The 144,179-nt window shown below is 41.4% G+C and overlaps 4 protein-coding genes across 4 annotated transcripts in view; 2 read left to right on the forward strand and 2 right to left on the reverse strand.

Annotated features, from left to right (window-relative positions):
• Positions 1-21,757: 21,757 nt before the first annotated feature.
• LOC120051562 (cell wall integrity and stress response component 2-like) lies at positions 21,758-23,739 on the reverse strand. The gene is made up of 3 exons (XM_038998503.1): positions 23,620-23,739; positions 22,241-22,958; positions 21,758-21,854 (listed from the first exon to the last, which is right to left on the reverse strand). The coding sequence occupies exons 1-3, from the start codon at positions 23,620-23,622 to the stop codon at positions 21,838-21,840; spliced, it is 738 nt and encodes a 245-aa protein (XP_038854431.1). The 5' UTR covers positions 23,623-23,739; the 3' UTR covers positions 21,758-21,837.
• Positions 23,740-33,296: 9,557 nt separating this feature from the next.
• LOC120050891 (zinc finger protein 501-like) lies at positions 33,297-37,432 on the forward strand (the record flags this gene model as incomplete). Its single annotated transcript, XM_038997412.1, has 2 exons — positions 33,297-33,333; positions 35,919-37,432. Coding segments are annotated over 2 exons (1,137 nt in total), but the record flags the coding sequence as incomplete, so codon positions are not given.
• A 3,869-nt stretch (positions 37,433-41,301) lies between these two features.
• LOC120051552 (zinc finger protein 271-like) lies at positions 41,302-111,425 on the reverse strand. Its single transcript, XM_038998492.1, has 9 exons — positions 110,941-111,425; positions 109,951-110,199; positions 103,094-103,327; positions 100,478-100,726; positions 81,933-82,142; positions 78,334-78,582; positions 76,902-77,750; positions 66,459-66,476; positions 41,302-43,771 (listed from the first exon to the last, which is right to left on the reverse strand). Exons 2-9 carry the CDS (start codon positions 110,051-110,053, stop codon positions 42,783-42,785), a joined length of 2,901 nt encoding a protein of 966 aa, XP_038854420.1. The 5' UTR covers positions 110,054-110,199; positions 110,941-111,425; the 3' UTR covers positions 41,302-42,782.
• A 24,878-nt stretch (positions 111,426-136,303) lies between these two features.
• Positions 136,304-144,179, forward strand: part of LOC120051556 (gastrula zinc finger protein XlCGF17.1-like) — an 8,762-nt gene continuing 886 nt past the window's right edge. Inside the window, exons 1-3 of the mRNA XM_038998496.1 lie at positions 136,304-136,340; positions 143,223-143,465; positions 143,743-144,179. The exon at positions 143,743-144,179 is cut by the window's right edge and continues 886 nt beyond it. Of these exons, the coding sequence (XP_038854424.1) occupies positions 143,369-143,465; positions 143,743-144,179 (534 nt within the window). The 5' untranslated portion in view covers positions 136,304-136,340; positions 143,223-143,368. The remainder of the gene's footprint in view (positions 136,341-143,222; positions 143,466-143,742) is intronic.

Genomic DNA, 144,179 nt, shown 5'->3' on the forward strand with positions numbered 1-144,179 from the left:
TGAGGGGGGGACGATTTAATCTATTTCATAATAAGGCTGTAACATAACAAAATGTGGACAAATTCAAGGGGTCTGAATACTTTCCGAAGGCACTATATATCAAGTAATTTGTCACCTAGTACAGCCAGAAGAGGAGCGGCCACTGCTCATAGCCTCGTTCCCCTCTACGGTTTTCCTAGGTTCCTTCTAAGGAGTTTTTACTAGCCACTCTGCTTCTGTATTGCTTGCCCTTTGGGGTTTAAGTCTCGGTACCTGCACCCTCAGCGGAGTTGACAAACACCGGGAGCATCCATTTTTCAGGAAGAAGGCAGAGAGGAAGCCAAAGCCTGTAAACCGGAAGCTTCTGGTTTCTGTCAACCTCATTTAGGTGTTTCTTTTACACCTTATACGTTAGGTTAGGGTATCTGTAAAGCATTTTGTGACAACTGCAGAGGTAAAATGGGCTTTATAAAATAAATTTGATTGAAATGTATATCACAAAAACTGACTGGTTCTTCTGATGTTCACACAGGAGACCATGTTGAGACATTCTCTACATCCAGAGAGCAACAGCAGGAAAATCACAGAGCTAAGAGGTCTCACCACTGCCCACGTTGTGAGGAGATTTTACCAATTCTATCAAGCTAAAAATACACCTAAAAATACAGACAATAGAGAATCTGTATCCCTGGTCTGACTGTGGGAAGAGCTGCGAAATATCAAGGGATCTGACAGTTCATAATTCAACACTGGAGAGAAGCCCTCCTCCTGTTCTGACTGTGTGAATATTTTCTCCCAGCAGAGCAACTTAAAAACACTCCAACATATACACACAGGAGAGAAGCCTTACTCCTGCTCTGACTGTTGGAAGAGTTTCTCTCAACATGGCCACTTAAAAAGACACCAACATATACATAAATGTGAGAATCCTCATCAGTTCTCTGACTAGCTAAGATTAAAATCATTCCATCACTTAATTATCAAAAAATTCTAACACACTCTTGTAATCCTATTGTTTCTCACTGTGAGAAAACTGTGCAGAGGAAAGGGAGCATCATAGAATGTTAGCCTCTCTTTACTTTACTGATCACCTATTCACCTGGTCAGTTTTGGTGTGTTTTGTTATCTTCTACTTTAAAGATATTGAGATTACCTTGGATTTGTCTCTAGGACGAATATCCTCTATGAGGCTGGTTGACTGGGTGGTACTGCTTCCCTCTGCAGTTTTCTGTGGGAATGAGTTAGTAGATACAACATGTATCAGATAGAGATGATGTGATGATCAGTTTTCACCATTCATTTGGGTGGATAGTCATTAATGATGAATATGTTTGGATAACTTACATGAATTTGTACTGGTCAAACTCTTCTTCCCTTTTGCACAATGAATTACCAAAAAACAATGTTTCAAGTGACATATTTGCTGTTTTTCTGAAGATGAACAAGACAGGAATTTGAAAAGAGCATCACAAATTTAAATCTGACCTATTCTCTAACATGTTTTGTCAGCATAAGCAGCTGTGAGACCTGCTAGAGTACTGGAACTTTATTGATCTACTGAATCATTGTAGTTATGGGGGTTAACTTTACAGTAAATATAATGCTTTTGTTTAATTCATGACATTCAAATACACATCTGTATTTATCTACTCAATACGTGTCATGACACCTCTACACATTGGGACAAGCCAATTTGCTAGTCACCAATCTTCTCTAAATCAAATCAGTGATGACTGTTCAACAGTCTAATGGCCTGGAGATAGAAGCAGTTTCATTCTCTTGGTACCAGCTTTGATGCACCTGTACCGTCTCCGCTTGCTAGATGGTAGCAGGGTGGATGAGGTTCTTCATCTTCCAAATAAAATGTTATTGATCACATACACATGGTTAAACAGATGTTATTCCGAGTGTAACGAAATGCTTGTGCTTCTAGTTCCGACTGTGCAGCAATATCTAGCAAGTAATATCTAACAATTCCACAACAAATACCTAATACACACAAATCTAAGTAACGGATGGAATAAGAATATACATATTAATATATGGATGAGCAATGTCAGAGCGGTGTAGACTAAGAGGCAATAGATGGTATGGGAATACCGTATATACATATGAGATGAGTAATGCAAGATATGTAAACATGATTAAACTGGCATTATCTCTGTGGCCTTCCACAGAGACCATCTACAATGCATATGGAATGTTTGAAAAACTTAGACATTAAAACAGACACCCTTTAGTTTTTTTAAACCAAGGTTTATTTGTCTTGCTAATCAAGTTCACTTTATATTTTACATGTTTCAGCAGTAGTTAGTCCATCAGTCCAATACATGTCGCTGTTGCACTACGGTAGTGGGAAACAGGAAGTTCCGGGTAGCCTGCCACCATTCTTCAGAATAAAGAAAACGACAGAACGGTGTTGTGCGTTTCGCTTTATTACTACAGGTATGTAATAGCACGTTTAAACTGTCTATTATCGAAAGAACGTCATAACGTATTAGATAACACATCCTTCAAGATATTATCACGTTTGGGAAAGGTTTTGTGTAATTTCTCGTGTCAAACCGAGTGAGTGAAGAACGTGATAAAAAATATTTTCCAAGCACACGGAGCGGGGTCCACCACACGTTCATTTGTGAGGCTTTCCAGGTTCATACATAACACAGTCGTGTTCGCCTGGGGATGTTCAGTACAAAAACGTTGTGGAAAGTTGCAGATAGAAATGCCCTGAATAGAACTGACATGATTCCTTAGAATCAGAGGCATGTTTGTTATACATAATACATTTCTATCTGAATGTGGCCAACATTGTGGCCAACGTCTCCGTCCCCCTCCTGGAAGCAGCCATGGTACCCGCTTGTCCCTAGCTACGTGAAGCTAGCCAGAATAACGATTAGCCACAATAGTGGAATTTGCGGTTTGCCCTCAACATAAAAGTCCCTCATTGAAAGTGATGCAAACTAATACAAATTAGTGGAATCATTTCAAATGTGGATTAGGCAACACTAAACATTGTTAAAATGTTGTTACTTATTTTAAAATTGAGAAGAATGGCGCCGGAGTAGATGGCTGCCGTTTTATGGTTTTCTAACCAATTGTGATATTGTGTTTTTCGGCATTATTTGTGCGTAATCTGCCTCTACCCTCAGTCCAATTAGCCAACGTACAATGATTGGATGACAAAATAGACGAGCTTCGATCACAAATAAACTGTAATGTCTTATGTTTCACCGAGTCGTGGCTGAACGATGACACGGATAGCATACAGCTGGCAGGGTTTGCGCTGCATCTGCAAGATAGAACAGCTGCCTTTTGTAAGACAAGGGGTGGCGTCTGTGTATATTTGTAAACAACAGCTGGTGCACGAAATCTAATATTAAGGAAGTTTCAAGGTTTTGCTCGCCTGAGGTAAAGTATCTCATGATAAGCTGTAGACCACACTATTTACCAAGAGAGTTTTTGTCTATATTTTTCGTTGCTTTCTATTTACCACCACAAATCAATGCTGGCAGTAAGGCTGCACTCAATGAGCTGTATAAGGCCATAAGCAAACAAGAAAATGCTCATCCAATGGCGGCACTCCTAGTGGCCGGAAACTTTAATGCAGGAAAGCTGAAATCTGTTTTTCCCCATTTCTACCAGCATGTCACGGATGCAAATAAAACTAATCTAGATCACCTTTACTCCACACACAGAGACGTGTACAAAGCTCTCCCTCGCCCTCTATTTGGCAAATCTGACCATAATTCTATCCTCATGATTCCTGCTTACAAGCATGTGTCAGGGCTCGCAAAATATTACAGACTACAAAAGAAAGCACAGCCGCGAGCTGCCCAGTGACACGAACCTACCAGACGAGCTAAATTACTTCTATGCTCACTTTGAGGCAAGCAACACCGAAGCATGCATGAGAGCATCAGCTGTTCCAGACGACTGTGATCACGCGCTCAGTAGCCAATGTAAGACCTTTTAACAGGTCAACATTCACAAGGCCACAGGGCCAGACAGATTACCAAGGACGTGTACTCCGAGCATGCACTGACCAACAGGAAAGGGTCTTCACTGACATTTTCAACCTGTCCCTGACTGAGTCTGTAATACCTACATTCAAGCAGACCACCATAGTCCCTGTGCCCAAGAACACTAAGATAACCTGCCTAAATGACTACCAACCTGTAGCACTCACGTCTGTAGCCATGAAAAAAGTCCGGTCATGGTTCACATCAACACCATTATCCCAGAAACCCTATTCCCACAACAATTTGCATACCGCCCCGACAGATCCACAGATGATGCAATCTCTTTTTAATTAATTTGTATTTATTTTATATATAGTTTAAAAAAATAATTTTACCCCCCTTTTTTCTCCCCAATTTTGTGGTATCCAATTGTTAGTAGTTACTATCTTGTCTCATCGCTACAACTCCCGTACGGGCTTGGGAGAGACGAAGGTCGAAAGCCATGCGTCCTCCGAAACCCAACCAAGCCGCACTGCCTCTTAACACAGCGCACATCCAACCCGGAAGCCAGCCGCACCAATGTGTCGGCGGAAACACCGTGCACCTGGCGACCTGGTTAGTGCGCACTGCCCGCCACAGGAGTAGCTAGTGCGCGATGAGACAAGGATACCCCTACCGGCCAAACCCTCCCTAACCCGGATGACACTAGGCCAATTGTGCGTCGCCCCACGGACCTCCCGGTCGCGGCCGGCTGCGACAGAGCCTGGTCGCGAACCCAGAGCGTCTGGTGGCACAGCTAGCACTGCGATGCAGTGCCCTAGACCCCTGCGCCACCCGGGAGGCCGATGATGCAATCTCTATTGCACTCCACACTGCCCTTTCCCATCTGGACAAAAGGACCACCTATGTGAGATTGCTATTCATTGACTACAGATCAGCGTTCAACACCATAGTGCCCTCAAAGCTCATCACTAAGCTAAGGACACTGGGACTAAACACCTCCCTCTGCAACTGTCCCCAGGTGGTAAGGGTAGGTAACAACACATCTGCCAAGCTGATCCTAAACACGGGGGCCCCTCAGGGGTGCGTGCTCAGTCCCCTCCTGTACTCCCCGTTCACTCATGACTGCATGGCCAGGCACGACTCCAACACAGTCATTAAGTTTGCCGAAGAGTGTGCAAAGCTGTCATCTAGGCAAATAGTGGCTACTTTGAAGAGTTTCAAATATAACATTTATTTTGATTTGTTTAACACTTTTTATTTTGGATACTACATGATTCCATGTGTTACTTCATAGTTTTGATGTCTTCACTATTATTCTACAATGTAGAAAATAGTAAAACCCTTGAATGAGTGGGTGTGCCCAAACGTTTGACTGGTACTGTGTATATTTACATTTTTTATGGGTTATTGGAAATGATGCAGACAATTACATTGATGGAAGCCACAATCTGTCTGCAATATTAAAGCTGATCTACCACCCCCCCCAAAAGTATAATGATAATCAACACAGACTAGAAAGCTAGTATAAAAGCCTATGGCTAAAATACTGCTAGCGGTACCAATGCCGTGCGAGACAAACTGAGCATTCATTTTCCAGAATTAATGTTCATTGATACTCTGGTTTTAGTAGTGTAGCTCTGCTTTCAATCTGAGTAGTTGAGACATAAAAAGGGTATTGATAGAAAAGGTAACTTCTCTATTACAGTAAAATAATGTCTCAATGTGTTTGTGTCCATATGAACCATTCTTTTGGACCAAACCACAAATATAAATAGCTAGTTGAAACCGCTTGCCAGAGAGGAAGATGTGATCTCGCAACTTTGTTGACGTGAAAGTCAGGGGGAGGGGCTTGGTGTGTGTAAGTATAAATATAAACAAGTAAAGTATAAATAAAGAAAGAGGCGAAGCAAGAGGTTTCACTCTCGCTAAATTCTGTCCAAAATAAGCCCAATGCATTTCTATGGGCTTGTTTTGGACCTAAGTTTGTTGCCTGCCTTCCGCCTTTGGGACAACGACTCCCATTGTTAGGGTGAAGACGTGCATCTTGTCATTATATTCAGATCTCTGGTGTAAATGGGAAGGTGCACACGGCACAGAGGAGTGAAGGAGACGAGACCAAAAATACAACATGACAACAAGCGGACATAAACACTCATAAAAATGAAAGTAAATACAGGCATTTGGAATTTAGCTCAAAAACATACATTTGAATTAATTATATATATTGCCCAGCCCTGAGTATAGTAGAGTATAATGTACTGTGTTGGACCCTACTTTACTCTAATGTTGTGTACTCAAGATGTCTTTTCAACTTTCAATTAACTGTTTTCAACGTCCAGAAAATACTTATTTTAAATGTGCAGTTATGACTTTTCAACTTTCATTCATAACCTAAAATGAATCTAACTTCAACGTTTGGAAAAATAAGTATTTTAGACGTTTTTTTGCTTACTGGGACTATTGTAGTTCATAGGAGGAGGGTGGTATTTCAGCCAGGACCGGCCTGTGTCTGCGTCAAGCATAGAAATGGATAGAAGACACAACCTCTATGTAACCCGTTTTACCATGCACATTGTCATTGAGGGTTTCCACCATTTTAAAGTAGTCAAATGGGTGGGGATTCTTATGGGTTAGGAGTAATCAGCCAATTATTAGTGCCCTGTCTTCTTCAAATTGTGTGCTATGGTTTGTAAATATTTAACACCGCCATCTATTGGCCAATAACTGAATTACACTAATTGGTTCAGGACTCCAGCACTGCAGGTGGCGCTAACTCTGTGGTGTCAACGTACTTCCATTCAGGCAGTGCAGGTGCATGAGAGAGAGACAATTTCAAGGTTGCATTACTGTTTTGAAGCAGAACGTAATGATTATCAGTTTTCTACATGTTTAATAATATTCAGACACATTCAGTTGTTTCCATCTTTATCTATAAATGTTTCAATGGTGTGAACGGGAAATACAATTGGAGTTAAATAATACAGTGAAGAAAAGGTTATTCAGGAAAATAGTACATAGTGCTGCCTAAAACATACTGCAACCTTGTGTTTTCAATGTTTAGCTACCTGATCTAATATACTTTTTAGAGAACAAAGAAAGTACCAGAACTGTCAAGACAATAACTTTTGGGGTCCATTTTCTCTTCATTACTACAGGCCAACTCCGATTATGTCTGAGGACGGTAACATCAAAAGTGAGGATAAACCCAATCTACAGTCACTGGGTCCTGATTGTGACAGTACAGCCCAGTTTACACTGCAGGATCCAGAGATGGCATCAGTGAAGCTGGAAGACTGCAGTCAAACACTGGAGCTGAATGTCAACATTAAAGATGAAGAAGAGGAGGAGAAGATTGGGACATCTGTTTATGATGGTAAGAGCAGGTTCTGTCTATAAGTTATCTTCATAAGTTAGACCTCCATAAGTTATTGACAGGTGTAATTCTGTAAATCTGACATCACACATCCTTGAACAAGTTCTATGAAATGAGCCTGTTTAGTTTCTAACCCTTGTGATAGTGAGTGGAGGATGATATGAATTGAGTCTGTGTAGTTACTAACCCTTGTGATAGTGAATGAAGGATGATATGAAATGAGTCTGTGTAGTTACTAACCCTTGTGATAGTGAGTGGAGGATTATATGACTCATAATATTCACCCCTTTTTGCCCTCAACTGTTGAACAGCTTTTAGGGCCAACCCCATTTAGTCGACTGGTCGATTGTTTGGTCGATAGATAGCCTATTGGTCTACTAAGCTTTTTTTAATCGAGCAGTGGCAAATATATAAATTGCTTATATACAGTACCAGTCAAAGTTTGGGCACACAAATCAAAATATATTTTAGATTTTATATTCTTCAATGTAGCCACCCGTTGCTTTGCACATTCATGGCATTCTCTCAACCAGCTTCACATGCTTTTTCAACTTTCTTGGAGTTCCCACATATGCTGAGCACTTCTTGGATGCTTTTCCTTCACTCTGCGGTCAAACTCATCCCAAACCATTGGGTTGGGTAAAAGTCGGGAGATTGTGGAGGTCAGGTCATCTGGTGCAGCACTCCATCACTCCATCACTCCTGGAAATGTGTTTTGGGTCATTTGCCTGTTGAAAAACAAATGATAATCCCACTTAGCGCAAACCAGATGGGATGGCGTATCGCTGTGGTAGCCATGCAGGTTAATTTTGACTTAAATTCGAAATAAATCAATGACAGTGTCACCAGCAAAGCACCATCACAGCTCCTCCTCCATGCTTCTCGGTGGGAACCACACATGTGGAGATCATCCGTTCACCTAGTCTGTGTCTCACAAAGACAGAGGTTAGAACCAAAAATCTCAAATTTGGACTCATCAGACCAAAGGACAGATTTCCACCGGTCTAATTTCCATTGCTCATGTTTCTTGGCCCAAGCAAGTCTCTTCTTCTTATTGGTGTCCTTTAGTAGTTGTTTCTTTGCAGCAATTCAACCATGAAGGCCTGATTAACGCAGTCTCCTCAGAAAAGTTGATGTTGAGATGTGATGTGTCTGTTGAACTCTGTGAAGCATTTATTTGGTCTGCCATCTGAGGTGAAGCTGGAAGATAGGTACACATGTTAAGTGAAATGCATTCCAGGTAACTTCCTCATGAAGCTGGTTGAGAGTATACCAAGACACTGCAAAGCTATCATCAAGGCAAAAGGTGGCTACTTTGAAGAATCTCAAATATAAAATATATTTTGATTTCACTTTATTTGGTTAATACATGATTCCATATGTGTTATTTCATACTTTTGATGTCTTCACTATTATTATACAATGTAGAAAATAGTAAAAATAAAGCAAACCCTTGAATGAGTAGGTGTGTCCAAACTTTTGATTGATACTATATATATAAAAAATAACATTTGTCTGATTCACGTCTGTCTGAGTGGACTAGTCCATTGCGGAGGGCTGAGTGGACTAGTCCATTGCGGAGGGCTGAGTGGACTAGTCCATTGCGGAGGGCTGAGTGGACTAGTCCATTGCGGAGGGCTGAGTGGACTAGTCCATTGCGGAGGGCTGAGTGGACTAGTCCATTGCGGAGGGCTGAGTGGACTAGTCCATTGCGGAGGGCATGGCTCACCAATAGTACATTATGCCTACCTTTTAATTGCCATCATTTCTAATCTACAATGTTTGTTTGGTTACGGTAAAGCATAAAATATATTATTACAGTCTTACCATTGTCATTGTAGGAGTGGGCACATTGTTTGCAGAGCCTACAACCTTGGCTATGCTTGTGAGAAAAAAGTTTTGGTTTATTTCCTTCCATTTACGAGTTTACAATTTATTATTTGTCTTTTGTTGAGAGTGCTCCTGTCAATGTTGAGTAAGGACACGCACCTGATTATGCATAGAAGTAGGCCTATAGGCTACGTGGCCTGATTACACATAGAAGTAGGCCTATAGGCTACCTGGCCCTGATTACACATAGAAGTAGGCCTATAGGCTACCTGGCCCTGATTACACATAGAAGTAGGCCTATAGGCTACCTGGCCTGATTACACATAGAAGTAGGCCTATAGGCTACCTGGCCCTGATTACACATAGAAGTAGGCCCATAGGCTACCTGGCCCTGATTACACATCCGCTATGGGTCCGCGGTCAAACGACCACCCCTCATCACTGTCAAACGCTCCGTAAAACACTATTGCGAGCAGGCCTTTCTAATCGACCTGGCCCGGGTATCCTGGAAGGATATTGACCTCATCCTGTGAGGATGCCTGGTCGTTCTTTAAAAGTTATTTACTCACCATCTTAAATAAGCATGCCCGTTTCAAAAAATGTAGAACTAAGAACAGATATAGCCCTTGGTTCACTCCAGACCTGACTGCCCTTGACCAGCACAAAAACATCCTGTGGTGGACTGCAATAGCATCGAAATAGTCCCCGTGATATACAACTGTTCAAGGAAGTCAGGAAGCAATACAGACAGTCAGTCAGGAAAGCAAAGGCTAGCTTTTTCAAACAGAAATTTGCATCCTGTAGCTCTAACTCCAAAAAGTTCTGGGACACTGTAAAGTCCATGGAGAACAAGAACACCACCTCCCAGCTGCCCACTGCACTGAGGCTAGATAACACGGTCACCACCGATAAATCCATGATAATCAAATATTTCAATAAGCATTTCTCTACGGCTGACCATGCTTTCCTCCTGGCTACCCCAACCCCGGCCAACAGGTCCGCACCCCCTGCAGCTACTTGCCCTAGCCTCCCCAGCTTCTCCTTCACCCAAATCCAGATAGCAGATGTTCTGAAAGAGCTGCAAAACCTGGACCCGTACAAATCAGCTGGGCTAGACAATCTGGACCCTCTCTTTCTAAAACTAGCCGCCGCCATTGTTGCGACCCCTATTACCAGTCTGTTCAACCTCTCGTATCGTCCGAGATCCCTAAAGATTGAAAAGCTGCCGCGGTCATCCCCCTCTTCAAAGGGGGTGACACTCTAGACCCAAACTGTTATAGACCTATATCCATCCTGCCCTGCCTTTCTAAAGTCTTTGAAAGCCAAGTTAATTAACAGATCACTGACCATTTCGAATCCCACCGTACCTTCTCCTCTGTGCAATCCGGTTTCCGAGCTGGTCATGGGTGCACCTCAGCCACGCTCAAGGTACTAAACGATATCATAACCGCCATCGATAAAAGACAGTACTGTGCAGCCGTCTTCATCGACCTGGCCAAGGCAGTCTCTATGGGGGTACCACAGTGTTCAATTCTCGGGCCGACTCTTTTCTCTGTATAAATCAACGATGTCGCTCTTGCTACGGGTGATTCCCGTCGTCACCTCTACGCAGACGACACCATTCTGTATACATCTGGCCCTTCTTTGGACACTGTGTTAACTAACCTCCAAACGAGCTTCAATGCCATACAACACTCCTTCCGTGGCCTCCAACTGCTCTTAAACGTTAGTAAAACCAAATGCATGTTTTTCAACCGTTCGCTGCCCGCACTCGCCCGCCTGACTAGCATCACTACTCTGGATGGTTCTGACCTAAAATATGTGGACAACTACAAATACCTAGGTGTCTGGCTAGACTGTACTCTCCTTCCAGACTCACATTAAACATCTCCAATCAAAAATCAAATCTAGAATCGGCTTTCAATTTCGCAACAAAGCCTCCTTCACTCACGCCGCCAAACTTACCCTAGTAAAACTGACTATCCTACCGATCCTCGACTTCGGCGATGTCATCTACAAAATAGCTTCCAATACTCTACTCAGCAAACTGGATGCAGTCTATCACAGTGCCATCCGCTTTGTTAACAAAGCCCCTTATACCACCCACCACTGCGACCTGTATGCTCTAGTCGGCTGGCGCTCGCTACATATTCGTCGCCAGACTCACTGGCTCCAGGTCATCTATAAGTCTATGCTAGGTAAAGCTCTGCCTTACCTCAGCTCACTGGTTTATAGAATATCTATTTTCATCCGGATATTTTCTACCTGCACGCTGCAATGTTTTTATTTGTTGCCTTTATGTAGGCTATTTTTACATATTGGCAATTGAAGTTACTTTTAAATTTGTATCATTTTGATAGAATTTTGATGAACCACATGACATTGATTTGAGATATGAAGACTTTATTATAAATTAAATGAAACTGTGCATATGAAAATCATAACTAGCACGCAGATCAGTAGAAATGGTACTATACATTGGCACTCAAAATGGAAAAAGGTTGCCGGCCGGCAACGTCAGGAGCATAACGGAAGGCCAGCAGCAGCGGGAGGAGGAGAGTCGGGAACAGATTTTTTAAAACTTCTGGTTAGGCTATATTGATCTCTGGCTGCCTCTTGAGTAATTTGTGTCTTCATTTTCAATCGCAGTGCTTAAAGCATCAGACAAGCTCAGTAGCCTCCATATAGTTGATTTTATTTCAACACATATGTATGGAAAAATACACGTTTTAAAATTAAAACATTTGGTCAAATGAAAACAAGACTCTCGGTCGACCAGGAATATTTGTTTTTGTCGGGACAGCCCTAATAGCTTTATTCCCTGTATTGTACAGCCTACTGATATGAAGTTATATGTATATCACCCCAACTGACTGGTTCTTCTGATGTTGTTCACACAGGAGACCATGTTGAGACATTCTCTATATCTGGAGAGCAACAGCAGGAAGATCACAGAGATAAGAGGTCTCACCACTGCCCACATTGTGAGGAGATTTTCCCAATTCTATCAAAACTAGAAATACACTTAAAAAATACACACAGGAGAGAATCTGTATTCCTGCACTGACTGTGGGAAGAGTTTCACAACATCACAGGCTCTGACAGTTCATCTGCGAGTCCACACTGGAGAAAAACCTTACTCCTGCTCTATCTGTAGGGAGAGTTTCTCTCAACAGAGCAGCTTAAAAACACACCAACGTGTACACACAGGAGAGAAGCCCTACTCGTGCTCTGACTGTGGGAAGAGTTTCTCCATATCAAGCAACTTAAAAACACACCTAAAAATACACGCCGGGGAGAAGCCTTACTTCTGCTCTGACTGTGGGGCGAGTTTCTCTCAACAGAGCCACTTACAAACCCACCAACATATACATACAGGAGAGAAGCATTACTTATGCTCTGACTGCGGAAAATGCTTCATAACATCAGCTGAGTTAAGAGTTCATCAGAGAACACACACAGGAGAGAAGCCTTACTGCTGCTCTGACTGTGGGAAGAGTTTCTCTCAACAGAGCAACTTAAAATGTCACCAGCGAATACACACAGGAGAGAAGCCTTACTCCTGCTCTGACTGTGGGAAGAGTTTCACCCATTTGGATATATTAAAATGTCACCAGCGAATACACACAGGAGAGAAGCCTTACTCCTGCTCTGTCTGTGGGAAGAGTTTCTCCCAACAGGGCAACTTCAAAACACACCAACGTATGCATAAAGGAGAGAAGCCCTACTCCTGTTCTGACTGTGGAAAATGCTTCACAACATCAAGTGAGTTAAAATCTCATCAGAGAACACACACAGGAGAGAAGCCTTACTACTGCTCTGACTGTGGGAAGAGTTTCTCCCGATTGGCTACCTTAAAAACACATCAATGTATACTTAAATGAGAAAAGTCTCATCACTTCTCTCAGACCAGCTAAGATTAAAGTCACTCCATCAATTAATCCTCATCTCATAAAATAAGTGGTAACAGTGAATTGGATCAAATGAAGAAAGCGTAGAACACTCTATTGTAATCCTATTGTTTCTCACTGTGAGAGAACTGTGCAGAGGAAAGGGAGCGTTATAGAATGATGACATTGGAAATCATCTTTTTCCATCTTTTTTTACTACAAAACATAGAAACGCACCATTTTCACGTGTTGATGTTGGGGTGGTGCTGGAGATGATGAATATGAAGTTGAAACATTTTAAAATGTCCTTTTAAGGTAAAAACAATAGGATGGTGGTTGGTCGGGTGGATGGATGGATGAGTCAGCATATAACATGAAAGTCTAGCAACCCAACGGTTGCGTGTTCAAATCTCATCACGGACAACTTTAGCATTTTAGCTAATAAGCAACTTTGCAACTACACTACATGACCAAAAGTACACTACCGTTCAAAAGTTTGGGGTCACTTAGAAATGTCCTTGTTTTTGAAAGAAAAGCAATTTTTTGGTCCGTTTTATATAACATCAAATTGATCAGAAATACAGTGTAGACATTGTTAATGTTGTAAATTACTATTGTAGCTTGAAACGGCAGATTTTTTAATGGATAATCTACATAGGCGTACAGAGGCCTATTATCAGCAACCATCACTCCTGTGTTCCAATGGCACGTTGTGTTAGCGAATTCAAGTTTATCATTTTAAAAGGCTAAATGATCAATAGAAAACCCTTTTGCAATTATGTTAGCACAGCTAAAAACGGTTGTTCTGATTAAAGAAGCAATAAAACTGGCCTTTTTTGGACTAGTTGAGTATCTGGAGCATCAGCATTTGTGGGTTTGATTACAGGCTCAAAATGGCCAGAAACAATAACTTTCTTTTGAAACTCGTCAGTCTATTCTTGTTCTGAGAAATTAAGGCTATTCCATGCAAGAAATTGCCAAGAAACGGAAAATCTCGTACAACGCTGTGTACTACTCCCTTCACAGAACAGCACAAACTGGACCTAACCGGAATAGAAAGGAGTGGGAGGCCCTGGTGCGCAACTGAGTAAGATGACAAGTACATTAGTGTCTAGTTTGAGAAACGGACGCCTCACAAGTTCTCAACTGGCAGCTTCATTAAATAGTACCCGCAAAACACCAGTCTCAACGTCAACAGTAAAGAGGCGACTCCGGGATCCTGGCCTTCTAGGCAGAGTTGCAAAGAAAAATACATCTCTCAGGCTGGCCAATAAAAATAAAAGATTAAGATGGGCAAAAGAACACAGACACTGGACAGAGGAACTCTGCCTAGATGGGCAGCATCCCGGAGTCACCTCTTCACTGAAATATATATATTTTTTTGTCTATTAAAATAACATAAAAAAAACATCAAACCCGTAAAACACCAGTCTCAACGTCAACAAAGACAAGGACATTTCTAAGTGACCCCAAACTTTTGAACAGTAGTGTATGTGGGTCCCCCTTTTGCTGCAATAACGGCCTCCACTCTTCTGGGAAGGCTTTCCACTAGATGTTGGAACATTGCTGTGGGGACTTTTTCCATTCAGCCACGAGCATTAGTGAGGTCGGGCACTGATGTTGGGCGATTAGGTCTGGCTCGCAGTCAACGTTTCAATTCATCCCAAAGGTGTTCGATGGGGTTAAGGTCAGGGCTCTGTGCAGGCCAATCAAGTTCTTCCACACTGATCTCGACAAACCAAAAAAAAGAAGAAAAAAAAAAACAGCCCCAGACCATTAGTCGTCCTCCACCAAACTTTACAGTTGGCACTATGCAGTGAGGCAGGTAGTGTTCTCCTGTCATCCACCAAACCCAGATTCGTCCGTCGGACTGCTATATGATGAAGCATGATTCATCACTCCAGAGAACATGTTTCCACTGCGTCAGTCCAATGGCAGTGAGCTTTACACCACTCCAGCCAACGCTTGGCATTGCACATGGTGATCTTAGGCATGTGTGCTGCTGCTCGGCCATGAAAAAACATTTTATGATGCTCCCAACGAACAGTTCTTGTGGACATTGCTTCCAGAAGCAGTTTGGAACTTGATAATGAGTGTTGCAACTGAGGACAGACAATTTTTACATGCTTCAGCACTCGGCAGTCCTCAAGCAGGGCAGACATTTGATGAACTGGCGGTGCCACATTGAAAGTCACTAAGCTCTTCAGTAAGGCCATTCTACTGTCAATGTTTGTCTATGGAGAATGCATGGCTGTGTGCTCGATTTTATACTCCTGTCAGCAAAGGGTATGGCTGAAATAGCCAAATCCACAATTTGAAGGGGTGTCCTCATACTTTTGTGTATATAGTGTGCTTAGCATGTTAATGTTAGCAACAACAAATTGGAATTCGTAAAATATCATACGTATAGCAGATTCGTAACATATTGTACGAAATGTAATTCGTAACATACTATACATCCTACAAATCGTATTACAGTTATAGGCCAATGTAATGTAACATAACATACTAAATTGTGTTTTTTTTATATACATATAGTACGTTTTGCTCTGACACCAAGTTGTCCCTCTGCAGTTCTCTGTGGGAATGAGTTAGTAGATACAGTTGAAGTTGGAAGTTTACATACACTCAGGTTGGAGTCATTAAAACTAATTTTTCAACCACTCCACAAATTTCTTGTTAACAAACTATAGTTTTGGCATGTCGGTTAGGACATCTACTTTGTGCATGCCACAAGTCATTTTTCCAACAATTGTTTACAGACAGATTATTTCACTTATAATTCACTGTATCACAATTCCAGTGGGTCAGAAGTTTACATACACTTAAGTTGACTGTGTCTTTAAACAGCTTGGAAAATTCAAAAAAATTATGTCATGGCTTTAGAAGCTTCTGATAGGCTAATTGACATAATTTGAGTCAATTGGAGTGCTACCTGTGGATGTATTTCAAGGTCTACCTTCAAACTCAGTGCCTCTTTGCTTGACATCATGGGAAAATCTAAAGATATCAGCCAAGACCTCAGAAAATAAATTGTAGACCTACACAAGTCTGGTTCATCCTTGGGAGCAATTTCCAAACGCCTGAAGGAACCACGTTCATCTCTACAAACAATAGTACGCAAGTACAAACACCATGGGACCACGCAGCCGTCATATCGCTCAGGAAGGAGACGCGTTCTGTCTCCTAGAGATAAACGTACTTTGGTGCGAAAAGTGCAAATCAATCCCAGAACAACAGAAAAGGACCTTGTGAAGATGCTGGAGGAAACAGGTACAAAAGTATCTATATCCACAGTAAAACAAGTCCTATATCGACATAACCTGAAAGGCCGCTCAGCAAGGAAGAAGACGCTGCTCCAAAACCGCCATAAAAAAACCAGACTATGGTTTGCAACTGCACTTGGGGACAAAGATCGTACTTTTTGGAGAAATGTCCACTGGTCTGATGAACTGTTTGGCCATAATGAGAATTGTTATGTTTGGAGGAAAAAGGGGGAGGCTTGCAAGCCAAGGAACACCATCCCAACCGTGAAGCACAGGGGTGGCAGCATCATGTTGTGGGGGTGCTTTGCTACAGGAGGGACTGGTGCACTTCACAAAATAGATGGCATCATGAGGCAGGAAAATTATGTGGATATATTGAAGCAACATCTCAAGACATCAGTCAGGAAGTTAAAGCGTGGTCGCAAATGGGTCTTCCAAATAGACAATGACCCCAAGCATACTTCCAAAGTTGTGGCAAAATGGCTTAAGGACAACAAAATCAAGGTATTGGAGTGGCCATCACAAAGCCCTGACCTCAATCCTATAGAAAATTTGTGGGCAGAACTGAAAAAGCGTGTGCTAGCAAGGAGGCCTACAAACCTGACTCAGTTACACCAGCTCTGTCAGGAGGAATGGGCCAAAATTCACCCAACTTATTGTGGGAAGCTTGCGGAAGGCTGCCCGAAACATTTGACCCAAGTTAAACAATTTAAAGGCAATGCTACCAAATACTAATTGAGTGCATGTAAACTTCTGACCCACTGGGAATGTGATGAACGAAATAAAAGCTGAAATAAATCATTCTCTCAACTATTATTCTGACATTTCACATTCTTAAAATAAAGTGGTGATCCTAACTGACCTAAAACAGGGAATTTTTACTGGGATTAAATGTCAGGAATTGTGAAAAACTGAGTTTAAATGTATTTGGCTAAGGCGTATGGAAACTTTCGACTTCAACTCTATCAGATAGAGATGATGTGATGATCAGTTTTCTGTGGGAATGAGTTAGTAGACACAACATGTATCAGTTTGTGATGATCAGTTTTCTGTGGGAATGAGTTAGTAGATACAACATGTATCAGATAGAGATGATGTGATGATCAGTTTTCACCATTACTTTGGGTGGATTCTTTTTTACTACATAATGACTTTTGTTTAATGATATGCAGGCTATGAAAGACTACATGTGTTTATTAAATTGTCTTTTAAAACTAGATTCATTATTTTAGTCATTGATTCATGTATTTGGATAACTGTAATGAACTTAATTGATCTGCTAATGAAAAATAAACATTGTACATGAATTTGTGCTGGTCAACCTTTGTTTTTTGGGTTATCTATACAGAAAGTACAATGTTTTTGTTTAATTCATGGAATTGTAAATCATTTACATGTCTATTATCTACTCAAAACATGTCACTACAGCTTTACACATCACCATGGGGACAAGCCAATTTCCTAGCCACCAGTAATTTCTACAATGCACACAAATAGATGTTTTGCAGTATAAAGGACTTACATAGGTTTCTTATTAAATAACAGTTAAATAAAATGGGGAAAAGTATTGTCATTTTTAAAGTGTTTTATATGGTACCAAAGTCCAGGGACAGCATTACCACCACAAATCAACAATGACCCACTTACTATTAGGGAATGGAACCAAAGAGGAAGATTGTGTTACCTTTCTCTTACTTATCGTAAGAGCAGGTGTGTTAACCCCGGAGTCCTGGCTAAGTTCTCATTCTGACCCTCATACCATCATGGCCATCTAATCATCCCCAGCTTCCAGGCTCATTCATCCCCCCCTCCTCTTCATGAGCATGTGTTCTGTCAACTTCCCTGGTAAATTAAAAAATGTAATTACTTAAACATTAATGTGCACTGTTCAAAATACATCTACAGTCAACGCTGTTGCTAGCACTAGCCCCCAAAATAAAGCGTCCGATCTGGGTTAACTTGGTTGAGTTTACGAAAACAAATATAATACAAGTCTCATCCCAGATGAGGAATAAGAAACGTTCAAAGCACATGTAATGTTTGGCTAAATACAATGTAATTTCTACTTCTTACACAGGATTTAGCCAGTTAAAGTGAAGTGTATCTTTAGGAGTAATTCATGTGTACCTATACACTACCCACCCTGACAACCTGGCCCTCAATTTACAGCTTGTGGAAGTGACATAACAAATACACTAGTACACCACAGAGTATATTTAATATCTGCACAAGTACAATGTAATTACTAGGTGTTACACAGGATTTGGCCAGTTATAATGAAGTCTATCTTGAGGGGTACTTACTTGTAATTACAGTGAACCAATAGCCAGTGAAGGAAAAAGTACCCAGTTGTCATACTTGAGTAAAAGTAAATATACCTTAATAGGAAGCCACCCAGTAAAATGCTCCTTGAGTAAAAGTCTAAACGTATTTGGTTTTAAATATACTTAAGTTGCAAAAGTCAATGCATTAATCATCTCAGATTCCTTTATATTAAGCAAACCAGACGGCACAATTAAAAAATATATTATGCATAGCCAATGGACACACTCCAACATTCAGACATAATTTACAAACAAAGCATTTATGTTTAGTAAGTCCACCAGGTCCGAGGAGGTAGGGATGACCCGGGTTGTTCTCTTGGTAACTGTGAATTGGACCATTTTCCTGTCCTGCTAAGCATTCGAACTGTAATGAGTACTTTTGGGTGTCAGGGAAAATGTATTAAGTAAGGTGTCAGGGAAAATGTATTGAGTAAAACGTACATGATTGTCTTTAGAACAGGGGTCGAGAAGGTCAGCGTACAAAATCTGGACATGATAGATTGCCGCGAAAGAAAAAAAGTGTTATAGACAAGATTAAAACGTCAAGACAGGAGAGAGAAAGGTGCGTTTTCCATGCAATTTGTTTCGTTTCCTTTTGGGAATACATGAATCCTGCTGGACGATTTAGCATAGGACGTTAGATAACTAGCTAGCTAGCATTTGGCAGCTACCTAGCAAATTGTTGGCTAGCTAGCTAACTGAAGAGCCATAATTGTAGCAAACGTAACTAACAAGGTAGCAAACGTTAGCTGGCGTAACGCTTCGAACACACCGACTGTGTTTTGCGTTTCGACACATTAGAAGTACATTCATTTCCAATGGAACGCTGCATTTGCCTTGCAGCGTTGCAGAGGCAGTTGCAGTGCGTTCTCAAATTGTATGCGTAGACTTGACAGAAAGTAGAAAAATATGAATGTAGATTTTTTACAAAAGTATTACAAAAGTGTATAAATAAGGCGTATTGAACACTTCTGTATAATCTCAATGAGGACATAGCAAGTTTTCATTAGTCATTGGGTACATCATATGAAAAACGTCAGAATAATCTACAAGAGACACATATTTCATGTTCCAATTCACAGCATAACATACATAGGCATTTCATCATTAAGTCCTTAATTGTTGAATGTTAGTTGTTGAATGTGCCTTTGGGATTTTGGCAGACCGATGGAGAATGTATCGGAGAGTGCTTGGTCTCAGCCCCTCAAATGTCGATGCCTGCGTGAAGGCCCCGTGTTCTCCACAACTACCTGCGGAGGTCATTCCAGGAGCCGCTCCGGATGGAGATGGGCACGCCAAATGGTCACCTTCCTGTTGTCACCAGGGCAGGTGCCAACAACGCCCCCAGACAGGCACTCCAGGTGAGGGAGAAGCTGACCACCTACTTCTCATCGCCAGCAGGTATATACTGCCGTGGAGTGAAACGTCTCTTTTAAGAGCCCCATAACACAAAGGTTATTTTAAGAACCATCCACCGTTGTCCATAAAATTGCATTTTTCCCCCAGATTACTTTATGTATCATTGTCTCTCTTCATTTGGAAGCTATATTTAAGTGAAATTTGGGAGTAAAGACCACACCTTAACCTTCCCTCTCCCATTAACGTCAGTATTATACACACCTGGCATGGTACATCAGGTGAGCGGGAGCACTAATTAAGGTTATACGACATACAGTTAGTATGATAACAAAGGGAAAGGGTAACCTAGGGTCCATACAAATAGTACAGTTTACCACCATGTTCACTGGCCTGACAAAATACAGGTGGAAAAAAAACTAATTAGGAAGAGAATGTGTTTTTACTTTCATCTTGTCTTAGATCAGCAAAGGTGTAGGGAAGAAATAAGCAGATGAAGTCTAAATGAGATATTAATAAACAACTGAAACAACTGACTATGAAAACATAATTTAATAAGTATTCAAGTACAGGAAAGAACATGACAGGTATGTGTGTTGTAAAAATAAAAATAAAACTATTGAAAGAGGTGTGTGCGTGTAAAAATAAAAATGTGTAGCGTGTAATCTGTAAGAACAGCAAGAGCATGTATTTTTGGCACAACTGCAGACCGATACAGGGACTACTCATAAAGCCTAGACGTAGTAGGGGAACTTCAGACATGGCCATAAAGAGAGAGAGGGCAGGGCACTGGAGATCTGAGGTATGAAGAGGTGTGTGTGTGTCTCTGTCTCTGAAAAAAAGGAAATAATATGTAGCCATAACACAGCTAAACAAACAAATGGCCCCTGGACGTCATGGACCAGTCGATGGAACATAACTTCACAAAAAGTTTCAACACTCTGGTTTTCAAGTGGTTTTAAATGAAATAAATATATTGACCTTTAGTCTCATAAGACACCAAGAGCATCTGTGAAAACTCCGTATGAGTTTCAATTCAGAAATCTATGTAACACTAATAATGAATGGTATCCTAAGACTTTATAAACAAATAACTTTATGAATTGACTGAATTTAAACAGAACTGACGTGTGTGAAAGGAAAGGTACAATGAGGGAGGCCAAAACAACACCCAGACAAGAAGGACTCCTGTCCTTCCTCTTCCTGTGCTTCCTCTCCTCTTCCTGTCTTTCCTGTCCTTCCTCTCCTCTTCCTGTCCTTCCTCTCCTCTTCCTGTCCTTCCTCTCCTCTTCCTGTCCTTCCTCTTCCTGTCCTTCCTCTCCTCTTCCTGTCTTTCCTGTCCTTCCTCTTCCTGTCCTTCCTCTCCTCTTCCTGTCCTTCCTCTCCTCTTCCTGTCCTTCCTCTCCTCTTCCTTCCTCTTCCTGTCCTTCCTCTCCTCTTCCTGTCCTTCCTCTCCTCTTCCTGTCCTCTTCCTGTCCTTCCTCTCCTCTTCCTGTCCTTCCGCTTCCTGTCCTTCCTCTCCTCTTCCTGTCCTTCCTCTCCTCTTCATGTCCTTCCTCTCCTCTTCCTGTCTTTCCTCTTCCTGTCCTTCCTCTCCTCTTCCTGTCCTTCCTCTTCCTGTCCTCTTCCTCTCCTCTTCCTGTCCTTCCTCTCCTCTTCATGTCCTTCCTCTCCTCTTCCTGTCTTTCCTGTCCTTCCTCTTCCTGTCCTTCCTCTCCTCTTCCTGTCCTTCCTCTTCCTGTCCTCTTCCTGTCCTTCCTCTCCTCTTCATGTCCTTCCTCTCCTCTTCCTGTCTTTCCTGTCCTTCCTCTTCCTGTCCTTCCTCTCCTCTTCCTGTCCTTCCTGTGAGCTGGTCGGCTAAATTGACTCCATTTCTGAAAGGGAAGAGAAAAACAACACATACAAGCTTAACATAATATGACACCATAAAAGGTGAGATTTATGTTAACTAAATACTGCTTGTATAGTGTAGTTAGTGGCATAAATATAGGAACAGTGTGGTAAAGTTGGTAATACTTGCTGTTTACTCATGGAATTTGTATTTCAGATCAAAAGATGAATATGACAGGCAGATATTTCGACAGCAAACTGTTTTAGGATATTTTCTAACCCAGAAACAACAGCTATACATTTGCCTCATATTAATCCTTTGATCTGAAATACCAATTAACCTACATGACTATACTGTAAAAACGACCTACTTTACTTCACTGTCGCACACTTATGACACTACCTGTGATGTGGAGAGAAAAAAACGTACCATTGAACTCGGCTTGGAAAAGCAGCTGATACATTTTAACCTTGACTGCTGCTTGTCTTTGCTGAGGCAGCCTCTTCAGGGTTGGCACCAGGCTCATGGCAAAGAGGGTCTCTTCATCCTCCTTCCTGTGAGCATCAGGTTGGGCTGCATCCCTCTCGACGGCTTGGAGGAGCCTCTGCTGAAATGAGTTGAGTGGATCTGGGGTCTGGTACCTCCGATGACGCCTGGTGTGACATTGTTCCTCTTCGTTTCTCTCTCTGTTTCTCTCCACGGCCACATCCTGTTCAACGAGGTCCTCAGTGGTCACTTCCGTGAGGTTCATAATAATCTCAGGTGGTCCTAGATCCAGAGGTGCTTCCTCCATTTCATCATCTTCCATGGCTGCACCGGTGGTGGTCATACTCGTGGATGATGTTGTAGAGGGTCTCACTGCACCGGTGGTGGTCATACTCGTGGATGATGTTGTAGAGGGTCTCACTCCACCGGTGGAGGTGATGGTCGCACTTGTAGGTGACGTTGAGGGTCTTGATGCACCGGTGGCGACAACAATTGTGGATGACGTAGTAGAGGGTGTGGCTGTAAAATTGCCACTCGTTGCCCTAGGCACAATACATGGATCCAGAAAAGAAAGAATGTGGCAGAAGCGCCAAGGCTGCTGGCCTGAAGATGCTGACCCAGACCTGTCCCTGAGTCCTCTCCACTTCCTCCTAGTCTTCTTCTATATAGACATGAACATGATAAGTCAAACCATTACCTAGCATAACTATAGTTATTAGATAGCTATCATGGACATGTCACCTACTGTACACATAGACACACACACACGGTTATCTGACCAAATTATCAGGGGTACAGTAGTATCTACCATTTCTATTACTATTTATCTAGCATACACACTCACACTCTTTCAAACATGATTATTTGGTAAAGTTATCAGGGGTAGTAACTAGCATAATTTATTTGACTATTTCTTTCACATACACACACACCTCATTAGCTAGGTTAGCTAGCTAGCTAACGCTAACTAGCCACATCTATCACAAGCTCACCACTAAACTGACCTGGCAATCCTACTATCGTGAACACTTGTCTCCAAGCAGCATTTTTGTGTTTATGTCCCTGTAGCTGTCAGCAGTTGTGTCAAAAAGACACGGTTTTGAGGATACTGCGAAAATGATTCTCTCCTCCATGTGTCCAACGGCATGCGACCATTTGCAAAAGGTACCTGCATCAGTATAGTTGCCTAGCTGCGCAAAATGTTATGCAGCAGTGATGCAAAGACACAGTCGGTGTGTTCGAAGCGTTAATGTTAGGCCTACCAACTAGGCTAGCTAGCTAGCTAACAGGTTACCATAGCACATTGTACAGAATATATTTACCATGTAGTATGTTGAGTTTTGTGTGGATTAGCTAGCACGCTAGATAGTTTTCTGACCTTGACTATCCACTGTAGCTAAATTACCTAAAATAAACTGGCAAATAGCTATGTTATGGTCGCTACTCGCTAGCTAGCTGGACTCACCTTTGTGTGAAGCTAGCCACATTAACGATGATCCACAATAGTATAATTTACGGTTTGCCTTCATAATAAAAGTCCCCCATCGGAAAAACAGGCTATGGTCTATCTTGTTTTAGTTATACAAATCTTTCGTGTTAGCATGCAATTTTATAGCTAGCTGGATAACACAATAACTAGTTAGCAAGGCCTAGCTAGCCATAGCTTAAACTATGGAAAGCATGATGATAACTACTATAGGATAACATAGTGTCCAAATTGTCATACATTCTTCTTCTCTACCACAGATTTCCACAAGGTCTCAGACTCCAGGATGGGAAATACTTACTAGAAAGAAACATACGACAACAGACAGAGTTGTTGATTTCCATTGTTATTTGTAATGTTTAAAAGGGGAGAAAAAGACAATCCCGTTTTTCTAAATTAGCTACAGTGCATTTGGAAAGTATTCAGACCCCTTGATTTTTCCCCACATTTTGTTATGTTACAGCGCTATTCTAAAATTGATTAAATAAAAGTTTTCCTTCTGCAATCTACACACAATACCCCATAATGCCAAAGCGACAACAGTTTTTGTTTAATTATTTAAAAGATTCAACATAAATAACTTATTTACATAAGTATTCAGACCCTTTTCTATGAGACTCGAAATTGAGCTCTGGTGCATACTGTTTCCATTGATCATCCTTGAGATGTTTCTACAACTTGATTGGAGTCCACCTGTGGTAAATTCAATTGATTGGACATGATTTGGAAAGGCACACACCTGTCTATATAAGGTCCCACAGTTGACAGTGCATGTCAGAGCAAAAACTAAGCCATGAGGTTGAAGGAAATAGCCGTAGGGATTGACAGGATTGTGTGGAGGCACAGATCTGGGGAAGGGTACCACATTTTTTTTGCAGCATTGAAGGTCTCCAAGAACACAGTGACCTCCATCATTCTTAAATGGAAGAAGTTTGGAACCACCAAAACGCTTGCTAGAGCTGGCCGATAATAGCTGTGCAGCAACACTCCCCTTTCAACCTGACAGAGCTTTAGAGGATCTGCAGAGAAGAATGGGGGGAAAACTCCCCAAATACATGTGTGCCAAGCTTGTAGTGTCATACCCAAGAGAACTCGATGCTGTAATCGCTGCCAAAAGTGCTTCAACAAAGTACTGAGTAAAGGGTAGGAAAATGTGATATTTCCGCTAAAAAATTTCTAAAACCCTGTTTTTGCTTTGTCATTGTGGGGTATTGTGTGTACAGTCGTGGCCAGAAGTTTTGAGAATTACACAAATATACATTTTCACCAAGTCTGCTCCCTCAGTTTGTATGATGACAATTTGCATATACTCCAGAATGTTATGAAGAGTGATCAGATGAATTGCAATTAATTGCAAAGTCCCTCTTTGCCATGCAAATTAACTGAATCCCCAAAAAACATTTCCACTGCATTTCAGCCCTGCCACAAACAGACAAGCTGACATCATGTCAGTGATTCTCTCGTTAACACAAGTGTGAGTGTTGACGAGGACAAGGCTGGAGAACACTCTGTCATGCTGATTGAGTTCGAATAACAGACTGGAAGCTTCAAAAGGAGGGTGGTGCTTGGAATCATTGTTCTTCCTTTGTCAACCATGGTTACCTGCAAGGAAACACGTGCCGTCATCATTGCTTTGCACAAAAAGGGCTTCACAGGCAAGGATATTGCTGCCAGTAAGTTTGCACCTAAATCAACCATTTATCGGATCATCAAGAACTTCAAGGAGAGCGGTTCAATTGTTGTGAAGAAGGTTTCAGAGCGCCCAAGAAAGTCCAGCAAGCGCCAGGACCGTCTCCTAAAGTTGATTCAGCTGCGGGATCGGGGCACCACCAGTACAGAGCTTGCTCAGGAACGGCATTAGGCAGGTGTGAGTGCATCTGCACACACAGTGAGGTGAAGACTTTTGGAGGATAGCCTGGTGGGCAGGAAGGGCAGCAAGGAAGCCACTTTTCTCCAGGAAAAACATCAGGGACAGACTGATATTCTGCAAAAGGTACAGGGATTGGACTGCTGAGGACTGGGATGAAGTCATTTTCTCTGATGAATCCCCTTTCCGATTGTTTGGGGCATCCGGAAAAAAGCTTGTCCGGAGAAGACAAGGTGAGCGCTACCATCAGTCCTGTGTCATGCCAACAGTAAAGCATCCTGAGACCATTCATGTGTGGGGTTGCTTCTCAGCCAAGGGATTGGGCTCACTCACAATTTTGCCTAAGAACACAGCCATGAATAAAGAATGGTACCAACACATCCTCCGAGAGCAACTTCTCCCAACCATCCAGGAACAGTTTGGTGATGAACAATGCCTTTTCCAGAATGATGGAGCACCTTGCCATAAGGCATAAGTGATAACTAAGTGGCTCGGAGAACAAAACATCGGTATTTTGGGTCCATGGCCAGGAAACTCCCCAGACCTTAATCCCATTGAGAACTTGTGGTCAATACTCAAGAGGAGGGTGGACAAACAAAACCCCACAAATTCTGACAAACTTCAAGCATTGATTATGCAATAATGGGCTGCCATCAGTCAGGATGTGGCCCAGAAGTTAATTGAGAGCATGCCAGGGCGGATTGCAGAGGTCTTGAAAAAGAAGGGTCAACACTGCAAATATTGACTCTTTGCATCAACTTCATGTAATTGTCAATAAAAGCCTTTGACACTTATGAAATGCTTGTAATTATACTTCAGTATTCCATAGTAACATCTGACAAAAATATCTAAAGACACTGAAGCTGCAAACTTTGTGGAAATTAATATTTGTGTCATTCTCAAAACTTTTGGCCATGACTGTAGATTGATGAGGGGGGGACGATTTAATCTATTTCATAATAAGGCTGTAACATAACAAAATGTGGACAAATTCAAGGGGTCTGAATACTTTCCGAAGGCACTATATATCAAGTAATTTGTCACCTAGTACAGCCAGAAGAGGAGCGGCCACTGCTCATAGCCTCGTTCCCCTCTACGGTTTTCCTAGGTTCCTTCTAAGGAGTTTTTACTAGCCACTCTGCTTCTGTATTGCTTGCCCTTTGGGGTTTAAGTCTCGGTACCTGCACCCTCAGCGGAGTTGACAAACACCGGGAGCATCCATTTTTCAGGAAGAAGGCAGAGAGGAAGCCAAAGCCTGTAAACCGGAAGCTTCTGGTTTCTGTCAACCTCATTTAGGTGTTTCTTTTACACCTTATACGTTAGGTTAGGGTATCTGTAAAGCATTTTGTGACAACTGCAGAGGTAAAATGGGCTTTATAAAATAAATTTGATTGAAATGTATATCACAAAAACTGACTGGTTCTTCTGATGTTCACACAGGAGACCATGTTGAGACATTCTCTACATCCAGAGAGCAACAGCAGGAAAATCACAGAGCTAAGAGGTCTCACCACTGCCCACGTTGTGAGGAGATTTTACCAATTCTATCAAGCTAAAAATACACCTAAAAATACAGACAATAGAGAATCTGTATCCCTGGTCTGACTGTGGGAAGAGCTGCGAAATATCAAGGGATCTGACAGTTCATAATTCAACACTGGAGAGAAGCCCTCCTCCTGTTCTGACTGTGTGAATATTTTCTCCCAGCAGAGCAACTTAAAAACACTCCAACATATACACACAGGAGAGAAGCCTTACTCCTGCTCTGACTGTTGGAAGAGTTTCTCTCAACATGGCCACTTAAAAAGACACCAACATATACATAAATGTGAGAATCCTCATCAGTTCTCTGACTAGCTAAGATTAAAATCATTCCATCACTTAATTATCAAAAAATTCTAACACACTCTTGTAATCCTATTGTTTCTCACTGTGAGAAAACTGTGCAGAGGAAAGGGAGCATCATAGAATGTTAGCCTCTCTTTACTTTACTGATCACCTATTCACCTGGTCAGTTTTGGTGTGTTTTGTTAGCTTCTACTTTAAAGATATTGAGATTACCTTGGATTTGTCTCTAGGACGAATATCCTCTATGAGGCTGGTTGACTGGGTGGTACTGCTTCCCTCTGCAGTTTTCTGTGGGAATGAGTTAGTAGATACAACATGTATCAGATAGAGATGATGTGATGATCAGTTTTCACCATTCATTTGGGTGGATAGTCATTAATGATGAATATGTTTGGATAACTTACATGAATTTGTACTGGTCAAACTCTTCTTCCCTTTTGCACAATGAATTACCAAAAAACAATGTTTCAAGTGACATATTTGCTGTTTTTCTGAAGATGAACAAGACAGGAATTTGAAAAGAGCATCACAAATTTAAATCTGACCTATTCTCTAACATGTTTTGTCAGCATAAGCAGCTGTGAGACCTGCTAGAGTACTGGAACTTTATTGATCTACTGAATCATTGTAGTTATGGGGGTTAACTTTACAGTAAATATAATGCTTTTGTTTAATTCATGACATTCAAATACACATCTGTATTTATCTACTCAATACGTGTCATGACACCTCTACACATTGGGACAAGCCAATTTGCTAGTCACCAATCTTCTCTAAATCAAATCAGTGATGACTGTTCAACAGTCTAATGGCCTGGAGATAGAAGCAGTTTCATTCTCTTGGTACCAGCTTTGATGCACCTGTACCGTCTCTGCTTGCTAGATGGTAGCAGGGTGGATGAGGTTCTTCATCTTCCAAATAAAATGTTATTGATCACATACACATGGTTAAACAGATGTTATTCCGAGTGTAACGAAATGCTTGTGCTTCTAGTTCCGACTGTGCAGCAATATCTAGCAAGTAATATCTAACAATTCCACAACAAATACCTAATACACACAAATCTAAGTAAAGGAAAGAATAAGAATATATATGAATATATGGATGAGCAATGTCAGAGCGGCATAGGCTAAGATGCAATAGATAGTATAGAATACAGTATATACATATGAGATGAGTAATGCAAGATATGTAAACATGATTAAACTGGCATTATCTCTGTGGCCTTCCACAGAGACCATCTACAATGCATATGGAATGTTTGAAAAACTTAGACATTAAAACAGACACCCTTTAGTTTTTTTAAACCAAGGTTTATTTGTCTAGCTAATCAAGTTCACTTTATATTTTACATGCTTCAGCAGTAGTTAGTCCATCAGTCCAATACATGTCGCTGTTGCACTACGGTAGTGGGAAACAGGAAGTTCCGGGTAGCCTGCCACCATTCTTCAGAATAAAGAAAACGACAGAACGGTGTTGTGCGTTTCGCTTTATTACTACAGGTATGTAATAGCACGTTTAAACTGTCTATTATCAAAAGAACGTCATAACGTATTAGATAACACATCCTTCAAGATATTATCACGTTTGGGAAAGGTTTTGTGTAATTTGTCGTGTCAAACCGAGTGAGTGAAGAACGTGATAAAAAATATTTTCCAAGCACACGGAGCGGGGTCCACCACACGTTCATTTGTGAGGCTTTCCAGGTTCATACATAACACAGTCGTGTTCGCCTGGGGATGTTCAGTACAAAAACGTTGTGGAAAGTTGCAGATAGAAATGCCCTGAATAGAACTGAAATGATTCCTTAGAATCAGAGGCATGTTTGTTATACATAATACATTTCTATCTGAATGTGGCCAACGTCTCCTTCCCCTTCCTGGAAGCAGCCATGGTACCCGCTTGTCCCTAGCTATGTGAAGTTAGCCAGAATAACGATTAACCACAATTTGGAATTTGTGGTTCTCAACATAAAAGTCCCTCATTGAAAGTGATGCAAACTGATACAAATAGTGGAATCATTTCAAATTTGGATTAGGCAACACTAAACATGGTTAGAATGTTGTTAATTTAAAATGGATTAGAATGGCGCCAGAGTAGATGGCTGCCGAGAGTAGATGGCTGCCGTTTTATGGTTTCCTAACCAATTGTGCTATTGTGTGTTTTTTGCCATTAATCGGTAATTTGGTAATCTGCTTCCACCCTCAGTCTTATTAGACAACGTACAATCATTGAATGACAAAATAGAGGAGCAACGATCACAAATAAACTGTAATGTCTTATGTTTCACCGAGTCGTGGCTGAACGATGACACGGATAGCATACAGCTGGCAGGGTTTGCGCTGCATCTGCAAGATGGAACAGCTGCCTTTTGTAAGACAATGGGTGGCGTCTGTGTATATTTGTAAACAACAGCTGGTGCACGAAATCTAATATTAAGGAAGTCTCAAGGTTTTGTTTACCTGAGGTAGAGTATCTCACGATAAGCTGTAGACCACACTATTTACCAAGAGAGTTTTCGTCTATATTTATCGTTGCTTTCTATTTACCACCACAAATCAATGCTGGCAGTAAGGCTGCACTCAATGAGCTGTATAAGGCCATAAGCAAACAAGAAAATGCTCATCCACTCCTAGTGGCCGGAAACTTTAATGCAGGAAAGCTGAAATCTGTTTTCCCCATTTCTACCAGCATGTCACGGATGCAAATAAAACTAATCTAGATCACCTTTACTCCACATTCAGAGACACGTACAAAGCTCTCCCTCGCCCTCTATTTGGCAAATCTGACCATAATTCTGTCCTCATGATTCCTGCTTACACGGATGTGGCAGGGCTCACAAACTATTACAGACAACAAAAGGAAGCACAGCAGCGAGCTGCCCAGTGAGCCTACCAGACGAGCTAAATTACTTCTATGCTCACTTCGAGGCAAGCAACAGCATCAGCCGTTCCAGACGACTGTGATCACGCTCTCCGTAGCCGATGTAAGACCTTTTAACAGGTCAACATTCACAAGGCCACAGGGCCAGACAGATTACCAAGGACGTGTGCTCCGAGCATGCACTGACCAACAGGAAAGTGTCTTCACTGACATTTTCAACCTGTCCCTGACTGAGACTGTAATGCCTACATGTTTCAAGCAGACCACCATAGTCCCTGTGCCCAAGAACACTAAGGCAACCTGCCTAAATCACTACCAGCCCGTAGCACTCACGTCTGTAGCCATGAAGTGCTTTGAAAGGCCGGTCATGGTTCACATCAACACCATTATCCCAGAAACCCTAGACACACAACAATTTGCATACCGCCCCAACAGATCCACAGATGATGCAATCTCTATTGCACTCCACACTGCCCTTTCCCACCTGGACAAAAGGACCACCTATGTGAGATTGCTATTCATTGACTACAGATCAGCGTTCAACACCATAGTGCCCTCAAAGCTCATCACTAAGCTAAGGACACTGGGACTAAACACCTCCCTCTGCAACTGTCCCCAGGTGGTAAGGGTAGGTAACAACACATCTGCCAAGCTGATCCTAAACACGGGGGCCCCTCAGGGGTGCGTGCTCAGTCCCCTCCTGTACTCCCCGTTCACTCATGACTGCATGGCCAGGCACGACTCCAACACAGTCATTAAGTTTGCCGAAGAGTGTGCAAAGCTGTCATCAAGGCAAATAGTGGCTACTTTGAAGAGTTTCAAATATAACATTTATTTTGATTTGTTTAACACTTTTTATTTTGGATACTACATGATTCCATGTGTTACTTCATAGTTTTGATGTCTTCACTATTATTCTACAATGTAGAAAATAGTAAAACCCTTGAATGAGTGGGTGTGCCCAAACGTTTGACTGGTACTGTGTATATTTACATTTTTTATGGGTTATTGGAAATGATGCAGACAATTACATTGATGGAAGCCACAATCTGTCTGCAATATTAAAGCTGATCTACCACCCCCCTAAAAAGTATAATAATAATCAACACAGACTAGAAAGCTAGTATAAAAGCCTATGGCTAAAATACTGCTAGCGGTACCAATGCCATGCGAGACAAACTGAGCATTCATTTTCCAGAATTAATGTTCATTGATACTCTGGTTTTAGTAGTGTAGCTCTGCTCTCAATCTGAGTAGTTGAGACATAAAAAGGGTATTGATAGAAAAGGTAACTTCTATATTACAGTAAAATAATGTCTCAATGTGTTTTGGTGGACACATGAACCATTCTTTTGGACCAAACCACAAATGTAAATAGCTAGTTGAAACCGCTTGCCAGAGAGGAAGATGTGATCTCGCAACTTTGTTGACGTGAAAGTCAGGGGGAGGGGCTTGGTGTGTGTAAGTCATAGAGAAAGAGGCAAAGCAAGAGGTTTCACTCTCGCTAAATTCTGTCTTAAATAAACCCAATGTGTTTCTATGGGCTTGTTTTGGACCTAAGTTTGTTGCCTGCCTTCCGCCTTTGGGACAACGACTCCCATTGTTAGGGTGAAGACGTGCATCTTGTCATTATATACAGATCTCTGGTGTAAATGGGAAGGTGCACACGGCACAGAGGAGCGAAGGAGACGAGACCAAAAATACAATTTGACAACAAGCGGACATAAACACTCATAAAAATGAAAGTAAATACAGGCATTTGGAGTTTAGCTCAAAAACATACATTTGAATTAATTATATATATTGCCCAGCCCTGAGTATAGTAGAGTATAATGTACTGTGTTGGACCCTACTTTACTCTAATGTTGTGTACTCAAGATGTCTTTTCAACTTTCAATTGACTGATTTCAACGTCCAGAAAATACTTATTTTAAATGTGCAGATATGACCTTTCAACTTTCATTCATAACCTAAAATGAATCTAACTTCAACGTTTGGAAAAATACGTATTTTAGACGTTTTTTTGCTTACTGGGACTATTGTAGTTCATAGGAGGAGGGGGGTATTTCAGCCAGGACCGGCCTGTGTCTGCGTCAAGCATAGAAATGGATAGACGACACAACCTCTATGTAACCCGTTTTACCATGCACATTGTCATTGAGGGTTTCCACCATTTTAAAGCAGTCAAATGGATGGGGATTCCTATGGGTTAGGACCAATCAGCCAATTATTAGTGCCTTATCTTCTTCAAATTGTGTGCTATGGTTTGTAAATATTTAACACCGCTATCTAGGGGCCAATAACTGAATGACACTAATTGGTTCAGGACTCCAGCACTGCAGGTGGCGCTAACTCTGTGGTGTCAACGTACTTCCATTCAGGCAGTGCAGGTGCATGAGAGAGAGACAATTTCAAGGTTGCATTACTGTTTTGAAGCAGAACGTAATGATTATCAGTTTTCTACATGTTTAATAATATTCAGACACATTCAGTTGTTTCCATCTTTATCTATAAATGTTTCAATGGTGTGAACGGGAAATACAATTGGAGTTAAATAATACAGTGAAGAAAAGGTTATTCAGGAAAATAGTACATAGTGCTGCCTAAAACATACTGCAACCTTGTGTTTTCAATGTTTAGCTACCTGATCTAATATACTTTTTAGAGAACAAAGAAAGTACCAGAACTGTCAAGACAATAACTTTTGGGGTCCATTTTCTCTTCATTACTACAGGCCAACTCCGATTATGTCTGAGGACGGTAACATCAAAAGTGAGGATAAACCCAATCTACAGTCACTGGGTCCTGATTGTGACAGTACAGCCCAGTTTACACTGCAGGATCCAGAGATGGCATCAGTGAAGCTGGAAGACTGCAGTCAAACACTGGAGCTGAATGTCAACATTAAAGATGAAGAAGAGGAGGAGAAGATTGGGACATCTGTTTATGATGGTAAGAGCAGGTTCTGTCTATAAGTTATCTTCATAAGTTAGACCTCCATAAGTTATTGACAGGTGTAATTCTGTAAATCTGACATCACACATCCTTGAACAAGTTCTATGAAATGAGCCTGTTTAGTTTCTAACCCTTGTGATAGTGAGTGGAGGATGATATGAATTGAGTCTGTGTAGTTACTAACCCTTGTGATAGTGAATGAAGGATGATATGAAATGAGTCTGTGTAGTTACTAACCCTTGTGATAGTGAGTGGAGGATTATATGACTCATAATATTCACCCCTTTTTGCCCTCAACTGTTGAACAGCTTTTAGGGCCAACCCCATTTAGTCGACTGGTCGATTGTTTGGTCGATAGATAGCCTATTGGTCTACTAAGCTTTTTTTAATCGAGCAGTGGCAAATATATAAATTGCTTATATACAGTACCAGTCAAAGTTTGGGCAAACAAATCAAAATATATTTTAGATTTTTCAAAGTAGCCACCCTTTGCCTTGATGATAGCTTTGCACACTCTTGGCAGTCTCTCTACCAGCTTCACCTGGAATGCGTTTCCAACAGTTTTGAAGGAGTTCCCACAAATGCTGAGCACTTCTTGGATGCTTTTCCTTCACTCTGCTCTCCAACTCATCCCTAACCATTGGGTTGGGTTGAAGTCGGGTGATTGTGGAGGTCAGGTCATCTGATGCAGCACTCCATCACTCCTGGAAATGTGTTTTGGGTCATTTGCCTGTTGAAAAACAAATGATAATCCCATTTAGCGCAATCCAGATGGGATGGCGTATCGCTGCAGAGTGCTGTGGTAGCCATGCGGGTTAATTGTGACTTGAATTCTAAATAAATCAATGACAGTGTCACCAGCAAAGCACCATCACAGCTCCTCCTCCATGCTTCTCGGTGGGAACCACACATGCAGAGATCATCCGTTCACCTAGTCTGTGTCTCACAAAGACAGAGGTTAGAACCAAAAATCTCAAATTTGGACTCATCAGACCAAAGGACAGATTTTCACCGGTCTAATTTCCATTGCTCGTGTTTCTTGGCCCAAGCAAGTCTCTTTTTCTTATTGGTGTCCTTTAGTAGTGGTTTCTTTGCAGCAATTCAACCATGAAGGCCTGATTCACGCAGTCTCATCAGAAAAGTTGATGTTGAGATGTGTCTGTTGAACTCTGTGAAGCATTTATTTGGTCTGCCATCTGAGGTGAAGCTGGAAGACAGGTATACCTGTTAATTGAAATGCATTCCAGGTGACTACCTCATGAAGCTGGTTGAGAGTATGCCAAGAGTGTGCAAAGCTGTCATCAAGGCAAAGGGTGGCTACTTTGAAGAATCTGAAATATAAAATATATTTTTATTTAACTTTTTTTGGTTACTACATGAATCCATATGTGTTATTTCATAGTTTTGATGTCTTATTATACAATATAAAAAATAGTAAAAATAAAGCAAAACCCTTGAATGAGTAGGTGTGTCCAAACTTTTGACTGGTACTGTGTATATAAAATATGTATGGCACACGAGACATTTGTCTGAGTGGATCTGATACTATTTCTGATTGTCTTAACTCACCGTCACTGTGGAGTTTCTCAAATAAAAAATGTTCAGCTCAAACAGCAAGTGAGCAAAGTCTGTTTCTACAAAAAAATCCAGTTCTCTACCTTTTAATAACCACTCTGCATGAAAGGGGGAAAAATGTCATGCTTTGACCCGGTGGAAACGTCTTACTTCTTATCCCTTGTGCAAATAGCCTACAGCTGTGTCTGTCTGTCTGGAGCTGCTGGCAACTCTAAGGGTCCAAAATATTTTATACAATGTTGCAAGTTTGCTAGCACAGGCCAGACCAAATGAATAGTTGATACAATGTTTCAAATTTCTTGCAGACAGGCCATGTGTAGCCAGTTTGATTGTTAGGATAACTATTTTCATCAGGATATTTTCAACCTGCAGGCTGCAATGTTTTTATTTGTTGGCTTTATGAAAGCTAGTTTTACATATTGGCAATAGAAGTTACTTTTAGATTTGTATCATTTTGATAGAATTTTGATTAACCACATGACATTGATTTGAGATATGAAGACTTTATTATGAATGAAATGAAACTGTTCCATGAAAATGTGCATATGAAAATCATAACTGGCACGCAGATCAGTAGAAATGGTACTATACATTGGCACTCAAAAAGGTTGCCGACCGGCAACGTCAGGAGCATAACGGAAGGCCAGCAGCAGCGGGAGGAGGAGAGTCGGGAACAGATTTTTTTAAACTTCTGGTTAGGCTATATTGATCTCTGGCTGCCTCTTGAGTAATTTGTGTCTTCATTTTCAATCGCAGTGCTTAAAGCATCAGACAAGCTCAGTAGCCTCCATATAGTTGATTTTATTTCAACACATATGTATGGAAAAATACACGTTTTAAAATTAAAACATTTGGTCAAATGAAAACAAGACTCTCGGTCGACCAGGAATATTTGTTTTTGTCGGGACAGCCCTAATAGCTTTATTCCCTGTATTGTACAGCCTACTGATATGAAGTTATATGTATATCACCCCAACTGACTGGTTCTTCTGATGTTGTTCACACAGGAGACCATGTTGAGACATTCTCTATATCCGGAGAGCAACAGCAGGAAAATCACAGAGCTAAGAGGTCTCACCCCTGCCCACATTGTGAGGAGATTTTCCCAATTCTATCAAAACTAGAAATGCACTTAAAAATACACACAGGAGAGAATCTGTATTCCTGCACTGACTGTGGGAAGAGTTTCACAACATCACAGGCTCTGACAGTTCATCTGCGAGTCCACACTGGAGAAAAACCTTACTCCTGCTCTATCTGTGGGGAGAGTTTCTCTCAACAGAGCAGCTTAAAAACACACCAACGTGTACACACAGGAGAGAAGCCTTACTTGTGCTCTGACTGTGGGAAGAGTTTCTCCACATCAAGCAGCTTAAAAACACACCAACGTATGCACACAGGAGAGAAGCCTTACTCCTGCTCTGACTGTGGGAAGAGCTTCACCTCATCAAGCAGCTTAAAACAACACCAACGTGTACACACAGGAGAGAAGCCTTACTCCTGCTCTGACTGTGGGTCGATTTTCTCTCAACACAGCACCTTAAAACAACACCAACGTGTACACACAGGAGAGAAGCATTACTTCTGCTCTGACTGTGGAAAATGTTTCACAAGATCAGTTGAGCTAAGAGTTCATTGGAGAACACACACAGGAGAGAAGCCTTACTGCTGCTCTGACTGTGGGAAGAGTTTCTCTCAACAGGGCCATTTAAAATGTCACCAGCGAATACACACAGGAGAGAAGCCTTACTACTGCTCTGACTGTGGGATGAATTTCTTTCAACAGAGCGGCTTAAAGTCACACCAACGTATACACACAGGAGAGAAGCCTTACGTGTGCTCTGACTGTGGGAAGAGTTTTTCAAATCAGAGCAACTTAAAAACACACCAACGTATACATAAAGGAGAGAAGCCTTACTCCTGCTCTGACTGTGGGAAGTGCTTCACAACATCAACTGAGATAAAAGTTCATCAAAGAAGACACACAGGAGAGAAGCCTTACTACTGCTCTGACTGTGGAAAGAGTTTCACCCGATTGGCTACCTTAAAAACACATCAATGTATACATAAAGGAGAGAATTCACATCACTTCTCTCAGACCAGCTAAGATTAAAGACACTCCATCAATTAATCCTCATCTCATAAAAGAAGTGGTAACAATGAATTTGATAACATTAAGAAAGAGCAACACTATTGTAATCATATTGTTTCTCACTGTGAGGGAACTGTGAAGAGGAAAGAGTGCGTTATAGAAAGATGTCATTGGAAATTCTATCCTTTTTTTAATGCGCCATGTGCACATGTGTTGATGTTGGGGTGGTGCTGGAGATGATGAATATGAAGTTGAAACATTTTAGAAATTTCCCATTAAGGCAAAAACAATAGGATGGTGGTTGGTCGGGTGGATGGATGGGTCAGCATATTTCATGAACGTCTAGCAACTCAAAGGTTTCATGTTTGAATCTCATCACGGACAAATTTAGCATTTTAGCTAATAAGCACCGTTTCAACTACACTACATGACCAAAAGTATGTGGGCACCTGCTCGTCGAACATCTCATTCCAAAATCATGGGCAATAATATGGACTAGGTCACCCTTTTGCTGCTATAACAGCCCCCACTCTTCTGGGAAGGCTTTCCACTAGATGTTGTAACATTGCTACGGGGACGTGCTTCCATTCAGCGACGAGCATTAGTGAGGTTGGGCACTGATGTTGAGCGATTAGGCCTGGCTCGCAGTCGATATTCCAATTCATCCCAAAGATGTTTGATGAGGTTGAGATCAGGGTTCTGTGCAGCCCAGTCAAGTTCTTTCAAACCGTTTTTGACAAACCATTTCTGTATGGATGTCTATTTGTGCTCAGGGGCATTGTCATACTGAAACAGGAAAGGGCCTTCCCCTTGGTGCCACAAAGTTGGCAGCACAGAATCATCTATAATGTCATTGCATGCTGTAGCGTTAAGATTTCCCTTCACTGGAACTATGGAGCCTAGCCCGAACCATGAAAAGCAGCCCCAAACCATGAAAAGCAGCCCCAGACCATTATTCCTCCTCCACCAAACTTTACAGTTGGCACTATGCATTGGGGCAGGCAGCGTTCGCCTGGCATTCACCAAACACAGATTTTTCCGTCAGACTGCCAGATGATGAAGCGTGATTCGTCACTCCAGAGAACACGTTTCCACTGCTTCAGAGTCCAATAGCGGCGAGCTTTACACCACTCCAGCCAATGCTTGGCATTGCGCATGGTGATCTTAGTCTTGTGTGCGGCTACTCGGCCATGGAAACCCATTTCATGAAAGTCCCGACGAACGGTTCTTCTGCTGCTGTTATTTCCAGAAGCATTTTGGAACTCGATAGGACAGGCAATTTTTACGTGCTACGCGCTTCAGCACTAGGCGGTCCCGTTCTTTGAGCTTGTGTAGCTTACCACTTCACGGCTGAGCCATTCTTGCTCCTAGACGTTTCCACTTCACAATAACAGAACTTACAGTTGACCAGGGCAGCTCTAGCAAGGAAGACATTTGACGAACTGACTTGTTGGAAAAGTGGCATCCTATGATGGTGCCACATCGAAAGTCACTGAGCTCTTCAGTAAGGCCATTCTACTTCCAATGTTTGTCTATGGAGATTGCATGGCCGTGTGCTCGATTTTAAACACCTGTCAGCAACGGGTGTGGCTGAAGTAGCCAAATCCACTATTTTGTGTGTGTATATATAGTGTACTTAGCATGTTAATTAATGTTTGCAACAACAAATTGGAATTTGTAAAATATCATATGTATCACAAATTCGTAACAGTGTACGAATTGTAATTCATACTATACATCTTAGAAATCGTATTACATTCATAGGCCAATGTAACATAACATACTGTGTCATACTAAATTGAGTGGTATGGTTTTGCTCTGACACCAAGTTCTCCCTCTGCAGTTCTCTGTGGGAATGAGCTAGTAGACACGTGTCAGATAGAGATGATGTGATGATCAGTGTTCTGTGGGAATGAGCTAGTAGATACAACATGTATCAGATAGAGATGATGTGATGATCAGTTCTCTGTGGGAATGAGTTAGTAGATACAACATGTATCAGATAGAGATGGTGTGATGATCAGTTTTCTGTGGGAATTAGTTAGTAGATACAACATGTATCAGATAGAGATGATCAGTTTTCTGTGGGAATGAGTTAGTAGATACAACATGTATCAGATAGAGATGATTTGATGATCAGTTTTCTGTGGGAATGAGTTAGTAGATACAACATGTATCAGATAGAGATGGTGTGATGATCAGTTTTCACCATTACTTTGGGTGGATTCTTTTTTACTACATAATGACTTTTGTTTAATGATACAGTCATTTAACATGACCTTGTGATAGCTATGAAACAGCTACCTGTTTATTCAATTGTCTTTTAAAACTAGATTAATTATTTTAGTCATTGATAATTAATGCATTTGGATAACTGTAATGAACTTCATTTATCTGCTAATGAAAAATAAACATTCTACATGAATTTGTGCTGGTCAACCTTTGTTTTGTGGGTTATCTATACAGAAAATACAATGTTTTTGTTTAATTCACGGCATTCAAAATAATTTACATGTCTATCTACTCAAAACATGTCACTACACCTTTACACATCACCATGGGGACAAACCAATTTGCTAGCCACCAGTAATTGCTACAATGCACACAAATAGATGTTTTGCAGTATAAAGGACTTACATATGTTTCTTGTTAAATAAAATGATATTGTGCAATGAAACCAAGTGTATTCATCATTTTGTTGAATTAAAAGTTCTTACAAATGTTTGATTGTGTGCACTCGCTGTGTGATCTTTCATAGAACTCACCAGCATGTGGTCCTAAAGACTGGGAAGGAGTTGAGCCATCTCTATGGGTAAAGAATATGGTTTGGGATGAATCCAGAAAATAAAGACTGAGGTTAACACAGGCTTAGGAGATCTTATACGTTTTGTTCTACAAGATAATATCAGTCATTTAACATGACCTTTATGAATTATGAAGCCTTTTATGTGCTTATTTGATACATAAATGCATCAAAATGCTAAAAAAGTGATGTTAGCTGATGGAGATGAACTCATAGAACAAAACGTATAAGATCTCCTAAGCCTGTGTTTACCACAGACCTTCTTTTAGTGCCTACAAAATACCATTACTATTGCTCTCGATTACTTTGCAGCATGGGGAGGGGGCGTGATCACTGAGCGTGCATTCTTCTTGTTGGGTGTTTATTGGTGGTGTTCAGACCAACGTTAAAGGTGCATCACTGCCACATTCTGGGCTGGAGTGTGATAGAGACATGTGGTTCTGTCCTGGTGACATCACAGGGTCAGAGAGAACTACTGACTGTAGTCATACCAAAACACTCCCGGCACTCAGCCCATAAGAACCATTCATACTGTCAGATCTAATATGAAGAACTGAATACAACCATAAGAACCATTCATACTGTCAGATCTAATATGAAGAACTGAACACAACCACAAGAACCATTCATACTGTCAGATCTAATATGAAGAACTGAATACAACCACAAGAACCATTCATACTGTCAGATCTAATATGAAGAACTGAATACAAAAGAGAAGAAGAGGTTGACCAGTACAAATTCATGTACCTTTATTTTTAATTGGCAGAATAATTAACTTAACTTATGCAGTTATCCAAACACATTCATGATCAATGACTTAAACAAATCTGCTTTTAAAAGAGAACTTAATAAACACATGTAGTTGTTTCATAACCTGTGTATCATTAAACAGTTGTTTAATAGCAAAAATAATCCCCCCAAACTAATGCTGAAAACTGATCATCTCTATCTGATACATGTTGTGTCTACTAGTTCATTCCCACAGAGAACTGCAGAGGGACAACCTGAATGAAAGCAAGTGCCCACAGCAATGTTCCAACATCTGGTGGGAAGCCTTCCCGGAAGAGGCTGTTATAGCAGCAAAGGGGGGACCAACTCCATATTAATACCCATGTTTTTGGAATGAGATGTTCGATGAACAAGTGTCCACATACCTTTGTTCATGTAATGTAGAATACAAATTGTAGGACATATAAATTACAATTTTTATGATATGTTATGAATTGGAATTTGTACAATATGTTACAAATGTTCAATATGTTACAAATTACAATGTATTGTTGTTAATGCTAGCTAGGTGGCTATGCTTTGGGTTAAGTTTAGGGTTAGGGGAAAAACTTTTTTTTGGGGGGGAAGGGTTAGCTAACATGCTAAGTAGTATCTAAAAAGTAGTAAGTCGTTGCAAAGTTGCTTATTAGCTAAAATGCTAAAGTCATCTGTGATGAGATTCAAACAAGCAACCTTCGGGTTGCTAGATGTTCGTGTTATACGCCCACCCATCCAAAGAGCAGGAGTAAGGCTTCTCTCCTGTGTGTATACAGTTGGTGTGTTTTTAAGCTGCCCAGTTGAAACTCTCCCAACAGACAGAGTCAGACCACGCTGAGAGGTAAGCAGTACCACCCCGTCAACTGTTAAACTATAAACTGTTTGATTTTAAAATGAGAAGCCTCACAGAAGATATTTAACACTAAGTGAAAATCCAAGGTCATCTCAATATCTTTACAGTAGAAGCTAACAAAACACACCAAAACAGACAAGGTGCACAGTGATATGTAAAGTAAAGAGGTTAACATTCTATAATGCTCCCTTTCCTCTGCACAGTTCGCTCACAGTGAGAAACAATAGGATTACAATAGTGTGTTCTAAGCTTTCTTCATTTGATCCAGTTTACTGTTACAACTTATTTTATGACTCTAATCTTAATTGTTCTGAGAGAACTGGCAGTGGTGAGACCTCTTTGCCCTGTGATCTTCATGCTGTTGCTCTCAACACTGTCTACTGTATGAGCATAGACAGACTTTACAATTGGAGGATGCATTTAATGCATATTCTATAATGATATTCAATGATATTCAAACATCTGTCGGTACATATATGTGACAAATATATAATATCTTATAACTAACTCTATTAAAGGGAAATGAAGCACCAACCAAACATCAACATGTGAAAATGACATCATCAACCAGTTAGTAGGCAATGCCTCCTCATAAATTGGTCAAAAATCACACGATGCCCACCGATGATGTCATTAGAATCACTTATCTTCCTCAATCTTTTTTTACTACAGAAACACGCAACATTTACATGTTGATGTTGGGGTGGTGCTGGAGATGAGGAATATCCCTTTAAGTTAACAGTCTAAAATGTGCTAAATGCTCTGCAGTTGTGCATTTGGTTTGCTAATTTAGTAGTTAGTTAGTTAGCTAACTACTCCTGGATGCTGTCTAAAATATATATATATTTTTTGCGTGCAGTGAACTGTGAGTACCATTTTGTTGTTGCTTGTATAACTTTGAGCTGGGATGTCTGTTCTGAAAAATGACCTCGTTAGCATTCTCTATGGGATTGGTTAGCATCGCTAACCTTCGGAGGCATTGTGGGGTTTGAAAATAGCGCCCCTTGTGTTCAGTGCCAGTATTACCTAATATTCTGGTATGGCACAAGGTCGGTATGAAGGTATGACAAGAAGCAGTAGATCTGTTCTATGTGCACTATTTCTATGCTTCCCGTTCTGAAGTTTTGTTTTTTGCGTTTTTTACTTCCGTTTTTGTACAACAGCTGAAAATACAATATTTTGGTTATGGAAAATATATTTCACAGCGGTTTAGATGGTACAATGATTCACTACACAATGACTGCTTGTTTTGTCACAAACTGGAGGCTATTAGAACTATTGCAATTTTAACATCCAGGAAATGGTGGAGTGATTTCTACATAGTGCATCTTAAAGTGATGGAGTGACTTTAATTCTTAGCTGGTCTGAGAGAACTGATGAGGCTTCTGTCCTTTATGTATACATTTGTGGCGTTTTAAGGTATCCAATCGGGAGAAACACTTCCCGCAGTCAGTGCAGGAGTAAGGCTTCTCTCCTGTGTGTATACGTTGGTGTGCTTCTAAGTTGCCCAGTTGGGAGAAACTTTTTCCACAGTCAGAGCAGGAATAAGGCTTCTCTCCTGTATGTATTCGCTGATGACATTTTAACATATCCAATCGGGAGAAACTCTTTCCACAGTCAGAACAGGTGTAAGGCTTCTCTCCTGTGTGTGCTCTTTTATGAACTTTTAGCTCAGCTGATGTTGTGAAGCACTTCCCACAGTCAGAGCAGGAGTAAGGCTTCTCTCCTGTGTGTATACGTTGGTGTGCTTCTAAGTTGCCCAGTTGAGAGAAACTCTTTCCACAGTCAGAGCAGGAGTAAGGCTTCTCTCCTGTATGTATTCGTTGGTGACATTTTAACATATCCAATTGGGAGAAACTCTTTCCACATTCAGAGCAGTAGTAAGGCTTCTCTCCAGTGTGCACTCTCTGATGAACTGTCAGAGCTTGTGATGTTGTGAAGTTCTTCCCACAGTCAGTGCAGGAGAAAGGCTTCTCTCCTGTGTGTATACGTTTGTGTGTTTTTAAGTTGCCCAGTTGAGAGAAACACTCCCCACAGTAAGAGCAGGAGTAAGGCTTCTCTCCTGTGTGTATACGTTGGTGTGTTTTTAAGCTGCCCAGTTGAGAGAAACTCTTTCCACAGTCAGAGCAGGAGTAAGGCTTCTCTCCTGTGTGTATTCGTTGGTGGGTTTTTAGGTGGCTCTGTTGAGAAAAACTCTCCCCACAGTCAAAGCAGGAGTATGGCTTCTCTCCTGTGTGTATTCGATGATGTGTTTTTAAGTGTCCCTGTTGAGAGAAACTCTCCCCACAGACAAAGCAGAAGTATGACTTCTCTCCAGTGTGCACTTTCTGATGAGCTGTCAGAGCTTGTGATGATGTGAATCTCTTCTCACAATCTGTGCAGCAATACAGATTCTGGTCTGTGTGTATTTTTAGGTGTATTTTTAGATTTGATAGAATTGGGAAACTCTCCTCGCAATGTGGGCAGTGGTGAGACCTCTTAGCTCTGTGATCTTCCGGCTGTTGCTCTCTGGATGTAGAGAATGTCTCAACATGATCTCCTGTGTGAACAACATCAGAAGAACCAGTCAGTTGGTGATATACATGTCAATCAAATGTATTTTATGAAGCCCTTTTTACATCAGCAGTTAAATATATCCAGCTTAAACCCCCAAAGAGTAAGCAATGCAGATGTAGAAGCACATTGGCTAGGAAAAGGAGAAAGGAGGAACCAGGCTGTGAGGGGTGGCCAGTCCTCTTCTGGCTGTACCGGTAACATATGAACTCATCAGTAAGCTGTACAATACAAACGGGGAATACATCTATTCTAAAAGTGGGTAACAGTCAGGCTTGTAGTCTATATAAATGCAACATGTAAAGTGTTGGTCGAAAGGTTTCATGAGCTGAAATAAAAGATCCCAGAAATGTTTCATACTCACAAAAAGCTTATTTCTCAAAAATGTTTACATCCCTGTTAGTGAGCATTTCTCCATTGCCAAAATAATCCATTCACCTGACAGGGGTGACATATCAAGAAGCTGATTAAACAACATGATCATTACACAGGTGCACATTCTGCTGGGGACAAAATGCCACTAAAATGTGCACAACACCACCACAGACGTTTCAAGTTTTGAGGGAGCGTGCAATTGGCATGCTGACTGCAGGAATGTCCACCAGAGCTGTTGCTAGAGAATTTAATGTTAATTTCTCTATCATAAGCCACCTCCAACACTATTTTAGAGAATTTGGCCCATATGTCCAATCAGCCTCACAACCGCAGACCATGTGTAACCACACCAGTCCAGGACCTCCACGTCCGGCTTCTTCACATGTGGGATCGTCTGAGACCAGCCACCCGGACAGCTGATGAAACTGAGGAGTATTTCGGTCTGTAATACAGCCCTTTTGTGGGGAAAAACTCATTAAGATTTTTTGGGCCTCGCTTCCAAGTGGGTGGACCTATGCCCTCCCAGGCGCACCAAGGGCTGCTCCACATGTCTTAAGTGTAAAACTAACGATGACTCAATAATCCATGCCTTCTTGGAGTGCAATACATTTAAAAAGTTATGGGCGGAGTTAGAAAGTTGGCAGAAGTTTTACAATGTAAATTTACTTTGAATCTGTCTATCTGCATATTTCAAGACATGGCATATGGGGGTGCAGTGAGCTACCCAATGGGGTAGACCATACTTTTCTCGTCAATGATTTTGAAAAAAAGTCCTCGACAGTGGATGAATCAAATGTAATATTTCAAATATTGAAAGGGTGTAATGAGAAAAACAGAACAGTACAAGTTGAGGCCATATGGCATAGAAAAAGTTCCAGGGGATGAAGGAGAGTGTGAACCATACATGATGTGTATGGTAGCAGTCGAACAGTCGCAAATAGATTCATTTTTTCATGGCACACAAGACACCCGTCTGATTGGCTCCTGTCTCGGTGGACTAATCCATTGCGGAGGCCATAGGGATGGCACAGTCCATCACTAAGACATGTGCTACTGAAATTGTATATGGTTATATTATGTAATAACAATGGTGCAACACTAATAAAAATTACATTATTTTATAACATGCGCTTTCTCCCACGTTAGATAGCGGTCACTGTCTGCGATTCTGAAACAATATTTTTGAGGAGTGTGGAAACCAACTTAAATAGGTCTGTAATCAATAGCCTAACTGTTAAATGTGCCTGGTTTTAGAAACCATCCATATTTACTGAGTGTATGAAACATTAAGCACACCTTCCAAATATTGAAAAAAAAAAACAAAAAAAACAAGCCATGAGGTCAAAGGAATTGTCCGTAGAGCTCGGAGACAGGATTGTGTAGAGGCACAGATCTGGAGAAGGTCACTAAAAAATGTCTGCAGCATTTAAGGTCCCTTGGCGTCCCACTAGCGGTGAAACTGGAGGGCGCGCAATTCAAATAAATAATCATTAAAATTATGGATATTAAACATTTAGGTAAATATAAGTGTCTTATATCAGCTTATATATAAGTGTCTTATATCATGAGAGGACAAACACTCCCCTAACCCGGGCGCCGCTCTATGGGACTCCCGGTCACGGCCGGTTGTGACACAGCCTTGGTTTGAACCCGGGTCTATAGTGACGCCTCAAGCACTGCGACGTAGACTGCTGGCCACTTAGGAGTCCTTCAGTTTTTTTTATTCTTTTAAATTTGCAAAAATTTCTAAAAATCTGTTTTCGCATTGTCATTACAGAAACAAAGGGAACTGTCCCTCCCTACATTAGCAGGCTTAGTATAGTAGCCTTGTATATTGTGAATAATGATGAGTGAGAAAGTTACAGACACATAAATATCATAGCTCCAATACATGCTAACCTCGCACCATTAAAAGAAGAGGGGAGGTTAGCATTTGCTTTGGCGCAGGGGTATGATATTTGTGCATCTGTTACTTTCTCACTCATCATTATTAATGTAGAAGTGTTTAGAAACATATTCTATTCTTCTTTAATAATTGGATAGGAGTGGACTCAAACTAAGGTGTACCCAAGAGCCGTCGCCAGCAATCATGGATCTTTCTTCTTCTCACCAGCATAGTCATATTTGACGTGAAGTTGGCTTACATGCATAATCGTAGCCTATTTTACAAGTGGTGATTTGCAATATCAGCCATTTTATCAATTGATTCTTCAGCGATAAAAGTAATACTTCATCCATGCTTTATGAGTTTAGTTGACTTACTTTTACTCATTTTAGGTATTTACATTTTTACTTGCATTTCATCTCGTTATAAACAAAATGTCTTCTGCAATATCTTGATATGTTGCATCAGTCTTGGCCATTAGTCCCCATCTCATAATGGTATATTCTCCTCCCAGCTGCAAACCAAGTGTCAAGCTGGCTACCTTCAATAATGTATAGAATAAGAACTGTGGCTTTAAGCTTCAGTCACTTTGCTTGTAGCCTATTAATGCTAAATTCATGTTTTTTTTCTCCATAATTCTAACAATTTGTTAATTTGCTTCAGTTTCTATGTACCGGGATTCACCTTGCCTGAATTGATTCGGGGAAATGCTTCTCTATGCAAGTTTCAACATCCTACCCTACTAACAACGATTTGGTCCCAGTCACCACTTTCTAGTTGCAAATGAAGGCTACCCAGCAACGGGTTTTTACCACATTGGTTCCCTTACTGGTTCATCTGTCCTTGGTTAGCGCTCAGTTTTTCATAATACATAACATAATAGATAACATAATACATAACATAATACATAATACGGACGGGTGGTCCTACAGTTTCTATGGTCATGCTGCAACTGTGCCTGATCTCAAAGTTTCATGACAGTCGGCTTCTGAGTACAGGTTTTATCACACATGCTTCCCATCCATGTAGTTTTGGGGGATGTTTAGGGTAAGTAGTTTGCAGTTCCCACGTGGGCCTCAGCTCATTTTAATATATTTTTTATTTACCTTAATTTAACTAGGCAAGTCAGTGAAGAACAAATTCTTATTTTCAATGACGGCCTAGGAAAAGAGGGTTAACTGCCTTGTTCAGGGGCAGAACGACATATTTTTACCTTGTCAGCTCGAGGATTCGATCTTGCAACTTTTCGGTTACAAGTCCAACGCTCTAACCACTAGGCTACCTGTCGCCCCATAGGCCTAGCAACATCATGTCTCATACGAGACAAATCACATTATTTCAGGCACTATTACGTCTAGTCGCTTTGTCTCGCAACTTATCCAGAACACTGCAGCCTGTCTGGTATTCAACCTTCCCAAGTTCCCCCATGTCACACCCTGCTCCTCTGTACATTCCACTGGCTTCCAGTCGAAGCTCACATCCACTACAAGACCATGGTGCTTGTCTACAGAGAAACAAAGGGAACTGCCCCTCCCTACCTTCAGGCTATGCTCAAATCCTACATCCCAACCCGAGCTAAATGATTCAAATGTAAGTGTAAAAATGTACAAAACAACCACTGCTGTGCAGTCTGGAGTTTGGCAGGGATGTGTGATGTCAGAATTACAGAATAGATTGAACCTGCTTTACCATGATTAACAGATTTACCAATCTCCTCCTCCTCTTCTTCATCTTTAATGTTGACATTCAGCCCCAGTGTTTGACTGCAGTCTTCCAGCTTCACTGATGCCATCTCTGGATCCTGCGGTGCAAACTGGGCTCCACTGTCACAATCAGGACCCAGTGACTGTAGGTTTGGACTCAGTGTGGAAGGAGAGAGGCAGGCTGGGTTTGTCATCACTGTTGATTTTACCGGCCTCAGTCTTAATCTGAGTCGGCCTGAAGTAATAAAGAGAAACGCACACAAAAATTATTGTCTTGACAGTTCTGGAACTTTTTTATTCTGTAAAATATTATGTTTTTTCCTGTTCAATTATCTAATTTCAATAGATCAAGTAGCTAAGCATTGACAACAAAAATGAATTCCCATTAGACACAAATATAGTAGATCTCCTGAATTCACATACAGAGCATTTCAAAAGTACTCAGACCCCTTGACTTTTTCCATATTTTGTTATGTTTTACAGCCTTACTCTAAAATGGATTAAATGGATTATTTTCCTCATCAATCTACACACAATACCCCATGACATCACAATACCCCATAATGACAAAGCGAAAACAGGTTTTTAGACATTCTTGCAAATGTATTAAAAATAAAAAACAGAAATACCTTATTTACATAAGTATTCAGAGCGTGAAGGAATGTGAATGTATTTGTGAGTGCCGTCAATATGTGTGTTTTGTGTGTATTAGTGGTGTGTGTGGTTAGAGTCGAGTGAGTGTACATCGAGCATGAGTCAGTGCAAAACATAATAATAATAGATGAGAATAAAATAAGGGGGTCAATGCAAATAGTCCAGGTAGCCATTTGATTAACTGTTCAGCAGTCTTATGGCTTGGGGGTAGAAGCTGTTAAGGAGCGTTTTGGTCCCAGACTTGGTGCTCTGGTACCGCTTGCCGTGCGGTAGCAGAGAGAACAGTCTATGACTTTGGTGGCTGGAGTCTTTTACAATTTTTAGGGCCTTCCTCTGACACCGCCTGGTATAGGGGTCCTGGATGGCAGGGAGCTCGGCCCCAGTGAGGTACTGTGCCGTACGCACTACCCTCTGTAGCGCCTTGAAGTCGGATGCCGAGCAGTTGCCATACCAAGCAGTGATGCAATCAGTCAGGATGCTCTCGATGGTGCAGCTGTAGAACATTTTGAGGATCTGAGGACTCATGCCAAATCTTTTAACCCTCCTGAAAGGGAATAGGCATTGTTGTGCCCTCCTCACGACTGTATTGGTGTGCCTAGACCATGAAAGGTGATGTTGATACCGAGGAACTCGAAGCTCTCGACCTTCTCCACAACACCCCCATCAATGTGAATGGAGGTGTGCTCGGCCCTCCTTTTCCTGTAGTCCATGATCAGCTCCTTTGTCTTGCACCACACTGCCAGGTCTCTAACCTCTTCCCTATAAGCGGTCTTATCATCGTCGGTGATCAGGCCTTCCACTGTCGTGTCGTCGGCAAACTTAATGGTCACGCAGTCTTGGGTGAACAGAGAGTACAGGAGGGGACTAAGCATGGATCCCAGAGGGGCCCCTGTGTTGAGGGTCAGCGTGGCGGATTTGTTATTGCCTACCCTCACCACCAGGGGGCGGGCCGTCAGGAAGTCCAGGATCCAGTTGCAGAGGGAGGTGTTCAGTTCCAGGGTCCTTAGCTTAGTGATAAGCTTAGAGGCCACTATGGTGTTGAACGCTGAGCTGTAGTCAATGACCAGCATTCTCACGTATGTGTTCCTTTTGTCCAGGTGGGAAAGGGTAGTGTGGAGTGCCATACAGATTGTGTTGTCTGTGGATCTGTTGGGGCAGTATGCTATTTAGAGTGGGTCCTGGGATGATAGTGTTGATGTAAGCCATAACCAGCCTTGCAAAGCATTTCATGGCTACAGATGTGAGTGCTACGGGTCAGTAGTCATTTAGGCAGGTTACCTTGGTGGTCTGCTTGAAACATGTAAGTATTACAGATTGGGTTAGGGAGAGGTTGAAAGTGTCAGTGAAGACACTTTCCAGCTGGTCAGCGCATGATCTGAGTACGCGTCCTGGTAATCCGTCTGGCCCTGCAGCCTTGTGAATGTTAAGGTCTTACTCACATCGGCTGTAACAGAGAGCCGGTGCTCTCATGCATGATTCGGTGTTGCTTGCCTCAAAGCGAGCATAAAAGGCATTTAGCTCAACTAGTAGGCTTGCGTCACTGGGCAGCTCGCTACTAGGTTTCCCTTTGTAATCTGTGATAGTTTGTAAACCCTGCCACAACCTGACGACTGTCAGAGCTGGTGTAGTAGGATTTGATCTCAGTCCTGTATTGACGCTTTGCCTGTTTGATGGTTCATCATAGGGCGTAGCGGGATTTCTTAGAAGCGTCCGGATTAGTGTCCTGCTCCTTGAAAGCAGCAGCTCCAGCATTTAGCTCAGTGCAGATGTTGCTTGTAATCCATGGCTTCTGGTTGGGATATGTACGTACGATCACTGTGAGGACGACGTTGTCGATGCACTTATTAGTGAAGCCGGTGACTGATGTGGTATACTACTCAATGCCACCAGATGAATGCCGGAACATATTCCAGTCTGTGCTAGCAAAACAGTCCTGTAGCTTAGCATCCGCTATGTCGGACCTCTCCCGTATTGAGCGCGTCACTGGTACGACCCGTTTGAGTTTTTGCTTTAAGCAGGAATCAGCAGGATAGAATTATGGTCAGATTTGCCAAATGGAGGGTGAGGGAGAGCATTGTGCGTGTCTCTGTGTGTGGAGTAAAGGTGATCTAGATTAGTTTTTTTTGCATCTGTGACTTGCTGGTAGAAATGGGACAAAACGCATTTCAGCTTTCCTGCATTCAAGTTTCCGGCCACTAGGAGTGCCACCTCTGGGAGAGCATTTTCTTATGGCCTTATTCAGCTAATTGTGTCCGGTCTTAGTGCCAGCATCGCTAAATAGACAGCTCCGAAAAAATATTATCCATGTCCTTGTTAAGCCACGACCCGGTGAAACATAGGACATTAAAAAAATGTACAGTACAGTCAAAAGTTTGGGCACACCTATTTTCCAAATCTCTGCAGAATGCTGTGGTAGCCATGCTGGTTAGGTGTGCCTTGAATTCTAAATAAAATCACTGACAGTGTCACCAGCAAAGCACCATCACACCTCCTCCTCCATGCTTCACGTTGGGTACCACACATGCGGAGATCATCTATTCACCTACTCTGCGTCTCACAAAGACACGGCGGTTGGAACCTAAAAATCTCAAATTTGGACTCATCAGACCAAAGAACAGATTTCCACCGGTCTAATGTCCATTGCTTGTGTTTCTTGGCCCAAGCAAGTCTCTCCTTCTTATTGGTGTCCTTTAGTAGTGGTTTCTTTGCAGCAATTCGACCATGAAGTCCTGATTCACGCAGTCTCCTCTGAACAGTTGTTGTTGAGATGTGTTTGTTTTGTACCTCTGCAGCAGAGGAAACTCTAGGTCTTCCTTTCCTGTGGCAGTCCTCACGAGAGCCAGTTTGAAACAACTAAGTTCTTGAAATTTTCCGGGAATGACTGACCCTATCTTAAAGTAATGCTGCACTGTCGTTTCTTTGCTTATTTGAGCTGTTCTTGCCATAATATGGACTTGGTCTTTCACCAAATAGAGCTACAGTGGGGCAAAAAAGTATTTAGTCAGCCACCAATTGTGCAAGTTCTCCCACTTAAAAAGATGAGAGAGGCCTGTAATTTTCATCATAGGTACCCTTCAACTATGACAGACAAAATGAGAAAAAAAATCCAGAAAATCACATTGTAGGATTTTTAATGAATTTATTTGCAAATTATGGTGGAAAATAATTATTTGGTCAAAATCAAAAGTTATTCTCAATACTTTGTTATATACCCTTTGTTGGCAATGACAGAGGTCAAACGTTTTCTGTAAGTCTTCACAAGGTTTTCACACACTGTTGCTGGTATTTTGGCCCATTCCTCCATGCAGATCTCCTCTAGAGCAGTGATGTTTTGGGGCTGTTGCTGGGCAACACGGACTTTCAACTCCCTCCAAAGATTTTCTATGGGGTTGAGATCTGGAGACTGGCTAGGCCACTCCAGGACCTTGAAATGCTTCTTACAAAGCCACTCCTTCGTTGCCCGGGCGGTGTGTTTGGGATCATTGTCATGCTGAAAGACCCAGCCACGTTTCATCTTCAATGCCCTTGCTGATGGAAGGAGGTTTTCACTCAAAATCTCACGATACATGGCCCCATTCATTCTGTCCTTTACACGGATCAGTCGTCCTGGTCCCCTTGCAGAAAAACAGCCCCAAAGCATGATGTTTCCACCCCCATGCTTCACAGTATGTATGACACAGTTCAGTTTCTAGAGGCCAGTGACGTAGACCTCCGAAACTGGTGCACGGAATGAGCAACAGTACCGGAGGGATCCGTGACAATGAGGTAGTCACCTGGAATGCATTTAAATTAACAGGTGTGCCTTCTTAAAAGTTAATTTGTGGAATTTCTTTCCTTCTTAATGCATTTGAGACAATCAGTCCAGCCTCTCTCAGCCTATTGCGGACAGTCTGAGCATCTGAGCACTGATGCAGGGATTGTGCATTCCTGGTGTAACTCGGGCAGTTGTTGTTGCCATCCTGTACCTGTCCCGCATGTGTGATGTTCGGATGTACCGGTCCTGTGCAGGTGTTGTTACACGTGGTCTGCCACTGTGAGGACTAGCTGTCTGTCCTGTCTCCCTGTAGCGCTGTCTTAGGCGTCTCACAGTACGGACTTTGCAATTTATTGCCCTGGCCACATCTACAGTCCTCATGCCTCCTTGCAGCATGCCTAAGGCACATTCACGCAGATGAGCAGGGACCTTGGGCATCTTTCTTTTGGTGTTTTTCAGAGTCAGTGGAAAGGCCTCTTTAGTGTCTTAAGTTTTCATAACTGTGACCTTAATTGCCTACCGTCTGTAAGCTGTTAGTGTCTTAACGGCCATTCCACAGGTGCATGTTCATTAATTGTTTATGGTTCATTGAACAGTGTTTAAACCCTTTACAATGAAGATCTGTGAAGTTATTGGTCATATCCAAGATGGCGTAGCAGTCAGACCTCTTTGTCTTTGTCCTGTCGTGTCCCTTGTAAATATCTTTTACATCTTTTTCTTCGCATATCTTTTAAAAATATTTTCCTAAACCTCAACTTCTAAATACTCTCCTGCAACCCGCCTCACCCAATGTGGCGTGGATCTGCTTTTTTCTATAGTATTTCTATTTACTTCGGATCTGGAATCCCTCAACTGATGCTAGCCAGCTAACTACCTACCAGCTATCAGTTAGCAAACCATCAGTCATCAGCTAACCTTTAGCTCGGAAAGCTCTCGCCAGTTCGAACAACGTGACTCAAACCAGAGCATAACGGACCTATTTCTCTCCATATCCCCGGATTCCTACCACAAACTCTGAACATTTGCATCTGGATCTTCGCAACTAGCTAACCGCAATCCCGGGTGACCACTCCTGGCTAGCGTTTCCATCCCGGAGCAAGCACCAATTAGCCTGAAACTAGCCCGGCAAGGGCTCCTGTGCTACCCCCGAAGCCCACTCCTGGGCTACAATATCCGGACCCCTTCTACTGCCGGTATGGGGCACGGAACCCCGCCGATCCTCTACGACTGGAATACCGACATAATCTGCCCGAGGACTCCAACAGGCCCCTCAGGCGCGACGCCCGCTGAAGGCCCATTCTGCTAACCTGCTAGGCCTGCTAGCTACCTAGAGCTACCTGGAATCCTACTAATTCCACAACTGGTCTATCGACGTCACCGCACGATGAGGCAAAAACAGACTTACGCCCATCGTGACGTCCCCCAAAGGCTAACTTGCTAGCCCCGGTCTGCTAACTGCTAGCTTGCCTGCCCCGGTCTGCTAACTGCTAGCTTGCCCGCCCCGGTTTGCTAACTGCTAGCTTGCCTGCCCCAGTCTGCTAACTGCTAGCCCCTGCTAACTGCTTGCTTGCTAACCCGGTCTGCTAACTGCTAGCTTGCCAGCCACGGTCTGCTAACTGCTAGCTTGTTTATCCCCGGCCTACTAACTGTTAGCTTGTTAGCATTGGCCTGCTAACTGTCTGAATCGCCGTGTCCCCAGTCAGCCCAACCACTCACTGGACCCATATGTTCACTTGGCTACGCATGCCTCTCTCTAATATCAATATGCCTCGTCCATTACTGTCCTGGTTAGTGATTACTGTCTTAATTCACTGTAGAGCCTCTAGCCCTGCTCAATATGCCTTAACCAACTATGTTGTTCCACCTCCTACATATGCGATGACATCACCTGGTTTAAACATCTCTAGAGACTATATCTCTCTCATCATTACTCAATGCCTAGGTTTACCTCCAATGTACTCACATCCTACCTTACCCTTGTCTGTACACTATGCCTTGAATCTATGCTATCGAGCCCAGAAAACTGCTCCTTTTACTCTCTGTTCCGAACGTGCTAGACGGCCAGTTCGTGTAGCATTTAGCCATACCCTTATCCTACTTCTCCTCTGTTCCTCTGGTGATGTAGAGTTTAATCCAGGTCCTGCAGTGCCTAGCCCCACTCCCACTCCCCAGGTGCTCTCATTTGTTGACTTCTGTAACCGTAAAAGCCTTGGTTTCATGCATGTTAACATTAGAAGCCTACTCCCTAAGTTTGTTTTACTCGCTGCTTTAGCACACTCTGCCAACCCGGATGTCCTAGCCGTGTCTGAATCCTGGCTTAGAAAGACCACCAAAAACCCTGAGATCTCCATCGCTAACTATAACATTTTCCGCCAAGATAGAACTGCCAAAGGGGGCGGTGTTGCAATCTACTGCAAAGATAGCCTGCAGAGTTCTGTATTACTATCCAAGTCTGTACCAAAACAATTCAAGCTTTTACTTCTAAAAATTCACCTTTCCAGAAACAAGTCTCTCACTGTTGTCGCTTGCTATAGACCTCCCTCTGCCCCCAGCTGTGCCCTCAATACCATATGTGAATTGATTGCCCCCATCTATCTTCTGAGCTCGTGCTACTAGGTGACCTAAACTGGGACATGCTTAACACCCCGGCCATCCTACAATTTAAGCTTGATGCCCTCAATCTCACACAAATTATCAATGAACCTACCAGGTACAACTCCAAATCCGTAAACACGGGCACCCTCATAGATGTCATCCTAACTAACTCGTCCTCCAAATACACCTCTGCTGTTTTCAATCAAGATCTCAGCGATCACTGCCTCATTGCCTGGATCCGTAATGGGTCTGCGACCAAACCATCACCCCTCATCACTGTCAAACGCTCCCTAAAACACTTCTGCGAGCAGGCCTTTCTAATCGACCTGACCGGGGTATCCTGGAATGACATTGACCTCATCCCGTCAGTAGATGATGCCTGGCTATTCTTTAAAAGTGCCTTCCTCACCATCTTAAATAAGCATGCCTCATTCATAAAATGTAGAACTAGGAATAGCTATAGTCCTTGGTTCACTCCAGACATGTCTGCCCTTGACCAGCACAAAAACATCCTGTCGCGTTCTGCATTAGCATCGAATAGCCCCGGTGATATGCAACTTTTCAAGGAAGTTAGGATCAAATATACACAGGCAGTTAGGAAAGCTAAGGCTAGCTTTTTCAAACAGAAATTTGCATCCTGTAGTACTAACTCAAAAAAGTTCTGGGACACTGTAAAGTCCATGGAGAATAAGAGCACCTCCTCCCAGCTGCCCACTGCTCTGAGGCTAGGAAACACTGTCACCACCGATAAATCCACTATAATTGAGTATTTCAATAAGCATTTCTCTACGGCTGGCCATGCTACCCCTACCCCGGTCAACCCTCCACAGCAACCTGCCAAAGCCCCCACCTTTTCTCCTTCACCCACATCCAGATAGCTGATGTTCTGAAAGAGCTGCAAAATCTGGACCCCTACAAATCAGCCGGGCTAGACAATCTGGACCCTCTCTTTCTAAAATGATCTGCCAAAATTGTTGCAACCCATATTACTAGCCTGTTCAAACTCTCTTTCGTATAGTCTGAGATTCCCAAAGATTGGAAAGCTGCCGCGGTCATCCCCCTCTTCAAAGGGGGTGATACTCTAGACACAAACTGCTACAGACCTATATCTATCCTACCCTGTCTTTCTAAGGTCTTCGAAAGCCAAGTTAACAAACAGATTACCGACCATTTCGAATCCCACCGTACCTTCTCCCCTATGCAATCTGGTTTCAGAGCTGGTCATGGGTGCACCTCAGCCACGCTCAAGGTCCTAAACGACATCATAACCGCCATCGATAAGAGACATTACTGCGCAGCCGTATTCATCGACCTGGCTAAGGCTTTTGACTCTGTCAATCACCACATTCTTATTGGCAGACTCGACAGCCTTGGTTTCTCAAATGATTGCCTCGCCTGGTTTACCAACTACTTCTCTGATAGAGTTCAATGTGTCATATCGGAGGGCCTGTTGTCCGGACCTCTGGCAGTCTCTATGGGGGTGCCACAGGGTTCAATCCTCGGGCCGACTCTCTTCTCTGTATACATCAATGATGTTGCTCTTGCTGCTGGTGATTCTCTGATACACCTCTACGCAGACAACACCATTCTGTATACTTCTGGCCCCTCTTTGGACACTGTGTTAACTAACCTCCAGACGAGCTTCAATGCCATACAACTCTCCTTCCGTGGCCTCCAACTGCTCTTAAACGCAAGTAAAACTAAATGCATGCTATTCAAATCGATCACTGCCCGCCCGTCCAGCATCACTACTCTGGATGGCTCTGACTTAGAATACGTGGACAACTACAAGTACCTAGGTGTCTGGTTAGACTGTAAACTCTCCTTCCAGACTCACATTAAGCATCTCCAATCCAAAATTCTATCTGGAATCGGCTTCCTATATCGCAACAAAGCATCCTTCACTCATGCTGCCAAACATACCCTCGTAAAACTGACCATCCTACCGATCCACGACTTCGGTGATGTCATCTATAAAATAGCCTCCAACACTCTACTCAACAAACTGGATGCAGTCTATCACAGTGCCATCCGTTTTGTCACCAAAGCCCCATACACTACCCACCACCATACACTACCCACCACCTGTACGCTCTCGTTGGCTGGCCCTCACTTCATACTCGTCGCCAAACCCACGAGCTACAGGTTATCTACAAGTCTCTGCTAGGTAAAGCCCCGCCTTATCTCAGCTCACTGGTCACCATAGCAGCACCCACTCGTAGCACGCGCTCCAGCAGGTATATCTCACTGGTCACCCCCAAAGCCAATTCCTCCTTTGGTCGTCTTTCCTTCCAGTTCTCTGCTGCCAATGACTGGAACGAACTGCAAAAATCTCTGAAGCTGGAAACACTTATCTCCCTCACTAGCTTTAAGCACCAGCTGTCAGAGCAGCTCACAGATTACTGGACCTGTACATAGCCCATTTATAATTTAGCCCAAACAACTACCTCTTCCCCTACTGTATTTATTTATTTAGCTCCTTTGCACCCCATTATTTCTATTTCTACTTTGCACATTCTTCCACTGCAAATCTACCATTCCAGTGTTTTACTTGCTATATTGTATTTACCTCGCCACCATGGCCTTTTTTTGCCTTTACCTCCCTTATCTCACCTCATTTGCTCACATTGTATGTAGACTTATTTTTCTACTGTATTATTGACTGTATGTTTTGTTTATTCCATGTGTAACTCTGTGTTGTTGTATGTGTCAAATTGCTATGCTTTATTTTGGCCAGGTCGCAGTTGCAAATGAGAACTTGTTCTCAACTAGTCTACCTGGTTAAATAAAGGTGAAATAAATAAATAAAATATTTGGATTTTTAGGAATGATCTTTGAAAGACAGGGTCCTGAAAAAGGTACGTTTCTTTTTTTTGCTGAGTTTATTTACTATGACATGTGGTTGTCTCAACAAGCTATCTTAACATGAATGCACTGATGAAGATAAGTTGCTCTGGATAACAGCGTCTGCTAAATGATTCAAATGTAAGTGTAAAAATGTACATAACAACCACTGCTGTGCAGTTTGGAATTTGTCAGGGATGTCAGAATTACAGAAAAGATAGAGCATGCTCTTACCATGACTAACAGATTTACCAATCTCCTCCTCTTCATCTTTAATGTTGACATTCAGCTCCAGAGTTTGACTGCAGTCTTCCAGCTTCACTGATGCCATCTCTGGATCCTGCAGTACAAACTGGGCTCCACTGTCACAATCAGGACACAGTGACTGTAGGTTTGGATTCAGTGTAGAAGGAGAGAGGCAGGCTGGGTTTGTCCTCACTGTTGATGTTACCCTCCTCAGACTTAATCTGAGTCAGCCTGTAGTAATAAAGAGAAACGGACACAAAAGTTATTTGCTTGACAGTTCTGGCGCTTTCTTTATTCTCTAAAAATATATTATATTTTTTCAAATTCAATTATCTAATTTCAATAGAACGATGTAAAGCAGAAGTGGGGGTTTCCAAAGGAACTATATATGGAGAAGTGGGGGTTTCCAAAGGAACGATATAAGGAGAAGTGGGGGTTTCCAAAGGAACTATATATGGAGAAGTGGGGGTTTCCAAAGGAACGATATATGGAGAAGTGGGTGTTTCCAAAGGAACGATATATGGAGAAGTGGGTGTTTCCAAAGGAACGATATAAGGAGAAGTGGGGGTTTCCAAAGGAACTATATATGGAGAAGTGGGGGTTTCCAAAGGAACAGTGGGCGTTAAAATATGCATATCCAAATAATACATAGTAAAATAAATGTTTTTTATAAGGTAGCTATAACGTTAGCTAGCATTTACATTTACGAACAACTTAATTATGGTTAGGTAGGTAAAGTTCAAAGATACAGTTCACATGAGTGAAATTCCTTACTGTCATTTCTGCAGATCATGACTAAAGTCTGATAAACCAAACAAAGTATTGAGTGGCACCTTTCGAAACCACCACTTTTCCCGAGAGATGCACTGCACCGATTGACGACCTATCGGTAGTGGGTAGGCAGCACAGAGACCCTGAGAGGCGACTGCTCTGAGAGATGCACTGCACCGATAGACGACCTGTCGGTAGTGGGTAGGCAGCAGAGACCCTGAGGGGCGACTGCTCTGAGAGATGACGTTGCAGCTGGACCCCTCTCCTTAAAGCTGCATGAATTCGGTCAGGTCAAATGTTTGGGCCACGCCAAGGGTCGGCTGAAATTGTAAAACATAAACGTCTATAATTGGATAAGATTGGGCCGGTTCGTGGATGTTGAAATCCAGCCCGCCGGACCGCACCAAAAAGACCCCCAAAATAGACTTCCAAAAGAAGTCGAGGGGCTCCTCCGCAGACAGAGTGGACGCCGCCATTTTACCAGCTCAGGAACTTCATTTTACACAAAACCAATAACATGTAAAACGAACAAAAAATTCTCAAATAAATAGATTGTTTATGAAATGACCTTGTCGAAATGATGTACATTAACTCAGAAGACCACCAAGTCTATGTGACTTGTAAAATAGTTTTTAATAATCACGTTTTTCACTCACTGGATTTGACACAAACAATAACTCATAAAACCGGACGGATTTGTTATCTAGCATGTTATGACGTTCTTTCGATATTAGACTGTTTAAACTTGCTATCACATACCTTTAGTAATGAAGAGAAACGGACACAAAAGTTATCCTCTTGAAAGCACAGTTATGGCGTTTCTTTATTCTGAAGAATGGGATCAGGGTTGCCAGGTGTACGAAAAATGTCTAGCCCAATGACCAAAACCCGTCCTGAACAAGGCCTGAAAACTTGCCCAATTTTTTTTCAGCCGCAAGAGGAGTTACACATTGTGCCATAGTTATCGCCTTTTCCATAACGTTATGGAGCGAATTAAGAGGTAATATCAACGTAAGAAGTTACATTTGTTTTTCCATCAAAATAATCATTATTGAAAGCTAACATGACTAATAAAGGAATTTGAATATGACCCAAGACAAAAGACAATTCGCTCTTATTAAACTCGCCAGATCATTTTCAGTCATTGGATGTTGACTTAACTGCTATGGTTGTAAATAAATTCCTTATGCGCATGTGCATAACTATTGATCAATCCAACAGGAGAGTTTGAGGGATGAAAGTTGGACAGAGGATCTCGAAATCTCTGTGCAAGAAGCACTTGGACGAACTTCAAAAAACGAATGTTAGGCTATTAACTTGTCATTTCAAATAGGCATAGGCTAGGCCTACTGACTAAAATCTGCGTTTATGATTGTAACTCAACTTTGCCATGGTTTGGTTAGCTAGATGCAAGTAGTATATAGCCAGATAGCCTACAGTAGCCTAGGCAAGATATGAGATGAATGATTTAGCAGCTTGCTTAGTTCAAATTGACAGAGCATTTAGTTAACATGAATAGCGAGGCGATTGTTACGTAAGAAATGGTTATGTTGCCCAATAGCCTCCTGGAATAAGCTACTGAGGATGGGGTCTTGAATTTCAATCACTGAATCATGTATTAATAATTTGTATATTTACCTGTAGCCTAATCTGACTGACTGTTACCTTCAATCTAATGCATTCTAGCAACAGCTGATAGATAGAACTGTGACCATAATCACAACTGATAACTTCCCATTTCATTAACTAAACATGGCCATTAATAATTGCATAATAACACAAGGCTACAAGAACAATAAACTGAAGTTATAGGCTATGTATTAAATCCGAGGCTATGTATTAAATCCGAGGCTATGTATTAAATCCGAGGCTATGTATTAAATCCGAGGCTATGTATTAAATCCGAGGCTATGTATTAAATCCGAGGCTATGTATTAAATCCGAGGCTATGTATTAAATCCGTTTGCTAGCTCCAGGTAAGCTACACAAGTGGCACAAATTCATTTGCAATGACTCCAGTGATATCGTCATCTCAACATGTTTATTGTATGAAATGGTAGGCTACAGTAGCTTACATAGGCATACACATTAATAGGCTACTTAATGACCAACATATGTATCATTCTCCACATTTAATGTCAGTTTCATTGTGGACTTTTCCGTAACAGAAGAACGCGAGGGAGTTCCATAACTTCTATTTAAAATGTCCTGCTCGAGATTCAAGAACTGAGCATGCTTAAAACCCTTCGCTTTATATGGTTTTCGCGCGTGCTGTTCTGTCTCCTCTCACGCCTCGATCACACCGACATTGAAATTGCATTTTGGTACACCAGAAGTACAAATCGTTTCCAATGGAACATTTTGTTTGCCTTGCAGCATTGCGTTGCAGAGGCAGTTGTAGTGCGTTATGAGTGGTGCATACATTGAATGTATCGAACGTGTGAGTGAAACTGTATGCGTAAACGGTTTGACAGAAATGGTATCAGAAGGTGAATGTTGAACTTTTGTTGCACACATATCCAGATGATGCTATCAAGGCGTCACTCACGTTACTCAGCTGCCTGCTGCAGCGCTCAGTCTCAAACCACACACACCTCGGCCTCCGGCCCTCCCACTCCCCACCACTCACTCGCTCAGCAACAGACTGCCTCACTGCCTAATAGTCAGCAGCAGGTCACAGTGAAATACATATTTCAAAGAAAAATGCTATGGCGGCTACGGTGCAATTAAGAAGTAAACCCGCAACCCGCCACCAATACATTTTCACCCGACATCGTTTTCCAAGTAGCCCACAGGAAAACCACAAACATGGCAACCCCGAATAGGAGGTACAACGTTTCCCGGTTGCAGGAACATCTCTCGATAGAAAATCCAATATGGCTGCCAACGCAATACCATATATGGACAAGTGTTTGTGACACCGAACTCAGTAGCTCTACTCTCATTGGTCCTAACGATTTTTCTTAAGTTTTCGCATTTAGTTTGCGACACGGCCGTCAAATCAAATTGTATTTGTCACACGCGCCTTATACAACAACCGTATACTTTACCATGAAATGCTTACTTACCAGCCCTTCCCAACAATGCAGTTAAAAAATAAGAAAATTAACAAATGGATCAAAATAAAATAGTAACACATTGTACTAGTAAGACATCATGAATGACATCAATGGATCGTCAGAAATGGGGATAGATAGATGTGTGTGTATATATAGATATAGATATAGATATAGAGAAAGAGAGATAGATATATTGTGCATATTTAATGTGTTAACAAGGCAAATAGTTCTATGTATTATATTTACCTGCATGTATACCTAACTAATTGTCTGTATCTGTATTGCAGAGATAAGTAGTGTCTTGCAGAGTAAAGATCAGAGCTCCAGCAAGCTCATTTGAGCCCTAGCTACTGTAGCTAGCAACCCAACAACAGTGTGTACCAATACCAATTTCAAATACAAAAAACAACACAACGCAACTGGACATTTCCTTAATCCCACCTGGCCTATCAGAGTTCCAGATGGAGCTACCAGCATATTGCTTACACCTATCCAATACTTACAGATCTACACAATAAGATCTACTAGGGGTTTATTGGGGTTTTCAGGGATTTGTGCCAATGAACCAAGACCCTGGGCTCTGAGTTCAGGCCCAGATCAACACCACAATAACAAGAGACTCTATTTGTGCTATTAAATATAGTAGGTCTGCCCATACTAGGGATCAGGCTTTCCTGACCTGTCATGGTATGTAGGGCATTGGCCACCAACCCTGTTCCTGGAGAGCCACCGGGTGTGTCTGCTTCTGTTCCAGTAAACACTATGAGACTCATATACTGGAGGGTTTGTAAGTGTTGGTCTAAGATCCCTCGTACATACATTAAAATTAGGGATATTTAAACAGAGTTATAGGGGAACATAGGGTTGTGCTTAACCATAAAGAGAGCGAGAGTAGTATTTAGGGAATAACATCAAATCCCACTTTTCTATATGCAATAGGTTGGGACCAGCAGAAGCACCAGCCCTGACAGTAGGTCTGCTTAGTACAGGAGCAGCCATGGAAGCTCCATCAGTCTGACAGTAGGTCCACTTAGTACAGGAGCAGCCATGGAAGCTCCATCAGTCTGACAGTAGGTCCACTTAGTACAGGAGCAGCCATGGAAGCTCCATCAGTCTCACAGTAGGTCCTCTTACTACGGGACCAGCCATGGAAGCTCCATCAGTCCGCAATGTAGTTCCACCAATCTGTCTTACAGCCTCTGCATATGATACATCATGACTGATTCTATATCTCTGAGCCTCTCTCTGCACCTGGCATCCACCAAATGCTGCACAATGCACAAGACTGTAACTACCAATTGGATACCACAAAATTGGGGAGAAAACAGGGTAAAAAAATTCAAAAATATATTTTTTAAATAACACCCTTCCAACTTACCCTACAATCATTAAAAACCCACTACCCCATTCCACTACTTTGACCCTATCTGCTCCTGCACCCTTCCAACTTACCCTACAATCATTAAAAACCCACTACCCCATTCCACTACTTTGACCCTATCTGCTCCTGCACCCTTCCAACTTACCCTACAATCATTAAAAACCCACTACCCCATTCCACTACTTTGACCCTATCTGCTCCTGCACCCTTCCAACTTACCCTACAATCATTAAAAACCCACTACCCCATTCCACTACTTTGACCCTATCTGCTCCTGCACCCTTCCAACTTACCCTACAATCATTAAAAACCCACTACCCCATTCCACTACTTTGACCCTATCTGCTCCTGCACCCTTCCAACTTACCCTACAATCATTAAAAACCCACTACCCCATTCCACTACTTTGACCCTATCTGCTCCTGCACCCTTCCAACTTACCCTACAATCATTAAAAACCCACTACCCCATTCCACTACTTTGACCCTATCTGCTCCTGCACCCTTCCAACTTACCCTACAATCATTAAAAACCCACTACCCCATTCCACTACTTTGACCCTATCTGCTCCTGCACCCTTCCAACTAACCCTACAATCATTAAAAACCCACTACCCCATTCCACTACTTTGACCCTATCTGCTCCTGCACCCTTCCAACTTACCCTACAATCATTAAAAACCCACTACCCCATTCCACTACTTTGACCCTATCTGCTCCTGCACCCTTCCAACTTACCCTACAATCATTAAAAACCCACTACCCCATTCCACTACTTTGACCCTATCTGCTCCTGCACCCTTCCAACTTACCCTACAATCATTAAAAACCCACTACCCCATTCCACTACTTTGACCCTATCTGCTCCTGCACCCTTCCAACTTACCCTACAATCATTAAAAACCCACTACCCCATTCCACTACTTTGACCCTATCTGCTCCTGCACCCTTCCAACTTACCCTACAATCATTAAAAACCCACTACCCCATTCCACTACTTTGACCTTATCTGCTCCTGCACCATGCCAACTTACCCTACAATCATTAAAAACCCACTACCCCATTCCACTACTTTGACCCTATCTGCTCCTGCACCCTTCCAACTTACCCTACAATCATTAAAAACCCACTACCCCATTCCACTACTTTGACCCTATCTGCTCCTGCACCCTTCCAACTTACCCTACAATCATTAAAAACCCACTACCCCATTCCACTACTTTGACCCTATCTGCTCCTGCACCCTTCCAACTTACCCTACAATCATTAAAAACCCACTACCCCATTCCACTACTTTGACCCTATCTGCTCCTGCACCCTTCCAACTTACCCTACAATCATTAAAAACCCACTACCCCATTCCACTACTTTGACCCTATCTGCTCCTGCACCCTTCCAACTTACCCTACAATCATTAAAAACCCACTACCCCATTCCACTACTTTGACCCTATCTGCTCCTGCACCCTTCCAACTTACCCTACACACAATTAAAAACCCACTACCCCATTCCACTACTTTGACCCTATCTGCTCCTGCACCCTTCCAACTTACCCTACACACAATTAAAAACCCACTACCCCATTCCACTACTTTGACCCTATCTGCTCCTGCACCATGCCAACGGCCTGGGAGGATGGGACGCCACCACTCAACACACCCTGTAACTCTTCTGAAGTCAAATCTCATTCAGGATCCCTCACCTTTGACCCAATCTCCTCTACTTTCTTCACTGCTTCAGCATATGACACCTTCTGCACTACTGTGACTCTGGACATCTCAACCTGCCTCTCTCTCACGGGACATTTCCAATCCCCAGCAACATAGGCACCCCTACAGTTGACACCAATGTTCCCTCTAAACTGCACTTGGGCACGCAGTAACTCAGAGATTGACGAGCAGCTCCCCCAGGACTGCAGCACAGAAGTATCAGCCCACGGAGAGAGGCATGAGATTGAACTTCACTCAACTTTCTAGAGTTTTTCCTTGTTATTTAACAACTTTTCCCTTTACTGTGGCAACTGTGATCGAATCAACACAATATTAGCCACTTTCAATATAACATACCGAAACAAAATGAACTATGCAAGACTTAGTATGCAAAACTAACTATGCAAGATACTTTGTTGTAGGCAGAACGCATCAGAGTAAGATTCTATTGCGTTGACCTGCACGACTCAGCCCGTACTCGACGCAGACTGGTGCGGCATAACCAATCAGAGCTGCAGTAGGCCTATATGCAAATAGATATATGCCATATATTGATCTGTGCCATTTAGTTTGAACTGGACTGTTTTTACAGCATGAAGGGTCGTGAGTTGATGCGGTTGTTTTGAAATCAAAGCAGGAGCTGCATGGAGCCACGTGTGCACATTTTGTACATGTCCTTTGCTGGTTAGTGAGTTATTAGCCCAGTTATAGATTATTTGTAGTCAACAATGGGGGAGTGATTGCTTCCTACAAGAGCACAAAATGTATACATTTCTAGACATCTTTGAAAAGCAAGTCAGGTAAAGAGCTTTTTTATGTCTTAAAAGGGCAGTGTTTTATTTTGAGAAGGTCTTGAATAAACTAGAGGGTAGCTTAATTAATCTCATTCTCTATGATAATGATATGGGAATAATAATGAATTTTGTTTTCAAAAATGGTTTCTTGCATCAAACACATGTTTAGTCACCTCCTTGTCTGAAGGACAAGTGGATAAACAGATTCATGTCAAGACCTGCATGTTTTTTTTTCAAAAGTCTCATGGAATGTAGGCCTACATCGAACACTCATTGGCTGCTACTGTAGGCTGAATGATAGAACAGCTATGTCCATGTTAAAATGTTATGGGATGCATTTTTTCCATTGTTTTTGATGGTAGGCCACTCTGGTAGGCCTATATTATGATCAAATAGTCACAGTAGCCTACTTGGACACGGTTAAAACTGTAACTTAAAGTGAGTACAGCCTCTGTGCTCACAGTAAACAGGCACTGGAAGTTGAACAGAATTTTCACAAGACCTGAAATTTGCTCAGTGGAATTGGTTGACACACACAACTTTATCCACCGAAACAACACAATCCCCTGTCTGATACCCTCCTGCACACTTCCCACATCTTGGAATCTCCCTCCTGCACTCTGCTGTGACATGACCATAAGTGTGTCACCTGAAACACTGCAGTGGATTCGGTACAAAAGCTCTAACAGGATAACTGATATATCCTAACATGATTGTTGGGTAAAGACTGATTCAAAACGCAAAAGGACAGTGACACTCCTCTTCTCCCTCCTCCTCTGAAATCCACCTTTCTGTGGCCCTGTCCCAATACTCCTCTTCTCCCTCCTCCTCTGAAATCCACCTTTCTGTGGCCCTGTCCCAATAATCAATCAATCAATCAATCAATCAATCAATCAAATGTATTTATAAAGCCCTTCTTACATCAGCTGATGTCACAAAGTGCTGTACAGAAACCCAGCCTAAAACCCCAAACAGCAAGCAATGCAGGTGTACTGTAGAAGCACGGTGGCTAGCAAAAACTCCCTAGAAAGGCCGGAACCTAGGAAGAAATATAGAGAGGAACCAGGCTATGAGGGGTGGCCAGTCCTCTTCTGGCTGTTCCAGGTGGAGATTATTACAGAACATGGTCAAGATGTTCAAATGTTCATAGACGACGAGCAGGGTCAAATAATAATAATCACAGTGTTAGTAGAGGGTGCAACAGGTCAGCACCTCAGGAGTAAATGTCAGTTGGCTTTTCATAGCCGATCATTCATAGTATCTCCACCGCACCTGCTGTCTCTAGAGAGTTGAAAACAGCAGGTCTGGGACAAGGAAGCACATCCGGTGAACAGGTCAGGGTTCCATAGCCACAGGCAGAACAGTTGAAACTGGAGCAGCAGCACAACCAGGTGGATGGGGGACAGCAAGGAGTCATCAGGCCAGGTAGTCCTGAGGCATGATCCTAGGGCCCAGGTCCTCCGAGAGAAAGAGAGAGAGAAAAAGAGAGAGCATACTTAAATTCACACAGGACACCGGATAAGACAGGAGAAATACTCTAGATATAACAGACTGACTAGAGCCCCCCGACACATAAACTATTGCAGCATAAATACTGGAGGCTGAGACAGGAGGGGTCGGGAGACACTGTGGCCCCGTCCAATACTCCTCTTCTCCCTCCTCCCTGTGTCCCTGTCCCAATACACCTCTTCTCCCAGCTTTGCTAGCGGCCTGGTGGCATCCCAACATAACTCCATATCATAATCCTCCTGATCACCTCGGAAACAAGTCTTCTAACAGGATAACTGATATACCCTAACATGATTGTCGGGTAAAGACTCTGATTCAAAACTCAAAAGGACATACTGTGACATTTTACGTTTTACCAAATTTCTATCAGCATGTTAAATGTGCAACCAGAGGAAAATAAACTCGACCACATTTACTCCACACACAGAGATGCAAGCAAAGCTCTCCCTCGCCCTCCATTTGGCAAATCTGACCATAATTCTATCCTCCTGATTCCTGCTTACAAGCAAAAATTAAAGCAGGAAGCACCAGTGACTAGATCAATAAAAAAGTGGTCAGATGAATCAGATGCTAAGCTACAGGACTGTTTTGCTAGCACAGACTGGAATATGTGATAGCCCACGTCTACCACAACTTCTCCTATTGTGTTAATAAGGTTCAGCCTTTAGAGCACCTGGTTAAACTGTGTTTGAGAGCATTTTAAACTCTCAATAGTTAAATGAGTGAGAAATAGATGTCATTGTTGCAATAGTTTGTGAGTGGGCAACATATGCTATCATTTTAAATTGGCATGTTGAATTATTTTGTCATTAAACTATTCTATATTGCTTTAATTTCCACAATGTGTACATTTTGTGCTACTGTTACTACCTTACACAAGCTTGCATTTTCACCCCATAACATTTAATGGAATTACACATCCTTTTTACCTCAGATTTGTGATGTTTAGATGCTAACTACAGGACTGTTTTGCTAGCACAGACTGGAATATGTTTCAGGATTCGTCTGATGGCATTGAGGAGTACACCACATCAGTCATTGGCTTCATCAATAAGTGCATCGACAACGTCGTCCCCACAGTGACCGTACTTACATACCCCAACCAGAAGCCATGGATTACAGGCAACATCTGCACTGAGCTAAATGAAGGCTCGAGCTGCCGCTTTCACACTAACCCGGAAGCTTTAAAGAAATCCTGATGTGCCCTCCGACGAACCATCAAACAGGCAAAGCATCAATACAGGACTAAGATCGAATCGTATTACACTGGCTCCAACGCTCGTCAGATGTGGCAGGGCTTGCAAACCATTACAGACTACAAAGGGAAGCACATCCGAGAGCTGCCCAGTGACTTGAGCCTACCAGACAAGCTAAACTACTTCTACGCTCGCCTCGAGGCAAATAACACTAAAACACGCATGAGAGCACCAGCTGTTCTGGACGACTGTGTGATCACACTCTCCACAGCCGATGTGAGTAAGATCTTTAAACAGGTCAATATTCACAAGGCTGCGGGGCCAGACGGATTACCAGGACGTGTGCTCCGGGCATGTGCTGACTAACTGGTAGGTGTCTTCACTGACATTTTCAACATGTCCCCGATTGAGTCTGTAATACCAACATGTTTCAAGCAGACCACCATAGTCCCTGTGCCCAAGAACACAAAGGCAACCTGCCTAAATGACTACAGACCGGTAGCACTCACGTCCACAGCCATGAAGTGCTTTGAAAGGCTGGTAAGCTCACATCAATACCATCATCCCAGAAACCCTAGACCCCCTCCAATTTGCATACCGCCCCAACAGATCTACAGATGATGCAATCTCCATTGCACTCCACACTGCCCTTTCCCACCTGGACAAAAGGAACACCTATGTGAGAATGCTAATAACTGACTACATCTCACCATTCAACACAAAAGTGTCCTCAAAGCTCATTAATAAGCTAAGGACCCTGGGACTAAACACCTCCCTTTGCAACTGGATCCTGGACTTCCTGACGGGCCACCCCCAGGTGATAAGGGTAGGTAACAACACATCCGTCACGCTGATCCTCAACACAGGGGCCCCTCAGGGGTGAGTCCCCTCCTGTACTCCCTGTTCACTCATGACTGCATGGCCAGGCACGACTCCAACACCATCATTAAGTTTGCCAATGACACAACAGTGGTAGGCCTGATCACCGACAACGACGAGACAGCCTTTAGGGAGGAGGTCAGAGACCTGGCCGTGTGGTGCCAGGACAACAACCTCTCCCTTAACATGATCAATACAAAGGAGATGTTTGTGGACTACAGGAAAAAGAGGACCGAGCACGCCCCCATTCTCATCGACAGGGCTGCAGTGGAGTAGGTTGAGAGCTTCAAGTTCCTTGGTGTCTACATCACCAACAAACTAACATGGTCCAAGCACACCAAGACAGTCGTGAAGATGGCACGACAAAACCTATTCCCCCTCAGGAGACTGAAAAGATTTGTCATGGGTCCTCAGATCCTCAAAAGGTTCTACAGCTGCACCATCAAGAGCATCCTGACTGCTTGCATCACTGCGTGGTCGGCAACTGCTCAGTCTCCGACCGCAAGGCACTCTAGAGGGTAGTGTGAACAACGGCCCAGTACATCACTGGGGCCAAGCTTCCTGCCATCCAGGACCTCTATACCAGGCGGTGTCAGAGGAAGGCCGTAAAAATGGTCAAAGACTCCAGCCACCCTAGTCATAGACTGTTCTCTCTGCTACCGCACGGCAAGTGGTACCAGGGCACCAAGTCTAGGTTCAAGAGGCTGTCATGTAAAAACGTAAGAGATGAAAATGGACAAACTAAAGAATGTGCAATGTGTAGGCCCACTGAGTGTACATTCTGAACCTATGTTGAAGTCCGTAGGTCACATGACCAAGGAGCTATTTAAATGTGAAAGTTATAAAAATTCCTGTAAAATTGAGTGAGATGAAAATGGACAAACTAAAGGGTGTGCAATGTGTAGGCCCACTGAGTGTACATTCTGAACCTTGTTTGAAGTCAGTAGGTCACATGACCAAGGAGCTATTGAAATTCTATAGTAAAAAAGAGTTTGACTTTGTTTACGCTCCCTAACTAATTCAACTAGGAATACAAAATGCTGCTCACATTTAGACATGTTAATTAGCTTTGGAAAGTGAATTAATGTCCAAATCGTGAAAATAAGACCTGTGCAATGTTGTGCACAATTTTTCCAACATCATGACACTTATTTGGAGTCTGTGGCTCAAGTGGTTTGAAAGCGTGAATATAAGTCGAATATCCAACTTGAAACTGTCTTTACCTCGGTCACTGTGGTCACTGCATGCCTGCACTTTAATCCGTTATATCCGGATTAAATATCAGGAGTTGTGAAAAATTGAGTTTAAATGTATTTGGCTAAGGTCTATGTAAACTTCCGACTTCAACTGTATATAGAGTATTTCACTTCAAACAGTTTATTTCATTTAATTATACACAAGAGAAAAGAGGTTGCCCAGCATAAATTCATGTACAAACATTATTTTTAATTACATTCTTGTCATTTAGCAGACTTACAGGACAAATTAGGGTTAATTGCCTTGCTCAAGGGCACAATGACAGATTTTTCACCTAGTCAGCTCGTGATTCAAACCAGCAACCTTTCAGTTACTGGCCCAACACTCTTAACCGCTAGGCTACCTGCCGCCAGATCAATTAACTTCAATACAGTTATTCAAATACATTCATCATCAATGACTAAAATAATGAATATAGTATTAAAATACAATTTAATAAACACAAGTAGTTGATTCATAGCTTGTTTATAATTAAACAAAAGTTGTTTAGTAATAAAATAATCCACCCAAACTAATGCTAAAAACTGATCATTACATCATCTTTATATGATATACACAGAGTGTACAAAATAGGGATGCACAATTATCGTTGAGCATATAGGAATCGGACGATATTAGCTAAAAATGACAACATCGCCCGATGTCTAATTTAACACCGATGTGCAAAACCGATGTTAATGCTGACATGCATACCTATATAACGTAGGTAGATGACGTAATGACGCCACGAAAAATACAGCACTACACAGAACAAAAGCAGAAAATTCTAAGCGCACACTTCCAACAACTAAACAAGTTCAAGTCAAGCAGTCATTTGAAAAGAGTAAGAACATTTCAGAGAGACAACTCAAAGGCGAAATCCATTAACGCCAAGATAATGGAATTCATTACCCTTGACAATCAACCGTCGTGGATGACGTTGGCTGGTCGAGCCCCACAGTATTTTTCAGATGGTGCCCTACCGGAGTTACACAGTATTGTTAAAACGCATATCTATGGGCGTCACTGCTATTAGCTTCACAACTGATATTTGGACCAGCGATGACAGCCCCATGAGCATACTGAGTCTGACAGCACAGTGGATTTCGTACCGAGGAAAGCCGTATTGCATGTTCAAGAATGTGCTGGTTCTCATACCGCTGCTGCCATTTCAACGGTGTTTGAAACTTGGAAACATAAACACACTCCTTGCGCCATTAGAACAACTGTCTCGATAAATAAGCTAATCAACTGCGCCTGCAGCAGACGTGATACCCTCTGTCATGGCATTGAAACCCCTACTCAACAAAACTGCCGACACAGACCGTGGGGTTAACTTACAAAAGTACTCGATGCTGTGAACAAGCGATTTGGTGGCATTCTCTCTGAGCCTCTTTACTGTGTCGCCATCATGCTCGATGCTAGGTACAAGGACCGCTACTTCGATACAGACAAGAAACAGGGTTTACGTGACATGTTACATAAACAGCTGGACAAGATGGAAATGGACACAGTGAAAGTGCGCATGAGGAAGAGAGGCTACGGACAGACAGAGCTGAAACTTCACTGCTTGACATGTATGATGAAATCCTGGTGGAGAATGAAACGACTGAACAACAAAACAGCACAGCAAGTGAAAGAAATAGGTTTTGATTATGTTTACTGGTAATGGGGACATACGTAAATGCCAACAAAATAACTTTTTGGTCGTGTGGTGTGTGTAAGGCAAATTAGTTAACAAATTCTTATTTACAATAACGACCTACCCCGGACTACGCTGGGCCAATTGTGTCCTATGGGACTCAATCAGGTCCGGATCTGATACAGCCTGGATTCAAACCAGGGACTGTAGTGTCATGCCGCGTCCGTGTGTGTTTTAACTATTTAACCGTATAAGAATCCTTGAAAGGCCGCTAACATTTTAAATATCGGTATCGGTCTTTTGGCAAGGAAAATATTGTATATCGTATTGGCCAAAAAAATCATATCGGTGCATCCCTAGTACAAAATATTTGAAACACCTTCCTAATATTGAGTCGCACCCCCCTTTGTCCTCAGAACAGCCTCAATTCATCGGGGCAAGGACTGTCCAAGGTGTTGAGTGCTTTCCACAGGGATGCTGGCCCATGTTGACTCCAATGCTTCCTACAATTGTTGGCTGCGAATGGATCTACTCCGAATAGCTCGTTCCATCTCCTCCCACAGATGGACAAAGAAGTAATGTTCTTGGAACCATGCCTGGACAAACCTTGTGGCATAAGACATAATCCTGCTGAAAGAATCCATTTGCAGATGGATACACTGCTGCCATGAAGGGATGCTTTCAAACATTACTTAACTTTTATCAAGGGGCCCAATGTGTGCCCTGAAAACACACCCCACACCTTCACACCACCGGCCTGCCACATGGCATTGATGCATGCAGTGGTGTAAAGTACTGAAGTAAAAATAATTTAGAAGAACTATTTAAGTAGTTTTTTGGGGGTTCTGTACTTTACTATTTACAGTGGGGAGAACAAGTATTGGATACACTGCCGATTTTGCAGGTTTTCCTACTTACAAGGCATGTAGAGGTCTGTAATTTTTTATCATAGGTACACTTCAACTGTGAGAGACTTAATTTGCATTTTATTGCATGACATAAGTATTTGATATAGAAAAGCAGAACTTGATATTTGGTACAGAAACCTTTGTTTGCAATTACAGAGATCATACATTTCCTGTAGTTCTTGACCAGGTTTGCACACACTGCAGCAGGGATTTTGACCCACTCCTCCATACAGACCTTCTCCAGATCCTTCAGGTTTCGGGACTTTCAGCTCCCTCCAAAGATTTTCTATTGGGTTCAGGTCTGGAGACTGGCTAGGCCACTTGTTACGTTCCCCAGTTTCTGTGTTGTAGTTTGTATTTGAGTGTGTGTTTCAGGAGATGGCTTCCTGAAATTCTCACCAAGCAGCTGATTGGTCGGCCCCAATTGATGATTGGAGAGCTGACCCCGCCCCCTCGTCAAGACGCAGCTGTTTCTAATTACCCATTCCGTCTGAAGCTATATAAAAGCCAGTGTTCTGTTGTTCAGAAGAGAGAGATCATTGCAGGCTGAGGAGATTGCAGAAATATTGATTGTAATTTAGAGAGATCATGGCTGAGGGTTATAGCATGTTGGTCGTTGGTATGTACTGTGTTAGTTGTTGCTGCGAGCAGTTGGTATGTTCTGTGTGAGATTGTTGCTCAGAGCTTATTTGATGTCCTTTTGTTTCTTAGTTTGTTTGAGTAATTGTTTGTTATCCTGTTTCATTTGTTCCCAGGGGGGAAGGGGAAGGCACCTAGGGAGTGCTTAGGCAAGAGGCCCGTGGGCATACATATACCCGTAGTACATTCAATGTCTAGATACACACACTAGAAAGGACCTGGGCGGACCACCGCCTGTATTTTGGTTAGTGCACCAGGTGGTGCTAAGTTAGGTGGGTAGGCAGGTTAGATATTTACTTTCTTTGCTTCCGTCCAGCCCCTTTTCCCCATATTACCGTGTAAAAGGAATAAAGTCCTAGTAAACGGTCAATTCTGCTTTTGTGTCATCCTTACTCGCACCTACAGCCCATACCTATTTCACTTCACGGGGAGTTGAGTTGCAGCAGGGTGTTGCGTTCCCTCTTCACAGAGGCGTGCGTAACACCACTCCAGGATCTTGAGATGCTTCTACGGAGCCGCTCCTTAGTTGCCCTGGCTGTGTGTTTTGGGTCGTTGTCATGCTGGAAGACCCAGCCACAACCCATCTTCAATGCTCTTACTGAGGGAAGGAGGTTGTTGGCCAAGATCTCGCGATACATGGCTCCATCCATCCTCCCCTCAATACGGTGCAGTCATCCTGTCCCCTTTGCAGAAAAGCATCCCCAAAGAATGATGTTTCCACCTCCATGCTTCAAGGTTGGGATGGTGTTCTTGGGGTTGTACTCATCCTTCTTCTTCCTCCAAACACGGCGAGTGGAGTTTAGACCAAAAAGCTCTATTTTTATCTCATCAGACCACATGACCTTCTCCCATTCCTACTCTGGATCATCCAGATGGTCATTGGCAAACTTCAGACGGGCCTGGACATGCGCTGGCTTGAGCAGGGGGACCTTGCATGCGCTGCAGGATTTTAATCCATGACAGCGTAGTGTGTTACTAATGGTTTTCTTTGAGACTGTGGTCCCAGCTCTCTTCAGGTCATTGACCAGGTCCTGCTGTGTAGTTCTGGGCTGATCCCTCACCTTCCTCATGATCCCCCACAAGGCGAGATCTTGCATGGAACCCGAGACCGAGGGTGATTGACCGTCATCTTGAACTTCTTCCATTTTCTAATAATTGCGCCAACAGTTGTTGCCTTCTCACCAAGCTGCTTGCTTATTGTCCTGTAGCCCATCCCAGCCTTGTGCGGGTCTACAATTTTATCCCTGATGTCCTTACACAGCTCTGGTCTTGTACATTGTGGAGAGGTTGGAGTCTGTTTGAGTGTGTGGACAGGTGTCTTTTATACAGGTAACGAGTTCAAACAGGTGCAGTTAATACAGGTAATGAGTGGAGAACAGGAGAGCTTCTTAAAGAAAAACTAACAGGTCTGTGAGAGCTGGAATTCTTACTGGTTGGTAGGTGATCAAATACTTATGTCATGCAATAAAATGCAAATGAATTACTTAAAAATCATACAATGTGATTTTCTGGATTTTTGTTTTAGATTCCATCTTTCACAGTTGAAGTGTACCTATGATAAACATTACAGACCTCTACATGCTTTGTAAGTAGGAAAATCGGCAGTGTATCAAGTACTTGTTCTCCCCACTGTATATTTTTGACAACTTTTACTTTTATTTCACTAAATTCCTAGAGGAAATAATACTTTTAACTCCATACATTTTCCCTGACACCCAAAAGTACTCAATGTCATTTTTTATTATTAGCAGGACAGAAAATTGTCCAATTCACGCACTTATCAAGATAAACTCCCTGGTCATCCCTACTGCCTCTGATCTGGCAGACTCACTAAACACAAATGCTTTGCTTGTAAATGGTGTTGGAGTGTGCCCCTGGTTATCCGTAATATAAAAAATAACACACAATTGTGCCATCTGGTTTGCTTAATAAGGATCATACACTTTAAAAAAAAATCACCTTATACGACATACCCAAATCTAACTGCTTGTAGCTCAGCACCTGAAGCAAGGATATGCAAGGATATGCGTATTCTTGATACCATTTGAAGTTTGTGGAAATGTGAAATTAATGTAGGAGAATAACACATAACACATTAGGTAAAAGATAATAGAAACAAAATACCTGTAATTTTCTTTTTCGTCCTTGAAATGCAAGAGAAAGGCCATACTTTCAGATAGGAGTCTAGGTGTAATTTAGATTTTGGCCACCAGATGGCAGCAGCAGTGTGCAAAGGTTCTGACTGATCCAGTGAAGAATTACATTACTGCACTGTATCAAGTCTGCCAGGAGGTTCCCCAAATGTGCTGAATTGGTCAATTGATACATTTAAGTACAAAATTATAGAGAACATACAAAAATGATAGGGTAATAAAACATTTAAGTTTACACACTGCCAGGAATGTCATACATAATGGATCATTAGCTTATACACAAACTTTCACACATCTAGATGGCTGGGCAGGGTGGGTGTGGTGCCAGAGACAGAAGGGGTTCAAAATGTAGAACCCAGTTCCTACATTTGAACATAAAAATAGATTTTAGCAAATTAAACTATATTACATTTTATCTCTGGGACCCTCAGGATGACAAATCAGAGCAAGATTACTGAACATAAGTACATTATTGACCTTCAGAGGTGAATGTATTAAACCAGTTGCCATGATAAAAGTTGTGCACTCTACTCAAACAATAACATGGTATTTTTTCACTGTAATAGCTACTGTAAATTGGACACTGCAGTTTGATAAAAAATAATTTAAGCTTTCTGCCCATATAAAGACATGTCTATGTCCTGGAAAGTTGGCTGTTGTATACAACATAATTGTAGTCACATTGGAGCACGTTAGCAACAACTGTCCCGGTTAAGGGACACCCATCACGTAGAGGTTCATTTAAGGAATTTGAAATTATTCACTTTTACTTTTGATACTAAGGTATATTTACAACCAAATACCTTAGACTTTTACTTGAGTTACTCTTGGCAAATTAAGAGCAGAAGTAAGGCTTCTCTCCTGTGTCTGTTCTCTGATGACCTTTTAGCTCAGCTGTTTTAAAACATTTTCTACAGTCAGATCAGTGGTTAGGCTTCTCTCCTTTATGTTTACCTTGGTGTCTTTTTAAGTGGCACATTTGAGAGAAACTCTTTCCACAGTCAGAGCAGGAGTAAGGCTTCTCTCCTGTGTGTGTTCTCTGGTGAACTTTTAGCTCAGCTGATGTTGTGAAGCATTTTACACAGTCAGAGCAGGAGTAAGGCTTCATTCCTGTATGTATACGTTCATGTGTTTTTAAGTTGCACAGTAGAGAGATACTCTTTCCACAGTCAGAGCAGGAGTAAGGCTTCTCGCCTGTGTGTGTTCTCTGATGGACTTTTAGCTCAGTTGATGTTGTGAAGCATTTTACACAGTCAGAGCAGGAGTAAGGCTTCACTCCTGTATGTATACGTTCATGTGTTTTTAAGTTGCCCAGTTGAGAGAAAATCTTCCCACAGTCAGAGCAGGAATAAGGCTTCACTCCTGTATGTATAAGTTCATGTGCTTTTAAAAAACCCTGTCGAGAGAAACTCTTCCCACAGTCAGAGCAGGAGAAAGGCTTCTCTCCAGTGTGCACTCTCTGATGAAGTTTTAGCTCAGTTGATGTTGTGTAGCATTTTACACAGTCAGAGCAGGAGTAAGGCTTCACTCCTGTATGTATATGTTCATGTCTTTTTAAGTGGCCCAGTCGAGAGAAAATCTTTCCACAGTCAGGGCAGGAGTAAGGCTTCTCTCCAGTGTGCACTCTCTGATGAACTGTCAGATTCCCTGATGTTGTGAATCTCTTCCCACAGTCAGTACAGGAATACGGATTCTCTCCTGTGTGTATTTTTAGGTGTATTTTTAGCTTTGATAGAACTGGGAAAATCTCATCACAATGTGGGCAGAGGTGAGACCTCTTAGCTCCATGATCTTCCTGCTGTTTCTCTCTGGATGTAGAGAATGTCTCAACATGGTGTCCTGTGTGAACATCATCAGAAAAACCAGTCAGTTGGTGTGATATACATGTCAATCAAATCGATATTATGAAGCCCTTTTTACATCAGCAAATGTCAAAGTGGTTTACAGAAACCCAGCCTAAAATCCCCAAAGAGCAAGCAATGCTGATTTAAAAGAAAAACTCCCTAGAAAGCAGAAACGGAAGAAAGAAAGGTAGAGAGGAACCAGGCCCAGAGGGATGGCCAGTCCTCTTCTGTCTGTACCGGGTGACATATGTATTCATATCAGTAGGCTGTACAATACAGGGGAATTAAACTATGCTAAAAGTGGGTAAGAGTCCTCCACTCACTATCACAAGGGTTAGTAACTACACAGACTCATTTCATAGAACTTTAAAACACTGGCAGTTTGTCTACTTCACTCCTTTAGTCTACTCTCTGATCACTCCAGATAGCCCAGTGAATAAAACAAATGCTGGCAATACTGGTGCCAGTCTCAGTAGCATGAAATAACATCTACCTTCTCATTGAAACAGTTCTACAGCAACTTTTCATGCACAGTGGGAAGTTGGAATGAACAACAAACAGATAGAACCTGATCTTACCATGAGAAACAGATTCCTCAATCTTCTCCTCCTCTTCTTCAACTTTAATGTCAACATTCAGCTCCATTGTTTGACTGCAGTCTTCCAGCTTCACTGATGCCATCTCAGGATCCTGCAGTGCAAACTGGGCTCCACTGTCACAATCAGGACCCAGTGACTGTAGGTTTGGACTCAGTGTGGACGGAGAGAGGCAGGCTGGGTTTGTCCTCACTGTTGATGTCACCGGCTTCAGACTTAATTCTAGTCGTCCTATAGTAACAACGAGAAACAGAAAAAAAGTTGTCTTGACAGTTCAGGCACTTTCTTTACTCTCAAAAATATATATTATATTTATTTTTGTTCAATTATTTAATTCAGTGCTTGACTTGGACTGAAATAGGTGCCGGTACTGTTTGTATTTAGGTGCAGCAGCTCCACAATACTGTTAGTATCAGCTAATATTGTATGAGGGGAACATGAGCTCAAACACTAGAAATATGAGGTGGCGGTAATCAGCTCCTGTCCATCTCATTTCAAAAGATGAAGTAGGTAACAAAACATTAATTCATTCAAATTGGACAAAGTACACGCTTTAAAATTAGTCTACACAACGTAAATGAACAAAACCTATAGTAGATTTCCCAAATGACACAAAATATTTAGTACAAATGTTGCAGTATGTTTTAGGCAGCACTATGACCTATTTTCCTGAATAGCCTCGTCTTCACTGTATTTCACATCAAAAACCAATCGCATTTCCCGTTCACACCATAATTTACAGATAAATATAGAAACTGAACGTGTCTGAATATTACTACACATGATAATCATTGCATTCAGCTTCAAAACTGTAGTGCGACTGTGAAATTGTCTCTGCACCAGCACTGAAGTCTGTTGACGCAGATAGAATGGGCACCACCATGTTACCAGCTTGTGAATTTCAGTGCTCTCACAGAACTAAAATGAGATTCACTTTCTCTGATCTCTCTCCCTCTCTGTGCTGTTATAGACATGAGCCAGAAACTCATGTCTCCAGCATTGCACTTCATCATTTATTTCCTGATAGAATAAGAGCTGAGAGAAGTTGTTTTTATTGATCTCAGTGTCAAAGTAGTCTGTCATTTTTGTCATTTGTGAGGTATTAAAAAAGATTCTGCAAAAGTCCCCAGTCATCTAAAATGATGTAGAATTGCATGAAATCCATTTACAAAAGGCCACATTTTTCCCGACTCTGGGCTACAATAAATGTACTCCATGTGTTCAACTTCTGCAAGCGGAGCCACACCACTGCGCTATGCCAGTACGCTAAAGCCATGATAATGCATGCAATGCTTTATTATAAAGGTATTTTATTTAATATGTGCTCTGGTTCCTCAGACCCCCTCTCTCAGGCTCACATTTGGTTCCAGCACCTCCCAACTTACAAATGAAGCACTGGAAAAGTGGGTAGCTGCTGCCTCCCCTGGGACACATCTCCATTGCCTGGAGTTCATCAGGCTGTTGATTGTGGCCTGTGGAATGTTGTCCCACTCCTCTTCAATGGCTGTGCGAAATTCCCAGATATTGGCGGGAACTGGAACAAGCTGTCGTACACATCGATCCAGACCATCCCAAACATGCTCAAAGGGTGACATGTCTGGTGAGTATGCAGGCCATGGAAGAACTGGGACATGTTCAGCATTTTCAATTGTGTACAGATCCTTGCAACATGGGGCTATGCATTGTCATGATGGAACATGAGGTGATGGCGGCGGATGAATAGCAGGACAATGGTCCTCAGGATCTTGTCATGGTATCTCTGTGCATTCACAGGTGTGCCAAGCTTGTAGCGTCATACTCAAGCTTCAAGGCTGTAATCGCTGTAAAAGGTGCTTCCACAAAGTACTGAGTAAAGGGTCTAAATACTTATGTAAATGTGATATTTCCGTATTTGTGGTTTTTAGAATGTGATTATTATAAATTTGGTAAAATTTCTAAAAACCTGTTTTTGCGTTCTCATTATGGGGTATTGTGTGTAGATTGGTGGGGGACAGAAACAATTTAATATATTTTATAATAAGGCTGTAACGTAACAAAATGTGGAAAAAGTCAAGGGGTCTGAATAATTTCCCAACGCACTATATGCTGAATCCTTTCAGCAAGGTTGCTTCCCCTCCTCTCTAAGGAGTGTTTTACTCTCATTCTGAAGCCTGATAAATCCCCAACAAAATGTGAAAGTTACAGACCGATTTCCCTTCTGAACTCCGACTCAAGAAAGTGCTAAAGCCTTGGCCAAGAGATTGGATAGACTGCTCCCATATCTAATACACCAAGACCAAAATAGCTTCGTGAAAAACCATCAAGGTTTTCACAATGTGAAGAGAGTACTAAACACAGTGCACATGTCAAGTGTCCCCTGAGGGTTTGGCCGGGGTAGGCAGTCAGTGTAAATAAGAATTTGTTCTTAACCGACTTGCCTAGTTAAATAAAAGGTTAAATAAAAAATTAAATAAACACTGCAGAAATGTTTTGGTACCCTCCCCCAGACCTGTGCCTCGACATAATCCTTTCATGGAGCTCTACGGACAAATGTGTCTGAATAATTGTATACATGTAGAAAACCAATAATCATTACATTTAGCTTCAAAAAAGCATGAAAAATGTCTCTCTGCTGCACCCACACTGCCTGCACTGAAGTTTGTTGACGCAGACCGACTGGGCGCTGCCATTTTACCAGCCTGTGAATTTTTCCTTTCATGGAGCTCTACGGATAATTCCTTCGACCTCATGGCCTGGTTTTTGCTCTGACATGCACTGTGTCAACATTTGACATTATATAGACAGGTGCGTGCTTTTCCAAATCATGTTCAATCAATTGAATTTACCACAGGTTGACAACAATCAAGTTGTAGAAACATATCTAATGGAAACAGGATGCAACTGAACTTAATGTCGAGTCTCCTAGCAAAGGGTCTGAATACCTAAGTAAATAAGGTATTTCTGTTTGGGCTTTTTTATGTATAAAATGTGAAAACACTTCTAAAAACCTGTTTGCGTTGACATTATGGGATATTGTGTGTAGATTGATGAGGAACATTTTTAATTTAATACATTTTAGAATAAGGCTGTAATGTAACAAAACGTGGAAAAAGTCAAGGGGTCTAAATACTTTCCGAATGGAAGAGGGGAAACCTAGTCAGTTGTACAAATGAATGTATTCAACTGAAATGTGTCTTCCGCATTTACCCCAACCCCTCTGAATCAGAGAGGTGCGGGTGGGCTGCCATAATCAACATCCACATCTCCGGTGCCGAGGGAACAGTCGGTTACCTGCCTTGCTCAGGGGCAGAACAATCAATTTCTACCTTGTCAGCTCTGGGATTTGATCCAGCAGCCTTTCAGTTACTGGCCAAATCTCTAACCACTAGGCTACCTGTACGTATTCATGTAAGAAGGCTGTGCAATACAAAAGGGGAATAAAAAACTATTAAAGTATCTCATAAGTCATGAAAATTATGAGGTATAACATCAACTCAACATCACAAGAGATAGTAACTACACACTCATTCTACTGCAATGTGTCATGCACAGTGGGAAGTTGGAACAAACAACAAACTTAGTTAGTTAGAACCTGCTCTTACCATGAGAAACAGATTTCCCAATCTTCTCCTCCTCTTCTTCATCTTTAATGTTGATATTCAGCTCCAGTGTTTGACTGCAATCTTCCAGCTTCACTGATACCATCTCTGGATCCTGCTGTAAAAACTGGCCTCCACTGTCATTATCAGGACCCAGTGACTGTAGGTTTGGACTCAGAGTGGAAGGAGAGAGGCAGGCTGGGTTTGTCCTCCCTGAGTCGGAAAGTGGTATAAGAGAAATGGACACAAACATTGTCTTAAGTTCTGGCACTTTCTTTATTCTCTAAAAATATATTCTATTTTTTCTTGTTCAATTATCTAATTCAGTGGTTGACTTGGACTGAAATATTTGTCGATACTCATTTTGGGTGCCGGTACTGTTTATATTTAGGTGCAGGAGCCCCACAATACTTTTGAGCTAATATTTAACCTGTAGTAGAAAAATTTATAAATGCCTCAAAAAACATTTAGTACAAGGTCACAGTATGTTTTAGGCAGCACTACGTGCTATTTTCTTTAACCTTGCATTCAATGTTTTACTTCAAAAACCATTTGTATGTCCTGGTCACACCATAGTAACATTTATAGATAAAGACAGAAACAACTGAATGTTTCTGAATATTATGACACAATATTATGACACACAAAACAGATAATCATTACATTTTGTTTCAAAACAGCAGTGCAACCGTAAAATTGTCTCTCTGCTGCATCCACACTGTCTGCACTGAAGTCCGTTGACGCAGATCGAGTGGGCGCCGCCATTTTACTAGCTTGTGAATTTTTCCTTTCATGGAGCTCTACAGACAATTCCTTCAACCTCATGGCTTGGTTTTTGCTCTGACATGCACTGTCAAATGTGGGACCTTATATAGACAGGTGTGTGCCTTTCCAAATCATGTCCAATCAACTGAATTTACCACAGGTTGACAACAATCAAGTTGTAGAAACATCTCAAGGATGATCAATGGAAACAAGATGCTCAATGTCGAGTCTCAAAGCAAAGGGTCTGAATACTTATGTAAATAAGTTATTTCTGTTTTGAATATTTTATAAATGTGAAAACAATTCTAAAACCCTTTTTTTGCTTTGTCATTATGGTGTGTGTGTAGATTGAAAAACATTTATTTAATCAATTTTTTAGGAAACGGCTGTAATGTAACAAAACGTGGAAAAAGTCATGGGGTCTAAATACTTTGCGAATGCACTGTATGTATTCATATCAGTAGGCTGGTACTGTATGTATTCATATCAGTAGGCTGGTACTGTATGTATTCATATCAGTAGGCTGGTACTGTATGTATTCATATCAGTAGGCGGGTACTGTATGTATTCATATCAGTAGGCGGGTACTGTATGTATTCATATCAGTAGGCTGGTACTGTATGTATTCATATCAGTAGGCTGGTACTGTATGTATTCATATCAGTAGGCTGGTACTGTATGTATTCATATCAGTAGGCTGGTACTGTATGTATTCATATCAGTAGGCTGGTACTGTATGTATTCATATAAATATGCTGTGCAATACAAAAGGGGAATAAAACTATTCTAAAAGTATCTCATAAGTCAAGAAAATTATGAGCAATATCATCCTCCACTCACTATCACAAGGGTTAGAAACTACACAGACTCACTTCATAGAACTTTAAAACACTGGCAGTTTGTCTCCATCACTTATTTAGTCTACTCTCTGAACACTCCAGATAGACCAGTTAATAAAACAAATGCTGACAATACTGGTGTCAAACCATGCAAGTCTGAGTAGCATGAAATAACATCTACCTTCTCATTGAAACTGTTCATCATGAAACAGTTCCACTGCAACTTTTCATGCACAGTGGAACGAATGACACAAACATAGTTAGATACAACCTGCTTTTACCATGACTAACAGACTTCCCAATCTTCTCCTCCTCTTCTTCATCTTTAATGTCAACATTCAGCTCCATTGTTTGACTGCAGTCTTCCAGCTTCACTGATGCCATCTCTGGATCCTGCAGTGCAAACTGGGCTCCACTGTCACAATCAGGACCCAGTTACTGTAGGTTTGGACTCAGTGTGGAAGGAGAGAGGCAGGTTGGGTCTGTCCTCAGTGTTGATGTTACCGGCTTCCGACTTGACCTGAGTCGGCCTGTAGTAATAAAGAGAAACAGACACACAAGTCATTGTCTTCTCAGTTCTGGCACTTTCTTTACTCTCAAAAAATATTGTTTATATTTAGGTGCAGGAGCGCCACAATACTTTGAGGTGCCGGTACTCAGCTCCGGTGAGCTCCTGTCCAAATCACGCACTGATCTCATTTCAATAGATCTGGTAGCTCAGCATTGACAACAAAACATGAATTCATTCACATTAGACAAAGTTTACGCTTTAAATCAGGCTACACAACTTAATCTATGGTAGATTTCCTGAATTCACATAAATGCATAAATGACTCAAAAAACATTTAGAACCAGGTTACAGTATGTTTTAGGCAGCACTATGTACTATTTACCTGAATAACCTTGTCTTCACTGTATTGTTCCAATCAAAAACCAAAAGGATTTCCGTTCACACCATAGTAATATTTATAGACAACGATAACTTAGTGTCTGAATATTAGTACACATGTAGAAAACTGATAACCATTACATTAAGCTTTAAAACAGTAGTGCAACCGTGAAATGGTCTCTCTCTGCTGCACCCTCACTGCCTGCACTGAAGTCTGTTGACACAAACCGAGTGGCGCCGCCATTTTAACAGCTCGTGAATTTTACACAAAACTAATAACTTGTAAAACGAATTCAGAAATCTCAAGTAAATATATTCTTTATGAAATGACCTTGAGAAAACGATGTACATCCACTCAGACAAACCGCAAAGGCTCTAACTATGTAACTTGTAAAATAGTTAACGTTATCACGTTCTTCACTCGGCTTCACACACAAATAACACATCAAACCTTTACCAAACGTGATAATACATTAACGGATGTATTACCTAAAATGGTATGACATGTTCTTTCGATATTAGAAAGTTTAAACGTGCTATTACATACCTGTAGTAATAAACAGGTAAACGAATGTTTTCTTCTTGACTGCACCGTTCTGGCGCTTTCTTTACACTGAAGAATGTTTCGCTTCTGTCCGGAACTTCCTGTTCCCCCACTAACACCGTCCGTGCATTCCGGGATCCTTGGGATAGGCCCTACCCCATTACATGAGAAGGGGTCGCTGCCTCCTCCGGGACACATCTCTTTTGCATAGAGTTGATCAAGCTGTTGATTGTGGCCTGTGGAATGTTGTCCCATCCCAGCTAGCACAGTGGATCTGGGCCGATTCCGGCTGAGAGTCGCGACACTCCGCTGAGTCGGACTCGGCCTACGTCTTGTGGCCCGAGTCTTGGCCGCACTAAGCAGTATTACCTATGGCTGGGTTTGCGGGGATTGTGCTCGGGCGGATTCCGGTGTGAGTTATCTGGCCCAAATGTATTACTTGGAGCTTGGGCCGATTCTGGTGTGCGTTATCTGGCCCAAATGTATTACTTGGGACTCGGGCCATATTTTCTCATTGTTTCTGTGATAAAAAAAATTCTATTTAACATTTTCATTAAATTATTTAAGAGTCCTGTTTAAGTTATATTTGAGTATTTTGATACTTTGTGCAAGGCAATTGATAAGCATTAAGTGTCCCGAGTGGCGCGTTACTAGTAGTAACTGCGTTACTACAGATGGTAGTTCGATGACGGTGTTGTGCCGAAAATCTGCCCACTGCCAGAATATATACAGTTTTGAACTTCAAACAGTTTATTTCATTTAATTACACACGAGGGAAAAGGTGGTTGCCCATCATAAATTCATGTACAAACATTTTTCATTTAGCAGATGCTCTTATCCAGAGCGACTTACAGAACAAATAAGGGTTATTTGCCTTGCTCAAGGGCACAATGCCACATTTTCACTTAGTCGGCTTGGGATTCAAACCAGCGACCTTTCAGTTACTGGCCCAACACTCTTAACCGCTAGGCTACCTGCCACCAGATCAATTAACTTCCAATATAATTATTCAAATACATTCATCAATGACTAAAATAATGAATCAAGTATTAAAAGTCAGTTTAATGTGGACAAAATGGCGCCGTAGTGAAAGAGATTTGCGTCAGTTCAAATCTGGCATCAGGACAAAATGTGATTCATAGTCACCGAATATATTTTAAGTATTTTAATTAAACTCAGACGATAAATGGTAAATGCAATTTTCGTATATACGGGTTCACTGTATCTCCGCGATGACAATTTTATTCTCAACTTGCCCAGTTGGCCTATCATAGTAGAGGTTTAGCATGGTTAATACTCTTGCTCCTCCTTTGTGGGCCCCCGAACTTGTCCAAGCCCCTTGGCGTTTTCCTTCTCCACATCTGGTTGTTGGGTAGAGCAGCTCCATCCTGTGTCCCCCTCGATTCTTCACTGAAACAGTTCCTAATATGGTATTGTCCAGTATTCTAAACTCCTGGTTGGTCTAGAGAGATGCACCCCTCCCCTCTCCAGACTGTCCACAGCTTTTATGGCCTGTGTTGGTCAGTCCTTACACCTACACACACCCCCCCTCTGTATTGTTTGTGTGTGTGTGTAACAAAACAATATTCCTCTTCAACCAATATGCTAACAGCCTATAGTGCATAAACATAAATCCTAACAGTAGAGAGAACACTGTGTTTCAGCGAGCTCCCGTGGCATTCGTACATTTATATTTTTACATTAATCTCCTAGCTTGAAAAAGTGGTAGAATTGGCTAAATAAGTTATCCTACAATGAGTCTTGACGGCTATTTCTCAAAAATCTCCGACAACATGCCCAACAGAACTAAGAACTCGACCAAAACCACCATCCCTGTAGATGTGCAGGAGGAGCTAGCTAACGTTAGCGAAGCTAACACTATTGCGGATCCAGGCACAATGGACCTGGTGATTCAAAGGATGACGGATAACATTACTAAAGTGATCGATGTTAAGATATTGTAATGAAACAGGCAGGGAGCAGGTCTCGAACCCTCGACCTCCTAGACCTCCTAGACCGAGGTCCGGCGCGCTATCGACTGTGCCGCAAAAGCATGCTCAAGCGGCAGAGTCGATTTCCGCGCTTATAAACCCAGGGTCGTTACAATATAAACGGTCTTGGAAGCAATAGCAGGCCATTCAGCTGAACTACAGAGGGTTGTCAAATGTGTTGATGAGGCGGAAGGAAGAATTGCTACTGTGGAAACTTCAACTACATCTATGGACACTAAGATAAAAGCACTTGAGAAACAGGTGCGCGAAATGGCGGAGCACATTGACGACTTGGATAATCGAGGACGAAGATGCAATATCCGTGTTGTGGGACTCCCGGAAAACTCTGAAGGGACGCGTTCAGTAAAATTCTTTGAGGAATGGATCACTGGCTACCTACAAATGGACACTAAGGCTGGTCGTGTGAAGCTGGACAGAGCCCATCGCTCTCAAGCACCGATACCTGGTCCCAACCAGTGGTTATAAAGTTCCACAACTTCACCGACCAGCAGCGCGTCATGGATGCGGCTAGAAACATCGGTTATTCTGACTGTAGTCAACGTAAAGGTCCAAAGGTCTCATTCTTCAATGATTATTCCACAGCGGTTGTACGAAGACGCAAAGCGTTTGATGAGGTGAAAGCTCGACTCAAGAGAATGAAGATGGACAACGCACTGCTGTACCCGGCCACATTGAAGATTATGGTCAACGGATCGCCTAAAAAAACTCTACACACCTGAAGAGGCTGCTGCGTTTGTTGACTCTCTCGGGTAAATAACTGTAAACTGCTCCTCCGCAGCATTGGATAACTTTTAATTTTTTTAAAAATCTGATCATGAAACAGTGGTGTGAGTTCTCACGTGTTCCTGTTCAGTAATATTCGTATCTTTATTATTATTCTTGCCAAAGTAACTGCCACTATAGCTCAGACTGAGATATGTGTGAATCTATATTGGTGCCCAGGCTTGGCTTAAGGTGGAAGAGCCTCAATCTTCTTCTATTGATTTTCATTTCCATTTATATAAAAGATGAGGCTATTGGGTGGCAATGCAGACTTAAGAGTCTACATTGGAAAGTTGAAATCCCCTGCATGTTAGCTAGTGGGAAAACCCCCTTTTGGATCTTTACATGTTTAATTTTTGGGTTTAGTATAGTTCGAGTTTAGGGTTCATATCGTTTGTTTATGCTCAGTGAGATAGAGAGTTCAACACATGGAAAAAGGTACCACCCCATTTTTACAGTAGGATTCAGTCTGGATATTGAACGGTCAAAGTGCAATGGCAGGTAACAGACTGCGTGTATGTACATGGAACATTAGAGGGAGCCATAACCCCATGAAAAGGAAGAAGGTACTGTCTTTTTTGAAAAAATAAAATATTGATATTGCCCTGTTGCAAGAAACTCATTTGGATGATAAGGAGCATCTGAAATTTGCACAAGGGGGGTTTGGTCAAGTGTTTTTCTCATCATTTACATCCAGAAGTAGAGGTGTAGCAATTCTTGTGAAAAAGAACCTACCCCTTAAGGTGTTGAATAGTGTGAAAGATACATATGGTCGCTTTGTTATAATTAATGGTACTTTACAAGGGCAGAACATTTCCATAATTAATATTTACTTCCCCCCCTGCCCACCCCCCGATTTCCTCACTAAGGTGTTTCTAGACTTTTCAGAATTAAATTCAGACACTGCAGTGGTTGGAGGAGATTTTAATTGTTTGTTGAACCCCCTTATTGATAAGTTTCCCAGCGGTGTATAGCTTCACTCTCTCCTCAAGCTAAGTCACTTAAAGCTATTTGTGATGATCTGGGGTATGCTGATGTTTGGAGAACTTTTCATCCCTCCAACAGAGTTCACTTTTTTCTCTGCACCTCATGGATGTCAGACTAGACTAGATAACATTTTTATGCCCAGGACGTCCTTGCAGTCTGTTTTATCCGCTAGGATAGGAAGCATAGTCATATCTGATCATGCGGAGGTGATCCTGGACATAAAACTCAATGGGGCATTCAATCTGTCAAGACATTGGAGGTTGAATACAACCATTCCTAAAGACCATACATTCACATATTTCATATTTTATTTTTTCTCTAACTCTCAATCAACAGATAACCCCTCGCTCTTTTGGGAAACCTGTAAAGCGTACGCCAGGGATCTGATTATGTCATACACAGCCACTAAGAGGCAGAAAAAGCGTGAAAAGCAAAAAACGTTAGAGGGTGAATTAGGAACTAAAGGACTACATTAAAACTCCCACTCCTGCCCTATTAAAGGAAATATCAGTCCTTATATTAACGTTGGACTCTCCTAACAGGACGCTGAAAAGAAAATGAGATTTGTCAGGCAAAAGCTATATGAACATGGCGATAAGCCAGGAAAGTCCTTGGCGTACCTAGCTAAAAAGAGAGCTGACTCACAGTCAATTGTTACTATTACTGATGGCAATCATTTATGAAAATAAATTGATAAATGACTCTAGAAATTTTATGCAAATCTTTATGCCTCAGAACTGACAAATGACGCACCCAAATTAATGAAGAACTTATTTTCTAAGATTGAGCACCCTACCATCTCCGAAGAACAGAGGTCTCTCCTTAATGCCCCTATTACCGAGGAAGAGATAATATTCGCAATTAAGAATCTGCAAAATGGTAAGGCCCCAGGACCAGATGGGTTTTGTAGTGAGAAAGAGGAGGAAGGGAAGCGCTACTAAGGTACACAATAGTACATTTTGGTAGATAGAAGGTGCTCTTTGGTAAAAGGGGTAAATTGGTCATCAAAAAGAAAGGAGGACCAAGGCACTCTTCATATAATTAATTTAAATGCCTGTATTAGTATGGCATGTTCAATAGAAACAAAGTTTTTTTTAAACCGACGCGTTTTGGCTGCATGTCAGGGAGTACAAAAAAAAAGAAGAGAATACCATGTCCTCTTTTGAACAGCTTTTCCAATTAGCCCTAATTAGAAGAGGGAGTGGTTACAAAATTGATTGGACACACCTAGTAAGCAATAATATACACATTAAAAGGTAATACTGTAGCTATGTTATCATAAACATACAACTCCAAGCTAGAAGTATCAGAACACTTAGAAAGGTAGTTCTAACCTTAAATATGACTGTGAGAAGTGTCAAGAATAAGAAAGCAATATATTCCATAGTACACAGCAAAACATGAACAACAGTCTAAACATAGCTGAGGGCAATTGAGCAAAATGTCCACTAGATGACAGCAAATGGACCTATCACGACCCTACAGGAAGGGTGAGAAATCCATATCTTCATTTAAACCAGGGTATTTAGTGGCCTGTAGTTTGTAAATCCAAAAACTTTCCCTTTGGTTTAACTGTTTAAGACGGTCCCCTTTTCTAATAGAGGCCGGAATATGATCAATACCCATAGCTTGTAGGGAGGCAGGGTTGCCATGGTGTAAGGACTTGTAGTGCCTTGCCATGGGGTAGTCTTCATTGCCTACCCGTATGGCGTACTTGTGTTCCGCCAAGCAATCTTGAAGGCGTCTCTTTGTCTGTCCAATGTAGAACACCTTGCACTGTGGACATTCCAATCTATAGATGACATGAGTGGTTTTGCAGTTAATGAAATGCTTGATGTAATACTCCATTTTGGAAGCTGTGTCAACAAAATACTTCTTCTGTGCAATATTTCTGCAATGGTTGCAATGGTTACATTTAAAAGAGCCCTTGGGTTTGTGGTCAAGCCAAGTTTTTTGAGAGTCACCCGGAAAATAACTGTGGACTAATTTGTCATTTAGGGTAGGACATCTCTTAAAGCTTATGACTGGTGGCTCAGGAAAGACATGGCATAGTAGCGTATCACTTTGGATGATTCCCCAATTATTTTTGATGATTCTTTTAATGTTCTCTGCTTCAGTGCTGTATTTTGTAACAAAATACACTCTCTCTGATGTATCACGAGGCACTCCCCTTCGTAACAAGTTCTCTCTGTCAAGTAATCCAGCCCTTATACCTGCATCTTTCAGGACCTGAACACTGTAGCCCCGATTCAAAAAGCGATTCTCCAATTCAGCAGATTTGACACTGTAGTCTGTTTCCTGATCGCAAATTCTGCAGACTCTTTGGAATTGGCCATATGGAATATTCTCTTTTAGCCTTTTGGGGTGAAAGCTGTCTGCCCTCAGAATGTTATTCCCATCTGTAGGCTTCCTAAAGATTGATGTGTGCAAACAACCTTTGTCATTTTTACTAATGTCGAGGTCCAAAAAATGAATGTTATCCTTGCTGTATTCCATAGTTAATTTGATGTTAGGGTTAATGCTGTTAAGGTATTGGTGGAAGGAAATAAGTTCATCTTCTGAGCCGGACCAAAACAGGCAAACATCATCAATATAGCGTCCCCACCATATAATCCGGTCAAAGAAATGGTTATTAGAAGGATCCAAAATGAAGTCATTTTCTCATTTACCCAAGTACAAACCAGTGTAGGAAGGGCTGTAGCAAGCTCCCATGGCACATCCTTTGACCTGTTTAAAAATACAGTCCTGGAAGATAAAGATGTTATGATTAAGAGTCCATTCAGTCAGTGAGACAATGAATTCTGTAGGAGGCATCTCAGTTTCAGGCCGGGTACTCAAGAAATGGTGCATCGCTGCCAAACCTTGTTCATGCTCAATGGTGGTGTATAGAGACTCCACATCCATGGTGACTAAAAAGGAAGCTGTACCTATATTGTTCAATTCCTTAATTTTGTTCAACACATCTGTGGTATCTTGAAGATAGGCTGGGAGTGACGTCAGAAAAGGCTTAATAAAGTAATCAATGTACTTAGAGATGGGTTCTGTCAGACTTTCATTACCACTAATGACTGGTCTGCCTGGGGGATTTTCAAGATTTTTGTGGATTTTTGGAAGAAGGTAAAAAGAAGCCATACACGGACTGCCATTGAAAATAAATTTGAACTCATTGTCTGAAATGTAGCCATTCTCCTTAGCTTCTGAGGATCCCTTTCAATTCAGTTTTTAGGTCCTCTGTAGGGTTGAAGGTAAGAGATTGGTAGAATTCATCATTGTCTAATTGACGGTAGGCTTCTGTCACATATTTGTCTTTACACCACACTACTGTAGCACCACCTTTGTCTGCTTTTTTAACCACAATCCGTTCATTTTTGGACAATGATTCAACTGCATCCCTCTCTGTCTTAGAAAGATTACGTCGTGTTTGGTTGGAATCAATTCTACCCTTAAACAGATTCTCCACACCAAAATTCACTTTCTTGGCAAATGTATTTAGTGTGGCATTCTGGACGATGGGACAAAAAGTGGACTTGGGCTTACAAGGTGTTTTTGAGGGAACAAAAACTGCCTGACCTGAGACACTGGCGTCTGTCGTTGGAGAGATGTTTTGCTTGTACCAGGCCTTCAGATGTAGATTCCTGTAGAAACGAAATAGGTCAATCTTTGTATTAAATTCATTCGTTGAATATGTGGGGGCAAAGGACAGTCCTTTAGACAATACCCTTATGCAATCATCAGAAAGGGGTTCTCCAGAAATGTTGATCACAGCCTTGTTCTGGTCCTGCTCCGTGTGGTTGGATAGTCTTGATTTCTTCCTCCCCCTCCGTGTTGGCCTCTTCCGCGTCCTCTCCCTCTCTTGTTGAGGAACCTGCTTGACTCCTCTTCCTGATCTAAAAAATCTTGGGAGGAGCTGGCCTCTTAGCGTCTGGGGTAATCCTCATCGTCACTGCTTGTAAAGTTGAAAGAAACAGATCTAGGCTTCCTTCTCTGCAGATGTGATTCTGAATTCTTGCGTGTTGGTTTTCTCCAGGCAAAGACCTTGCCATGGCCTGATCCTGATCCTTGAGCCATTGCGTGATATGTGTAACCACTCATTTTCAAATGACCAGCTCCCTCAAACGCTGAGAGAAGCCAACATATCACTTATTCTCAAAAAGGGAAATTAAGGACCTTAAGTCATGCAACAATGTCAGGCGGCCATCCATAGCCTACCAACGAAGTGCTATGGATGGTCTTGTGCTCTCCCTAGATGCTGAGAAAACATTTGTTCGTGTGGAGCGGTCTTACCTATTCTTTGCTCTAAATAAATTTGGTCTAGGGGACAACTTTATAAAATGGGTGAAAGTTTTATATGATGATCCTCAGGCTGCTGTCCTTACTAATGGGCTAAGGTCAAATAGCTTCTCCATACACAGAGGTACCAGACAGGGCTGTCCTTTGTCCCCTCTCCTATTTGCACTCGTTATGGAACCACTGGCCGAGGCCATCAGGGTAACGCCTGCTATACAGGGGCTGCTCATTGGTGATGTTCACCATAAAATAAGCTTGTATGCTGATGATGTCCTGATATTCATCTTTAGTCCCGAGACTTCAATTACATTTCTTATTAATATTATTGAATTATTCAGCGAATTCTCAGGCTACAAGATTAACTTAACTAAATCAGAGGCTATGCCACTTGGTAACCTTCACTCTGTACCTAATACTTCTCCCCCCTTCCCTTTTAAATGGTCTCCCTCAGGTTTTTACGTATCTGGGTATATTTGTAACTCCTAAATTCCAGCAAATGTACAAAGCCAATTTTGTTTCCTTGTTTGATACAATAAGACAGGATCTGGAGCGCTGGAACTCTCTTCCGATTTCATGGTTGAGTAGAATATCCCTCTTGAAAATGAACATTTTACCTAGACTACTTGACCCAATCCAAATTATCCCAGTATTACTCTCCAAAAAGGTAATAAAGGATGTAAATGGATGGCTAAGTTCCTTTATATGGAGTAAACGCAAGCCAAGACTTAAGATGGCAATATTGCAGTTGCCAAGTTCTATGGGCGGCTTGGACCTGCCCAATATCAGGTTCTATCAATGGTGTGCCCACCTATGTTATATTTCTGACTGGATCACAAGCGATGACTCCTCTATTTGGTTAGACATTGAGACTTCTCTTTCAAAATACCCCTTACAGGATCTTTTATTTTTCAGAAGTTTCAAGTCTGTAGAAGATCACTGCAATAATCCCATTACCCTTAACACACTCAAAGTATGGAGGTCAGTTCAACGTTTTTTGGGAAGGTCCAAACTAACCTCTGCTCTTACCCCAATTCTTAATAACCCAGATTTTGGTCCAGGATTGCTGGATGCTGACTTTAACTTTTGGCTTAATAAAGGCATACGCAGACTAAATTACTTATTTGCTGATAAGATTTTATTGTCATTTGAGCAGATGATCAAGAAATATCGACTCCCAAAGCAGGACTTTCTCCGCTTCCTACAAGTAAGACATTATATTCTGAAGAGCACCACCTTAATTGGCAACCCTGATATCTGTCATTGAAAGAATGCTTTTTTCCCCACAAATGATGCTTTAAGGTCCTTTTCTGCTGTCGACATACAGAGGGTGAAACAGGTGTGGGAGAATGTATTGTCTGTTACTATTGACGAAGAGATGTTTGAGGACATTTGGAGATATGCAAAAACAATATATGTAATCGTACTAGAGCAAATTAATTAAGAATAATACAGATTGCATATATCCCCAAATCACAGACATGCTTTAGCCCCTCTTCCTCTTCTCCTCAGTGTCTTAAATGTAAAACTGATACAGGCACCCTAACACATTGTTTATGGTCATGTACCAAAATACAAAGATACTGGTCTGGTGTTCTGCAAGAAATTGAAAAGATCCTAGGGGTTGATCTAGAATTAGACCCAGTTTCTTTACTGTTAGGTCTCCCTAGTAGGCATGTTACTTCTGTGGGTAAGAGGAGGCTTTACAACATCCTGACCTTCGCAGCGAGGAAAAACATCCTTTTATAGTGGATTAGTGACAAGGTTCCTTCTATTAAAGATTGGCATAAGATACTATTTAAATGGGTGCCACTGGAATATCTGACATGTACATTGCATTCTAAAACAGATCAGTTCTACAAAGTATGGGAACCCTATCTAAATTACCTAGAACCTGAGGTATCACCTATTATGCTGCAAGGATTCTCTTAGAATGGTGGTGATCTATGTATTTCAGAATTGCACTGTAATTCACTTTTATGGGTGAAAATTGTGAAATTCCAATACAAATACTGTTACAAAGTCAATTTAATAAACTATTAGTTGATTCAAAGCTTGTTTATCATTAAACAAAAGTTGTTTAGTAATAAAATAATCCACCCAAACTAATGTGAAAAACTGATCATTACACCATATCAGTTAAGAACAAAATTCTTATTTACAATGATGGCCTACCCCGGGCAACACTGGGCCAATTGTGCGCAGCCCTATGCGACTCTCAATCACGTCCGGATGTGATACAGCCTGGATTCAAACCAGGGGCTGTAGTGACGCCTCTTGCAGACCGCTGCGTCCGTGTGTGTGTTAACTATTTAACTGTACTAGAATGCTTAAAAGGCCGCTAAAATGTTAAATATCGGTATCGGTCTTTTGGCAAGGAAAATATCAGATATCATTTGGCCAAAAATGCCATATCGGTGCATCCCTAGTACAAAATATTTGCCTAAAACGACATACCCAAATCTAACTGCTTGTAGCTCAGCACCTGAAGCAAGGATATGCATATTCTTGATACCATTTGAAGTTTGTGGAAATGTGAAATTAATTTAGGAGAATATTACATTAGATCTGGTAAAAGATAATACAAACACAAAAACATGTGTTTTTCTTTTTCTTCTTTGAAATGCAAGAGAAAGGCCATACAGCCAGCAGCATACCACCCTGCATACCACTGCTGGCTTGCTTCTGAAGCTAAGCAGGGTTGGTCCTGGTCAGTCCCTGGATGGGAGACCAGATGCTGCTGGAAGTGGTGTTGGAGGGCCAGTAGGAGGCACTCTTTTCTCTGGTCTAAAAAAATATCCCAATGCCCCAGGGCACTGTGTAGGGGGACATTAAAACCGGTGTCCTGACGCTGAGGTCATTAAAGATCCCATGGCACTTATTGTAAGAGTAGGGGTGTTATTCCCAATATGGCCCTCAAACCATCATGATCACCTAATAACCCCCAGTTTACAATTGGCTGTAGGTGTAATTTAGATTTTGGCCACCAGACAGCAGCAAAGGTTCTGACTGATCCAGTGAAGAATTACATTACTGCACTGTATCAAGTCTGCCAGGAGGTTCCCCAAATGTGCTGAATTGGTCAATTGATACATTTAAGTACAAAACTATAGAGAACATACAAAAATGCTATGGTAATAAAACATTTAAGTTTACACACTGCCAGGAATGTCTACATGATGGATCATTAGCTTATACACAAACTTTCACACATCTAGATGGCCGGGCAGGGTGGGTGTGGTGCCAGAGCCAGCAGGTGTTCAAAATGTAGAACCCAGTTCCTACATTTGAATATAAAAATAGATTTTAGCAAATTAAACTATGCTACATTTTATCTCTGGGACCCTCAGGATGACAAATCAGAGCAAGATTACTGAATGTAAGTACATTATTGACCTTCAGAGGTGATGTATTAAACCAGTTGCCATGATAAAAGTTGTTGTGCACTCTCCTCAAACAATAGCATGGTATTTTTTCACTGTAATAGCTACTGTTAAAGTGGACACTGCAGAAGATTAACACGAATTTAAGCTTTCTGCCTATATAAAGACATGTCTATGTCCTGGAAAGTTGGCTGTTGTATACAACATCATTTTAGTCACATTGGAGCACGTTATCAACAACCGTCCCGGTTAGAGGTTCATTTAAGGAATTTGAAATTATTCACTTTTACTTTTGATACTAAGGTATATTTACAACCAAATACCTTAAGACTTTTACTTGAGTTACTCTTGTCAAATTAAGAGAAGTAAGGTTTCTCTCCTGTGTCTGTTCTCTAATGACCTTTTAGCTCAGCTGTTGTTTTAAAACATTTTCTACAGTCAGATCAGTGGTAAGGCTTCTCTCCTTTATGTTTACCTTGGTGTCTTTTTAAGTGGCACAATTGAGAGAAACTCTTTCCACAGTCAGAGCAGGAGTAAGGCTTCTCTCCTGTGTGTGTTCTCTGATGGACTTTTAGCTCAGTTGATGTTGCGAAATATTTTACACAGTCAGAGCAGGAGTAAGGCTTCTCTCCTGTGTGTGTTCTCTGATGGACTTTTAGCTCAGTTGATGTTGTGAAGCATTTTACACAGTCAGAGCAGGAGTAAGGCTTCACTCCTGTATGTATACGTTCATGTGTTTTTAAGTTGCCCAGTTGAGAGAACATCTTCCCACAGTCAGAGCAGGAATAAGGCTTCACTCCTGTATGTATAAGTTCATGTGCTTTTAAAAAACCCTGTCGAGAGAAACTCTTCCCACAGTCAGAGCAGGAGTAAGGCTTCTCTACAGTGTGCACTCTCTGATGAAGTTCTAGCTCAGTTGGTGTTGTGTAGCATTTTACACAGTCAGAGCAGGAATAAGGCTTCACTCCTGTATGTATATGTTCATGTCTTTTTAAGTGGCCCAGTCGAGAGAAAATCTTTCCACAGTCAGGGCAGGAGTAAGGCTTCTCTCCAGTGTGCACTCTCTGATGAACTGTCAGAGTCCTTGATGTTGTGAATCTCTTCCCACAGTCAGTACAGGAATACCGATTCTCTCCTGTGTGTATTTTTAGGTGTATTTTTAGCTTTGATAGAATTGGGAAAATCTCATCACAATGTGGGCAGTGGTGAAACCTCTTAGCTCCAAGATCTTCCTGCTGTTTCTCTCTGGATGTAGAGAATGTCTCAACATGGTCTCCTGTGTGAACAACATCAGAAGAACAGATCAGTTGGTGTGATATACATGTCAATCAAATCGATATTATGAAGCCCTTTTTACATCAGCAGATGTCAAAGTGCATTACAGAAATCTAGCCTAAAATCCCCAAAGAGCAAGCAATGCTGAAGTAGAAGAAAAAAACGCCCTAGAAAGCAGAAACGGAAGAAAGAAAGGTAGAGAGGAACCAGGCCCTGAGGGATGGCCAGTCCTCTTCTGTCTGTACCCGGTGACATATGTATTCATATCAGTAGGCTGTACAACACAAAAGGGGAATTAAACTATTCTAAAAGTGAGTAGGAGTCCTCCACTCACTATCACAAGAGTTAGTCACTACAAGGACTCCTTTCATAGAACTTTAAAACACTGGCAGTTTGTCTACTTCACTTCTTTAGTCTACTCTTTGATCACGCCAGACAGCCCAGTGGATAAAACAAATGCTGGCAATACTGGTGTCAAACCATGCAAGTATCAGTAGCATGAAATAACATCTACCTTCTCATTAAAACAGTTCATCATGAAACAGTTCTACTGCAACTTTTCATGCACAGCGGGAAGTTGGAACGAACAACACACTTAGACAGAACCTGCTCTTACCATGAGAAACAGATTTCCCAATATTCTCCTCCTCTTCTTCATCTTTAATGTTGACATTCAGCTCCAGTGTTTGACTGCAGTCTTCCAGCTTCACTGATGCCATCTCTGGATCCTGCTGTAAAAACTGGCCTCCACTGTCATTATCAGGACCCAGTGACTGTAGGTTTGGACTCAGTGTGGAAGGAGAGAGGCAGGCTGGGGTTGTCCTCGCTGTTGATGTTACCGGCCTCACACCTGAGTCGGAAAGTGGTATAAGAGAAATGGACACAAACATTATTGTCTTAAGTTCTGGCACTTTCTTTATTCTCTAAAAATATATTCTATTTTTTCTTGTTCAATTATCTAATTCAGTTCTTGACTTGGACTGAAATATTTGCCGATAAACATTTTGGGTGCCGGTACTGTTTATATTTAGGTGCAGGAGCTCCACAATACTTTTGAGACAATACTTAACCTGTAGTAGATAAACGCATAAATGACTCAAAAACCATTTAGAACAAGGTTAGTTTGTTTTAGGCATCACTATGTGCTATTTTCCTTAACCTTGTATTCACTGTTTTACTTCAAAAACCAATTGTATGTCCTGTTCACACCATAGTAACATTTATAGATAAAGACAGAAACAACTGAATGTGTCTGAATATTATGACACATGTAGAAAACAGATAATCATTACATTTGGTTTCAAAACAGTAGTGCAACCGTAAAATTGTCTCTCTCTGCTGCATCCACACTGCCTGCACTGAAGTTTGTTGATGCAGATCGAGTGGGTGCCGCCATTTTACTAGCTTGTGAATTTTTCCTTTCATGGAGCTCTACGGACAATTCCTTCAACCTCATGGCTTGGTTTTTGCTCTGACATGCACTGTCAAATGTGGGACCTTATATAGACAGGTGTGTGCCTTTCCAAATCATGTCCAATCAACGGAATTTACCACAGGTTGACAATCAAGTTGTAGAAACATCTCAAGGATGATCAATGGAAACAAGATGCACCTGAGCTCAATGTCAAGTCTCCTAGCAAAGAGTGAATACTTATGTAAATAAGTTATTTCTGTTTTAAATATTTTATAAATGTGAAAACATTTCTAAAAACCTGTTTTTGCTTTGTCATTATGGCGTATTGTGTGTAGATTGATGAGAAACATTTATTTAAACCATTTTACAATAAGGCTGTAACGTAACAAAATGGGGAAAAAGTCATGGGGTCTAAATACTTTGCGAATGCACTGTATGTATTCATATCAGTAGGCGGTTACTGTATGTATTCATATCAGAAGGCGGGTACTGTATGTATTCATATCAGTAGGCTGGTACTGTATGTATTCATATCAGTAGGCGGGTACTGTATGTATTCATATCAGTAGGCTGGTACTGTATGTATTCATATCAGTAGGCTGGTACTGTATGTATTCATATCAGTAGGCTGGTACCGTATGTATTCATATCAGTAGGCTGGTACCGTATGTATTCATATCAGTAGGCTGGTACTGTATGTATTCATATCAGTAGGCTGGTACTGTATGTATTCATATCAGTAGGCTGGTACTGTATGTATTCATATCAGTAGGCTGGTACTGTATGTATTCATATCAGTAGGCTGGTACTGTATGTATTCATATCAGTAGCCTGGTACTGTATGTATTCATATCAGTAGCCTGGTACTGTATGTATTCATATCAGTAGTCTGGTACTGTATGTATTCACATCAGTAGGCTGGTACTGTATGTATTCATATCAGTAGTCTGGTACTGTATGTATTCATATAAGTAGGCTGTGCAATACAAAAGGGGAATAAAACTATTCTAAAAGTATCTCATAAGTCAAGAAAATTATGACCCATATCATCCTCCACTCACTATCACAAGGGTTAGAAACTACACAGACTCACTTCATATCATCCTCCACTCACTATCACAAGGGTTAGAAACTACACAGACTCACTTCATAGAACTTTAAAACACTGGCAGTTTGTCTACATCACTTATTTAGTCTACTCTCTGATCACTCCAGATAGCCCAGTGAATAAAACAAATGCTGGCAATACTGGTGTCAAACCATGCAAGTCTCAGTAGCATGAAATAACATTAACCTTTTCATTGAAACAGTTCATCATGAAACAGTTCTACTGCAACTTTTCATGCACAGTGGAACGAATGACACAAACATAGTTAGATACAACCTGCTTTTACCATGACTAACAGACTTCCCAATCTTCTCCTCCTCTTCTTCAACTTTAATGTCAACATTCAGCTCCATTGTTTGACTGCAGTCTTCCAGCTTCACTGATGCCATCTCTGGATCCTGCAGTGCAAACTGGGCTCCACTGTCACAATCAGGACCCAGTGACTGTTGGTTTGGACTCAGTGTGGAAGGAGAGAGGCAGGCTGGGTTTGTCCTCACTGTGGATGTTACCGGCTTCAGACTTAATTCTAGTCGTCCTATAGTAAAAACGAGAAACAGAAAACTGTCTTGACAGTTCAGGCACTTTCTTTACTCTCAAAAATATATATTATATTTCTTCTTGTTCAATTGTCTAATTCACCACATGACTTGGACTGAAATAGGTGCCGGTACTGTTTATATTTAGGTGCAGCAGCTCCACAATACTGTTGAGCTAAAATTCTATAAGAGGAACATGAGCTCCACCACTAGAAATTTGAGGTGGCGGTATTCAGCTCCTGTCCAACTCATTTCAATAGATGAAGTAGGTAACAAAACATTAATTCATTCAAATTGGACAAAGTACACGCTTTAAAATTAGTCTACACAACGTAAATGAACAAAACCTATAGTAGATTTCCCAAATGCATAAATGACTCAAAAAACATTTAGTACAAGGTTGCAGTATCTTTTAGGCAGCACAATGTACTATTTTCCTGAGTAACTGTCTTCACTGTATTTCACATCAAAAACCTGGGGCTGTGCATTGTCATGATGAAACATGAGGTGATGGCGGCGGATGAATAACAAGACAACAGCCCTCAGGATCTTGTCATGGTATCTCTGTGCATTCACAGGTGTGCCAAGCTTGTAGCGTCATACTCAAGCTTCAAGGCTGTAATCGCTGTCAAAGGTGCTTCCACAAAGTACTGAGTAAAGGGTCTAAATACTTATGTAAATGTAAATTCCGTATTTGTAATATTTATAAATTTGGTAAAATTTATAAAAACCTGTCTTAGCTTTGTCATTATGGGGTATTGTGTGTAGATTGGTGGGGGACAGAAATAATTTAATATATTTTATAATAAGCCTGTAACGTAACAAAATGTGGAAAAAGTCAAGGGGTCTGAATAATTTCCCAACGCACTATATGCTGAATCCTTTCAGCAAGGTTGCTTCCCCTCCTCTCTAAGGAGTGTTTTACTCTCATTCTGGAGCTGGATAATCCAACAAAATGTGAAAGTTACAGACCGATTTCCCTTCTGAACTCCGACTCAAGAAAGTGCTAAAGCCTTGGCCAAGAGATTGGATAGACTGCTCCCATATCTAATACACCAAGACCAAAATAGCTTTGTGAAAAACCATCAAGGTTTTCACAATGTGAAGAGAGTACTAAACACAGTGCACATGTCAAGGGTCCCCTGAGGGTTTGGCCGGGGTAGGCAGTCAGTGTAAATAAGAATTTGTTCTTAACCGACTTGCCTAGTTAAATAAAAGGTTAAATAAAAAACTAATAAACACTGCAGTAATGTTTTGGTACCCTCCCCCAGATCTGTGCCTCAACATAATCCTTTCATGGAGCTCTACGGACAAATGTGTCTGAATAATTGTACACATGTAGAAAACCAATAATCATTACATTTAGCGTCAAAACAGCAGTAAAAATGTCTCTCTGCTGCACCCGCACTGCCTGCACTTAAGTCTGTTGACGTAGACCGACTGGGCGCTGCCATTTTACCAGCTTGTGAATTTTTCCTTTCATGGAGCTCTACGGACAATTCCTTCGACCTCATGGCCTGGTTTTTGCTCTGACATGCACTGTCAACTGTGGGACCTTATATAGACAGGTGCGTGCATTTCCAAATCATGTTCAATCAATTGAATTTACCACAGGTTGACAACAATCAAGTTGTAGAAACATATCTAATGGAAACAGGATGCACCTTAGCTCAATGTCGAGTCTCATAGCAAAAGGTCTGAATACTTATGTAAATAAGGTATTTCTGTTTGGGGTTTTTTAAGTATAAAATGTGAAAACATTTCTAAAAACCTGTTTGCGTTGACATTATGGGGTATTGTGTGTAGATTGATGAGGAACATTTTTAATTTAATACATTTTATTATAAGGCTGTAATGTAACAAAACGTGGAAGAAGTCAAGGAGTCTAAATACTTTCCGAATGGGTGAGGGGATACCAAGTCAGTTGTACAACTGAATGCATTCAACTGAAATGTGTCTTCTGCATTTAACCCAACCCCTCTGAATCAGAGAGGTGCGGGTGGGCTGCCATAATCAACATCCACATCTCTGGCGCCGAGGGAACAGTGGGTTAACTGCCTTGCTCAGGGGCAGAACGATCGATTTTTATCTCGTCAGCTCTGGGATTCGATCCAGCAGCCTTTCAATTACTGGCCAACTCTCTAACCACTAGGCTACCTGTACGTATTCATGTAAGAAGGCTGTGCAATACAAAAGGGGAATAAAAAACTATTAAAGAATCTCATAAGTCATGAAAATGATGAGGTATATCATCAACTCAACATCACAAGGGTTAGTAACTACACACTCATTCTACTGCAACTTGTCATGCACAGTGGGAAGTTGGAACGAACAACAAACAAGGTTAGATAGAACCCTGCTCTTACCATGAGAAACAGATTCCCCAATCTTCTCCTCCTCTTCTTCATCTTTAATGTTGACATTTAGCTCCAGTGTTTGACTGCAGTCTTCCAGCTTCACTGATGCCATCTCTGGATCCTGCTGTAAAAACTGGCCTCCACTGTCATTATCAGGACCCAGTGACTGTAGGTTTGGACTCAGTGTGGAAGGAGAGAGGCAGGCTGGGGTTGTCCTCGCTGTTGATGTTACCGGCCTCACACCTGAGTCGGAAAGTGGTATAAGAGAAAGGGACACAAACATTATTGTCTTAAGTTCTGGCACTTTCTTTATTCTCTAAAAATATATTCTATTTTTTCTTGTTCAATTATCTAATTCAGTTCTTGACTTGGACTGAAATATTTGCCGATAAACATTTTGGGTGCCGGTACTGTTTATATTTAGGTGCAGGAGCTCCACAATACTTTTGAGCTAATACTTAACCTGTAGTAGATAAACGCATAAATGACTCAAAAACCATTTAGAACAAGGTTAGTTTGTTTTAGGCAGCACTATGTGCTATTTTCCTTAACCTTGTATTCACTGTTTTACTTCAAAAACCAATTGTATGTCCTGTTCACACCATAGTAACATTTATAGATAAAGACAGAAACAACTGAATGTGTCTGAATATTATGACACATGTAGAAAACAGATAATCATTACATTTGGTTTCAAAACAGTAGTGCAACCGTAAAATTGTCTCTCTCTGCTGCATCCACACTGCCTGCACTGAAGTTTGTTGATGCAGATCGAGTGGGTGCCGCCATTTTACTAGCTTGTGAATTTTTCCTTTCATGGAGCTCTACGGACAATTCCTTCAACCTCATGGCTTGGTTTTTTCTCTGACATGCACTGTCAAATGTGGGACCTTATATAGACAGGTGTGTGCCTTTCCAAATCATGTCCAATCAACGGAATTTACCACAGGTTGACAATCAAGTTGTAGAAACATCTCAAGGATGATCAATGGAAACAAGATGCACCTGAGCTCAATGTCAAGTCTCCTAGCAAAGAGTGAATACTTATGTAAATAAGTTATTTCTGTTTTAGATATTTTATAAATGTGAAAACATTTATAAAAACCTGTTTTTGCTTTGTCATTATGGCGTATTGTGTGTAGATTGATGAGGAACATTTATTTAAACCATTTTACAATAAGGCTGTAACGTAACAAAATGGGGAAAAAGTCATGGGGTCTAAATACTTTGCGAATGCACTGTATGTATTCATATCAGTAGGCTGGTACTGTATGTATTCATATTAGTAGGCTGGTACTGTATGTATTCATATCAGTAGGCTGGTACTGTATGTATTCATATCAGTAGCCTGGTACTGTATGTATTCATATCAGTAGGTTGGTACTGTATGTATTCATATCAGTAGACTGGTACTGTATGTATTCATATCAGTAGACTGGTACTGTATGTATTCATATCAGTAGTCTGGTACTGTATGTATTCATATCAGTAGGCTGGTACTGTATGTATTCATATCAGTAGGCTGGTACTGTATGTATTCATATCAGTAGGCTGGTACTGTATGTATTCACATCAGTAGGCTGGTACTGTATGTATTCACATCAGTAGGCTGGTACTGTATGTATTCATATCAGTAGGCTGGTACTGTATGTATTCATATCAGTAGGCTGGTACTGTATGTATTCATATCAGTAGGCTGGTACCGTATGTATTCATATCAGTAGTCTGGTACCGTATGTATTCATATCAGTAGGCGGGTACTGTATGTATTCATATCAGTAGGCTGGTACTGTATGTATTCATATCAGTAGGCTGGTACTGTATGTATTCATATCAGTAGGCTGGTACTGTATGTATTCATATCAGTAGGCTGGTACTGTATGTATTCATATCAGTAGGCTGGTACTGTATGTATTCATATCAGTAGGCTGGTACTGTATGTATTCATATCAGTAGGCTGGTACTGTATGTATTCATATCAGTAGCCTGGTACTGTATGTATTCATATTAGTAGTCTGGTACTGTATGTATTCATATCAGTAGGCTGGTACTGTATGTATTTATATCAGTAGGCTGTACAATACAAAAGGGTAATAAAACTATTCTAAAAGTATCTCATAAGTCATGAAAATTATGAGCAATATCATCCTCCACTCACTATCACAAGGGTTAGAAACTACACAGACTCACTTCATAGAACTTTAAAACACTGGTAGTTTGTCTACTTCACTTATTTAGTCTCCTCTCTGAACACTCCAGATAGACCAGTGAATAAAACAATAGCTGGCAATACTGGTGTCAAACCATGAAAGTGTCAGTAGCATGAAATAACATCTACCTTCTCATTGAAACAGTTCATCATGAAACAGTTCCACTGCAACTTTTCATACACAGTGGGAAGTTGGAATGAATAACACAAACTTAGTTAGATACAACCTGCTTTTACCATGACTAACACATTTCCCAATCTTCTCCTCCTCTTCTTCATCTTTAATGTCAACTTTCAGCTCCAGTGTTTGACTGCAGTCTTCCAGCTTCACTGATGCCATCTCTGGATCCTGCAGTGCAAACTGGGCTCCACTGTCACAATCAGGACCCAGTGACTGTTGGTTTGGATTCAGTGTGGAAGGAGAGAGGCAGGCTGGGTTTGTCCTCACTGTGGATGATACCGGCTTCAGACTTAATTCTAGTCGTCCTATAGTAACAACGAGAAACAGAAAAAAAAATAGTTATTGTCTTGACAGTTCAGGCACTTTCTTTACTCTCAAAAATATATATTATATTTCTTCTTGTTCAATTGTCTAATTCACCACATGACATGGACTGAAATAGGTGCCGGTACTGTTTGCATTTAGGTGCAGCAGCTCCACAATACTGTTAGTATCAGCTAATATTGTATGAGGGGAACATGAGCTCAAACACTAGAAATTTGAGGTGGCGGTAATCAGCTCCTGTCCATCTCATTTCAAAAGACGAGGTAGGTAACAAAACATTAATTCATTCAAATTGGACAAAGTACACGCTTTAAAATTACTCCACACAACATAAATGAACTTAACATATAGTAGATTTCCCAAATGCATAAATGACTCAAAAACCATTTAGTACAAGATTGCAGTTTGTTTTAGGCAGCATTATGTACTTTTTTCCTGAATAACCTTTTCTTCAATGTATTTCACATCAAAAACCAATCGCATTTCCTGTTCACAACATCATTTACAGATAAATATAGAAACTGAATGTGTCTGAATATTACTACACATGATAATCATTGCATTCAGCTTCAAAACTGTAGTGCGACCGTGAAATTGTCTCTGCACCAGCACTGAAGTCTGTTGACGCAGATAGAATGGGTGCCACCATGTTACCAGCTTGTGAATTTCACACAAACCAATAGCATGATAAACAAACTCAGAAATCTCAAATAGATTTTTTATTAAATTACCTTGAAGAAATCATGTACATCCATTCAGACAAATCTAGTTTCTAGCTGTGTGACTTAAAATAGTTTCACGTTCACTTGGTTTGACACAAAAATAACAAACGTGATAATACCTTAACGGATTTGTTACCTAGCATGGTATGACATGTTGTTTTGATATTAGAACGTTTATACCTGCTTTTACAAACCTGTAGTAATAAATAGAAACGGACACAAAAGGTTATCTTCTTAACATAACAGTTCTGGCGTTTCTTTATTCTGAAGAATGGTGCGTGCCTGTCTGGAACTTCCTATTCCCCCGCTACCACAGTGCAGCCACAGATTGAACAATGAGACAGATATTTCACCAGAAGTATAAATGTGAAGCATTCGCTTAGTGTTTCCACTCACTGCCAAATATGGTAGTGAGAGGAAGCCCACTGGCCAGCAGTGGGAGAAGATGGAACGAGATGGATTTTGGCCGACATTCTGGAAATGTTCTAATCTATGAAACATCTGATCTTAATACAGTTTTCTGTTCCCAAAACTAAAATCTGTTATGAACAGAGTGGACAACGTTTTGTAGACTTTACCCTTTGCAAAAGTTTTAAATAATCACGTTATCTAGAAGGAACGCTGTAGGCGAATTGAGTTATTGCACACAAGTTCTTCACAGAGGCATTCCCTAACAGAAATATGCAGGATGTGTGCTAGAATTCCCCAATAGGAGCTCGGGATTGGCACTGCCCACTATGACTCATCTGTTCCCATTGGAAACGACCGACTGTGGTCTATCTTGGTTTAGTTATAAAAAATCTTTGGTGCAACCGTCCATGCATTCAGGGATCCTTGGGTCGGCCCTACCCCATAATATGAAAAGGTCGGTGCTTAATTTGAGCCGGATCCAACCGCACCTCTCAGTTTTGTGGCATGAAAAATAATTTACACTGTTTGCAATGTAAAAATCCTAATAAAACCAGAGTAATTACATTTGGATTCCTCTGTAATTGTCATGCCTCCTAAAAAACCTAATGTGAAAACGTGCCTGATATTCTAAGAATTGATCAATGTTGGGCCATCCCAGGTTTATGGTTTGTGCAACATTGTAGCCTATTTAGACCAAGGCGTGGCCATTGCTGTGGTGAGAGAGAAGCACGCCTGTATCTCACACAGAACTAAAATGAGATTCACTTTCTATGATCTCTCTCCCTCTCTGTGCTGTTATAGACATGAGCCAGCAACTCATCTCTCCAGCATTGCACTTTATCATTTATTTCTTGATAGAATAATAGCTGTGGGATGTGTGTTGCTGCAGCACTCTGCAGTCTGTTCAGAAAGAAATGAAATCATTCCCAATACTACACCAGGAGTATTTAGCTACAGAGGATCAATACCTAATTTAAATAAAATAGCCCAGCTGTGGATCGTGTAGCCAAATCACAAGGCATGTCTACAGTCAGGAACATGTGGCAAATCTGTCAGTGAACAGCATGCAGCCAAAACAGGCCTTTAGTAATATTTCTAATACAAATGCTGGAAAACACAGGTTGTAAAGCAAATAGATCCTGCTGAAAATAAAATACTAATCTGTATGTTACCAAGTTATCTTCCAAATAGGCCTTGGGTTTAAAGTTAATAAAACCAAATCTTCCATCCTTTTCCTCAACAAGAAAGATACTGAATCCAGTTGTACAGCAAAAAAACATATGGTTTTTTCATTGTATTATCTAAACCAGATCTATTCTGTTACATTCTCCTACATTCAATTCACATTTACACAAACTTCAGAGTGTTTTCTTTCAAAGGGTACCAAGAATATGCATATCCTTGCTCCTGGGCCTGAGCTAGAGGCAGTTAGATTTGGGTATGTCTTTTTAACCTTGTATTCACTGTATTACTTCAAAAACCAATTGTATGTCCTGTTCACACCATAGTAACATGTATAGATAAAGACAGAAACAACTGAATGTGTCTGAATATTATGACACATGTAGAAAACAGATAATCATTACATTTGGTTTCAAAACAGTAGTGCAACTGTAAAATTGTCTCTCTCTGCTGCATCCACACTGCCTGCACTGAAGTTTGTCGATGCAGATCGAGTGGGTGCCGCCATTTTACCAGCTTGTGAATTTTTCCTTTCATGGAGCTCTACGGACAACTCCTTCAACCTCATGGCTTGGTTTTTGCTCTGACATGCACTGTCAAATGTGGGACCTTATATAGACAGGTGTGTGCCTTTCCAAATCATGTCCAATCAAGTGAATTTACCACAGGTTGACAACAATCAAGTTGTAGAAACATATCCAATGGAAACAGGATGCACCTGAGCTCAATGTCAAGTCTCCTAGCAAAGAGTCTGAATACTTATGTAAATAAGGTATTTCTGTTTTAAATATTATATAAAATGTGAAAACAATTCTAAAACCCTTTTTTTGCTTTGTCATTGTGGCGTATTGTGTGTAGATTGATGAGAAACATTTATTTAATCCATTTTAGAATAAGGCTGTAACGTAACAAAATGTGGAAAAAGTCATCGAGTCTAAATACTTTGCGAATGCACTGTATGTATTCATATCAGTAGGCGGGTACTGTATGTATTCATATCAGTAGGCGGGTACTGTATGTATTCATATCAGTAGGCTGGTACTGTATGTATTCATATTCATATAGGTCCCGTGTGGCTCAGTTGGTAGAGCATGGCGCTTGCAACGCCAGGGTTGTGGGTTCATTCCCCACGGGGGGACCAGGATGAATATGTATGAACTTTCCAATTTGTAAGTCGCTCTGGATAAGAGCGTCTGCTAAATGACTTAAATGTAAATGTAAATATCAGTAGGCGGGTACTGTAAGTATTCATATCAGTAGGCTGGTACTGTATGTATTCACATCAGTAGGCTGGTACTGTATGTATTCACATCAGTAGGCTGGAACTGTATGTATTCACATCAGTAGGCTGGTACTGTATGTATTCATATCAGTAGGCAGGTACTGCATGTATTCATATCAGTAGGCTGGTACTGCATGTATTCATATCAGTAGGCTGGTACTGTATGTATTCATATCAGTAGGCTGTACAATACAAAAGGGGAATAAAACTATTCTAAAAGTATCTCATAAGTCATGAAAATTATGAGCAATATCATCCTCCACTCACTATCACAAGGGTTAGAAACTACACAGACTCACTTCATAGAACTTTAAAACACTGGCAGTTTGTCTACTTCACTTCTTTAGTCTACTCTCTGATCACTCCAGAAAGACCAGTTAATAAAACAAATGCTGGCAAGACTGGTGTCAAACCATGCAAGTCTCAGTACCATGAAATAACATCTACCTTCTCATTGAAACAGTTCATCATGAAACAGTTCTACTGCAACTTTTCATACACAGTGGGAAGTTGGAATGAATAACACAAACTTAGTTAGATAGAACCTGCTTTTACCATGACTAACAGACTTCCCAATCTTCTCCTCCTCTTCTTCATCTTTAATGTTGACATTCTGCTCCAGTGTTTGACTGCAGTCTTCCAGCTTCACTGATGCCATCTCTGGATCCTGCAGTGCAAACTGGGCTTGACTGTCACAATCAGTACTCAGTGACTGTAGGTTTGGACTCAGTGTGGAAGGAGAGAGGCAGGTTGGGTCTGTCCTCACTGTTGATGTTACCGGCTTCAGACTTGACCTGAGTCTGCCTGTAGTAATAAAGAGAAACAGACACACAAGTCATTGTCTTCTCAGTTCTGGCAATTCCTTTACTCTCAAAAAATATTGTTTATATTTAGTTGCAGGAGCGCCACAATACATTGAACTAATATTCTATAAGAGGTACTTGAGCTCAAACAGTAGAAATTTGAGGTGACGTACTCAGCTCCGGTGAGCTCCTGTCCAAGTCACGCACTGATCTAATTTCAATAGATCTGGTAGCTCACAACAAAACATGAATTCATTCACATTATACAAAGTATACACTTTAAATTAGGCTACACAACTCTAAATGCACTTAATCTATGGTAGATTTCCTGAATTCACATAAATGCATAAATGACAAAAACATTTAGTACAAGGTTGCAGTATGTTTTAGGCAGCACTATGTACTATTTACCTGAATAACCTTGTCTTCACTGTTTTATTGCAATCCAAACCCAATAGTATTTCCGTTCACACCATAGTAACATGTATAGATAGACAGAAACAACTGAACGTCTCTGAATATTAGTTCACATGTAGAAAACTGATAATCATTGCATTTAGCTCCAAAACAGTAGTGCAACCGTAAAAGTGTCTCTCTGCTGCACCCTCACTGCCTGCACTGAAGTCTGTTGACCCAAACCGAGTGGCGCCGCCATTTTAACAGCTCGTGAATTTTACACAAAACTAATAACATGTCAAACGAATTCAGAAATCTCAAGTCAATATATTCTTTATGAAATTACCTTGAGAAAACTATGTACACCCACTCAGACAAACCACAAAGGCTCCAACTATGTGACTTGTAAAATAGTTATCATTATCACGTTCTTCACTCGGCTTGACACAAAAATAACACATCAAACCTTTACCAAACGTGATAATACATTAACGGATGTGTTACCTAAAATGGTATGACATGTTCTTCCGATATTAGAATGTTTAAACGTGCTATTACATCCCTGTAGTAATAAATAGAAAAGGACACGATTGTTATCTTTTTGACTGCACCGTCCTGGCACTTTCTTTACACTGGAGAATGGTGCGCTTCTGTCCGGAACTTCCTGTTCCCCCACTAACACCGTCCGTGCATTCCGGGATCCTTGGGATGGCCCTACCCCATTACATGAGAAGGGGTCGCTGCCTCCTCCGGGACACATCTCTTTTGCATAGAGTTGATCAAGTTGTTGATTGTGGCCGGTGGAATGTTGTACCATCCCAGCTAGCACATTGTGGCTACTCTCTGGCAGATTACTTGGGACTCGGGCTGATTGGGGCTACTCTCTGGCAGATGATTACACGGGCTGCTTTATATAATTAACATTTCATTATTAATTTATTTTTCCATATTTTCTCATTGTTTCTGTGATCAAAAAATACCATTTAACATTTTAATTAAATTATTTAAGAGTCCTGTTTAAGTTTTATTTTAGTATTTTGATACTTTGTGCAAGGCAATTGATAAGCATTAAAAACTTTTTGGATGGAGTGTCCCGAGTGGCGCGTTACTACAGATGGTAGTTCGCTGACGGTGTTGTGCCGACAATCTGCCCCCTGACAGAATATATACAGTTTTTAACTTCAAACAGTTATTTCATTTAATTACACACGAGGAATGCCCATCATAAATTCATGTACAAACATTTTTCATAACATTCTTGTCATTTAGCAGATGTTCTTACCCAGAGCGATTTACAGGACAAATAAGGGTTAATTGCCTTGCTCAAGGGCACAATGACAGATTTTTCACCTTGTCAGCTTGGGATTCAAACCAGCAACCTTTCAGTTACTGGCCCAACACTCTTATTAACCGCTAGGCTACCTGCCATCAGATCAATTAATTTCAATACAGTTATTCAAATATATTCATCATCAATGAATAAAATAATGAATCTAGTATTAAAATACAATTTAATAAACACAAGTAGTTGATTCATAGCTTAAACAAGTGGTTTAGTAATAAAATAATCCACCCAAACTAATGCTAAAAACTGATCATTACACCATCTTTATGATATACACGGAGTGTACAAAATAGGGATGCACAATATATCGTTGAGCATATCGGAATCGGACGATATTAGCTAAAAATGCCAACATCGGCATCGGCCGATGTCTGATTTAATGCGGATGTGCAAAACTGATGTCAAAGCCGACATGCATACCTATATAACGTAGGTAGATGATGTAATGACGCCACGAAAAATACAGCACTACACAGAACAAAAGCAGAAAAATACTAAGCGCACACTTCCAACAACTAAACAAGTTCAAGTCAAGCAGTCATTTGAAAAGAGTAAGAACATTTCAGAGAGACAACTCAAAGGCGAAATCCATTAACGCCAAGATAATGGAATTCATTGCCCTTGACATATCATACGTCCTCTGTCGTGGATGACGCCGACTGGTTCGAGCCCCGGAAAGAAATAGGTTTTGATTATGTTTTACTGGTAATGGGGCATTCGTAAATGCCAACAAAATTACTTTTTGGTCGGTGTGGTGTGTGTAACCTTTACTTAACTAGGCAAATCAGTTAAGAACAAAATTCTCATTTACAATGACGGCCTACCCCGGACGACACTGGGAAATTTGTGCGCCGCCCTATGGGACTCTCAATCACATCCGGATTTGATACAGCTGGGATTCAAACCAGGTACTCCAGTGACGCCTCTTGCAGACAGCGGAGTCCGTGTGTGTGTTAACGATTTAACTGTACTAGAATGCTTAAAAGGCCGCTAAAATGTTAAATATCGGTTATCGGTCTTTTGGCAAGGAAAATATCAGATATCATATTGGCCAAAAATGCCATATCGGTGCATCCCTAGTACAAAATATTTGAAACACCTTCCTAATATTGAGTTGCACCCCCCTTTGTCCTCAGAACAGCCTCAATTCGTTGGGGCATGGACTGTCCAAGGTGTCGAGTGCGTTCCACAGGGATGCTGGCCCATGTTGACTCCAATGCTTCCTACAATTGTGTCAAGTTGGCTGCGAATGGATCTACTCCGAATAGCTCGTTCCATCTCCTCCCACAGATGGACAAAGAAGTAATGCTCTTGGAACCATTCCTGGACAAACCTTGTGGCATAAGACATAATCCTGTTGAAAGAATCCATTTGCAGATGGATACACTGCTGCCATGAAGGGATGCACCTGATTGGCAATGATGTTTAGATATCCTGTGGCATTCAAACGTTACTCAACATTTAAAAAGGGGCCCAATTTGTGCCCTGGAAAAACACCCCACATCTTCACACCACCAACCTGCAATGCTGCCCCACGGCGTGGATGCATGCAGTGGTGTAAAGTACTTAAATAGTTATTTAAATCATTTTTACTTAAGTAGTATCTGTACTTTACTATTTATATTTGACAACTTTTACTTTTATTTCACTAAATTCCTAGAGTAAATAATACTTTTTAATCCATACATTTCCCCTGACACACAAAAGTACTCATTACATTTTTTATGATTAGCAGGACAGAAAATGGTTCAATTCACGCACTTATCAAGATAACATCCCTGGTCATCCCTACTGCCTCTGATCTGGCTGACTCACCAAACACAAATGCTTTGCTTGTAAATGGTGTTGGAGTGTGCCCCTGGTTATCCGTAATATAAAAAATAAAACACAATTGTGCTGTCTGGTTTGCTTAAAAACTTCTTAAGGATCGTACACCTTTTAAAATTTTCGCCTAAAACGACATACCCAAATCTAACTGCTTGTCGCTCAGCACCTGAAGCAAGGATATGCATATTCTTGATACCATTTGAAGTTTGTGGAAATGTGAAATTAATGTAGGAGAATAACACATTAGATCTGGTAAAAAGATAATACAATAAAACCATTTTTTTTCCTTTTTCATCTTTGAAATGCAAGAGAAAGGCCATACTTTCAGATAGGAGTCTAGGTGTAATTTTGATTTTGGCCACCAGATGGCAGCACTGTATGCAAAGGTTCTGACTGATCCAGGGAAGAATTACATTACTGCACTGTATCAAGTCTGCCAGGAGGTTCCCAAAATGTGCTGAATTGGTCAATTGATACATTTAAGTACAAAACTATAGAGAACATACAAAAATGCTATGGTAATAAACCATTTAAGTTTACACACTGCCAGGAATGTCATACATGATGGATCATTAGCTTACACACTAACTTTCACACATCTAGATGGCTGGGCAGGGTGGGTGTGGTGCCAGAGACAGCAGGGGTTCAAAATGTAGAACCCGGCCTCCCGGGTGGCGCAGTGGTCTAGGGCACTGCATCGCAGTGCTAACTGCGCCACCAGAGTCTCTGGGTTCGCGCTCAGGCTCTGTCGCAGCCGGCCGCGACCGGGAGGTCCGTGGGGCGACGCACAATTGGCATAGCGTCGTCCGGGTTAGGGAGGGTTTGGCCGGTAGGGATATCCTTGTCTCATCGCGCTCCAGCGACTCCTGTGGCGGGCCGGGCGCAGTGCGCGCTAACCAAGGGGGCCAGGTACACGGTGTTTCCTCCGACACATTGGTGCGGCTGGCTTCCGGGTTGGAGGCGCGCTGTGTTAAGAAGCAGTGCGGCTTGGTTGGGTTGTGCTTCGGAGGACGCGTGGCTTTCGACCTTCGTCTCTCCCGAGCCCGTACGGGAGTTGTAGCGATGAGACAAGATAGTAATTACTAGCGATTGGATACCACGAAAATTGGGGAGAAAATGGGATAAAATTTACAAAATAAAATAAAATAGAAAATGTAGAACCCAGCTCCTACATTTTGAACATAAAAATAGATTTTAGCAAATTAAATTGCTACATTTTATCTCTGGGACCCTCAGGATGACAAATCAGAGCAAGATTACTGAATGGAGGTACATAAATATGCCCATATAAAGTCATGTCTATGTCCTGGAAAGTTGGCTGTTGTATACAACATAATTTGTCACATTGGCGCACGTTAGCAACAACCGTCCTGGTTAAGGGACACCCATCGAGTAGAGGTTCATTTAAGGAATTTGAAATTATTCACTTTTACTTTTGATACTAAAGTATATTTACAACCAAATACCTTTAGACTTTTACTTGAGTTACTTTTGCCAAATTAAGAGAAGAAGTAAGGTTTCTCTCCTGTGTCTGTTCTCTGATGACCTTTTAGCTCAGCTGTTGTTTTAAAACATTTTGTGCAGTCAGATCAGTGGTAAGGCTTCTCTCCTTTATGTTTACCTTGGTGTCTTTTTAAGTGGCACGATTGAGAGAAACTCTTTCCACAGTCAGAGCAGGAGTAAGGCTTCTCTCCTGTGTGTGTTCTCCGATGGACTTTTAGCTCAGTTAATGTTGTGAAGCATTTTACACAGTCAGAGCAGGAGTAAGGTTTCTCTCCTGTGTGTGTTCTCTGGTGGACTTTTTGCTCAGTTGATGTTGTGAAGCATTTTACACAGTTGGAGCAGGAGTAAGGCTTCACTCCTGTATGTATACGTTCATGTCTTTTTAAGTGGCCCAGTTGAGAGAAAATCTTCCCACAGTAAGAGCAGGAATAAGGCTTCAGTCCTGTATGGATAAGTTCATGTGCTTTTAAAAAACCCTGTCGAGAGAAACTCTTCCCACAGTCAGAGCAGGAGTAAGGCTTCTCTCCAGTGTGCACTCTCTGGTGAAGTTTTAGCTCAGATGATGTTGTGTAGCATTTTACACAGTCACAGCAGGAGTAAGGCTTCACTCCTGTATGTATATGTCCATGTCTTTTTAAGTGGCCCAGTCGAGAGAAAACCTTTCCACAGTCAGGGCAGGAGTAAGGCTTCTCTCCAGGGTGCACTCTCTGATGAACTGTCAGAGCCCTTGATGTTGTGAATCTCTTCCCACAGTCAGTACAGGAATACGGATTCTCTCCTGTGTGTATTTTTAGGTGTATTTTTAGCTTTGATAGAATTGGGAAAATCTCCTCACAATGTGGGCAGAGGTGAGACCTCTTAGTTCCATGATTTTCCTGCTGTTTATCTCTGGATGTAGAGAATGTCTCAACATGGTGTCCTGTGTGAACATCATCAGAAGAACCAGTCAGTTGGTGTGATATACATGTCAATCAAATGTATATTATAAAGCCCTTTTTACATCAGCAAATGTCAAAGTGCATTACAGAAACCCAGCCTAAAATCCCCAAAGAGCAAGCAATGCTGATGTAGAAGCACAGTGGCCAGGAAAAACTCCCTAGAAAGCAGGATCCTTGGAAGAAAGGCAGAGAGGAACCAGGCCTCTTCTGGCTGTACCGGGTGACATATGTATTCATATCAGTAGGCTGTACAATACAGGGGAATAAAACTATTCTAAAAGTAGGTAAGAGATTAAAGCTAAAAAGGGGTGTATCATCCTCCACTCACTATCACAAGGGTTAGTAACTACACAGGCTCATTTCATAGAACCCTAAAACACTGTCAATTTGTCTACTTCACTTCTTTAGTCTACTCTCTGAGCACTCCAGACAGCCCAGTGAATAACACAAACGCTGACAATACTGGTGTCAAACCATGCAAGTCTCAGTAGCATGAAATAACATCTACCTTCTCATTGAAACAGTTCATCATGAAACAGTTCTACTTTAACTTTTCCTGCACAGTGAGAAGTTGGAACAAACAACTAACTTAGTTAGACAGAACCTGCTCTTACCATGAGAAACAGATGTCCCAATCTTCTCCTCCTCTTCTTCATCTTTAATGATGACATTCAGCTCCAGTGTTTGACTGCAGTCTTCCAGCTTCACTGATGCCATCTCTGGATCCTGCAGTGCAAACTGGGCTCCACTGTCACAATCAGGACCCAGTGACTGTAGGTTTGGACTCAGTGAGGAAGGAGAGAGGCAGGCTGGGTTTGTCCTCACTGTGGATGTTACCGGCTTCAGACTTAATTCTAGTCGTCCTATAGTAACAACGAGAAACAGAAAAAAAATTATTGTCTTGACAGTTCAGGCACTTTCTTTACTCTCAAAAATATATATTATATTTCTTCTTGTTCAATTATTTAATTCAGTGCTCGACTTGGACTGAAATATGTGCCGGTATTGTTTATATTTAGGTGCAGCAGCTCCACAATACTGTTAATATTAGCTAAAATTATATAAGAGGAACATGAGCTCCAGCACTAGAAATTTGAGGTGGCAGTAATCAGCTCCTGTCCAACTCATTTCAAAAGATGAAGTAGGTAACAAAACATTAATTCATTCAAATTGGACAAAGTACACGCTTTAAAATTATTCTACACAACATAAATGAACTTAATCTATAGTAGATTTCCCAAATGCATAAATTACTCAAAAACCATTTAGTACAAGGTTGCAGTAGGCAGCACTATGTACTATTTTCCTGAATAACCTTTTCTTCAATGTATTTCACATCAAAAACCAATCGCATTTCCTGTTCACAACATAATTTACAGATAAATATAGAAACTGAATGTGTCTGAATATTACTACACATGATAATCATTGCATTCAGCTTCAAAACTGTAGTGCGACCGTGAAATTGTCTCTGCACCAGCACTGAAGTCTGTTGACGCAGATAGAATGGGTGCCACCATGTTACCAGCTTGTGAATTTCACACAAACCAATAGTATGATAAACAAACTCAGAAATCTCAAATAGATTTTTTATTAAATTACCTTGAAGAAGTTACGTACATCCATTCAGACAAATCTAGTTTCTAGCTGTGTGACTTAAAATAGTTTCACGTTCACTTGGTTTGACACAAAAATAACAAACCATTACCAAATGTGATTATACCTTAACAGATTTGTTACCTAGCATGGTATGACATGTTGTTTTGATATTAGAAAGTTTATACCTGCTTTTACAAACCTGTAGTAATAAATAGAAACGGACACAAAAGGTTATCTTCTTGACTGCACTGATTTGGTGCTTTCTTTATACTGAAGAATGTTGTGTGCCTGTCTGGAACTTCCTGTTCCCCCACTACCACAGTGCAGCCACAGATAGAACAATGAGACAGATATTTCACCAGATGTATAAATGTGAAGCATCCGCTAAGCATTTCCACTCACTACCAAATATGGTAGTGAGAGGAAGCCCACTGGCCAGCAGTGGGAGAAGATGGAACGAGATGGATTTTGGCCGACATTCTGCAAATGTTGTAATCTATGAAACATCTGATCTTAATACAGTTTTCTGTTCCCAGAACTAAAATCTGTTATGAACAGAGTGGACTAAGTTTTGTAGACTTTACCCTTTGCAAAAGTTTTAAATAATCACGTTATTTAGAAGGAACGCTGAGGCGAATTGAGTTATTGCACACAAGTTCTTCACAGAGTCGTTCCCTAACAGAAATATGCAGGATGTGTGTTAGAATGCGCCAATAGCTCGGGCTTGGCACTGCCCGCTATGACTCATCTGTGGTCTATCTTGGTGTAGTTATTAAAAAATCTTTGGTGCAACCGTCCATGCATTCAGGGATCCTCCCCATAATATGAAAAGGTCGGTGCTTAATTTGAGCCGGATCCAACCGCACCTCTCAGTTTTGTAGTCTTTTGTTCCGGGAACCCGTTTCCCAGGATCAGGTAGCCTAACTCGTGGCATGAAAAATTATTTCCACTGTTTGCAATGTAAAAATCCTAATAAAACCAGAGTAATTACATTTGGATTCCTCTGTAATTGTCATGCCTCCTAAAAAACGTAATGTGAAAACATGCCTGATATTCTAAGAATTGATTAATGTTGGTCCGTCCCAGGTTAATGGTTTGTGCAACATTGTAGCCTATTTAGACCAAGGCGTGGCCATTGCTGTGGTGAGAGAGAAGCACGCCTGTATCTCTCACAGAACTAAAATGAGATTCACTTTCTATGATCTCTCTCCCTCTCTGTGCTGTTATAGACATGAGCCAGCAACTCATCTCTCCAGCATTGCACTTCTTCATTTATTTCCTAATAGAATAATAGCTGTGGGAAGCTGTTCAGAAAGAAATTAAATAATTCCCAATACTACACCAGGAGTATTTAGCCACAGAGGATCAATAGCTAATTTAAATAAAATAGCCTAGCTGTGGATTGTGTGTAGCCAAATCACAAGGCATGTCTACAGTCAGGAACGTGTGGCAAATCTGTCAGTGAACAGCACACAGCCAAAACATGCCTTTAGCAATATTTCTTATACAGTTGCTGGAAAACACAGGCTGTAAAGCAAATGGATCCTCCTGAAAATAAAATACTAGTCTGTCTGTATGTTACCAAGTTATCAACTTCCAAATAGGCCTATTGAGAGAACAGCATTGTTTTACAAAGTAAAGCAAGAGAGAGATGAGCTTTTGGCCGGTGAGTGAGCTGCACATCATTGGGTGAGTCAGTGAAACTGGAAAGCTTGTTTAGGACTATAACTTCCTCCTCATATTGTACAATGTGTTTCTCCGCACACCTGGCCTAGGCTATTGATGGATTAGAGACACGGTCGTTTTTATTGATCTCAGTGTCAAAGTAGTCTGTCATTTTAGTCATGTGTGAGGTATTAAAAAAGATTCTGCAAAAGTCCCCAGTCATCTAAAATGATGTAGAATTGCATGAAATCCTTTTACAAAATGCCACATTTTTCCAGGACTCTAGGCTACAATAAATGTACTCCATGTGTTCAACTTCTGCAAGCGGAGCCACACCACTGCTCTATGCCAGTACGCTAAAGCCATGATAATGCATGCAATGCTTTATTATAAAGGTATTTTATTTAATGTGTTCTGGTACCTCAGAGACGCCTAGGTCACCCCCCTCTCAGGCTCACTTTTGGTTCCTGCACCTCCCAATTTACACAGTAAGCACTGGAGAAATGGGTAGCTGCTGCTGCCTCCCCTGGGACACATCTCCATTGCCTGGAGTTCATCAGGCTGTTGATTGTGGCATGTTGTCCCACTCCTCTTCATTGGCTGTGCGAAATTCCTGTATATTGGCGGGAACTAAAACAAGCTGTCGTACACGTCGATCCAGACCATCCAAAACATGCTCAAAGGGTGACATGTCTGGTGAGTATGCAGGACATGGAAGAACTGGGACATGTTCAGCATTTTCAATTGTGTACAGATCCTTGCGACATGGGACTGTGCATTGTCATGCTGAAACATGAGGTGATGGCGGCAGATGAATGGCAGGACAATGGGCCTCAGGATCTTGTCATGGGATCTCTGTGCATTCAAATTGCCATCGATAAATGCAATTGTGATTGTTGTCTCTAGCTTATGCCTGCTCATACCACAACCCTGATGCCACCATGGGGCACTCTGTTCACAACATTGACATCAGCAAACCGCACGCCCACACAACGCCATACACGGTGGTCTGCAGTTGAGACTGGTTGGGCATACTGCCAAAATCTCTAAAACAACGTTGGAGGCGGTTTATGGTAGAGAAATTAACATTAAATTATCTGGCAACAGCTCTGGTGGAAATTCCTGCAGTCAGCTTGCCAATTGCATGCTCCCTCAAAATTTGAGACGTCGGTGGCATAGTGTTATGTGACAAAACAGCACATTTTAGAATAGCATTTTTGTATTTGTATTAATTAGGGTTCCCCATTAGCTGCTGCCAAGCACCTACTCTTGTCCCCAGCACAAGGTTCACCTGTGTAATGATGATCCTGATATTTAATCAGCATCTTGATATGCCACACCTGTCAGGTGGATGGATTATCTTGGCAAAGGAGAAATGCTCACTAACATGGATGAAAACAAATGTGTACAAAACTTGAGAGAAATTAGTTTGTGTCTGGAACTTTTATTTCACCTCATGAAACACAGGACCAACACTTTACATGTTGCGTTCATATGTTTGTTCAGTGTATACAGTATTTATTTCAATCATACAAACTATCAATAACGAAATGTAAATTAAACTAAATCAGCCTGCTTTTCTGTTCTAATCAGGTCCCTACACAGGCTGAGAAGGATCCTGTAAGAGCGGAACATTATCTGGCGACAGTAGTCCTTGTAGTCTTGGAGGCTCAAAAACCTCTCAGCTGCAGATATGATATCCAGCTTCTTGGACCTCTTGTGCAGTACAATTAATAACTGTGGTTATAAATACAAAAATATCCACCTTCTTCACAATAAGTGTATCCAGATCACTTGATTGACATATAACATTTGCAACTAGTTGCGGTGCATCCAACACCATATCTGCTTCAGAACTGTGGCCTCTTGCCCCTTCAACTCTCTTCACTGCCTCCACATAGGAGATTTGCTGTACAGTCCTGATCCTTGACCCGTCAACCTCTTTCACTCTAAACAGGGCAGTCTGGGAATTCAGGAATATGACCCCCACCACAGTCGCAAAATGTTACATTCACATACTCTACAATAACATATTCCTTCCGTCTGCAAACACGTGACATGTGGCCAAACCATTTGCATTTCTTCCATTGCATCAGGTTTTACACCAACTCTCTTATGGGGTATCTTATATATCCCAGCTTTACATAGGGTGGTAGATACTCTTCATCAAACATCAATAATAGAGGTTAACTTTGCTCCTTTTTCACATTCTCTATACGGGTCAAGCAACGTGCATTTACGTCCTTCTTTTGGGATTTGGTTAGCGCATCGCATCCAACGTTTAGGTGCATACACCACCTACTGTACTGGTGTGTGAGGCCATTCACAGCCTACATACATTCAATTAATTGATACGCTAATTAATACAAAATTTGCCTGCCAAATGTTCTTGGTTCGTGCAGGTGATTGTGACCTCCTCAGACCAATTGGCAGTACAGTTGCTAGTAGCTACCAAGTAACAAAATGGCCCTCACATATAGCGTTAACGTAGTATACCATGATACATTTACAAACCAAAAAAAAGTATCAAAGATCAGATATGAACAGCCTACGTGAGAAAAAGGGATACCGTTGAATATGTGCTTCGTTACCCAAAGGCCCTTTGACACTCACATGCAAGCCGAACATCATGTGCAATCACTTTAGTCCAAGGATATGATCGAAAGGCCTTGGTCAGGGAGGTGACGACGAAGCCGATGGTCACTGACAGAGCTCCTCTGTGGAGATGGGGGAAAACCTTCCAGAAGGACAACCGTCTCTGCAGCACTCCACCAATCAGGCCTTTCTGGTACAGTGGCCAGACGGAAGCCACTCAGTAAAAGGCACGTGACAGCCCGCTTGGAGTTTGACCAAAAGGCACCTAAAAGGACTCAGACCATGAGAAAAAAGGTACAGAGAGATCCTTGATGAAAACCTGCTCCAGAGCACTCAGGACTTAATTCTGGGGCTTTGGTTCACCTTCCAACAGGACGACTACCCTAAGCACACAGCCAAGAAAACGCAGGAGTCGCTTCGGGACAAGTCTCTGAATGTCCTTGAGTGGCCCAGCCAGAGCCCGGACATGAACCCGATCGAACATCTCTGGTGAAACCAGAAAATAGATGTGCAGCGACGCTCCCCATCCAACCTGACAGAGCTTGAGAGGATCTGCAGAGAAGAATGGGATAAACTCCCAAAATAAAGGTGTGCCAAGCTTGTAGCATCATACTCAAGATTCAAGGCTGTAATCGCTGTCAAAGGTCCTTCAACAAAGTACTGAGTAAAGGTTTTGAAAACTTATGTAAATGTAATTTAACATTTTTTAAAAGTTGTTTTATAATTTTGGTAAAATTTCTAAAAACCTGTTTGCTTTGTCATTATGGGGTATTGTGTAGATTGATTAGGGAAAAAAACAATTTTATATATTTTATAATAAGGCTGTAACGTAACAAAAGGGTCTGAATAATTTCCCAATGTACTGTATGCTGAATCCTTTCAGCAAGGTTGCTTCCCCTCCTCTCTAAGGAGTGTTTTACTCTCATTCTGAAGCCTGATAAATCCCCAACAAAATGTGAAAGTTAGACCGATTTCCCTTCTGAAATCCCACTCAAGAATTAGTGCTAAAGCCTTGGCCAGGAGATTGGATAGACTGCTCCCATATCTAATACACCAAGACCAAAATGGCTTCGTGAAAAACCATCAAGGTTTTCACAATGTGAGGAGAGTACTAAACATAGTGCACAAGGCATTCGATAGAGTTGAGTGGTCTTATTTATTTTAAGTGCTTAAGAGATTTGGGAACTACTTCTGTAAAATGGATTAAGATATGACAGACCCCACCACAGATGTTGCCACTAACAACTTGATTTCACAACCTTTTAAGATTTTTCGGGGCACGAGACAAGGATGTCTAGACAGTCTAGGACTCTTTCTTTTAGCTATAGAACCCTTTGCCATTGCAGTAAGGGCCCAACCGTCAATTAGTGGAATTAAAACATCAGATTTTGAACATTGAGTGGACCAGTATGCTGATGATACCCTCTTATTCCTAACAGATCGAAAGAACTCTTCCCTCACCAATTTAATGAATAACTTGTCCGTTTTTTGTGCTTAAAGTTAATCAAACCAAACCTTCCATCCTTTTCCTCAACAAGCAAGATACTGAATCCAGTTGTACAGCATCTATTTGTGAATACAGAACAAAGTTTCACATATCTTTGTATTAAAATCACAACAACTCAACAAATTATGAACCCATGGTAACAAATGTAACATAATCCATCAACAGATTAACATTACTGCTTGTATCTATTATTGGTATAATAAATATCATTAAGATCAATATTCTACCCAAATTCCTTCGTCTATTTCAATCAATTCCTCTGGCTGCACCAAAATAAATAAAGTATTTCTGTAATTGTTGATTGTCCTAATTGGAACTAATAAATGTGTAAAACAATAATGAATGAATGAATGATGGAGGCCACTGTGTTCTTGGGGACCTTCAATGCTTCAAGGGGCTCCCGAGTGGCACGGCGGTCTAAGGCACTGCATCTCAGTGCTAGAGGCGTCACTACAGACACTGGTCCGATTCCAGGCTATATCACAACCGGCCGTGATTGGGAGTCCCATAGGGCGGCGCACAATGGAACCAGCGTCGTCCGGGTTAGGCAGTCATTGTAAATAAGAATTTGTTCTTAACCGACTTGCCTAGTTAAACAAAAGGTTCAATAAAAAATGTAATAAAACTAAAATGTTTTGGTACCCTCCCCCAGATCTGTGCCTCGACATAATCCTTTCATGGAGCTCTACGGACAAATGTGTCTGAATAATTGTACACATGTAGAAAAACAATATTCATTACATTTAACGTCAAAACAGTAGTGCAACCATAAAAATGTCTCTCTGCTGCACCCACACTGCCTGCACTTAAGTCCGTTGACGCAGATCGAGTGGGCGCTGCCATTTTACCAGCTTGTGAATTTTTCCTTTCATGGATCTCTACGGACAATTCCTTCGACCTCATGGCCTGGTTTTTGCTCTGACATGCACTGTCAACTGTGGGACCTTATATAGACAGGTGTGTGCCTTTCCAAATCATGTCCAATCAATTGAATTTACCACAGGTTGACAACAATCAAGTTGTAGAAACATATCTAATGGAAACAGGATGCATCTGAGCTCAATGTCGAGTCTCATAGCAAAAGGTCTGAATACTTATGTAAATATGGTATCAGTTTTTTTTAAGAATAAAATGTGAAAACATTTCTAAAAACAGATTTGCTTCGTCATTATGGGGTATTGTGTGTAGATAGATGAGGAACATTTGTAATTTAATACATTTTAGAATAAGGCTGTAACGTAACAAAACGTGGAAAAAGTCAAGGGGTCTAAATACTTTCCGAATGGGAGAGGGGATACCGCGTCAGTTGTACAAATGAATGCATTCAACTGAAATGTGTCTTCTGCATTTAACCCAACCCCTCTGAATCAGAGAGGTGCTGGTGGGCTGCCATAATCAACATCCACATCTCTGGCGCCCAGGGAACAGTGGGTTAACTGCCTTGCTCAGGGGCAGAACGACCAATTTTTAACTTGTCAGCTCTGGGATTCGATCTAGCAGCCTTTCAGTTACTTGCCAACTCTCTAACCACTAGGCTACCTGTACGTATTCATGTAAGAAGGCTGTGCAATACAAAAGGGGAATAAAAAACTATTAAAGAATCTCAAAAGTCATGAAAATTATAAGGTGTATCATCAACTCGACATCACAAGGGTTAGTAACTACACACTCATTCTCCTGCAACTTTTCATGCACAGTGGGAAGTTGGAACGAACAACAAACTTAGTTAGATAGAACCTGCTCTTACCAAGAGAAACAGATTTCCCAATCTCCTCCTCCTCTTCTTCATCTTTAATGTTGACATTCAGCTCCAGTGTTTGACTGCAGTCTTCCAGCTTCACTGATGCCATCTCTGGATCCTGCTGTAAAAACTGGCCTCCACTGTCATGATCAGGACCCAGTGACTGTAGGTTTGGACTCGGTGTGGAAGGAGAGAGGCAGGCTGGGTTTGTCATCCCTGAGTCGGAAAGTGGTATAAGAGAAACGGACACAAACATTATTGTCTTAAGTTCTGGCACTTTCTTTATTCTCAAAAAATATATTCTATTTTTTCTTGTTCAATTATCTAATTCAGTTCTTGACTTGGACTGAAATAGTTGCCGATACTCATTTTGGGTGCCGGTACTGTTTATATTTAGGTGCAGAAGCTCCACAATACTTTTGATACAACTTAACCGATAGTAGATAAATGCATAGATGACTCAAAAACAATTTAGTACAAGGTTACAGTGTGTTTCCGGCATCACTATGTGCTATTTTCCTTAACCTTGTATACACTGTATTACTTCAAAAACCAATTGTATTTCCTGTTCACATCATAGTAACATTTATAGATAAAGACAGAAACAACGTGTCTGAATATTATTACACATGTAGAAAACCGCTAATCATTACATTTGGCTTCAAAACAGCAGTGCAACCGTAAAATTGTCTCTCTCTGCTGCATCCACACTGCCTGCACTGAAGTCTGTTTTTGCTTCGTCATTATGGGGTATTGTGTGTAGATTGATGAGGAACATTTATTTAATCAATTTTAGAATAAGGCTGTAACGTAACAAAATGTGGAAAAAGTCAAGGGGTCTAAATACTTTGCGTATGCACTGTATGTATTCATATCAGTAGGCTGGTACTGTATGTATTCATATCAGTAGGCTGGCACTGTATGTATTCATATCAGTAGGCTGGCACTGTATGTATTCATATCAGTAGGCTGGTACTGTATGTATTCATATCAGTAGGCTGGTACTGTATGTATTCATATCAGTAGGCGGTTACTGTATGTATTCATATCAGTAGGCCGGTACTGTATGTATTCATATCAGTAGGCCAGTACTGTATGTGTTCATATCAGTAGGCGGGTACTGTATGTATTCATATCAGTAGGCTGGTACTGTATGTATTCATATCAGTAGGCGGTTACTGTATGTATTCATATCAGTAGGCCGGTACTGTATGTATTCATATCAGTAGGCCAGTACTGTATGTGTTCATATCAGTAGGCGGGTACTGTATGTATTCATATCAGTAGGCTGGTACTGTATGTATTCATATCAGTAGTCTGGTACTGTATGTATTCATATCAGTAGGCGGTTACTGTATGTATTCATATCAGTAGGCTGGTACCGTATGTATTCATATCAGTAGGCTGGTACCGTATGTATTCATATCAGTAGGCGGTTACTGTATGTGTTCATATCAGTAGGCTGGTACACTATGTATTCATATCAGTAGTCTGGTACTGTATGTATTCATATCAGTAGCCTGGTACTGTATGTATTCATATCAGTAGGCTGTGTCAAAAAGACAATAAAACTATTCTAAAAGTATCTCATAAGTCATGAAAATTATGACCTATGTCATCCTCCACTCACTATCACAAGGGTTAGAAACTACACAGACTCACTTCATAGAACTTTAAAACACTGACAGATGGCCTCCCGGGTGACGCAGTGGTCTAGGGCACTGCATCGCTAGCTGTGCCACCAGAGATTCTGGGTTCGCACCCAGGCTCTGTCGCAGCCGGCCGAGACCGGGAGGTCCGTGGGGCGACGCACAATTGGCCTAGCGTTGTCCGGGTTAGGGAGGGTTCGGCAGGTAGGGATATCCTTGTCCCATTGCGCACCAGCGACTCCTGTGGCGGGCCGGGCGCAGTGCACGCTAACCAAGGTAGCCAGGTGCACAGTGTTTCCTCCGACACAATGGTGCGGCTGGCTTCCGGGTTGGAGGCGCGCTGTGTTAAGAAGCAGTGCGGCTTGGTTGGGTTGTGTTTCGGAGGACGCATGGCTTCCGACCTTCGTCTCTCCCGAGCCCGTACGGGAGTTGTAGCGATGAGACAAGATAGTAACTACTAACAATTGGATACCACGAAAAGGGGGGTAAAATTTTTATTTTATTTATAAAAATAAACACTCTCTGAGCACTCCAGCTCAGTGAATAAAACAAACGCTGACAATACTGGTGTCAAACCATGCAAGTCTCAGTAGCATGAAATAACATCTATCATCTAACATCTATTGAAACAGTTCAGCTGTAACTTTTCATGCATAGTGGGAAGTTGGAATGGATAACACAAACTTAGTTAGATACAACCTGCTCTTACCATGACTAACAGACTTCCCAATCTTCTCCTCCTCTTCTTCATCTTTAATGTTGACATTCAGCTCCAGTGTTTGACTACAGTCTTCCAGCTTCACTGATGCCATCTCTGGATCCTGCAGTGCAAACTGGGCTCCAATGTCACAATCAGGACCCAGTGACTGTAGGTTTGGACTCAGTGTGGAAGGAGAGAGGCAGGTTGGGTCTGTCCTCACTGTGGATGTTACCGGACTCAGATGTAATTCTAGTCGGCCTGTAGTAATAAAGAGAAACGGACACAAAAGTAATTGTCTTCTCAGTTCTGGCACGTTCTTTACTCTCAAAAAAGATTGTTTATATTTAGGGGCAGGAGCGCCACAATACTTTGAGCTAATATTCTATAACAGGTACTTTTATTGAGGTGACGGTACTCAGCGCCGGTGAGCTCCTGTCCAAGTCAAGCACTGATCTCATTTCAATAGATCTGGCAGCTCAATATTGACAACAAAACATGAATTAATTCACATTAGACAAAGTTGACGCTTTAAATCAGCTCTTAATCTATGGTAGATTTCCTGAATTCACATAAATGCATAAATGACTCAAAAACCATTTAGAACCAGGTTACAGTATGTTTTAGGCAGCATGATGTACTATTTTCCTGAATAACCTTTTCTTCACTGTATTATTCAAATCAAAAACCAAAAGGATTTCCGTTCACACCATAGTAATATTTATAGACAAAGATAACTTAGTGTCTGAATATTAGTACGCATGTAGAAAACTGATAATCATTACATTCAGCTTCAAAACAGTAGTGCAACCGTGAAATTGTCTCTCTCTGCTGCACCCTCACTGCCTGCACTGAAGTCTGTTGACACAAACCGAGTGGCGCCGCCATTTTACCAGCTCGTGAATTTCACACAAAACTAATAACTTGTAAAACGAATTCAGAAATCTCAAGTAAATATATTCTTTATGTAATGATTTTGAGAAAACGATGTACATTCACTCAGACAAACCCCAAAGGCTCTAACTATGTAACTTGTAAAATAGTTATCGTTATCACGTTCTTCACTCGGCTTCACACAAAAATAACACATCAAACCTTTACCCAACGTGATAATACATTAACGGATGTATTACCTAAAATTATATGACATGTTCTTTCGATATTAGAAAGTTTAAACGTGCTATTACATACCTGCACCGTTCTGGCGCTTTCTTTACACTGGAGAATGGTGCGCTTCTGTCCGGAACTTCCTGTTCCCCCACTAACACTGTCCGTGCATTCCGGGATCCTTGGGAAGGCCCTACCCCATTACATGAGAAGAGGTCGCTGCCTCCTCCGGGACACATCTCTTTTGCATAGAGTTGATCAAGCTGTTGATTGTGGCCTGTGGAATGTTGTCCCATCCCAGCTAGCACAGTGGATCTGGGCCGAGTCGCGGCACTCCGCTGAGAGTCAGACTCGGCCGACGTCATGTGGCCCGAGTCTGGGCCGCCTTAGGCAGTATTACTTATGGCTGGGATGCCGGGATTGAGCTCGGGCCGATTCCGGTGTGAGTTATCTGGCCCAAATGTATTGCTTGGGTCTCTGGCCGATTGTGGCTACTCTCTGGCAGATGATTACACGGGCTGCTTTATATAATTAACATTTCATTATGAATTTATTTGTTCATATTTTCTCATTGTTTCTGTGATCAAAAAATACAATTTAACATTTAAATTAAATTATTTAAGAGTCTCTTATATAGTTTTATATACACCATCCCAGCAGTGCAAAAACTAGGGAAGGAAGTCCATTTTCTTATAAATATAACTTTTCACGTTGCTTCTCTGAGCATGGTCTTGGTATAGCCTAGGCCTATAGTTAAGTCTATGGAACATGTTGGATTCTAACTTGAAATAGACTTATTCCTGTCACTAGATGGCTACTTTATTGCACTTTGGGAAAGTTACTGTGAGGCAAGTACAGAACGTGTCCAGACATGTTCTGGCTGTGTATTAATAAGGATGGAGGTAAAGGGCAACAGGTTAGTTTCTGTGGAAGGAGGGCAAGCAGAGATGTGCAACTTCAACATGGAGATGAGGACAACAGTTGAAGAGAGAAGAAACCTCTGGGAGGAGGTCCGGAGGGGCCCACCCCAACGACACTAACCACAGTCCTATCTCACACACCTCTCCGCTCACGCTGCTCTGGACAGGCAGGGCCATGACAATGCCAGTAAAAAGAACAGATTTAGGTCCTCTGAGAAATAGACTGATTGTTTATCTTAGAGGTGGTGAATCAGCCTAGATCACAGGTGTCAAACTCATTCCACGGGTGGCCGAGTGTCTGCGGGTTTTCGCTCCTCCCTTGTACTTGATTGATGAATTAACATCACTAATTAGTTAGGAACTCCCCACACCTGGTTGTCTAGGGCTTTATTGAAAGGAAAAAACAAAAACCTGCAGACACTAGGCCCTCCGTGGAATGAGTTTGACACCCCTGGCCTAGATGGAAGGTATAAATATGTCAGTGTGTGACGTGTATGTTGTATTTGCAGCTGACGTGTCGAGTAGGTTGAATAAATCTGGTGTGTGCTTTTACTAGTTGTCAATCTGAGTTTCTACTCTGTTCGTTCAGAATTTAACAATCCTTTTATTGAGACCACACGTGGCACACTTGATATTGCGGACCCAGCAGAGAATCAGGGAGGAGGGGCGTGTAAGAAATTGTAATAGACACTGGAAACTAGTAATAACAACATTTCAACATAAGCCATTTTTTATACAAAATACACATACTCCTCATTTCTCTTGGACATATGCTGGACTTATTAAGACACCAACTACAGACACACACAATTCCCCTCCCCCATGATAACCACAGACACACACAACTCAAGGTTGGAGCTCAAAACAAAGAACTATCTCAGGAACCAATGGAACGTTGACACCAGGCCTGTTCAGGACTACCCAAGACCCAGATCGACCAATCGGAAGGCCAGACTTCCAGATCAACCTACTTTGCTTGTTGTCTATATAAAACTGTACAACTGCTTAAACTACCTCTTTCCGGACGATTCCATACGAGTCAGACAGAAAGAGCCTTGCTGCAAGATTTTACTAAGATGTCTTTACATGAGATTAAACGGCCTTATTACAAAATTATCCACCTCGTCCTATTGTCTCCTCTTGTTCTCCTGTCTCCAGTAAACGTTTTATCAACAGGCGTCATGAGATATAATAAGCAACTAATTCTCAAACCCTGAGCAGTATGACAATTGATTGATTACAAATTACATGACACTTCCTGAACTTAATTGAAAAAAATACTAAACCCTCCCCTTGACTGAAATCTAAAAAGCATGACACTCCCTCATTTTCCTCCAGGTAACAATTGTGTAAATTTCACCTCTCCCTAAGCAACTTATGTTTAATGATATACATACTTTGAAACTACTACATATGTTTATTACATTGTCTTTTAAAACTAGATGTATTATTTTCGTCCTTGATGATGAAGAATGTGTTTCGATAACTGCATTGAACTTGATTTGATCTGCTAATGAAAAATAAATATTCTACATTCTACTGCTCAGCCTATGGGTTATCTATACAGAAAATGTTTTTGTTTAATTGATAGCATGATAAATATTTTAAATGTCTATGTATCTAATCAATACATGTCACTACACCTCTACATGCCAATTAGCTAGCCCCCAGTATGTTCTAAAATACATACAAATAGATGTTTCGCAGTATAAAGGGCACGTTTTCATAAATAATTTAAAAGTGTTTTCTATGGTGCATAAGTCCAGGGACAATATTACTACCACAATTCAAGTATGATCCACTTACTATTGGGGAATGGAACCAGAGAGGAAGCTTGTGTTACCCTTTCCATGCCCCATTGTTCAGAGTGGAAGAGCTGTGAACTCTCCTGTGATGGCCCACGTCTACCACAACATTTCCTATTGTGTTAGTAAGCACCACAGCATTTTAGGAAGCCATTGTTCAAAATGTGTTCATACACACAGTAACAATAGGAGGAGGGGGTGTGGCCTGCACAGGGGAGGACCAGGAGGTTGAGCTCAGACTTCTATTTCGGACTAGGATCCTATTTAGAGTTTCCAGATTACTAGTGAGTACAAACCCAGACTGCCTCTCTCCTTCCACACTGAGTACAAACCTATAGTCACTGGTTCGTGATTGTGACAGTGGAGCCCAGTTTGCACTGCAGGATCCAGAGATGGCATCAGTGAAGCTGGAAGACTGCAGTCAACCACTGGAGCATGCTTTGAAAGGAATGACTGTACAAAAGGCTAGGAAGTATTTGAAGTTAATCATATCAGTAATGTTAGTAAATCTTATCAGAGCTGTAGCTCCGCCCACCGGTGAAGTGGTGCAGAGCATGCTGGGTGATCTCCAGCTCAGAGAAGATCAGCTGGAGAGAAGTGAAGTGAAAGAAAGTTCCAGCCATCCTTGTGTTTTCCCACCAGTTAGCTTTCATTGTGTTAATCAAGGCCAGTGTGCGTCCTTGTTGATATGGAAGTACATATTTCCCATCTTTCAAGTGTTTATATCTGAAGATGCACTCTGCTACGATAATGTCATATTTATGTCAATGCTAATTAAGTTAGTAGTTTATAATGCAAGCTAACTTAGCTATTGTGAGCTGGCTAGCTCTGTTTTGGTTGTCATATCATTACGAACATTTAACCCTGTATTTGTGTAGGACAATGTCTCAAAGTGTGTCACTTATATGCCCTGTAATTGTATAGGTGTATGGTGCATATGGGTATATTTGGTATTACATTGTATTTCACTGTAGAGGTATTCAGGTTCATTGTGCTGTTGTAGCTCTGTACTGAAGATGATGGTGCTGTGCTTTGTAGAAAACGTGCGGCGGCACCCCTTTGATCTCAAATGAGTGCAGTCACAGTCACGTTGTATTGAGCTGTATGGTCCTGTATAGCATTATGTCATCATAGTCATGTTCTAGCCATGCATATTGTTTATAAGAGATGCGAATTGGAGATTGTATTCAGTTATTCACTAGTGTATCTTGATGTATTTCTTTATTTGCAGACACACACACACACTTTGTTTGAGGCAAGTTGCCAGACCACTAAGTTCCTTAGCCCATCCATACTACGTACACTGTGCGGTGCTGTTCTATGCCTGTACATCTTCAGCGTTATTAAACCACTTCAACTGGAATCCTACCTGTCTGTCATCTGTGCCCTTACCAGCACATGGGAGAGAAATACATAAAGTAGAACCTAACCTAAAGAATTTACAGTCCACCAAGTCATTACTGACATCATGAATGAATCATGCACAATGTGCTTATTTTATTATTTCATTTTTTGTGTATGAAATTGTTTGGTGAAATATGCATAAAAGGAGAGTAATTGCCCATAATTCTGCACCTTTTGATAGTTGTTCTTCCAGCTTTTTGCAGGCAGTCATTTTCTTTTGATGAATGTATTTGCAATTTTGACGGTTTAATATATTTTGTTATGAATGTTTTTATGTTTTAAAAAGACAACTACATTTTCAAAAAGCATTTACTGTTTTGCAAAAGTTCTGTCTCTTGCGGACTTTGTTTTGCTTGTAGGCGATTGAGAGAAACTGTAACACATAAAGACAGTTGCTCCCTGATTAAATAGTAGAAGAGTACACCCTGCTGGACAAAAATATTTACAGTGCCTGGTATTCCCAGGCAGTGTATCATCAAAGTACTAAACAGACCCGACCCTGCTTAGCTTCTGAGACTGGGCGTATTACGGCTGGTATGGCCGTAAGCCAATGACTGTATTGTATATATGATAGGCGATATGATAGACGACTCCGGGATGCTGGCCTTCTTGGCGGAGTTGCAAAGAAAAAGCCATATCTCAGACTGGCCAATAAAAATGAAAGATTAAGATGGGCAAAAGAACACAGACACTGGGCAAAAAAACACAAGACACTGGACAGAGGAACTCTGCCTAGATGGCCAGCATCCCGGAGTCGCCTCTTCACTGTTGACGTTGAGACCCTCTAATGTACTTGTCCTCTTGCTCAGTTGTGCACCGGGGCCTCCCACTCCTCTTTCTATTCTGGTTAGGGCCAGTTTGCGCTGTTCTGTGAAGGGAGTAGTACACAGCGTTGTACGAGATCTTTCGTTTCTTGGCAATTTCTCGCATGGAATAGCCTTCATTTCTCAGAACAAGAATAGACTGACAAGTTTCAGAAGAAAGTTATTTGTTTCTGACCATTTTGATTCTGTAATTGAATCCACAAATGCTGATACTCCAGATACTCAACTAGTCTAAAGAAGTCCAGTTTGATTGCTTCTTTAATCAGAACAACAGTTTTCAGCTGTGATAATAATAATAATTGCAAAAGGGTTTTCTAATGATCAATTAGCCTTTTAAAATTATAAACTTAGATTAGCTAACACAACGTGCCATTGGAACACAGGAGTGATGGTTGCTGATAATGGGCCTCTGTACGCATATGTAGATATTCCATTAAAAATCTGTCATTTCCAGCTACAATAGTCATTTACAACATGAACAATGTCTACACTGTATTTCTATAAATTTTTTGTTATTTTAATGGACAAAAAATGCGCTTTTCTTTCAAAAACAAGGGCATTTCTAAGTGACCCCAAACTTTTGAACGGTAGTGTGTGTATATATATATATATCTTACAAGGAGGGTTTTGAATTTTGACTTTTCAGTAGTCATTAGAAGTTATGTAATCTTATTGTGTTACTTTTTTTATTTATTTTTACTTTAGTTTATTTAGCAAATATTTTCTTAACTCTATTTCTTGAACTGCATTGTTGGTTAAGGATCTTTAAGTATGCCTTTCACGGTAAGGTCTACACCTGTTGTATTCGGCGCATGTGACAAGTACAATTTGATTTGATTTGAGTGATATACTGTATGCTTCATTGAGGTTGGCTTCTTAGCAATGGTAATCATATTTTCCTCAGGGATGGAACGTAAGTCACAGAAAATAATTGAGGCAGCTGCAGAGAAGTATCTGGATATTTAACTTCAGAAGAGTTACATTGTGTGTTGAGTGGTGGTGTCCCGTCCTCCCAGGCCGTTGGCATGGTGCAGGAGCAGATAGGGTCAAAGTAGTGGAATGGGGTAGTGGGTTTTTAATGATTGTAGAGTTAGTTGGGTGTTTTTTTTGAACGTTTTTGCTTTTTCCGTTTTCCCATTTTGTATCATCAAGTGTAATGGGCTTATATTATAGTCCATTTGGGGGCGGTAATGGTACATATTCGATTCCAACCACTGTTAAACTCCAAAGCAGAGGGAGAAGTAGTTCCGGGGAAGCGCGCACCATTCTTCAGATAAAGAAAGCGCTATAACTGTGCTGTGAAGACGGTAAAATTTGTGTCCACTATCACAGGTATGTAATAGCACGTTTAAAACGTTCTAATGTCGAAAGACCACGTCATAACATGCTAGGTAACACATCCGTCTAGGTATTACCACGTTTGGTAAAGGTTGTGTGTGTTATTTATGTCAAACCGAGGGAGTGAAAAACGTGAAACGATTTTGCAAGTCACGTAGCTAGATATTTATTTTTGAACGTGTATCATTCAAATGTAATTTAATATATAATCAATGTATTTGAGATGTTATTGGCTTTGTGTAAAAATATAAAAAGTCTCACGTGCTGGTAAAATGGCGGTGCACTCTGTCTGCATTTAATGAAATGACGTACAATAGAACCACATCAATCAAATTGTAATCAGTCAAGAAAAAACACGTGCAAATGTGTATCTTATACGATAATCAATGCTTTTCTCCAAAACAACTGCCATTTACACAACTTTCTAATGGTGATATAGAAAAACTGTTTTTGTAAGGATTGATAATCTGAAATCAGAATATAAATACATTTTTACCAGTATAGGTGCATGGGAAGTCACTGCAGAAGCCATGCCAAACCACCATGATATATAGGCCTCAGGCCCGAGACAATAAGAAGACACAGTGGCAGAATACATTCAACCACACATGTGTTTTACTTTACAATTTCACGGTCGCACTACTATTTTGAAGCTGAATGTAATGATTATCAGTTTCTACATGTGTACAAATATTAAGACACATTCAGTTGTTTCAATCTTTATCTATAGTTGTTACTATGGTGTGAACGGGAAATACAATTGGCAGTGGTGTAAAGTAACCAAGTAAAAATACTTTGAAGTAATGCTTAAAGGAGACGTTTTCTTTTTTTTATAAATGGCATGTTATGGTTACGTGCACTTGTGTTGTGTAATTTAATGTATGTACTTTGTTTAATGTGAATGTTTTGTTGTTTGTTGTCAATGCTTAGCTACCTGATCTATTGTAATTACATAATTTACTTAAAAAAATATTTTTAGAGAATATGAAAGTGACAGAACTGCCAAGACAATAACTTATTTGTCTGTTTCTCTTTATTACTTCAGGCCGACTCAGATTAAGTCTGAGGCCGGTAACATCAACAGTGAGGACAAACCCAGCCTGCCTCTCTCCTTCCACACTGAGTCCAAACCTACAGTCACTGGGTCCTGATTGTGACAGTGGAGCCCAGTTTGCACTGCAGGATCCAGAGATGGCATCAGTGAAGCTGGAAGACTGCAGTCAAACACTGGAGCTGAATGTCAACATTAAAGATGAAGAGGAAGAGAAATCGGTTTCTCTTAGTAAGCACAGGTTTTTTTCTAATTAAGTTTGTGTTCATTCCAACTTCCCACTGTGCATGAAAAGTTGCAGTAGAACTGTTTCAATGAAAAGGTTAATGTTATTTCATGCTACTGAGACTTGCATGGTTTAACACCAGTATTGCCAGCATTTGTTTTATTAACTGAGCTATCTGGAGTGTTCAGAGAGTAGACTAAAGAAGTGAAGTAGACAAACTGACAGTGTTTTTGGGTTCTATGAAATAAGGATGATATGGCTCATAATTTTCACGACTTCCCCCCCCCTTTTTAGCTTTCAACTCTTACCCACTTTTAGAATAGTTTTATTCCCCCTTTATATTGTACAGCCTACTTATGTGAATACATACGGTACCAGACTACTGATATGAATACATACAGTACCAGCCTACTGATATGAATACATACAGTACCAGCCTACTGATATGAATACATACGGTACCAGCCTACTGATATGAATACATACAGTACCAGACTACTGATATGAATACATCGTGTACCAGACTACTGATATGAATACATCGTGTACCAGACTACTGATATGAATACATACAGTACCAGCCTACTGATATGAATACATACAGTACCAGTCTACTGATATGAATACATACAGTGCCAGCCTACTGATATGAATACATACAGTACCAGTCTACTGATATGAATACATACAGTACCAGCCTACTGATATGAATACATACAGTACCAGCCTACTGATATGAATACATACAGTACCAGACTACTGATATGAATACATACAGTGCATTCGTAAAGTATTCAGACACCTTGACTTTTTCCACATTTTGTTACGTTACAGCCTTATTTTAAAATGGATTAAATAAAAAAAGTTCCTCATCAATCTGCACAGACTACTCCATGATGACAAAGCAAACACAGGTTTTTAGACATGTTTGCACATTTATTAAAAACATAAATACCTTATTTACATAAGTTTTCAGGCCCTTTGCTATGAGACTTGACATTGAGCTCAGGTGCATCCTGTTTCCAGTGATCATCCTTGAGATGTTTCTACAACTTGATTGATTACATTTGTTGGACATGATCTAGAAAGGCTCACACCTATCCATATAAGGTCCCACATTTGATTGCATGTCAGAGCAAAAACCAAGCCATGAGGTCGAAGGAATTGTCCGTAGAGCTCCATGAAATTATTATGTTGAGGCACAGATCTGGGGAAGGAAACCAGAACATTTCCAATAATAAAAATAAATAAAAAGTATAATGTGCAGTCGCAGATAATGCAGATTACATTTCGACTATAGCCAAACTTCACAAATAATAGAGAATATACAGATTTGCAGTTCCAATGCTTCTACAATATCACTGGTTTGATAAGCTCACAAAACAGATCCCAAATATTATGAAACTCTGGGGCTTTCTTTTTCACTATATAAGTACATTTTTCAAGAACCAGGCTTGACGTTAATTATTTTAACCAATGACCAAGTGAGGGGGAACTGACATACTTCCAGTGGAGAGCAATTGAACGTCTAGCTTGTAATAGACTGAGGTCAAACATTTTATTTTCTCTCCTATGTAAAGAGATATTCTCTGGGTAAAGATTTAGGAGGCATAGTTTAGGGATTAGTGGTATTGGGGTAAAGGTCATCTCAGAGATATAGCGCAATACTGAGCTCCAAAACGTTTGTATCTCATTCCTCCAGGCAATGATACAAGGTGCCTAAATGTGTGTTACATTTAACACACAGGTCTGAGGTATTGGGGTCAAATTTGTGGAGCTTAACAAGGGTGATACATGTTCTCATTGTCCAATTGTATTGCAACAATCTCAGGCGGGTGTTTATTGTCTGTATCTGAGCTCTAGAGCATATCATACCCCAGTCCTCTGCTGAAATACACTGCTCAAAAAAATAAAGGGAACACTTAAACAACACAATGTAACTCCAAGTCAATCACACTTCTGTGAAATCAAACTGTCCACTTAGGAAGCAACACTGATTGACAATAAATTTCACATGCTGTTGTGCAAATGGAATAGACAAAAGGTGGAAATTATAGGCAATTAGCAAGACACCCCCCAAAACAGGAGTGATTCTGCAGGTGGTGACCACAGACCACTTCTCAGTTCCTATGCTTCCTGGCTGATGTTTTGGTCACTTTTGAATGCTGGCGGTGCTCTCACTCTAGTGGTAGCATGAGACGGAGTCTACAACCCACACAAGTGGCTCAGGTAGTGCAGTTCATCCAGGATGGCACATCAATGCGAACTGTGGCAAAAAGGTTTGCTGTGTCTGTCAGCGTAGTGTCCAGAGCATGCAGGCGCTACCAGGAGACAGGCCAGTACATCAGGAGACGTGGAGGAGGCCGTAGGAGGGCAACAACCCAGCAGCAGGACCGGTACCTCCGCCTTAGTGCAAGGAGGTGCACTGCCAGAGCCCTGCAAAATGACCTCCAGCAGGCCACAAATGTGCATGTGTCAGCATATGGTCTCACAAGGGGTCTGAGGATCTCATCGCGGTACCTAATGGCAGTCAGGCTACCTCTGGCAAGCACATGGAGGGCTGTGCGGCCCCACAAAGAAATGCCACCCCACACCATGACGGACCCATCGTGAAAAACCGGTCAGGCTGGAGGATGTTGCAGGCAGCAGAACGTTCTCCATGGCGTCTCCAGACTCTGTCACGTCTGTCACATGTGCTCATGTGCTCAGTGTGAACCTGCTTTCATCTGTGAAGAGCACAGGGCGCCAGTGGCGAATTTGCCAATCTTGGTGTTCTCTGGCAAATGCCAAACGTCCTGCACGGTGTTGGGCTGTAAGCACAACCCCCACCTGTGGACGTCGGGCCCTCATACCACCCTCATGGAGTCTGTTTCTGACCGTTTGAGCAGACACATGCACATTTGTGGCCTGCTGGAGGTCATTTTGCAGGGCGCTGGCAGTGCACCTCCTTCCACAAAGGCGGAGATAGCGGTCCTGCTGCTGGGTTGTTGCCCTCCTACGGCCTCCTCCACGTCTCCTGATGTACTGGCCTGTCTCCTGGTAGCGCCTGCATGCTCTGGACACTACGCTGACAGACACAGCAAACCTTTTTGCCACAGTTCGCATTGATGTGCCATCCTGGATGAACTGCACTACCCGAGCCACTTGTGTGGGTAGTAGACTCCGTCTCATGCTACCACTAGAGTGAGAGCACCGCCAGCATTCAAAAGTGACCAAAACAGGGCCTCCCGGGTGGCGCAGTGGTCTAGGGCACTGCATCGCAGTGCTAACTGCGCCACCAGAGGCTCTGTCGCAGCCGGCCGCGACCGGGAGGTCCGTGGGGCGACGCACAATTGGGCTAGCGTCGTCCGGGTTAGGGTGGGTTTGGCCGGTAGGGATATCCTTGTCTCATCGCGCTCCAGCGACTCCTGTGGCGGGCCGGGCGCAGTGCGCGCTAACCAAGGGGGACAGGTACACGGTGTTTCCTCCGACACATTGGTGCGGCTGGCTTCCGGGTTGGAGGCGCGCTGTGTTAAGAAGCAGTGCGGCTAGGTTGGGCTGTGCTTCGGAGGACGCATGGCTTTCGACCTTCGTCTCTCCCGAGCCCGTACGGGAGTTGTAGCGATGAGGCAAGATAGTAATTACTAGCGATTGGATACCACGAAAATTGGGGAGAAAAGGGGCTAAAATAAAAAATACAAAAAATAAATACAAAAAAAAGTGACCAAAACATCAGCCAGGAAGCATAGGAACTGAGAAGTGGTCTGTGGTCACCACCTGCAGAATCACTCCTGTTTTGGGGGGTGTCTTGCTAATTGCCTATAATTTCCACCTTTTGTCTATCCATTTGCACAACAGCATGTGAAATTTATTGTCAATCAGTGTTGCTTCCTAAGTGGACAGTTTGATTTCACAGAAGTGTGATTGACTTGGAGTTACATTGTGTTGTTTAAGTGTTCCCTTTATTTTTTTGAGCAGTGTATCTTCCTGCATATCTTTTATCCACTGAAGTCTCTTACTATCAGTGTTGTCTTCATGAGTAGCTACCATTTTCCAATATAATGATGTCATGTGACCTCTCCCATAACACACATTATGTTTAGTACTCTCCTCACATTGTGAAAACCTTGATGGTTTTTCATGTAGTCATTTTGGTCTTGGTGTATTAGATATGGGAGCAGTCTATCCAATCTCCTGGCCAAGGCTTTAGCACTAATTCTTGAGTCGTAGTTCAGAAGAGAAATCGGTCTAACTTTCACAGTTTGTTGGGGATTTATCAGGCTTCAGAATAAGAGTAAAAAATGTTATATTACATTTACATAAGTATTCAGACCCTTTACTTAGTACTTTGTTGAAGCACGATTTGGCAGTGATTACAGCCTTGAGTGTTCTTGGGTATGACACTACAAGCTTGGCACACCTGTATTTGAGGAGTTTCTCCCATTCTCTGCAGATCCTTTCAAGCTCTGTCAGGTTAGATGAGGATTGTCGCCGCACAGCTATTTTCTGGTCTCTCCAGAGATGTTCAATCAGGTTCAAGTCTGGGCTCTGGCTGGGCCACTCAAGAACATTCAGAGACTTGTCCCAGGGGCCACTCATGCATTGTCTTGGCTGTGTGCTTAATAGGTCGTTGTCCTGTTGGAAGGTGAACCTTCTCCCCAGTATGAGTTCCTAAGCACTCTGGAGCAGACCACTGCGCCACCTGGGAGGCCCCCAGAGTGCTTAGGAACTCATACTGTGGAGAAGGTTCACCTTCCATATTTAACCCTTTCTCCTAGGCTGAGTCTCCTCTTACACATCTGAACAAACATTGTATCTTAACTGCTAGGCAGGAAACTAAGTGATACAGCCATAAACGTGTCTTTCTCCCTTAACGTGACCTGACCTCGACCCCCTTCATCACTAATCCATGGCTCTCTCCCCTTATCAATGCCTGCCACGTGATTGCTCACAATTGCATTTAACAATGGCAATTTGAATGCACAGAGAAACCATGATAAGATTCTGAGGGCCAGTGTCCTGCCATTCATCCGCCGCCATCACCTCATGTTTCAGCATGACAATACACAGTCCCATGTCGCAAGGATCTGTACACAATTGAAAATGCAGAAAATGTCCCAATTCTTCCATGGCCTGCATACTCACCAGACATATCACCCTTTGAACATGTCTGGTACGACGTGTACCACAGCTTGTCCAAATGTAATTACTCTCCTTTAATTAGGATGTTTACTTTGCTAACAGTGGAAATGATTTTTCATGCTACAAGAGGTAGGCTACCTGATTCTGGTAAATGGGTTCCGGAACGAAAGACAAAAAAACAGAGGTGCTGGAGGATCCAGCTGAAATTAAGCACCGCCCTTCTCATATAACAGGGTAGGGCCATCCCAAGTATCCAACAAACCAAGATAGACCACAGCCGGTCGTTTCCAATGGGAAAAGATGAGTCATAGTGGGCAGAGCCAAGCACGAGCTAGCGAGATCGTTTTGGCACCTTCTAGCGCACATCTGCATATTTCTGTTAGGGAACGCCTCTGTGAAGAACTCGTGTGCAATAACTCAATTCGCCTCAGCGTTCCTTCTAAATAACGTGATTATTTAAAACTTTTGCAAAGGGTAAAGTCTACAAAACTTAGTCCACTCTGTTCATAACAGATTTTAGTTTTGGGAACAGAAAACTGTATTAAGATCAGATGTTTCATAGATTACAACATTTGCAGAATGTCGGTCAAAATCCATCTCGTTCCATCTTCTCCCACTGCCGACCAGTGGGCTTCCTCTCAGTGGAAACGCTAAGTGGATGCCTCACATTTATACATCCGGTGAAACATCTGTCTCATTGTTCTATCTGTGGCTGCACTGTGGTAGTGGGGGAACAGGAAGTTCCAGACAGGCACACACCATTCTTCAGAATAAAGAAACGCCAGAACTGTTATGTTAAGAAGATTACCTTTTGTGTCGGTTTCTATGTAATACTACAGGTATGTAGTAGCACGTTTAAACGTTCTAATATCAAAAGAACATGTCATACCATGCTAGGTAACATCTGTTAAGGTATTATCACGTTTGGTAAAGGTTTGATGTGTTGTGTTGTGTCAAACTGAGTGAAGAATGTGATAAACAATTTTACAAGTCACATAGCTAACGTTAGATACTTTGGGTTTGTCTGAATGGATGTACATAATTTCCTCAAGGTAATTTAATAAAGAATCAATTTATTTAAGATTTCTGAGTTTGTTTAGCATGTTATTGGTTTTGTGTAAAATTCACAAGCTGGTAAAATGCTGTCGCCCACTCTGTCTGCGTCAACAGACTTCAGTGCTGGTGCAGAGAGACAATTTCACGGTTGCACTACAGTTTTGAAGCTGAATGTAATGATTATCTGTTTCTACATGTGTAGTAATATTCAGACACATTCAGTTGTTTCTATCTTTATCTATAAATGTTACTATGGTGTGAACGGAAATACAATTGGTTTTTGATGTGAAATACAGCAAAGACAAGGTTATTCAGGAAAGTAGTACATAGTGCTGCCTAAAACATACTGCAACATTGTACTAAATGGTTTTTTGAGTCATTTATATGAATTTGGGGAAATCTACTAGAGGTTAAGTGCACTTACGTTGTGTAGACTAATTTAAAGCAGGTACTTTGTCTAATTTTAAGGAATTCATGTTTTGTTCTAAATGCTTATCTATTGAAATGAGATCAGTGCTTAGCTTAAACAGAATATTAACAGTATTTTGGAGCTCCTGCACCTATGAGTATGAGAAATGAGTCCTGGCACCTATTTCAGTCTAAGTCAAGCACTGAAATAGATAATTTAACAATAAGTATTTTTTGAGAATAACGAAAGTGCCAGAACTGTCAATACTAACTTTTGTGTCCGTTTCTCTTTATTACTTCAGGCCGACTCAGATTAAGTCTGAGGAGGGTAACATCAACAGTGAGGACAGACTCAGCCTGCCTTTCTCCTTCCACAGTGAGTCCAAACCTACATTCACTGGGTCCTGATTGTGACAGTGGAGCCCAGTATGCACTGCAGGATCCAGAGATGGCATCAGTGAAGCTGGAAGACTGCAGTCAAACACTGGAGCTGAATGTTAACATTAAAGATGAAGACGATAAGATTGGGATATCTCTTTCTCATGGTAAGAGAATGCCAAGATTGTGCAATGCTGTGATCAAGGCAAAGGGTGGCTATTTGAAGAATCTCAAATATAATATATTTAGATTTCTTTAACACTTTTTTGGTTACTACATGATTCCATGTGTGTTATTTCATAGTTTTGTTGTCTTCACTATTATTCTACAATGTAGAAAATAGTAAAAATAAAGAAAAACCCTTGAATGAGTAGGTGTTCTAAAACTTTTGACCTGTAGTGTATATCACACAACTGACTGGTTCTTCTGATGTTGTTCACACAGGAGACCATGTTGAGACATTCTCTACATCCAGAGAGCAACAGCAGGAAGATCACAGAGCTAAGAGGTCTCACCACTGCCCACATTGTGAGGAGAATTTTTCAATTCTATCAAAGCTAAAGTTACATGTAAAAATACACACAGGAGAGAATCTGTATTCCTGTACTGACTGTGGGAAGAATTTCACAACATCAAAGGCTCTGACAGTTCATCAGAGAGTGCACAGAGGAGAGAAGCCTTACTCCTGCTCTGACTGTGGGGCGAGTTTCTCTCAAATGGGCACCTTAAAAAGACACAAACGTATACACACAGGAGAGAAGCCTTACTCCTGCTCTGACTGTGGAAAGAGTTTCTCTCAACTGGGCGACTTAAAAACACATGAACGTATACATACAGGAGAGAAGCCTTACTCATGCTCTGACTGTGAAAAATGCTTCAAA

This window comes from Salvelinus namaycush, chromosome 7, assembly GCF_016432855.1.
Source record: "Salvelinus namaycush isolate Seneca chromosome 7, SaNama_1.0, whole genome shotgun sequence".
Lineage (NCBI taxonomy): Eukaryota > Metazoa > Chordata > Actinopteri > Salmoniformes > Salmonidae > Salvelinus > Salvelinus namaycush.

Excerpts from the sequence above, each read along its gene's own strand:
- LOC120051552 (XM_038998492.1), bottom strand. The coding sequence starts at position 110,053 with ATGGCATCAGTGAAGCTGGAAGACTGCAGTCAAACACTGGAGCAGAAT. Across the intron at positions 103,328-109,950 it reads TGGGAAGTCTGTTAGTCATG|GTGTGAGGCCGGTAACATCA; the intron begins GTAAAAGCAGGT and ends TTTCCGACTCAG. Across the intron at positions 78,583-81,932 it reads TGGGAAATCTGTTTCTCATG|GACGACTAGAATTAAGTCTG; the intron begins GTAAGAGCAGGT and ends TTGTTACTATAG.